Genomic DNA, 136,688 nt, shown 5'->3' with positions numbered 1-136,688 from the left:
GGGCAATTACGTACGACTCGGAAGGTGTTGTAGCTGCGTTTTTGTCCTCTGTCCCCTTGCACTCTTTATGAGCAGCGAGTACTATAGCAGTCTGTTTGCAGTAGCTGACCAATTTGTATGAATAGACATAGACTTCAGCAATTCAAAAAGATTCAAGAAACTAGCCGCAATCTTCTACTGCGGATTACGTATTCACAGTCTTTTATCTGTCAGTCAACGCGTAGCATGGGTTCCTCAGCTCACGGTATGTCAGATAAGCAAGCAGCTCCTGCTGCGAAGAAAGCGACGGGTTAGAAGGGGATACAAGCAGTGTCAGGAGTGGGGCGGACACGAACAGAAAGACAAAGAGCGAGGAAGTATTTACAACAGGGTGACACACAGGAGAAAGCTGAGAGGCTAGAGGCGTAGACGACATACAAAGATCGCCACAAGGATATACAAGGAGAATACACACCCGTGGAGCAAGTGGATCTGGGAATACAGCTCGCGCAGGCTCCGACAGCAAGAACCACATAAAGTGTGAACCACGGGAACTGGCATATAAAGAAAAGCCGACACAAACAGCAAAACACGAGGCAATACGTTCTAGGCGTCTTGAAAGAAAACCCGTTGAGACCCAGCGAGGGCATAGACGAAGCCGAAATAAGCTAAAGACATAACTGAAAATGAGGAGAGGAAATGGAGCGCGGTTCAGACGAAGCGAGGCACAAATAAAAGACACTCTGGACAAAGGCTCCAACGGATGAGTGTGCAGTTACTTAAACGAAACAACCAGTCACTGAAGACATCCTGTCTCCCGGCGTGAGGCGCATTTACACCTCAAATGCTGCAATCATATAAAACAAATACTTCCCATGGCACCGGAGGGCCGGATAAACTCTGCCGGCCTCTCGTAACCTTCATAATAGCAGCAGCAGCATCAGCTCTTGCTGCGGTTATGAAGGCCCGGGAAACATGATTTCTTGCATGCATGGAGTTTACGGACTCACATGTCATGCTGCTGCTGCCTGCCTGCCTAGGCACTGCCACAACAGCAGCTGCAGCAGAAGCTGCTGCTGCAGTGAGCCCTCATTGCCTCCAATTTCAAACGTTGCAAGAGCATAAACGCAGATGTGGCATCAACTGCAGCTGTAGCAACATGGGATTCGTGGATGGGTTGAAGCAGCTTCGCATGAGGGTGCAGATCCGAAACTGCAACAACTGCAGCTTCAAAAGCTGATGCAGCAGCAGCCAGTTTCGCGCTTCCTTAACCAAAATATTCTCCAAGAGCTCATTTCTAAATGGCCATAACCTAGAGGCACTCACTGTCAACACAGGAACGGCAGCGGCCGTTCCCACTGCTCCTGCTGCATCTACTTGCAGCTACTGGCAGTATCTGCTGCAGTCTCTGTATATGCGGCGATGATTTGGATTGGCTTGTTGCGAGTGAGGCTGCTGTTAGCTGCAGCGTCAGGAGGAAGTGATATTATGTCTCCGATGGCCACAGCCGCCGTGTGAACCCGCAGCGCTGCCAGGCAAGATGCAGCAGCTTCAGCAGGGACTGCAGCGAGCAGTCCCCCGCTAGTTTGTGGGTCGAAAAGCAGCGGGAAGACGATTGAGGAGTCTGAACAAGGACTGCAACAACAGCAACTGCGGCTGCTTTCCCTTTCGTTCACGTTACTGTAGCTCCATAAGCTGCTCTGCACCGCCGTCTCCTCTCTGGCCGGACCCTCCAGCTTGTCCGCCTCCGCAGGCAAAGAAGCACGGCAGCAGCAGGGCCCCCGCAGCTGCTGTTGAAGCGCTTGCAGCAGCTCGCGTTCGTCGCCTAGCTTCTCATTCGACGGAGAAAGGCCCCTGACATTACCGAGGTGGAGAGAGCCCAAAGGTGCTTCGGCCTCCACTTCATCTTCAGACAAGACAGACAGACGGCGTGCTCCCGTTGCGGCGTTCTCCACAAAAAGAGATGCAGCAACCCCCTTTCGGGTGAGCTCAGCGGCCCCAGGCAATAGCGGGATCCTGCCGAGCCAAACACGGGCTCCCACCAGGTTGGCGCCGCCTTCTGCTTCTGCTGATCCATCAGCGCGGTTCAATTTTGCAAGTGCCCTGTTCGACGTGTCCACCACTTCCAGCAAATGGCCTAGCAAGCCAAAACCTGCACCAAAAACAACAGCAACAAAACCTTACGGATCATTGGACCAGCCCAAATCTCATGACCAGGTCGACTTTGTGGCTGCTAAGCTTGCTGCAGCCCCCCCTTGGAGTCTGGAATGGCCAAAAGGCTCTGCTGTTCTAGTTTGCCAGGTGTACCGCAATAGAAATAACAGGAACTCACCAGTTATGTCGGTGCATGCCGTCGCCCCGTGCTGAACCAGTGCATGCATAGCCGCCCTATTCGTCTGCTGCATTTGTTGCAGCGCTGCCTCCACCCAACTGCAGCATTAACATCCACAGTAACAAGCGGCCATAAAGACACCGCACCAAACGCTAAACTAGCAGCATAAGCCTGCAGAAGAAGCCACAGATGCGAAAGAGCAGCGCCTCACCCTCCTTTTGCTCGGCTCTTTGCATGGGCCGCAAATATGACTCCAGTCCCAATGCCCTTCGTCAGCAGTAGCACACAGCCCTCGGTAACACCAGTGCTACCTTTCCGTAGAAGGAAGCCAGGAGCCAAGGGTTTGCCTGGTGCCATTACTGCCTGCTGCTGCTGCCGCCGTTTCTCGTCATTGCCTCCTTTGCTCGAGTTCGTCTTTGCTGATGATGCGCCAGGCGGAGAAGGATAGAATATCCGTCCAGTGACGCAAAAGCCTGCAGCTGAGGGGCCATCGCCCGCGGCAGAATGACCGCCGCTGAGCTCGCAGCCCTCAGCAGAGAAGACACTGCTTGCCCCGCATAAAAACTGCAGCAAATTGTTTGCTTGCTGCAACAGCAAAAAAGAGAAAAAGCAGCCCATACTACGGCCCTGAAAGCTGTCGCACCAAAACGTTGCCACCGGCCAGGCCATGCATGCACAGATAGCAAAGGCGGCAGGGCCTAAAGCAACGAGCAGCAACAATAACCGGGATCCCCTCCAAACAGAGGCAACGGCTGCACAAAGGCATCAGCACGTACAGCGGTACAACAGCGACGCACCAGCTCAGGAGGCGCTTTTTGCATGAGAGTGACGGCTAGGGCCGTTAAAGGCTCCGCGCCACAAGCGTACAGATCGGAGAGGGCGTGGGCTGCTGCTACGCGGCCCATAGTGTACAGGTCGCCTGTAAACAGTCTGAAACAGAGCAAGATCAACAAAAAGAAAAAAGTGTGGACATCAATGTCCGCAGTTCTCGGCCTTTCGAAATAAAGGAAACGGACCGACGCGGATACAGGAAAGCTGAGTTCAACGTTGTAAGGTAGAAAGAAGCGCGCCCCTAATAGGCACGTGCCAATAACTTCATACCAAGAAACAAGCAATATTCAACTCGTGCAGAGACGGAGAGGGACAAATACAGCAAAACGAACAAGAGCTATGTCGGGTGAGAGAGAAGGGGAGGCCGGACACCATATTCACGCCCAAAGCAAGTTTAATTTAAAAGTGTACGAAATGTAGTATTGTACGCTCTTATTACCTAAAGAAATCCACACTCTGGGCAAGGAGGGGCACAGGGGGTGCCGTCACGCCAGCTGTCTCCAGCAGGCCATCTAAAGGGACTGGGGAAAACAAACAGCAGTCATCAGGGGTCTTTAGACCGCATATAACCTCTGGACGGGCGAAGAGGGGCTTCTCCTGATCCCAATCTTGCTGATCGTCAGCCCCCGGCTGCTGCTGCAGCTGCTGCAGCTGAGCCTCTCGGTCGTGTAGTTGCTGAACCTGGAAATTGTGGTGGCGCAGCTGTTGCAAAGCCGCAGAGACGACGCGCTGCGGTATTTTGCTTGAGCAGCCAGCGCACCGAGAAGCCCCCGTGCAGCCTTTGGAGCGAGCCCCTGCGGCCTTGGAGAGAAGAGTCGCGAATATCGACATGCAGGGGTGTGGCAGATCCTGAATTGTAAACAAAAGCGGAAAAGGCACATGGTAAGAAGGAAAATCTACAGAATACGAGAGGGACAGAGTACACACACAACAGGCAGACACAAGAAACCAAGATGCGACAGTGCACAATGCAGTTGGCAATAACCACTTGGGAGGTACAAACGCGAACGGAGCAAGTAATGCAACAATCAAAACAGTGCACACACTGCAGAGACAAAAAAGGAACGGAGACGAGCCAAGTTGGCATAACAGCACAATTGGGAGCAAGTGTGGACTGCTGACTCACTCCGATTGCGGGACCCTGAACGGGCGGCTCGGAGGCGATCGCTGCGGACACCCAAGTACTCAGTGCCTCAGCACCGAATGCAGCAGCAGCCCCAAGTTCCTTGAGCCCCAAAAACGAAGTGGATCGCTGAGGCCCAGGAGGGGCGCTGGGGGATGCAGTAGGCCCGGGAAAGTCGCGGTGGCTGCATAGCCAGTTTGAATCGATTGCTTTCTGTAACAACAACAGCAGCAGCAACATAGGGAGTGGCGACACAAGCAGTGAGCAGAGAGGTACATACCGCCACAGCAGAACTCACACACATGCAACAACAGTAGCAACAGCGAGGTTGGCAGCAGTGGAAAACAGCATCTGCAGGGCATGGCAGCACAACACTTGCAGCAAAGCACTTGCGAAAGTAACCAAAGCAACAACAAGAGCATCAGCACCGCAGCAGGCGCCACGGCAACAGAATGTGCAGCAGCGCACCTTGAGTTTCCAGACCCAGTTGCCATGAAAGACGAAGGCCCCTTTGCATAGAGCGGCTTCACTTTTGCCAGTCACAAGAAGTGACATGAAGGAGCCCTGGGGCTTCCAAACTTCAAGCGTCTCTCCTCTCAATAATCTCCATATATTGCTTTCGATGACGGGAGCGGCACGCACTAAGGAAACCAACAAGCACTCAACACACCATCCACGAGTTGCACACATGTACGCTCGAAGAGCAGCAGACGCGCCCAAAAATAATGCCCCATCCCATCCCTCATGAAGTTTCCTTGGTTTGGTCTTGAATGTACAAAAACTAAGGTGTGTGCGGGCATGCATCAAATGCAAATGCACACAGAAGCGAATGGCACATCCACGCCCCACAAGACGCAGCGTCTAAACAAATTATATCCAACAGTGCCAGCGTTAGCCGAAAGGGCAACTGCAGCAAAATAGGCCAGAGCAGAAGCTGCAGCCGTACTCACCTGCATACACCCCAGCCTTCGGGCGAATGTGACCCACGATGCTAGCCGTGTGGCCTACAGCAGCAAAGCAGCAGCAGTGGAAACATACGTATCAAGTTGCCAAAAGTACCAAATTGCCTGTGCGGGGGGAGCGTCGCACAGATAGCAGCTGCAGAAAAACCTGCGCCGCACTGTACCTGCAGCGAATATGCTTGGGTAGTCAACACATTGGAGTGTCGGCAAAACTCGCAAGAATCCATTTTCATCTAACGGCAACCGTGTCGACCTGTATAGCAGCGCAGCAAGCAGCAGCAGAGCAGCGTCTGGTATGGACAGTTCCGTCGTCTTAGGCACTCCTTGCTCGTGGGACCCGTGCACGCACTTGCAAACTTCACTACAGTACTGCGTTTCTACGCCCAAGGATTTCTCTAAGCTCACTGAATCCAGTCCTGCGGCTTCGTGCTGGTGCAGCAGAAGGAAAAGTCAAAAAGCTCGACCAGCTGCGTCCCCGATGAGACAGCAAGGACCCGACGTCCATCCGCCATCTCTTCCAGGCGTTCTACGCGACAGTTGACGTGCACAGTGACGCCCCTGGATGTCAGCAGTTTCCTTAGCGTCGCCTGCAAAGACAGGAAAGATATGATAGGGAAAGTACGTCAGGGCGAAGAAACCGCAGGAAAGAATACAGGCAAAATGCGCACACAGGGAAACCTATACAAAAAGTACAAGAAGCACAGTCAACATGAGTTCTTGCAGACCCCAGCAGCACCTTTTAAGTCAACACATCACAGATTATTTCTGAAGAAAACAGCGGCTGCTCAGGCAACAGCAGCAGTGGCAAAGTCACGCTAGCAGCAGCAATACCGCAACAGCTGCTCTGTACGCGGCAGCAGTCTCATGCAGCAGCAGCAAAGCAGATGCTGACTTGAGCCCTCTTCGAGTATCCTGTGAGGATTTCCGGGCCACTCGTGGCTAAGACAACTTCCACCTTAAGAGGAGAGACAGAACGTTCCCTCTGCTGTTCATCCTTTTGCGAGTAAGAGGCAAATGAATGCTGCTTCTGGCGCTGCTGCTGGTGCTTATCTAGTGTCTGCAGCAGCTGCTGCACTGCATATTGCAGCGCCAGAGCCATCTCAACACCCACAGCTCCCCCGCCAATCACCAGAATGCGGAAGACAGGCCGTGTGTCGGCCATCTTGCTGCTACTAGTACTGGTGCTGCTGTCTCTCCTTGCAGTGTCCTGAGACTCCCCACCAGCAGTGGCCTTTTTGCTGTCTACAGCCTGCTGCCAGGCCTGCTGCAGCTGCTGCTGTAGCAGCAGCCAGCGGGAGACGATGCCTTGAATTGGCCGTTTAGGGCAAACACAGCAGCAGCAGTACCTGCTGCTGCTACTGCTGCTGCTGCCAGATGCAGGGCAGCCACAAGGAGACAGCTTATGCCCCCGAAGGGAATCATCTCCAGTTGGCGAAGGCATGGGACTTGTCTCTGCTTCTGCGGTGGATGCATCTCCGTCGATACACCCTGCAGTAGCAAGCCAAAAAGTAAAACATTCAGAAAACTGATCAGTGAGCCGAAGACCTATTGAGAAAAATGGCCGCTCTGGCAACAGGTAGCAGCAGCAGCCGCAAAATACGCAGGCTTGATGCCGCAGCAAGAACAGCTGCACCACCACAGCAGCAGGGGTGCCACCGGCCGCTTCTTCATTCCTGCGTTTCACGGCTCCTGCCGAAGCCCATCATTTCACGAGTAGAAATGGCTATACTGCGGGAAGGCCGCCCCACCCGCAACAGCGGACAGCAGCAACAAAAGCAGCAGCTTGCCTCTGTTTACAAAGGTGTTGCTGCGTGAAAGTAACGGCCTTATGCTGCCCGGAATAAGAGACATCTCGGGCTTGCTTCCCGTGTCGATCGACAGCACATCAAATCTGCAGCAACAAATACGGGCAACAGCACTGTCCACATGTTCTCATTTTCCGTTCATGTCTGCCTTGAAACGGCTCTCAGGAGGCTTAATGAAGCACATAGAAGAGAAAAATATGCAAAAAAAATGCAGAGAGCATGCACTTCGGTAACTTTCGGAGCAGCTAATCACAGAAGCCCCGAGAGTGCACGGGCAGCCACTGAGGCACATGACCACAAAGCCCACCTTAGGGGGGGACGACTGCCGTCAAGCAGCAGCAGCTTTTGCTGCGGCAGCAGCCCCACAGCCCTGGCGGTGATAAGGGAGGCGCCCGCGAAAGAGCACAGAGGAGCCAAGTCAACGGTCAAGTCCGGCAAGTTGAACTCCCCCGTTATGTAGCCTGCAGAAACAAAGCAGCAGCAGCTCACACAGTGGCAGAAGCAGTAGAAACACGCAGCGCGCACGCAGCCCCTAACCGCACAGACAGGCTCAGCAGCAAAGGATGCGCTCAGGAAAATAGGGAAGGCAAGTAAGAACAGCGCAGAGACACACGGAGGCGCCGGCAGCACATAAATGATGTGGACAGAGCGATAGGAAGGAGCACATCACAGAGACAATACAAGAGACAAAAGGCTACTGACACATTTAAAAAAGCTCATCCATGGTGACTCCAGACAGAAATCTGAGACAAGGAGGTGCCAACACACCTAAAGAGATGGGTTACAATGACTAGAGACGGAAATAACAGACCAAGGGCCAACCACATGGATGAAGGTATCTACGACACTTCCACCATACAAACACATCCGTAACCGCCGCTGCCTCTTTGACATTGCGTAGGAGCCCCACCTAGGTGGCATAAACAAGACCACTCTGGATATCTAGAAGGTTTGAAAACAACGACAGCACTAGCAGGAGCACCAGCAAGACTCACCAGGTACCATGGCACTATATAGGACTTCCGTGGTCTCCGTGACAAGCAGTAAAGAGACAGAAGAGACGGGCAGGTTGTTGATGCAGCCGCTGTTGTTGCTGCATTCCTCATCTGCGGCAACAGCAGCGTCCTTGCCGAGTATAGAGCGCAGAACTACAGCTGCTGTTTTGTCTGTGGAGGCGGCACCAGCAGCAGAGCTGCATGGTGTTGTCTTGTCCGCCGTTGCCTCCCGCTGCTTACGTAGGCCCCACAAGCGCAGCACATCCAAATGCGCTTGGCCCGCCCCCACGAGCACGACCTGTCGTTGCAGTGCGCCTGCGCCTCCTCGTCCCATTGTTACTGTTGCTCCTTTCGTTGCTGCGGTTTTTAATGTTCCAGCTGCTACTTTAGCGGTTGATTTCCCCAGTATTTCTACGCCTGCCGCTGCTGCTACCGGTCCTTGTCCTCCTGTTGCTGCGGGGGGGAAGCGGATGTCTTCCGGAGAGGCTGTAAAAACTTCCGCAGTCTGGACAGCCAAAGGCAACACAAATATTTGTACAGGACTGTCAGATTAGCAGTCCCCTCTCCGTACTGGCGCCCCTGCCGCGGTATCCCGCTCTCGGCTTCTGCTGCTCCTGCTGCGGTTGCTGCTCCTGTTGCGGTTTCTGCTCCTGCTGCGGTAGCTGGAACCGTCGCAGAAAATTGCAAGAATAAAATGTCAAAAGGTCTTGGTCTCAAGCTTTGGAGATACACCATTAAAAGTGATTGCATCCGGCTGCTGCGAATGTAGGCTGCTGCTGCAGCAGCCGTAGTGGGAGAGTCTGTCCTGCGTGCCGCCTCCTAAGTCGGCTGCAGAAGCCACAGTCACCTGGTCGCTGCCCAACTAAATCCACCTCTAGTTGCATTTCAGCTTTAAAGAGCATATCATTTCGGCAGTTTCTCTGGCAGTGCACATGCACTCCAGTGGCCCATCCCGCACGTGTACTGCTGTTGCGTGCTGCTTGCTGCATGCTACTGCAGCGTTCCTCTCGTTAAAGACAAGAGCCTCAGCTTAGGGCAGAAGTTTTGACTCCAATATCAGGCTTAGACGGGCGAGGAGAGCTGCTCGGGGCCACCACAACAGCGGCCGCCATTACTGGCCCTACTAAAGCACATTCCTTCGGAGCAGCGGAAGTACGCTGCATAGCGCTGCCGCTCAGTTCTAAGCATCAGCAGGGGCAGCGAAAATAGGGCATAGCTAGAGGGGGCCGTCGCTGCTGCAGCATCATCGGGCGGGGACGACAGCAGACAGGAGACAACGGCGCTGCGTCTTGGGTTTGCTCTATTGAGTTGTTGGCCTCCAGCGTCGATCCAGCGAAGCTGCAACTGCGCAGACGCTGTGTCAGAATCTTTAAAGTGGGAACAGCGAGGGCAGAATTAGTTGCAGGAGCAGAAACTGCAGCAGAAACGGCACGATGGATACTCCACTGCGGCTGACGTGTATCTGCATCCTTGACTCCAATGGGGAGCGCATCTGCGCTCAGTATCCCACAAGGGCTCCTCCTTCTTTGGGCCCTCCATGCCCTTACAGAGACTTCGACAGCCAACGGAAATTTGAAGGTCTCCTTCACCAGGGTCTCATGAATATCAGGGGCAGAACAGATGGTACGATCCCTTTTGCTGCTACTGTGGCTTCTGTGGCGAAGGCTTTCGTTGCTGTTCCGCAGATGACCGCTGCTGCGCTGCTGCTGCTGCTGCACCAAGGCTACATCTGCGGCCACTCATGCGTGCGATTTCATGGCGGTGCTTACTGATTCGGCTGTTGCCACTCTTGCTGCTGCTGCAATGCTTCTATCTTTATTCCCATGGCGCTTTTCTTCGTATTGCTGTTCTTAGCGTTTTTCCGTGGGATTCGTTGCCTGCCTTTTTTGGGATCGTTTGGCGTCTGGTTCCCTACTGGCCTTCACATGTAATCTGGGGCTTCTGAGCCCATTGTTTTTATCGCATGCTTTTCTTGCTTCCTGTGCTGCTGCTGCTGCTATGCTGCACAGCTGAGGCGCTACAGGTAGAGGGGGAGATAGCTGTGGGCCTGGATGTAGGGGACGTGTCAATTTTCGCCGTTTCTCCCGAGTCCTCTGCCAACGAGCTGCTGCTGCTTGAAGTAGTAGAGGCCCTCAGATCTGTCTTAAGCTCGATCTGCAAGTACGTGACGGACTTATCTTGTGCTGTAGCTACGTCTGCTGCCCTCGTTGGGTCTTACGGTTCTGGTGGTGGAACGGGTGGCGGCTCGCAGCAGCAGTAGCTGTTCCTGTGTGCTAGTCGTCATTGCAGCCCCCCTGCGGTAACAGGCATTTTGGCCGCTTTCTGTTGCCGCTGCTGATGCTGCAGTGGTACGGTGACCCGGCAGGCGCTGCTGGAGAACATGGACTCTGTGTTGTTGGCAATGGATGAGACCGCAGATCAGGGGTATGCAGGACCGAAGGTTTTGCATCTCCCGTCATTTTGGCCCCCCCATGTGCACTGTAGGATTTAAGGGTGTTTCTCTTGCTGTCGCTGGCTGCAAACACCTGCTTGCCTTTTGTTGTCGCCTTCCTGTGCCTTTCATGACGCTGTAGTTTGTTTGCAGTGTTCGTTTGTTTCCACTTTGCAACTGTGTGTTCGGTTCGGTCACCACTTGTTTGTTTCTCTCTCCTTGTTTTCTTCAGTTTCTTTATTTGCCTCCGCTTTTCTGTCGCCGATGTTTGTGGACCTGCCAGTGCGCTGCCGTTGCTCTCTGCTTTCACAGTTTGTGGCTTCATTTGTTTCACCAGTTCCTCCGCTGTTTCTTCGAATTTGTTTGCCGCCGCACGATCACTGGTCTTTGTGGCTGCTGCGTCGTCTTCTGCTCTGTTGCTTTGCATTTACGCTGCGGAGTCGTGCTGTTACCTGCCACCGACTGCGTTCGCTGTAATTGTGCTTTTGGTTTTCGCATGTTCGTTTGTTCTTATACTCTCATTGACCGTTGTGGTCCGCAACTGCTTGTCGCACGAGCAGCAAAAACAGCGGCAGCAGCAGCAACAGATGCTGCAGTGGTATCAGCCTGCCGTAGGCGTGGTTACAACATAGCTTTGGCTTTTGCACTTCTGCAGGCTATTGCTGGAGACAAACCCTTCAGCTATCTTGGCCCGAATAAACATGCAGGGAGATGGTCAAGGTACTCAAGAAACAACAGCCTCCCTCAACCAAGTACGCTGCCACGGCCCTGCGGTTGCTCTCTGCCATGCTTATACTGTTCCACTGTTCCGTTGTTTTGGTCTCCTTTCTTCCAGCCTTTCCGTGGGTTTATGCCCGTGTTTTTGTTGGGTCTGCAATCGAGCTCCCCGCATATCGCTAACTTGCCTCGCGCTTCGTGTGCCCCACATGCCCGTTTAGTTTCTCCAAACTAGTTTCAACATTTGTACTGCGTATTTGGATTTTGAGTCCTTTCCAGCTGCGTATTCTTCCTGAGTGGCCCTATGTCTATCAGTCGCTGTTAACGTGCGCACTGCTCTCACTCTGCCTGGATGTGTCTCGCATTTTCATTGTGGGAGTGTCTCGTAGCATCGTTGCCTGTGCAGCCTTCCCATCTACTTGCATTGCCATACCCTTCAGCTTGCTCGGTTCATTTACCTCTCTCTGTCTTTCCGTATCCGCGTAGTTTTGTCTGTGCAGCTGCCATTTCAGCTCTAAAACCCTTCAAGCTTGCACTTGCCTCGGCAAGCCGTGTCTGCGGTACACGTCAAATCGCGGGTTCTCAGCTGTGGGTGTGTGTAAACATAAAAGTCAGTGTCTTTTCCGCATCCTGCGCAGGCCATAAGCCAAGCAAAAGACAGCATCATAAAAAGTCTCCTAAGCGGGGCTTCTTGAAGCCTCAGCTCACCCCACCTAGGGTGCAAAGTAGCTAGCTAGCTAGCTCGCTAGCTATGCAGCTAGCTTTCTGGGACGCGTTAACTAGTCCTGCAACCGCCTTGTAGCTGGCTAGCTAGCCAGTTGGCGATTTCGCAAGACAAATTAGCGCAGGGCCAGCCACAGCGGCGTCGCAGCCCTGGAGTCCATCGTATAGGCGCGGGCGGGCCAGGTTAAGGCATCGGCAAGCATCTGCAGCTGCTGTTGCTGCTCGGAATTTTCTCGCTGCTGCTGCTCGGTCTGCTGCTTCTTGGGCAGCTGTTCCTGTAGGTTCTGCTGGTCAAGCTGCTGCATACGCAGCCGTGCCACGCGGTTGTGGGCTTCTGTCTCCGCCGCCTGCAGGGCAGCTTGGCTTTTCCACCTGAGGGCAGGAACGAAAAAGGCTTTCCCCATGTTTTTGAAAATAGTACACAAACTGAACCGCAAAATAAATCGGCGGGCACGTGCACTAGACAGGTATCGTCAGCAACCGAGACAATGTGAGGACCTACCCTCTGTACAGCGACTAATGCACCGGCAATAGCGATGCGAAGGGCAAGAGCTTACCTCTCGATTAGAAGGATAGTTCCCAGTTGGTCGCCGAGCTGCGCTGCAGCGGGGACTGCCGCTGCAGCAGCGGCAGCAGTCCTCTGGTCTGCTGGAGGCTGCGCGAGGATTTGCAATGATATAAAGCCGTCCCGCGATCCGACGAATTCTTGCCAGGCTGCGGCAACATCCACACCAGCACAAGAGAGCACACAAAATGTAAGTGCCAACAACGTGCAGCAGCAGCAAGAACGGCACCAGCAGGTCCAGTAGCGGCAAGCACACGGAAGGAACATACGCATTCTCGTGTTTACCTTGGACCTGAGGTGGCTTAAATATTTGCACACGGCCGTCAGGTGTTTCTCTACTGCTGCTCTTGTCGGGCGTATAAGCAGCTGCGGGGCAGAGGCGCACTACTGCTGCTGCGCCGGTGAAGCCTTCGTCTGCTGCTGCCGACATTGCATGCGCCTTCCAACCAGCGAACATCCCCACAGCAGCCCCTGCAATGGAGCTGAAGATGGCTTTCAACCTGCCCCTGCTGCTCTCACGGCCAAACCGGCCTCTGACAGTGCTACTGAACACCCGGTGCTGCTGCTGGAGCATCCTGCCAACGGGAGAACAACCAATGATGCCTCCATTATGGAAAGCAGCAAAAGAACCGATGCTGCGGCCGCATGCTGCTGCAGCAGCTGCTGATGCAGCGCGTTGCAGTGGCATAGGCAAATGCAGACGGTCCTGCTGCTTCGAGTGCTGCTGCTCCTCTTGAGCGCGGTGCTCGTCCGGACTTCCTGGTAGCCGCTGCTGGTTGCCAGTGATGATTTCCGCAGTTGTTCAACTTCGTCTTCGCTAGACTCTGCAGTGTATGTGTGCGGTGATGCCGCCCTGTCTTAGCTGCTCTGCACGATCCGTCGAGGCCACGCTCTGCGCACTTCGTCGATGCCACGCCAGCTCAGTGTGTAGCATCCACTGCTGGTTCGGAGTGTCTCAAACTAGTATTAGATAAAAACTAAACAAATGAAGCAGCAGATTAACTGTGTACATCATAAGAATTCGAGCTGCGGTCAACTGCTATCAAGCGAATTGGCGGTTAGCTGCCTGCAGCACAGCCGAGCCTACAAGGGGGCCTAAGTGAAGGGCTTCCAAGGCCCATCGTTTCTTTCTTTGTTCGTGGGCCCCCGATGTCAGAGTGCTTGTCTTTATCTATTTTATTACCAGGGAGCAATTTTTACACAATTTTGAAGCGTGTTTACCGTCCACCTGGCGGAATGATGTTCCACAAATAGGGCCTCGAAGTCGCTGGTGCCAGCCACAGCAGCAGTCACGGCAGGCGGCCGCGGCCCACGGGTTGACGTCCCTGACCAGCAAGAGGCGATGGTGCTGCAGCATTGGCTTCTCCTGCTTCTGCTGCTGCTAGTAGAAACGCTGCAAGCACCGTGGCAATGCGCAGCGAAAGGGTTGGTGTTTCGCAGCTTCAGACACAACGGCAGCAGCAGCAACACAAGCAGCTGCATCTGCGACAAAAGCTGCCGCAGACTCCAGATATCATGCAGTTGGTTAACGACACGGTGCGTGCTGAACTTGAGCTTAGTCCGCCAGCCATATACAAAGGCGGATGCAATAGCTGCAGCAGTCGTGTCTTTGAAAAAGAATTCTTCTCGCTTCCACACCCGTCTGCCAGGTTCATTGCATCAGCAGCCGCGTCTCCGACCAGGCCTTCGCTGTGTATCTGATGCGTTGCTCGACGCTACGGATCACACCACCAGCAGCACCAGCCACAGCACCCTCAGCAATGGCGCCAGCACCACCAACAGCTGTCATGACTACAGCAGCAAGTGGGGTCCTCTGCCTGAGGAAGCTCTAGAAGTACGGCGGCCGCTGAAGTTTAAGCCCAAAAAGAGGCGAGGGAGGCAGAGAATATCGCGCAGTAAGATCATGCTTCCTACAGTGACACCAGAAGCAACATGAATGGCAGTGGCGGCAGCAGTCGCGGTAGCAGCAACAACAGCAAGTGCAGAAAAAGGCATGATGAGGACTCACAAAATGCAACCTCTGCAACACGAGAAGAGGCAGCAGGGGGAGAAACATGCGCAAAGAAGATGCAAACGAATATAGCAATATAGAAGGAGCAAGAAGGAGAAATTAAGATAGAAGTGGAAAGAGAACCCGACAGCGCGTTGTTAAATGGATGGGGAAGTCAGACAGAGAAAATGATAGGGAGAGAGACAGATGCATGCAAAAGTGTGCACAAGGAGTGACGAGAGACTAAGACAAGTGGACAATGGAGACATGCAAGAACAGGATCTGGTAGCTGCATAGTGACAAAGGTGAATGGTGATACAGTGAAGGGAACAGATACAAATGAGAAGCAGCTAGGAGCTTGACTGACCCACTAAAGCCGCTTTTTGTGGCTTCGCTGTGCTTCAGGCCTTGCGGATCTGCTTGCCACGCAGCACACTACGCTGTCGGGCGCTGCTGCGGTTGCTGCCTCCGCAGCAGCTGCAGCAAGAGAATGGAGCGCGGGAGATGCCACTACAAGGGCAGCAGCAGCAGCAATGGCAGCGACGGAGGGCGCTGGGAGCTTTTACGCTTCTTTGCCCTCCTTACCACTGCCGGAAAGAGGTTTTGGCCGGCTGAGAGTTACGGGGGGCACGCTGGCTAGACGGCGCCTGCTGATGCCGCGTACAGACACCACCAGGCCCATGATGGCTCAGGTGGGTTTTGTCTTTGCTGCTGTGTCTGCCTTTTCTCTCTCGTTGCTGTAGCAGCAGCTAGGGCATCTGCCGCTTGTTGTGCACCTTCCCTGCCAGAGGCGTATTTTCGCCGGTGCGGCAGCGATTACCCCGGTGCCACGGTTTGCGCCAATGCTGTTCTAGCTCCTGCTTCCTCCTCTTCTGTTTATTCTGCTGTCCTGCTACACGTTTGCCCTTCGTGATGCCTCTTGAGCTGCTACTGTTTGTGCAGACTTGCGGGGATTGGGAATGTGTGATTTCATCCACACCTAAGCGCCGCCTTAAATTAGTGCCCGTTTGTGTTTCCATCCTTAGCTTGTTCCTTTTTTGTAGGATGCTTGCCTTGCGCCTTCTTGTCTGCCTCTCAGCGTCATGAGCTTATCTTTCGGGCTCTCTGTGTTTGCCGTGTGATTCAGTTTTCTCTGCGTCTGATCTTCATCGCCGTATGTCCTTGTTGCGTGCTTGTCTTTGCTTTCTCCATCTATCTCGGTGTTTGCTCTCTGCGTTTGCTTTTTGCTGTGCCCTTCAGGTGCGTGAAGCCGTCTTCTCTATGCTCCAGAGCTTAGGAATTTTTGCCTGCTCCAACCTTAGGTAAACTCCAGTCATTCTTGTCCCAGACTAGTTTCACTACTTTCCTCCTGCTGCAAATGCCCTATCTTCGGCGCCCACATGCCTTTTCGCTGTATCAAACTCCTTTCTTCTTCTGCCGTACGCACTGCGAGCAACGCAGCATTGGCAAGAGCTACTGCTGCCAGTACCGCCGCTGTTGCTATAGCCTTTTCCTCCGCTCCAGTTTGTGTCTCTGTGTGTCCCTGTGTCTGTTGGCTATCGTTTAGGGTGTTGGATCTCTTCTGCGGCAGCGGTGCGCTCGCCATTGAGAGCCTTTCTCGGGGGGCGCAGCAAGCTGTTCTTGTCGACAGGTCTCTTGATTGTTGCGAGGTGAGCTGAATGCGAATTCTCAAGTTCAAATTCTGAATTGAAAACTTCAAGCATGGTCATTATTGGATTTGGATCGTGGATTCATCTTTCTTCGCACTTAACGATTAACTGCTGCTGCTGCTATCGCCTTCTGCGCTGCTGCGCCTGCTGTGATTGCGTCCTAGGCAGCAGCGGTTAACCTGCGGCATCTAGGATGTACAGAGAGCCGCGTACTGCGGCTGTGTGTCTTTGAGCTGCTACTTTCCCCCCGTCGTTTCCTCGGGGGGCCTGACACCAGCAGCGATAGTGGCAGCGGGAGCTCTGACGCAGCACCGTTTGACTTAATATTTTTGTGCCCCCCCTACACGGAAGTGATCTATGCAGACCTCCTGAAGGTGAATTTCTTCTGACTTTGGTGTTCTTATGCCGCTCCAGCTTTCATGCTGCTTTTTTTCCGGTGCTGGGCCACATCATCTGTCCTATGGCCACTGCTGTCGCTTTTGCCCTTCCTATATGGCCTGCTGTTCTCCTTGCATTTCGTAATTGTAGTTATTGAATTAAGGTGCGATTGGTGTTGCCTGAAATCCTGGTCTGGCAGACTGCTCATCCTGTATCGTCTTTTGTGTCCCCAAAAGGTCCCCTCCATACGTGTGTGTTTTTGCATCTTGCTATCCCTATTCCTTCTCTTTGTGTATTTACGTTCAACGACCTGCCCTTTCACTGCGTGTTTGTTGTCTCTGAAGAAGCTGCTTTTTTCTGGTCTGCTGCGCCCTGGTGGCATCTTGGTTGTGGAGTACCCGAAGGAAATGGGAAATCTCCCTTTGAAGGTAAGGTCTAGCGGCTCACTCATTCAGCCCTTCCTTGGGGCCTCGAAGCGCTCATCAAAGCTTGGGGAGGAATATGAGATAGTGCACATAGACCGAAGCCGAGAAATAAGCGTAGACACAACTATATGGGCACACTTGGCGTGTCCCCCACTGTATGGTCTGCATAATGGCTGTGTATTTCTCCCAAACGCCATGAGATGATGGAAGCACAACTCTTGTTCGTCGAAGCAACCTCTGTGTGTGCAGATCGGGTTTCCTGGGGCTCCAATGGAGCTCGAGGGCCTCAGGAGCCGTAAATACGGCCGCACATGCATTGCCCTCTATTGGGGAAGGCTACGGGATCAAGGGCAGGAGAGAGGCTCCCCACACTTTTCGCCGTATGTGGCTGCACCCGAGGAGTTCGAAGAGCCCCTAGCTCGCAAGCGCAAGCTAAAGAAAGAGGTAGCAGCAGTACCACCAATAGCTGAAAAGAAGACAGAACTATCATAGGAACCGCGGAAGCACAATGCAGCAGGGGTTAGCTTAAATGAGCGGCGTGTCTCGTGCCGGCCGTACGGCCGGCCGTACGGCTTCCACATGCCTCCCGATATACGCATTACGCAAGTATGCTGGCTGCTACTGTGACTAGCGTCTACCCTATATGCAACATACGTTGGATGCCTCTCGTAGAGCAGTACACTGCAGTGGCCATTTGGCCTGCGAGAAAGTGGGAACTCGCTAATACTGTGCCTGTCTCCACTTCTTTTGTTCCATTGGCTCTCTTGGCGGCGCTCATCGTTAGGCAGGCTCTTGATACGCTTCTCTGCAATATGAACAGCTGACTGTTCTGCTGTCGTTGTTTAGGAGCTGTATATACCTTCATATCTGCACTTGAACAAAACACTGGGTTCCTTTCCTGAGATGCAAATGCAGTGCCAAAGACACCAGAAGAATCAAAGTCTGTAGACACTGGTGCTCCTGCCGTCGAATCTGTGCGGCATATATTGCGGGACGCCACTGCGATGCAGTCGGCCTGAAGCTGCAGCAGAGCAGTGCACTCTGCGGCTTTTCCGTTTCAACAGTTTCAAACTTTGCCTAGCTTTCCTGCGCGCACTTAAATGACCGAGATGTGAGCCCCAACTCCTGTTGCAAAGTCAGGCTTTAAGGGCGCTTAAGGCCCCAAACGCTCTAGCCGCCGCTTCTGCATTACGGGCAGCCACGAGAGCTTCCCCCCTTAACGCGAATGCCACTGGGGGCGGTGACGGCTGACTAGAAGCCAGGGATGGGGCCTTAAAGGTTGAGCTTGGGGGTGCCTCCAAATGGCGAGTCCCTGTCGCATGCACAGGGGCCTGCAGTTCTGCTGGGCTGGCAGCGGAGGGAGTGTCAGTCGACGCGGAATCAGAAGGCCGGTAGCAGTAACTCTGCACGCGTCGCCAGCGTGAATCTAAGACCACCCCGCCCAGCATCTCCACGATTGCAGCACCAGCTGCATGGTCCCAAACCATTAACAGAGGTCTCGCTGGAGCCGTTCCGTCGCCGTGTGCCATTGTTTGCTCCAGATACCCCTTATCAGATGTAGTCCCTGCTTCCGCCTTAGTTAGAGCTTGGAACGCCGCTTGCTCCAGCGACGCACGATGGGTATTGCACGGGCTGCTAGACTGTTTCCCAACATCGCTCGGGGCTCCACTGAGAGCATCACTCGCGTGGTGAGTAGGTAGCAGCAGAAATGCATCAGCGTGACCTAATGCAACTGCGAGGTACTTTACGATGTGCCCAAACCTCAGGGCGAGAAACTGCTGCCCTGAAAATGCGATTTTCCAAAGAGGACCTTCTCTAGGGGTCCCCAGTGTGGAAGCCTCCGTTTGCGGAGTCAAGTTCAAATTAGGGGAGCCCAGTTTGGGGGCTAGACCAATTGGACGTCGCGAACCTTTGCTGTGCGGCAAGGTGGAACGGACCTGCAAAGGCCCAGGAGAGTCTGCAAGCGTTTGCTGGTCCTGCCTTAAGAATGACCTAGCCGAGGGGCCGCCTGAAGGCTCAGACAGAGCAGACAGATGTTGCTGCAGCAGTGAGTGCGTCTGCTGATAGTTTGGTGCAGAAACAGTCCACCGAAAGGGGATGGTGTAGGCACTTGCCGATGCTGCTGCCCGTGCGCCTCCTACGCTTCTCGAGTCCTTTACTGAGCTAGGAGGCACCTCTCTGGCATGGCGAGGGTCGTTACACCACGGCCACTTTGTTATATTGTCATCACGTACTAGATGAAACGCACCCCCCTCAGGCTGTTGCTGCTGCTGCTTCAGCTGGCTGAGGTGCAGCAATGCTCCGTTTCGCACATCTCTTACAGTAAGCCTTGCGGGGAGTCCCTCTGCCTTTGTCAGTACACAACCCCGCAGATGTTCCGAGCAGAGAACTGCTTGGGAAACCTTCTTGCTAGGATCCCCGCAGCCGTCAGTGCCCAAGGCCAACTTCGCGGGTACCCGCTCAACGGTGCTGAGGGAGTCACCAGGGCTCTGGTATTCAGCAACAGCCCCAGCAGTAGCATCAGCAGCACCAAGACCAGCATCGCTGAGCTCTGCAGGCCCCGTATTGCCTTTTGCCGGGCGGTGAAGAGGGCCTCTGGAGGCATGTGGTGTGCAAAAGGGTAAAAGGCCATTGCTTCCGCTGCAGTGCCACAGATCGTATGACGGACAACAAATGGAAGCCAACACTATTTCAGGCTGCTGCCGCTGTTGCTGTTGCTCTTGTTCTGTGTTATGGTGCTCGGGTCGTCTGGGCGTATCCTGCGTTCCCTGTGCGGAAGGTTCGTGCTGCTGGTGCCGCTGCTGCTGCAGCTGCTCACGGCGCACCAGTAGGGCCACAGCAGTTGAGAAGCAGAAGCCGCTCTCTTCCCCAAAGAAACCTCGAGTCCCATCTATTGGGTCAACCAGCCAACACCGCAATCCCTGGGAGCTTGTAGTGCCTCCTATTGCTCCAACTGGTACTTGTGAGGACGCTCTCGCGGATGGTGAAGCATCTCCCGCTTCCCGCGCCACATACATCTCTGGGCGTCGCAGCAGTCGATGTAATCCCCTAAGAAAGAGGACTGTAAAGGGCCCTAGAAGTCCCTCGCAGCCATTTGTATCTGCAGTATCCTCATGGCGTCTATTCTCCCATGCCCCAGCAGTTCCTGCTGCAGCTGCTGTAGTCGATGCCTTTGCTGCTGCTTCGGAGCGCTCCCTCAGTCCGTTCTCCAGCAAAGATATTAAGTGCTGGGGAGCGCCTTCCGAGAGAAGCCAGACCACCTCTCGCAGGAGATGCAAAGGGCTCTCCTTCGCGTCAAGGACCTTAGTCGCAATGGGAACACCTCGGGGCCCCACATCGGTCGTATGTGCGGCAGAGGGCCCCGCCAATAAAGGCTCTTCTACCGTGTGTAATAAAGACTTCTCTGGGATTTCCAACTCCCTAAATAGCTGTTGTGCTGCTCTTACTGCTGCCTCCCTGAGGCGAGGGCCCCCTCCCTCGCTCTGGGCCTCCACAACACCTGCAATGCCGTCATGATAGGGTCCTCTGCGAGGAAGTAAGGAAGAGAAAAGGTCAGCTGTTTCTTCCGCTATAAATATGTCTCCAGGAAAACGGCTGCTGAGTACCCCCAATATCACCACCTGGGTCACTATGTCTGCTGCCGCCACACAGGAACCGTCCTTCTTCTTATAGAGATGCAAAGAAGGAGCTACAGGGGCACCGTCGACCCCCGGTCCCTGTTCCTGCAGCTGCTGTCGCTGCTGCTGCTGCTGAGATCGCAGTAAACCTTGCATGCGCAGGTGCAGGCCCAAGACCTGCGTCAGCAGTGCATGTAGAAACGGCTCCTCCTCAGCACACGGTGAAGGTGGGCCAGATTCTCGAGAGTTCTGCCCGTCTCCCTCCTCAGCCACATTGCCAGAACCACCCAGAGGAACCCCTGACGGTGAGACAGTGATGGGCAGGGAGGTGCTGTGGAGAGCCCCGACACCTCTGGTACGTAGAGGTTCTATTTGCCTCAAGGCTCTTCCAGGCCCTGTCCAGTACTCCCCAGCAGTGGCAGCCGCGTGTCGTCGTCGCTTAGCTCCCAAAAACCCTTGTGAAGACATACTACTTTCGCCCGTCCCTATTACCCTGGGGCTGGCATATCTGAAGGGGGTCACCTCGAGCGGTAGTATTAGCAGGAGGAATACACAAGTAAGCAGCGCACGCGGCCCTCCAACGAGCTGCTTCAGTCCCGCAAGTGTAGCGTAGGGCCGCTGCATCAGCTACTAATAAAAAGTTATCAGAGAATGTCCTAAAGACATGGCGAAGACGCGTGAGAGATAGTCAGGAGGGCGCCTCTTGAGGGGCCCATCCTGATCATGAAGGTCACACGTTGCTCGTCCGTTTGTAGCTGTTTCACAAACGAAAACGACCAGATGAAGACAGTAGCTATGCACTGGCTTGGAAGAAAGGGGAACAGAATCAAACCCAGCAGGAGACACGCTCACGCCACGCGATGTTCGGCGGAATCCATTTATGAGCGCATCATCTGAAACAGCAGCATTGGCTTTGTCCCCAACAAAGAAGAAAATGTTGTTTTCTACTTGTCCTAACTGCAACGTAGCCTCAATACAGCTCAATGGAGCGGTGCCGCTGCTCGTGTCTAGGACACCGAAGACTCAGCACATACGACACTGAGTTCACACAGCACTGAATTCACACAGGAATGCCGCGATCTTTGGCTGGCGCATGTCCCTCATATCCGCCAAGGCATTACAGATATAGGTCCGAAGCTCAAACTTTTTATACGCCAAGATATGACCCAAAACATTCAAAAGTAGGGAATTATCCGAAGCCCTGACCTGTTCGTGATGGTCGCACAGCGTTCTTGAGAAAGCCCTAGCGAACATCAAGCATGGGGAATGAATGAGAAGAAAATAACCACCTCACCAACGTACTAGATCCAGAAAATAGTTTCCAATTTTTTATCATAAACAATGTTAAAGGGGACGTAATCCATAACTTATAATAGTCAGCAGGGCCATGCTCCGGAGCGTTAGTAGTCCAACGGTTAGGATACCTGCCTTCCAAGCAGGCGACCCGGGTTCGACTCCCGGCTGACGCACGCTGTTGCTTTTTTCCAGAGGAACTTTTATGCTCCCACTGGCACAATGTCCTTGCATTTCCTTGTAAGAGCCCTACGGCTTGTCAGCATGTAGGCGAGTGAAGATATGGAATAACTACCTCTTTTGATCAGGTAGAGCAGACTAGAGACAACAGGAAGAAAAGGATAGAAACCCAACATGGGAGTGCGTATTTGAAATGCGTCAGCCGGGAGTCGAACCCGGGTCGCCTGCTTGGAAGGCAGGTATCCTAACCGTTGGACTACTAACGCGCCGGCTTCCAATCCACACTATAGCGCACCTTTCATTTGTTTTATTGCTGCCCACCCACCCTATGCCACACGACAAAAATGCTTCGCATAAAATGTTGATAATGGCAGGCATTATATTCTGCGGATACCACAGAAATGGAGGCGCTTCTCGTGGTGCGTTACTCACACGGAAATGTTGGCGCATTAAACCAAAACCTCCCCAGAATGCCCTGAGTTTCTCTTGAAATTATATGTGTCGGGAACCAAAGAAAGAGAAGGAGTCATCACCTCTGGCTGGGGCTGTTAAAAGTTGGCTGTTTCCTCTCTGTCATCCACCCGCACCTTTGGCCCGTTCACAACGATTACTCGCTTTGTGCACTTCCTTTCAGATTGAACTTAGTTTCCGCGCCGTGAGGATGTGGCAAAGCATGCTATCAGCTCACCAAGGAGGCTGAAGGATGCTGGAAAGTGGCTACCATGCATTTTTCCTGCAAATCAGTTTGAAGAGTCGAACTCCCACGGTGTAGCAGACTATTTTACGTGGGAAAGAAGGCAGCATGCTGATCTCTCTATGCTTCGTACAAACGAGAATTACAAAACGTGTCTGAATGCACGATTCTGAGAGGCCGAGTTAGGGGAATATCTTCAAGGGCGTGCTTCGGTGCACTGGGAAAATCTAGAGAAGAGCAGAGCGGACCTTATTGACTAGGCAAGGCTTAAGCGTCATAGGTTTAAGCACGCCTGCAGTTCAACATGGTCAGCGCGTATCCTCCGAACGCCCGCTAGTGAGTAGAAACGGGACAGCCAAGTGTACTCGGCCAACTTCGCGAAGATAGTGGCTCATGAAGTGGAGTTGTGACAGGTAGATAGTGGACTAATTAATAGCAATTCGTGCCACTACTCACGTAATTCGTCTAATTAAGAGGTTGCATGCTAAGAGTCAGTACCATTAGTCCGACTGGACAATGGTAGTAAAGCGGCAAGATATTATAGGTGAAAACATGAAGACTTTTATTCAATAATGCGGGAGTATGCTGGGACTAATGATCTAGATCTAGTATGTATGGTTAGCTGCTGCTCAGCATTTCAGGCTTTTACGTTTTCGTTTTGCACAAACATAAAGAAATTTTCGACGGCTGAACATATGAATCTACAGAGATGATGGGGAGGCCGTCAGAACTCGCGGGAGTCCACTGGCATTTTTTCTTCAAACTGGAAATTATGGACAGAAGGAGCACAAGGCGAATTCCCTCTTTTGGCATGTTCAAGTGCCTCATGCACAAAAGAAGTCAAGCACAATTTTTGAATTATTCGGTTCTGGGATGAACTAAGGTTACGACCTAGTGTTATGTGCTTTCCGCTAACGTGACAGCTGCCGCTTTTGCTTGAGGAACAAATCCGCCTATGGCCTTTACACTCTAAGGAAACGTCGAATGCGAACACCAGGATGCCGAGAGCTCGCAACAATGAAAGCACACACCCAGCAGGGACAGAATTGGATCGTGCCAATTGTAATACCCATCAAAAATTAAGCATGTTCTAAAAGAGCTGCTGCAAAGGGTTTTGTATCGTTGGTTTCATTCTTATTGCAACAGTGTACATCAGGCCGCGCCAGTATCCGTTTTCATGAAGGAAGCACTCACCTGTCTCACATGTCTCATCAAATCGAGGCGGAGAAAAGTGTTGCAGATATACAGGTTTCGGCAACTAACAGACGCGCTCTCTTTAATTTTGGGTTTGTTTTAGATCTGTGGCGTCGGAAGAGTGAAAGGGGAAATAGCAGTGGTGCATTTTCGACTCACAAGCCCATTATTTACAGTTTCTGATCGCCGTTTGCTATGTGAGGCTTTTGAAACTCCTGCCCAAAATTCTTTGACAGCTGTAGTTTCCAGTTTAGGCCGTTTTTCGCAGGAAGAGTAGCGCGAGGACGCTATAGAGTTAATATTCCACGGGCTAGCTGTGCGTGGGAATAATTAAAATACCACAACTTCTGAACTTGCAGCGGCTGGACTAAATTGAAACGGCAGTGTCTATGGGGAAGGCCTGCCGCAAACGCAAACAAGCACCTTGTGCAGGACCTCACAAGGCTTCTTTCCCGTAGAAGAGTGTTGTGGCAGCTATCTGTCCACCGGTAGCTGCCTAACCGCATACATTGCGTAAATGCTTTTTAATAGTGCGCCTTCAGTTCCTCCACACACAAGATAGGATGCCGTTAATGTTTGGGAGCAAGACAAGATTCTCGATTCTTCTCTTCTTCAGACCTCAGCAAAGGCGGCTAGCTTTTTGCTTCTCTCCAGTGGTGCGAGCTTAATTGCCATTGCTCAAGCAACGGCTAACTATCCGCGATACGGCAAGTGCAGTTTAACACCGCCGTGCCCTCTAAACGGCGGTTATAACCAGGGTTGAATATCATAGCGTATTTCAGAAGAGTTATCTCTTCGTGTGACGAATACGGCAATTATTTGACCTACGCACTTTGCACTAACGCATTTCGGTTACTCGCCTCTTGCTGCCTCGTTTCCCCAGCAGATGAAAATAACGGCTCATCAGGGATATTGTTTGTTTGCTGATTTTGTCCTAAGTACCTCATGTACCTCATGGACGGCCATGTTTTCCCAATGTACTATTAGGCACCTCACTTGCTTGCTCAAACATACAGTAGGAACTGGCACCACAAGTTGTTCAGTTTGATCCTGTTCGTTCACATCTTAAATAAAATCCATATGTGCAGGCATAGAGGCATAGCTGAACGTACGCTGCGCCATCTACTCCGCCTGCTCGGCATTACCGTCGGCGCATGCTCTGCGGAATACCAATACCAGAAATACCATCGTCTACTATCTATTGAATATAGTTCCCTATTTAAGCTCCCAGTATTTATATTGCTTCAAACTGAATTGCGACCAGCTTGGTGTGCTTGGGAGCTAGACAAACCCTGTTGTACGATGTGCTGTCGCAACGTGGGCCTTCAGGCACACTGCCCTGTTAACACGTAGGGCGGAAGTTTCGCACTATTAGGCCATCGTGTGGTGAATTCTTTTTCTCAATTGGGTTCTAGGCTGCTTGTATTGCCCGTGTGAACAGCGGATTCCCGTGGGTGCTGTAGCGGGCTAGGACCAGCTTCGTGCTCAGAGTACTGCTGACTGTCTCGGTGCACAAAAATCTATCAGCCACGAGCCGCCGAATTAGACGTTAATATGGCTTTGCTTTTGTTGTGGTTCCAGTTTTGTTTTTCCAAGTAGATATTTTGGTTCTCTCAGTGTGCGTTGGGCACATCCGAGACACTGCCAGCCCCAAACCCTGGCCGAGCTGCGGAACGTCCAAAGCTCAGGATGCCACAAGACCGCGGTTTCCCAAAGTAGAACAAATTTAATTACGGTTGATCTCCACAACACTACATATTGCAACGTTGCAGGCTGCTCTTGCGAAACATTGTAGTGTTGCACACTGCAGGTTCTACCGTCTTCACAGAGGCGATGCGTCCATCGGGCAGTAGATCTCGTTGGCGCATTCCGCTGTCTTTGGAGAGGCCGCAATATACGCAGTATGCGTTAGCGGGTGCAAATTATCGTGTAGTGCAAGTCTCTCCTATTGCTGTGGAACTAAACCGTGCAGCTTGGAGCCAAGACGCCTACGAGGCTTTGGCGGCGGGAGCATGTAAGAACTTCTCTGCCACGTCGGAGGAGAAGACTCGCCGGGAAAGAAGAGGAAGGAATAGCGACTCTTCGGAGGCTTCCTTCTATTCGGGCAGCGAAGTGGAAGACGGTGACAGCGACGGCGAAAGCCAGGAGGCTGCGGTTCTCCAGATGACTCCGGAGGACATAACGCAAGAGGAGGACGGCCTGGAGGAAGATTTTGTGGCTGCATGCGCAGCGAAACAACAGGGAGAGCAGTGGGAAGCTGAAGTTCGTATACCTGTGCCTCTCTTCCGCCGCCTAAATCGAAAGGGCACATCAAAGGGTGCACTTTGGAGGACCTTACAGCTTCTAGGTGCAGAGGCCGGACATTTTCAGATTCCTAAAGGGAGAACTGGTGATGTGGTGTTGCCCCTGCGGTGTTGCACACAGAGAAGGGTTTGCCTTGCTGTGCGGAAGGTCCAACAGCTCGTGGCGTCAAAGCGCAGCTCTCTGCCAGTCACTCATTTTATATCCCTTCCCCTTGCTACTCCTGAGCTCCAGGCTCGGTTTGAGGTGTATAAACACTTGATGCTTGCGTCAAAGTATCCAGGCATTGACGAGAGCTTCTTCGTCAGCAAACATAAGCTGCACATCACTCTTCTTGTCCTCCGGCTGCTGACCCCAGCAGAGATAAAAGCCGCAGAAGCCGCAGTCAAAGCAGCAGCAGCGGACTTATATGACGCAGTCGGCACGAGAACGCTGCTGGTGCACCTCAAGGGGAACAGTTGCTTCTCTGATGACCCTTCTGCCGTCTCTGTTATCTTCGCCCCGTTGTACTCAAGGTAAACGATTATCTCCGTTGCCGTTTCAGGTGGATATACACCCGCTGAGCTAGAACGCCGTGCATTGGCCTTTGTGGGAGCTCTTTCGGTAGCGACTCGGCCGCGTCGGGAACTTCCGGGCCTCTCACTCATGGGCATAGGCCTTTGCTTGAGTTTGGTGGCGTGCAGTTTGCTGAAAATGTGCTATTTGTGGGTTGCAGTGAAAGTGCTGAGGCATTGGAGGGCACGAAAGGGGTACTGAACAAGCTTGAATGTGGTTGGAATGCAATTTGCTGAAAATGTGCTATTTGTGGGCTGCAGTGAAAGTGCTGAGGCTCTGGAAGCCACAAAACGAATGCTGAACAACATGGCACGGTTGTTGGCGGAACGCCTGCAGGCAGAGGGACTCTTGTCTCGAGAAGAGCTAGAGGAGCAACACGCTCTCGGTCCTGAGGGGGAGTTCGATTGCACCTTCCACATGACATTGTTGAAGACGCTGTACAAAAGAACCGCGAAAGAGCTGCCTCTGCAGCAGGAGCAGGAACAGCAGTCGCACCTCGCAGCACGGAAACAACCCAAAAGGGCAGTATTTGACGCTACTCAGCTGCTTCAAGACATGAGGGGATTCGACTTTGGCGTAGTTCGCGTTCCCGCAGTGCAGCTTAATTCTGTGTCCACGCAAGACCAGAACACCTACCACTGCCTGGCCCAAGTGGATCTGCCGTGAAACAGCTAGTCATGCTTAGAGGGCAGCGACCACTCCAGATCTTCACTTTGCGATTAGTTTAGCAAGCTGAATAGTGAAGAAGCTGGGAAACTAACTCCGGTTTTCGCTAGTAGCACAGCGTCTTCGCTAGGGGCACAGAGAGCTAGATAGGCAGCTAGGCGACGGCTGCTGAACCGAGCTCGTATGCATGGTTTTATTTACTCGCAGCGGCAGCATGGGGAACAGCACGTGCTGCTGCTGTTGGCGGGAATAGGCTCTGTGGCGCCTACGGAATGTTTTTTGTTTTTGTATTTGCCTGGCAAGCATGAACACGCTGGGGCATGAAGATATCTACACTGCCAACGCAACTACTGCAGTTGCCATTACAATGTGGCGCGGTTCCCTTTAGCTACTGCAGCAGTCACTGGCCTCTGCAGTTGCAGCAATTGTTTCGACAGAAGTTTCGGGGACCTCGTGGTCGGCGAATGCCGGCACGGGCTTTCCGTGAATGCTGATAGTCCGTTGCAACGTAGCATAGCGCCGTAGGGCAAATTGTATTTCTGGGTACAGGTTCATGAGGTTCATGGCGGTGGCCTAGCAACTCGTCGCAATTTCGGCCAGACTCCCAGACGCAGATTGGCGGAGGAGGGGGGTGGTACCGCTATAGCCGCTAGCTACAGCAGGGACTCTCAAGGACTCTCGCGTTTTGAGGGTAGTGCTCTGCAATGGGATGGTAGTTCAGGCAGACTAGCCCTTCACCAGAGAGTAGCTAGGAAAGGACTGCGGAGTGCGCCTTCCGTGCTGGCAAGTTTGGTTTGTTCCTTGTCTTCAGCGCACGTGTCTTGGGGCCAAGGCGAGCCTGTAACATCAATTTAAAATTTTGGGGACTAACGGTCAACGCTTTATAATGTATGGTGTCGAAGTACAGCAGAAGGTTGGGTTCACTCCAGCGGTCGGGGCCCTAGCACCTTTCCCTCTGTACAAGAGTAAGAAAAGCCGGAGCAGAGAAGAGCCATCAAAGTAGCAACAAGAAGGCAAAGTACCACGTCAAATATGAGGCCTTGTTGGGCACGGGCCTAACGAATAGTGCGACAGCGGCAACAGCAGCTGGAGGAGGAGCTGCTGCAACAGCAGCAGCTGGAACAGCAGCAAGGGCAAGAGCTGTTGCAGCTGACCGAGTGCCGCAGCAGCAGCCCCATATACTCTAGTGGAGGCTAAACATCGGTTTCTAATTCCTTGAGGCTTCGTTTTGTTACTTCTGATCGATTTCTCCGGGTGTATCGGCGGCGGCGGCTGCTTCGCTGGGGCGGCGCTATTGCTGCTTCATCCAGTGCTTCTGGAGCCCACCGCAGCAGCAGTCGGTCTTCGTGCCCTTCTACCATGCAAAACCCTTCTTGACTAGCAGAGGCAGCAGCGACATCAGCAGCGACTACGACAGTGTCAACGCTAGCACTGGCAGCGCCAACAACAACAGCAGCGAGCCGTATAACCAGGAATGAACATCTCTGCTGCACCGTAATTAGGAATTTCCATCTTGGGCACCTTACAAAGCTGTTCCTGTTCACTGGAAGGTCTCTTGGTACCTTTGGGACTTACTGTGTGACCAAAATATCTAACGGATGGTGCCTTCCTGCCCCAGACCCCACTCAAGCCTCAGAGCTACCAAGCATTACCAGACCCCACAGAGGATTCCCTTCAGCATCTGAGCGTGGCAGCATCCCATACAGCAGGAGCAGCAGCATCACTAGCAGTTGCGTGGGTGCAGCGACAGCCGCTGAAGCACCACCAGCGCCCGCAGCGGCAGCAGCAGCTTCAATGACGCCAGAGAGGGTCGCCTTGCCCCAGGATCCTCCTTACTCTGATATGCAGTTTCCAGGGGCCGTTCCAAGTGGGACTTGGGCTCTCCAAGCCTTTTCCGCGGCGTTTGAAGAGCAAGCGGCAGCATCAGCTGCTTCCGGAACGCCTGCCAGTGCTCCGGCAGTTGCTACGGCTGTTGCTGCTGCTGCTGGCTCAGCTCAAGCGCAGGGTGTGCAAGATGGGACCTCTACAAGCTCCTGTCCCGCCCGTATCAGTAGCAACAGCAACACAAGAAACAGGAACTGGGGCATCGGGTCCGCGATAGCTTCTGCAGCACTTCGGTTGCCTCCCCCTTGCCCATTATCCTGGCTGTCATATGATGCTGATGGTTGGGGTTCTCCGGAGGGTGCTTCGAGTCCACGCAAGCGGGAAGGCTGGGGACCCGACAGTAGAGGGTTTGGGGGTTCCTTTGTAATGGAGGGCTCGAGTGTAGGCCTTATGGAGAGACCCTTGGGTCTACTGCCTCCCTGGTTTGGTGCACTTCCTCGGCTACTTCTGCAGCAGGAGGTGGCACTAATGCTCACTGTGGGTTCAGGGAGATCCGTGCTAGAAACGTTCACGGAGGTTGTTCTGAGGGAGCAGGCTGCTCGAAAAGCGCTACAACGTTGTGGGGACCCTTGGCTGCAGCGAGCCGCAGCAAGCAGTTCTGCAGCAGCAGCAACGGCAAAGGGTTCTGTCGCTGCTCTACCTTCTGCAAAGGCGGTTGCAGGCACTGCTCACACCGCGGAAATCCCTGCACGCGCAGCAGTAGCAGGGGAAGAGCGGGGTGCACCAGCAACGTCAGCTGCGGGAGCATCTGCGGCAGTAGCAGCACAGCATCAGCTGACTCTGCCCCCCAAAAGGGTTCAGGGCCGCCTCTGGGAGGCAGAGGCTTTTGGGCCTCCTGACGAGAGCCACCCCGAGCCTGTGGCTGGCCGCTGGCAGGAGGCCCTGGAGCCTCACCCCTACGGGCATACTGCGCGAGGGGCTGCCCACCTGCGGGGGCCTTTGGGGGCAGCCACGCAATCCAGCGAGCGTCCAGAAAATTCGGACCAATCGAGCCCAGCTGGAGCATCGGTACCACCTGCAGCTCCTGCTTCGGCAACCGGTACAGAAGCTGCTGCTGCGGCTTCTGCCACCACAGCAGCGGATATTGAGAGCAGGGCGAGGCGCCTGCTCCATCAGCTCAAAGCTTTCCCGCCTTTTAGTCTTGGAACCACTAGAAATTATGGGGCCTCCTGGGGCGTTTTTAAGGGCAATGGAGCACAGCGGGAGGCCCTTGAGCTGATGGAGCAACTTTGGATGCATATGCAGCAACCTGGTGTCACTGCAGCAGCGGCACCGGCAACGACGGCAGCACGAGTGGCCGTCAGCGAGGCAGCTGTTAGCGCAGCCCTGCGGTACGGCTCTGTGCGGGAACTCTTGTTACTGCTTTTGCTATGTCTCGCTGCATTGCAGCATAAACAGCAGCAGCAACTCGGCTTCACGGGATTAGATACTCGGGCCGTGCCTTCTTCGTCAGTTGATGCGTCAGGACAAACCTGGGATTTTGCAGGACCAACAGCTGGAGTTGCAGCAGGAGAAGCGGCGATACCACTGCAGGAGGAGGAGGCGTCTACTGTTGCTGCTGAAGGCGCAGCTTGGGGAGATGCTGCTCTGGAGGAGCTCCAGATTTTGTCTCTTCTAAGGGACTTTTCGTGGTCTCAGCGGAGCCGCGAAGACTGCGCGTATGCAGGGGCTGCCGCAGTTGATATTACCGCAGCAACAACAGATACAGCAGCAGCAGTCCCACTGAGAGGCCGTGCCTCACTCGTCGTTACGTGCAACCCACGCGTTGTCGCTTGGCGTCCCCACAGTCCGGCACGTGAAGAGTTTCGCGAGCAGCAGCAGCAGCAGCAGTCCGCTTCTGCTGCAGCAGGCACGCTATCTGTTGCCGCAGCAGTTGCCGCTGCAGCAGGAGATCCGTCAGGACCTGGACATGATGCTGTCGCAGCTTTAGGCCGCGGCAGCGACTCTGGGGCATCTTCTACAGAAGAGGAAGGTGATATTTTCACAGAGGTGTCAAGACAGCGAAGGAGCACAACAGCAGCAACGGCAGCCGCTGCCGAGCCTGTAAACGAAGGCGACCCAGACATGCCTATAAGCATATTTCCTACGTCCCACCAAGTGCTTTCTTCACGGCATCAGCGACAGCAGCGGCAGCAGTTGCTGCAGCAGCTGCTCGAGCAAGAACACGAGCAGGAGGAAACGTTTGTGATTCCCAACTGGACGGGCTTGCGGCCTTTCGAATTGCCTCGAGGGGCGATTTGTGGCGTACGTTTGCTACAGGAGCCAAATCATACGCGGCTCGGGTACTTGTGTTTGCCACGAGGTAGCGATTTGGAATGCATAGACAGCTCACTGCCTTCAGAGGAAAACAGGCACAGCAGCGCCAGGTTGCGTGCAGCATTATGGTTGCCGGATGGCCGCGGCTGGAGAGCTCCTTTGTCCGTTCGGGATGAAGTATTGATGTTGACAGCAGAGGAGGCGCTTTCCTCTACCCATGTGCTGCTGCAGCAGGGGCCTCAGAGGCCTCAGAGACTCAAGGAGATGCTGCCACCGCTACTGCTTGCAGGAGCAACAACAGAAACGCAGCTTCCACACACGCAGGAGCAGCAGCATAGTGAAGAAGCCCCTCACGCCGCTGCTTCTGCAACGGGATTGACCTCCTCTGTTGCAAGTGGAGCAGCAAGCGGTTCGTTTGTAAGAAGAAGCGCAGCAGTTGCTGTTGCACCTACTGCTGCTGGAGAAACAGGAGAGTGGGAGGGTGGCGATGCCCCTGCAAGCACAAGCAGCAGCTGCAGCAGCAGCAGCTTGCGGGATGAGTGGTTTGCAGCGGCAGAGACACGCGAGTGGGCCTGCGAGGGCGTCCACATTTGTCAATTCCGGCTGTCCGAGACCTTAACCGCGGCGGCTAAGGTAGAGGGAACAGACCCGCCCCCCCACCCCTTGCACGCCTTCCAGGTAGGGGTGGCTTTATGTGACGCCCAAGGCCATCTTTACGTTGTTGAGAGACCCGCATTATCAGCAGCAATAGATGCAGACTCATACAGCCAGAGGGAGGTGCTGCATCGCTGCGGCAGACTTGAGGGTCCTCTTGTAGGCACACCTGGGTGCTGCGCAATGAGCAGCAACGGGGACACATGGGCAGGTGTACTTCACCAGGAGTATAAGGCTGGTTCTACTGCTGCTGGGGGAAGTAGCAGCAGCAGCAACGGCTGCAGCCCAGAGCGAAGGCGTCTGATTTCTGAGGAGGAGAGCGCATTCCCAAAGAGCAGAGCGGCATCCGTCTCACCTGTTGCAACAGCAGCAGTAGTAGCAGATGCAGAAGGGGCTGCGGGAGGAGGAAGAGACAAATGGCACTCGTGCAGTGGAGGGGAGAGGACGCTCAGGCGACTGGAACAGGCTTTAGCCGGCGGCGATATCGGGGGCGGCCGGCGCAGTTGGAATGTAACTTTAATACTTGACGCAGACAAAGGGGACCTTTTGGTCTTCGTAGAGGGGCGGAAGGTGAGCCAGATGTGAGAAAGTGGAATGCCGACTTGAAATAGAGCCAGAGAAACTGGCAGACAGGAATGTGGGTCGAGGCCGAGACAGGCAGAGAGCAAATGTAGAATGCCTCGAACATCAGAGAAGTAAATAAATGGTGCAACGCACCACGGATGAGTATGCAGAGCTAGCTGAAACATCCGCAGGGCAGTTAAGAGGTGGTTGTGTTTCACGCAAACAGTAGCACGACGTCAAGCAGCAGATGTGAATATTTGTGCTACTATGACTGCAGGTCTACGCATGCCACTGTTTGCCGGTGCTGCCGCCGTTTCTGTGGGGTGGCAGTGGGAAAGAGACGGTGGGCTACCGATTTTGCGTTTCTCTGTCTTCGTCGTCTCAGTCGGCATCCCTTGTTTTTCTTCCTACCCTGGGAGGCCGTGAGCTGCGGCAGCTAGTGGGGCAGCAGCTGCAGCACCGCAGCACTGAGTTTCTTTACGTGCGGAATGCTGCAGCAGAACCCGCGTCGCTGCTTGCCGTCGTGGCTTCTGCATTGCTTCGGCTTGCCGAGGGAGCTCATACAACGCTACAGCAGCGGGAGACAGCAGATAGGTTTACTTTCCAGCCGCAGCAGCACTACCAGCGGCGGCGTCGAAGCGATATTGGAGACGCTTCAGGAAAGGCGCAACAACGTTTTGCCTTCGCGCTCAGGCCTGACAGTGCCGCCTTGTGGCTTATCTATTGCTGCATTATCGTCAGCATACGCACTCTGCAGCAGCAGCAGCACTTGCGCCGGATCCAGGAGCAGCGGCAAGTCATAGAGTCGATAGATCTAGGCAAGCCTGAAGCAAGCCAGGAGCGACAGCATCAACACTTGGTGCAACGCCAAGAACCAGAGGATCATCAGGAGCAAGAGAGACTTCGGGGGCAGCAGCAAGCACCTGAGCCCGAGGTGTCAGAAGCAGGGCCGTCGTGTCGGGTTTCACCTTCAGTGGCGAGCGCAGGAACAGCAGCAGCTAGCGGCAGAACGTGCAACGCAGCAGCAGCTACTGAGAGCTGTCTGCTGTCAGCAACTACCTCCCTCTTGCGTCTTTGGTCACTAGTGCTCCCCTGTTCTGCAGCAGCTGCTGCGCAACGCCCTGTGTGCACCAGCACGCGAGTTACATACACTGCAGCAGTAGCAGCAGCAGCTCTGAATAGAAGAGAAAAACTTCTCGAGGAAGTGGCGCCTCTGTCGCACATACTGGCGGAGGCGGAGACAGCAGCACCACTGCTGTCCCCTGTTCCCGCAGTTGCCGAGTGTCTGGCGCACAGTTGCCTTGGAGGAGCAGCTGTCTGCTGCAGGGACTTCAGCAGTGAGAGTGGGTGTTCCTTGGGGGTATGGCTGTCGAATCTGCCTGTGGCCTCTCACTGGAGATGCCAGCTGAAGGCTGCTGCGCTGATTGCTGCATGCGGTGCCCGCGTGGACTACTTGCGGCTGCTGCCCACGTCTGGCCTGCTGCCGTTTGCTGGAGGTTCTGCAGCAGCAGCAGCGGCTGCTTCTGCCGTCACTGCTGGTTCTGAAGATGGTGTAGTTTCTGGAAGGGCTGATTGCAAAGAAACTGAATGCGTTAATTTCTTTTCGGGGGCAACCCGTGCCGCTGCGGAAGCCTTTGTAGAGACACTGCCTCTCATCCTGCGGTGTCTTGACAGCTTGGCTCTCGTTTTGGCAGGGTCAGATGCTGCAGCTGTCGGCACGCAGCGGCCGCGTGACGGGCAGCAAGAATGCTCGCCCGTTGTAATCGCTGCGCTGGGAACTGTCGCATCAAAGGCGTTGCATGCGCTATCTGCCTCCGCTGTTGCTGCTGTTGCTGCTGCACATTGCCCAGCTCCGCTGCTCCTTCAGTTACAGCAGACGCTGCTGCGGATTGGCAGGCTTCCTGTTGCTGCTTTTCTTAAAATGCCGCGTGAAAACGGCAGCAGATTAACAGGGAACTCGAGCAGGGTTGAGTCACTAGGCTTTGGTAGGGAGACTCAGCAGTTACAACAGCAGCTAGAGGCTGAAGCTGCTGGGGTTGAAGTGTCAGCTGCTCATCTATCTTGTCTTGCCCTGAAAGCGCTAAGGCGGCTACTACTGCAGCAGTTTGCTGGCGTAAGGCGAGGCTTACTACACGCAGTAGAAGAGACAATTCTTGTGTGTCGTTGGTCAGGCGTACACACAGGGAACCATAGAGAGCAGCAGCAGCTTAGAAGAAGAAGAAGCAACAGTAAGGTTGCAGCCGCAGCGCCACTAGCGCAGGCGGGATCAAGTGCGACGGCAGCACAGACAGCTGCGGCAACAGCAGTAAATCCAGCACCAGTTAAAGCAAGGCCGTTCGAGCCATCTTTCCCTGTTTCGTCAGAGGGCAGCAGTGACGAAGGCCGTGCTTTGCAGTCGTCTGCGGCGGCTGCATCGGCAGGACAGCAAGAAGTGTTTGCCGTGGGAATTTCACAAACGGCTCACCCGTTAAATTCTTCCTTGGGTGGCTCCGAGGAGCAGCAGCAGCAGCAGCAGATGCAGCAGCAGCAGCAGGCAGGAGGTTCCCCGCCAGCAGCAGACAGTAGTAGCGTTGCAGGGAGTGTCTCCAGTCTGTCCTTCACAGAGAGCAGCCTGACAATGAAGGTGCGGGACCGTTTGCACCTTCTCGCCCACTCCATTAACTGCATGTTCGCTGCGGTTGGATACAACGGCAGTAGCAGCAGTGGCAGCAGCAACTTCGGAGCACCAGACAATCAGGTGCAAAAAGTGATGTCTCTGGTGCTGCTGCAGCTGCAGCTGCTGCTGCGGTTTCGGCGACACTCGCTTGTTGATGCGCTGCAGTTGCTGCTGAAGAGGGTTCCTCCTTTGGGATCCAGTGGAATGCCCCGGCCGGAGTCCCCGTCTGTTCGCGTGGCTTTGCTGCTGCACGAAGTTGATGCGTTTTTTCTGCGGGTGCTTCCGCAGCTTATGCTGTTACAGGGGGACTTGGCCACAGTGGCAAACAGGGCTAACGCTGCTGCCTATGCTACTAGTGCCTTAAGCTACAGTCCCACGAAGCATCCACAAATGCAAACACTTTCCAGTAACAGCTGCAGGAACAGAGACAAAAACAGCAGCAGCGAAAGGCCATCTTCGGGCACAGAAGACATTTGCTGGAGTGACGGGTACAGTCGGGAATTCAAGGAGGACGTGGCAGTGTACGTACTAGAGACGCCGCACCCCACTGTCCCCTTCGAGGCTCAGAGGTTCGTGCTTGATTTTACCGCCAAGTGGGGAACAGCCGAGCTGGTGCAGGTCCCGGGTTCTGCTGCTGCAGCTGTCGCTGCTGCTACAAGCACTAGTGGGGCATCTCAGAGCCGCAGCAGGCGCGCAGGAGGCAGCAGCAGCGAGGGTGCAGCATTCACTGCGGCAGATGGAGGTTCGGTTGGGGGAAGTGTGGGGCCGGTGGGTAGTCCAAGATCAACTCGAGCTGCAGCCGTATCTCCGTGGCTGCCGCACGAAGGGGGGCCTCCTCTCCCTTTTGCCAGACGTGTTCGGATTCAGATAGACCCGAGGAGCTTTGCTGCGGCGCAAAAAGGAGAAGTTATCATAAAGGTTGGCTTCCGCTGCCTCTCGTGCTAATTCTGCTGCTGTTCCTGCTGATGAGCCTTTTTCGTAGGTTCGGAATGTTGGTTTCCTTTGTGCCGCCATTGTTGTTTTCAGTGTCTCATGTTGGCGAAAGATGGCCGATATTTATTTTCAAACTGCTGCAACTATGCTTGGGTTTGCGGTGTCACCCGTTACAGGTTTTGAGCTCGCAGGGTCCCAAAACCCACAGGGTGCGGGAGGGGACTCAGCAGCGACTACGCTTCAAGGATGTCAGGAAACTTGAGGTACGCAATTTGTGTTTCTACTGACGTTGCTGTCAGAGCGCAGGAGATTTGCACTCACTTCTGCAGTTGTGTTCTTCAGTACTCCTTCCAAGTCTTCTTCCTGATGTTGTTGTGGCCACTAATTGTTTTTCCCGTCGGATGCTGGTGCTGATTTTGCAGATATACGTGAGCCTACCATCCAAGGGAGGTGACTGGGGGCTGCGCGTAGTGGTAGAGGCGACGCGCCGGCGTTTACTTTTTTCTGCGGGCGGTCCATACCAGCTACGCTTGGCTGCGGCTGATGCAGTTTCTTCTTTTCTGCTGCATTTGGCAGATGATTTGAGTCCTCTCAGGCCCTGGGGAGGGCGGGGAAGCTCTCAGAAAGACGTGGAGTCGCTGCAGCAGCTCGCAGGCAATGATTTTCTGCATTCCGCCAGGGCTCTCAGTGGCCTTCTGCGCACGGGCATGGCCCGACTGCTACCCCCGGAACTTTGGTGCTGCCAGCCCACCGAGGCGCCTCACTTTATTACTCCTGAATCAACAGCAAAGCCAGTAGCCGCAGCAGGAGATATCGTGCCTTCTACAAGGCCAGCTCCATGTGTGTCTATCCCTTGGTCTGCGGGGCGCGGAGCCCTTCTTGCAGCAGATACTCAACTGCGCCAGCAGCAAGTGCAGCAAGTGCAGCAGGGGAGCGCAAATATTGCTTCTGAAACTGGTGCCTTGCCCCTTGATAGCGCTGCTGCTGCTGCTGCCGCTGCTGTCAACATTAATGGCGCAGCTGGCACTAATGTTGGAGGATGCCCACCCTGCTTCGGTGGATGGGTATGGGGTGAGGAGGGCCCAGGGTCGATTTTATCTGAGTTTATTTGCTTGGGCAGCCTGCGTATGCGTCGTGTTGAAGCATTTATAGCTGACCGTATGCCAGCGCACCTGAAGCAGCAGCTGCCGGCTTTGTTGCCTGGCTCATTCCTGCGCATGCGGTGGCTGGAGCGCGCTGTCTTTGCGGCTCACCTGTGGGCCATCCCGTCGCTTTACAGGCTTTTCGGGGATCTGGTAGCCCTCTTAGAGGATCAAGGTCCTCCCAGTCGGGAGACCTCTCCGTTGCAGCAGCAGGAGCAGCGTTTGCTGCAGCTGCAACAAGGGTCGCCGCGATTCCTTCTGTTGGCGGCATTATGGCACCACGCAACGCAGCAGGCGCGACTTCACCTGCACGCGAAGGCGCAGCAGGCCGCTAATCAAGGCGGAGGGGCTTCTAAGAAAAACCCCCAACTGTATTTCAGTGCAGGCAAAGCTGTGGAGACAGCCGTGATAGCCGTCAGGGCCATTAAGCTGCAACCGCTGCAGCGCGACCCCGTGGAAGAATTTATTGTTGATGTAACTGCATCAGGAGCAGCAGCGAATAGTAGCAGCAGTAGCACGATGGGCAGCTCCGCGAGCCAGTTGCCAATGCGTCGAATCTTCGCGGGTCTGGTGGAGAGGTTAAAGAAACACGCTCCATTGCATGCGGCGCTGCGGCTCTTGCTAGGAGACGTCGACCCAGCATCCCTGCGTATCGCCCTAGAACTGCTACAGGGAGTTGGTCTGAGGGCCGGCGTTGCGGCAAGGGGGTTGGCTGTGCTTCTGCAGCAGCTCCAGCCTCAGTTGCATGCAGCACTGGACCCAAGCACGTCTAGCAATAGCCACAGCAGCCACATTAGCAATGGCACCTACCTAACATGTCTTGTCGTCGACTCCGTTTGGAGGCTGTTACGCCTTCTCCAGAGCACTTCCGTGGCCTTCTTGGGCCCCCCAGGGACTTCCTCGCTCCCTGCGGCCTTTACTGCGGCGGAGCTTCACAGGTAAACACACATTGCTCCTCTGCTTTCTTTCGCCATTACCACTACTATTGGTATACACAGATGCTCCAGGGAGCCTTTTCCTGCCGTCTTCGAAACGCACGTAACCGTGCGAGCTTCCGGAGCTTGCAGTGCTGTATGTAGCTTTTACGCTGCTGCGTTTGTTGTCGTGGTTTTGCTTCTGCAGGTGCTTGGTTACAGATTACGAAATTGTTTGCCGTTCGTTTTATGCCTATTTACTCTCGGGCACTCCTGCGGGCCCTCCTCCTCAACGTCACCAGCAGCAGCTGCAGCAACGGCAGCTGCCGTGGGTTCCCCCTGTCGTTAGACTAGTACTGCAAGAGCGTCGTAGCCGCTCGGGCGGGGTATCTGCGCTGCCTGGTTTGGCCGCGCTCTGTGTATCTTTAGCATCGCACCTTTGGGGGCCTCCAGGGGCTCCCGCTTTCCAAGCTATGCATAGTGCCGGGGTGGACGCACAGAGCCTCACAGCAGCAAGCGCCGTCTTGGGGCGAGCCTGGCTGATCCCGCATCTCTTGTATCTTCTCATGATGATTCTTAGGGCTTGCTGGGGCGCACAGGTTCAGCAAGCGCAGCTGAAGCGCCTCGACAGTGATGATTTTAGCGCCAACGGGCACGGATGTGGACGGGCAAAGACGGCGGCGGATCCAGCAACAGTTGCAGCAGCAGCTGCTGAGGATATCGCAACAGTGACAAACTGCTGCGTTTCAGTGATGCGTTCAGTGGGTGACGCATTGCACCGTGTCCTTCAGTGGCAGTCTGCGCTGGTGGCACAGGACGCAGCAGCAACAACAGCAACAACGGCCACAGTAGCGAAGCCAACAAGAACAGCAGCTGCTGGAGACCGTCGCAACAGCAGCACTAGCAGCAGACAAACAAGCATCTGCCCTAGCGATGCCCTCGTAGATGTAGCAGTTGTTTTTTTGCCGGCTTCTGCAGATGCAGCAGGAGCATCAACACGAACGAGCTTCAACGGCAGCACCGTCTCAGGTCTTGGGGGCTGGCACAAAGGGTCGCCGTGGGAGGAGGTTCCATCCGCAACACGGGAACCGGGCGGCGTTCGCTGCTGTCCTGCTGCTGCTCGTGTGCTGCAGCAGTACTTCACGAGGACGCAGAGGAGCCTCCTGCAAACTGCGAGAGGGCCGTGTTTTGTAGAGGTTTGGGTGCGTACGGTTGGAGCAGTGCTCTCTGAGTTAGCGATGCAGGAGCAAGCGTTAGCCAGCAGTAGCAACAGCAGCAACAGTAACAGCAACAGCACCAGCAGCAGTAAGAATAGGCGCAGTTTGGTTGCTTTGGGTGTAGTGGACACACGAGGAGTTACAGATGCTGCAGCCCGTCTATCTTTGCCAGTGGAAGACACATTTGTCCTTGCATCGCCCGCCTTACCTGGTTTCGACGATAGGGACGACGCTGGATTTTCAGAAGAGGTATCAGCAGCAGCTGTTCCAGCAGCACAAGCATCAGCAGCAGCATCCGCGACAGGAACAACTGGAGCAGCAACGGTAGGGGGAGATGGAAATAAGGGCAAGGATTCTCATCATGTGGAGGCAACAGCGACTATCCTGACAGCCGCAACAGCAGCAGGCACTGCGACAGAGAGAATAGTTACTTTTGCACACAGACTGCCTTCACCCATGAAGGGAGGCCCACCACAGCCCCTGCTGCGAATATACGGCCCGCCTCCAGAGGCCCTGCTGGCTGCTGCTGAGGTCGCTGCTGCTTGTCAGTGCGGTCACGCTGACGAAAAAGCTTTTGAAAAGGGGGACGAGGAGGACGAACAGCAGCAGCCGCAGAAGCAGCGGCATGACGCGCGTTACTGCGACTGTGGGCGTCTTTTCTTTCTTAATGGAACAAGGGCGTCTGCGAATGCGTGCCCACCTGGAACCCGTGTTGCTGCTGCGGTTCGTGTTATTCCACACAAAGAGACTTCATCAGCTGCGGCGGCAGAGACAAGCAGCAAGGGAGTATACTTGCTGGGGCTCTATGGAGAGCTGCAGCAGCCAACACCCCGAGTGCTCCAGGCTGCGCAGCGACGAAGCATTCGTGCTGCGGCGTCGCCTCGAAATTCGGAATGCCCCACCGGGTCATACGGAGAGGCTCACTTGGGGCTGAGAGCTCAGCTTCGTGTTGCCCAGGAGGCGGCAGATGCTTTGGAGGTCCAAAAACTGTGGCTAGCTGCTGCAGCTAGCTGCGCAGACAAGCTCTGGCTCGCCTTTAGAGCATGTCTAGCCGCCTGCGGCTCTGCCCTTGCCCTAGGTTCACCATGTGGCCCTTCAACTCCACGAGTTGGCAGTTCAGACGCACTCAAGTGTAGTGTTGATGACAGCACCAACAGCAGTAACAGCAACAACACCAGGAAGTGCTGCTGCTGCTTAGACAAGACGGAGGAAAGGATTTCGCCGCTGAGTCAGGCTGCACTGAATGAGATCTCAAGGGCTCTGTGGTGGGCGCTGCCTCACCTTGAACACTCGCCGCAGCAGCAGCGACAAACTTCTGCAGCAGATGGGGCAACCGCATCCGCCTCAGGTGCTGCAGTGGCTAAAGCTGACTCACAGACAGACCCGCAGCAGCCATCCACGACGCGACATTTTGCTTCGAATTTCTTGAGGCTGCTTAGTGTCTCTTCAGTAGCTGGACGAGGAACAACAGCAGCAGATGCATCGTTGCCGTCAGTGCAGGAAGCAGCGGACCGGTACCTGCACATGACGCCGACGATGGAGCACTACTCACCTCCAACAGCGGGCCCGCAGCTGCTGGGAATAGGGGTTTCTTTCCTCGCGGATCTGGTGTGGACCGGCGTTGTTTCCACGGACGAACATCAACAGCAGCATCGGCGGAGGCGCTGCAAGATGCTCAGCCTGAAAACGAGTAGACGCCCCCCACTGTGTTTGACTGCGGAAACTATTGCGGTGTGCCTAGTGCAGCTGCTTCTGCGGTGGCTACTCCAGCACGCGCAGCGACGTCTCATCAGTTTATGGCTACTGCATCAGCAGCAAGGCCAATTGCTGCAGAGGCTGGTGGCAACAGCTTGTTGCGGACGACCCTTGCTGGGCCGTCTGCTGCTGCGGCTTGTGCATGCAGCCATCATATCTGCTACCAGTCCCTGCAGTGCATGTGGGCTCCCCATTGCTGCGACAGAGAGCTTAGACGCTGCTGCTGCTGCAGCACCATTGCTACCCAGCGCGCCGTGCTGGCACTTGCTTTCTCTCACAGGCCTTGGGGTTCGCGAAAGTGACAGCGCTACAACTCATTCAACTTATGCTCACCTTCAGCAACAGCAAGGAGAGAAGGCCCAGAGCCATTCATCACCAAAAGGAGCAGCTGGCGGTGTTGTAATGGGAGTAGCAGCTGCAGGACCAAAGGCAGCACCAGCTACTGATCTGGCAGCAACAGCTGCAGTAATCAGTCCTTTGGGCCTGCTGCGTCCTTGGGGGAGCTCCGTCTCTCTACGTTATGTGCTGCTCCGGGCTGCTTTTCCCTTAGATACAGATGCGGCGAGTTGGTGGCGCCTGGAGATCTCGCTGCCCACTGCCGAGTTTGAAGTGGTTGCCCTCACTGGATATGATGTCAGGCTTCATGTTGGCTGCTTCTTCTGTGCCCCAAGCTGCTTTTGACTTCTAAGACTGGCGGTTCTGCCGTGGCTGTTGCTGTCTCCATAACATTTGCTGTACTTGCGGCTCCCATTATGACCTGGGGTGCTGCTGCTTTGGGGCCTTTCTGTTTGCTGCCGTAGCTTCGGATAGGAGGAGTGCGGTGTTGCTGTTGCTGATACTGGTGTTACCTTCTCGCTGCGGGTATGGTTGCAGGTGCGGCGTCTGTGCAGAGGCCAAGAGCGGCCACCGTCTCACAAGGAGCCACAGTTGCTGCGTTTCGAAGCGTTTGCGACTCCTGTGAAAGAGGGCTCAAGGTTGAACCTCAAAGTTAGTCTGGTGCAACACCCTTTGCGTCCTGCTGCTGTACCTGTGTTCGTGGTACTGGCTTTGCTGCTGCGGCTCCGGGACCGAATCGCGTGTGCTGTAGGGTGCAGCGGCTGCTGTTTTATGTGTTTGTATGCCCTGCGTTTCCAGTGCAGCAGCAGTTCTCTGCAGCAACACCTGCGTTCGCTGTACACTCCACTTCGTCTACAAGGGTCTCTCAAGAATGCAGATGCATTGTCTCTCCCGCAAGCTTTCCCAGCCTGTCTCGACGTTGTTTCTTTACCTGTTCCGAAGAAAGGAGTTGTAAAATTGCGCACCCTTCACAAACCCTTGAAACCTGCGCGCCTTTTGCTGCCGCATGCGGTCCTTCATAGAGTGGCGCCTCGTACTGCAGCAACAGCAGCAACCGCAGCAACAGCAGCACGAACGCAAACAGCACCAGCAGCAGCGACGACGCGAGCAGCGTTGTCTGAACGGTATAGCCCATTGCTGGGCCCTATGCGGACTCTGCACCTTTGCGTGCTCACGCTGGAGCCCTTTGCTAGCGGCATTTCTCTGTCCGTGCACCGTAAGTCTGAGCAGGTGAGCAAGGGTCTACGTAGGCGCCAGACCCTAAAGGAGCTTCTCACGGCTTCCATGGGAAACGCCAAGTCTGACCCTGCAGATAGCTCAGCCTTCGTTCCCGTGCCTTTGCAAAGGCTACCCATAAAGGAGCCATGCAATGCTGCTCCTGCTCAGCAGCTTCACTCCCGGCATCACCCCCAGCGGTGCACGCAGCAAAAAAAGCAACAGCAGCACCAACAACAGCAGCACCAACAAGCGCAGCAACAACAGCAACTGCAACAACAATGTCCACGAGAGCAACAGCAGGATAGAGACCTGCAGCACTTGTTGCAGTGGCAATGGGCGGCTTTATTCGGTCACTGGGGACTTCAGTCTCAAAGCGTCAAGCTGCAGCGAGCTCTCGTGCTGCAAGACCTTCGCAGAGATGCTGCAGCAGGCGAGCTTTTGGAGGAGCAAAACCATGAGCACTCTAGCCAGTTGCCGCAGAAGCATGATGTTGCTGTAGAAGAGGCCCTTGGGCAGTTACGTGCTGCTGGCGCTGAACGCCTTGTAGGCCTGTTGCAGCAGCTGTGGCAAGCTGTGCAGAGTGTTGCTTCCGCCTCCTCGAACTTCCGCGTGCAGCCGCTCCCAGTTCGTGAGCTTTTGGCAGCAAACACGAATAATGGTTTCGCAAGAGCCTCAGCAGCAGTTAGGGATACCAAAGTGTATCACTTCTTGCACTGGGAAACTGATGAGGGAACACTGCAGAGACTCAGGGCAGCTGTGTCTAGAGCCCAGGCACTGCTGCGCGTGCTGTCTCTTCGGGCTGGCAGTGCGTCTCAGCCACCGTCTACGCTGCTTCAGGAACTTACTGGTTTATCTCCGTCATCGGTCTGCTCACCTCAGCAAAAAGAACAGCAACAGCGGCAGACAAGCACGGACAACAGCAAAGGCAAGGGGCTTTCCTCGTGGGCAACGCCAACAGTGCTGCTAGACTACTGGGGAGACGCCTGGGAGCTGCATGATCCTGAGGAGAGTTCATGCCGCCTGTGGCAGTCCCTCTTGTCGCCTGCAGTGGTCTGGGAAGGGGCGGAGGGTCAGCAGCAACAGGAAGACCAGCGGAAGAGGGGGTCTGCTGCTCCCTCGGGGCACACTTCTAGCGCACCAGAAGCTTTTGGGAGCAGAAGCAGGAACGACTGGAAGCTGCAACGGCAACGTGCGCAGGTGTTAGAGGATGCAGAAGAAGATGTGTTTTGTTGTCGCTTGCTGCAATTGTTGCCGAGTGATGCTTCTGCAGCCCTTCGAGCTTTTCTTTTACATCTGCTTGAGAACGTGGTCAACGTTTGCAAGGATTCACAAGACACTTCACTTAGAGCGGCTGACATCCCGCAGCATGCAGCCAGCAGCGAAGCAAGAGTTCTTCGTCTCAGTCTTCTGGGGGACCTTATGCACGTTGTTGGAGCAGTATCTGCTGCTGATGAAGTTGTAAGGCAACACCGGCAGCAGCAAGAGCCACCTTTGCCTGCGTTGGCAGAGAAAGACGGGGGTACACGGACTTGTCTCCCGCTGACCTCAGCAGAGGGGCTAGCTTACCGCTTTGCCTCCATGCTATTGCAGCAGGTGTCTCCACTAGTTGCCTGTGCATTGCCTTTGCTGCGGGCGGCCCCAACTCCCGCTGCTGCTGCTGATGCAATAGCTGCTTCTGTTGCTGCACGGAGCCACAGTAAACGTAGGCCTTTTGAAGGGAACGAAATGGAGCTGCGGGCGTGCTGTGATGGAGACGCTCTGATATCAAAGCAGCTGGGTGACACCCCGCAGTTGCTGGGCATCAAGGCAGATGTTACATTTACGCTGTTACGCCTGCTGCCGGCAGCTGCAAGATCTGCGTTACATCCAGAGGCAGCAGCAAAGGAACTGGGGCCCCCCGATAATGCGGCATCATTTTATTCACCTTCACCGGGCACAGCAACACCAGTAGCAGCAGCATCGTCAGATGCTGTGACTGCGGCCACACCTGATGCTGCTAAGGCGTCTAGTAAGCCACAAAAACCAGTGGCGCTGGTCCGGGTCTCTCTTCTTTTGCGCCTGCTGAGCAGGTGGGGCTTTTTGTGTCTGCCTGCAAGAGACAGTGATTCGCGGCGACTGCTACGGTGTATCTACGATGCTGCTGCCCCTTCTGCCGGTGCGGAGCTGGCAGCTGTAGCAGCGGAGGCCAGCAACTGGCGGCTGTGCCCTGAAGGAACTGCTCCATGGAGTGCCGTGTGTCGTGTCGCATCGCTTCTGCCAGCTGCTCTGCTGCAGCAACAGCAGGGGAAAGCAGGCTCTGTGGCCCGTCAACAGGCACTGAAAGGCTTGCTAAAGGAAGTCTCAGCGGTGGGGTTAACTCGGCGTCTGGCGGTCGCTGTTGCAGCTGAGGTGCAGCGCAGCTTTAACCAGAAAAAAATGACGTCTGTCGAGGCAGCCTCGCCAGATACAGCACTGGCAAGAGTAGCAGGTGAAACGCGACCTGTAGATGATGCATGGTTGCTGGAGTCTGGAGGGAAGGGCAGAGACTACGACATTCCTGATGAGTTACTTGTCGCGAGTAAAGAGGTGCCAGATCGATTCAGCTGCAGCGTTTCGCGGAGCACCGCAGCGTACAGAGGACACGTGAACACGAGCCGGCTCGAGCAACAGTTTTTGCTGCCGCGCTGCTGTGGGGCATGTACAGACGTGCTCAAAAGACGAGGAGCGGCAGACAACATGGGTTCCGGTTCTGCAGCTGCTGCCTCGGGCAAATGCGCCTGTGTCCAGAGTGTTGACTCAACGGGTCGCCTTCGGCGAAGTCTTATAAGCCCTCCTCCCCTGTGGGAGGGCAGCAGCGAAGGTGAAAGCGACTTCGATGAGAAGCAGCAACAGCAACAGCAGCAGCAACAGATGCGGCGGGAGTGGAGACGCGGCGACGTCGATGCAGACTCTCTGGAAAGCTGGACGGAAAGGGGCTCTGACGAAGAGCTCTCCGATCGGCCGCAGCAGCAGCAGCGGGTTGTTATTGCGGTGGTGCGGCCACGACGGGCTGCTGCTGCTGCATCTCGAGGTGCTCCAGAGATGTCTAGCTCTGAGGAGAGAGAAAGCGACTCCGACGGACATCGGTCCCCAGGTGATACAGATTTCGAGCTTGTGCTGCCGGTTGAGGGGGAAGGTTGGGCAGATGGACCTTTAGAAGTGGCTGGCCCTGAGGCTGTAACTTTGTTAAGGCTGTTCCGTGGGGTGCTCGATGACACTAGCAGCAACAACAGTAACAGCAACAGCAACAGCAGCAGTAGCGAGGGCAACAGCAACGACGACAGCAACAATGAGGACGACAACAGCAACAGAGAAGGCAACAGCAATGAAGAGAGCAACAACGAGCACAGTAGCGCCAGCAGCAACGACGTCAGCAATACCAACAGTCATAGTAACGGCGACAGCAACAGCAGCAGCCGCAACAATAGTCGCCGCAGGGCTGGTAGGCGGTCACGGGGGCAGCAACAAAGCAACTCAACTAGGGAAGACACATCAACTGACGACGAGGCGACGCAGGCAGCGGCCCGATCAATTTTGCGGCAACTAGTGGTGGCTGCTGCAGCCGCTGGATGCAGGGAAGCAGCTGCAGCAGCCTCGACAAATGTCCTGCGTATAGGTATTCGCCGCGCTCTCCGTCGCCCCCGAATTCCGAGCAGCAGTAGCCGCAACAGCAGTAGCAGCAGCGGGGACAGCTACACGAGCCGTGGCAGAGTTCGAGGAATAGGTCGTCCTCACCGTGGGGTGCGCCGAGTTGGGAGAGACTCGCGAAGTCTCGCTGCCCGGTCATCGTCCCTAGCTGCAGCAGGAATAGCTTCCGGAAGCCTGTGGGAGGCAGCGTTGGCGCGGCGTGGACTGAGAGCGGCCGCAGAGCCGAGCCTCGTTTTCGATGATATGCAAAGTGCAGGAGAGACAGTCTCTGATTGGGACGCACCAGTTAGCCGCTTCGGAGACAGGGCCTTCCATTCACGCAGCAGCAGCAGCAGCAGTGCCGGTGGTTGCTGTGTTTTGTGTGGGACCTCACTTTGGAGACGCTCTATGCTTGCGCGAATGAGAGGAAACGCTGCTGCAGTGCCTACTTCTGCTGCTGCGTCCGGTCTTTCATTCTCCCTTTCTGTTAATCCGCAGGTGGCCACAGAGACTGCAGGGTCAGCAGCTTTCGAGCAGCAGCAACAACAGCAACGGTATAGATTCGCATGGGAGCCGAGATGTGGTAGACGAAATAGCGACAGCAGCAGCTGCATCAGCAGCCTGAGCGGCTGTTTCGGCAGCAACGGTGATATGTCGCTTCGTTTAGTGCGTAATTATGCGCGCGTGAATCCGGCGTCACTCAATAGTACAGGAGCGACTACTGATACTGCAGCTGCCGTAAGTGAAGCAGTTACTTCTGGTCAAGACTTTCTAAGGAGAGCATTGAGTGACAGCGAATGCTTACAGCATCATGCTGCTCGAAGGCAGCAACAGCACCAGCTGCAGCACCAGCAGCGTATGATTCGCAGACACACTGGAGGCTATCCTTCCTTCTGTAGGGGTTCTCTGCGGCAGGCAGCCAAGGCAAGACTTTGCCGCTTACTGTTGTCGGGTTACAGGAATGGCGATTCCATAGGCGGCTCTTTGGGAGCCCCGAGCCTTTGCAGTCTTCCACTGTGTGGTCGCTGCGCTGAACTGGGCTGGGCGTCCACGGGGTCTATGCGATCTATTGGATGGCCGCCCATGCCCTCCACATCTGCAACCGCGGCTGCCTCAGCCGCAGGGTCAGCAGCAGAAGCTCCTGTTAGTGCTCTCTCAGGCCCATGTTTACCTTATTCTCTGTCTTGCGTAGACAGTCAGTTTGGAGACGACGCCTTCAGCGCAGCCCCCACAGGGGGTCCTGCGAGTCTGATGGTAGTACGGTGTCCGCGATGTGGTGGCCGTCTTTGTGGGGTGAAGCCCCCCGAGGCGGAGGGGAAGTGGCGGTGTGATGGCCTAAACCCAGAGGGGCGATGTGCTGCGGGCCTTATGGAGTTTAGGTTGTGGGCTGGTGCACAGAGACATAGGTGCAAGTAAGTCCTACAGTGTCTCACGTCGGCTGGCTCCAGTATGCTCCGTCTATCCCTGGGAGTGCATTTCTCGACTCATCGTTCTGCCTGTTCGTTCTTGGGTTTCCATTCACCTTGGTACCGTTGCTGGCGGTTCCTTGTCTCTGTGCAGTTTTGCATTCGCGACCCCATTTCTGTCATTCCTCTTTCCACCATACGTTCTATTTCTTTGTGGTTTGTTATGTGATATAGGACGGATGATTTTGACTACTGCGAGGCCTGCCACATTTATAAGGCAGCTCTGAACCGCAGAAAATCTGTGTGGCGTGTAGACAGCAGCCGCACTTTGCTGCTGCCTGAAGACCCGCCAAGTGTCCGTAAGGGCGTCTTTTTCTGGCAGCAACCTTGTTCTGTGAGTTCCGGCGTTTCTTGTGCTGCGTCTAGTGCTGCTTCTGGTGAAACGCCGCCGGCAGAGGGCACGCATGTATCTGGCAACAGCAATAGCAGAGGAACAACGGCTCTTTGGAAGGCTTTGCGGGCGGACGGTTTGCGTCCCTTACCTCCTCCTGATGAGCGAGTAGAGGAACTGGTGGCAGATAAGGTGCGGGGAAGCGCGGACCGCGTGAATCCGGGCGTACTGTTGTGCCTGCCAAGTAGCCTCATGTCTCCTAAACCCCCTGATTCTAACCCGGCGGTAGTTCAGGCCGTGGAGGTACCGGCGTCTCTGCCTGCTGCCAGCAGGCAGCAGCTGTCGCGACTGGGTTGCAGCCATTTGTTTCCTCTTTATCACAAAGATGCCGAAACACTGAGAATTGAAGGCGTTAGGGCCCCCAACGAGAATTTCCTCACCCTCATTCTGGTTGCAGATGAGAACACATGGCCTCTCGTCTTGCAGGTCAGATTCCAGGACACATCCAGCTCAGGCCGCAGCAGCAGCAGCTGCGGCGTCGGCACTAGCAGCAACAGTACAAGCAGCAGCAGCAGCGCTTCATCTAGCCTCGCTGTCGAAAATCGGCAGCTGTTTGCTTCTTCTGACAAGCTTCTTCTCAGCAGCTACGTCAGGGGACACTGGAGGGGCAGCGCGAAGACCGAGGCTGCTAGGCGGCCCACGTCTCCATTCAGGGATATATTTGCTGGACGGGATGTTTCACTGGAACCAAGCAACAGCAACACCAACAGCAACAGCAGCAGCAGCTGCAACGTTGATGCCAATTGTGTCGATGAACAGAGATGGTACGTGGACATACACCGCGCTTTCGGGCCTGCCACAAGCCCCTTGCGCTTCAAGGGCACTTTGTACATGAACGGTGAAGTTGTTTACTGGAGTCTTGCTTCCCCCGTCTTAGCGGCAAACCCTCCAAGGTTTGTTGCAGTGAGTGGTGCCGCTTCTGCGGAGGGCAAAGAAAGCGAGGCTGTTTTCTTCGCGTCTCACATGCATAGGCACCTTCAGTTGCTATTCCCCGCGACACTACAGGAGCTCAACAAGTACACTCATGCACATCCTGCAGAGCTTTTGTCTGCCATACCGCCCCCTTACGCGTCCTGCAGATCCCCTGCGTTTGCAGGCGACGCAACAACAGTAGTGGCAACGGAGCAACAGCAGCAGCAAGAGCGAGAGGTTGTTAGACTATGCACTGAAGCCACGAGAACGGCCATGCAGCAGGAGCCGCTATTGCAAGTGCAGCTCCCGATTGACACGCAGCAGCGCCAGGGCCTCACTGCGGCAGTTCGATGCTTTCAGTGGGAAGCGGCGACACAGGCACAAAATCTACTGGTGCAACTGCTCCTGCAGGAGCCTCGAGCTGCCCTGCCTTTGTGGCCGCAGCTATTGCGGGCGTTTGCTGATATCCTGCGCTCAAGACCTTCCCTTAGGGAAATCGTAGCGGAGCTCTTCGTTAGAATTTTGCGCGCTGCTGACACAATAGACGAAGAGCAGCAACAACAGCCGCAGCTGCAGCTGCAGAAGGAGCTGCAGCAGCAGCAGGAAATCCGGTTTTGGGCAACGGTGCCTCGCACACTGCCAAGTGTCAAATTGGGGGTGGAGCTGCTGATACAGTTGAGAAGCCTATGTCTTCTTGGACTGATGTCAGTGGGACTGCTGGACTTGCATTTCAACTCCGAGTTTTCTGCCTATAAGGCCCTTGTGGAGGCCCAAGAGAAACGGGAGGAGACAAAGGATGCTGCAGCATCTGTTGAGGGCACGGAGGAGGGGACATGTCTCACAGCCCCTGCAGCTGCCCGCCAGCTGCTGCGTCAGGTTGCATCTGAACTACTGCACCCACTACAGCAACACTATCGCAAACCGCTGGTCATAGACAAGACCGTTAACGGGATTTCCAGCGGAGGTGTAATGCGCTGCAGCGCAGCAACCAGCCATCCCTTGGTGGCTGTCGACAACCTACGCCTCTCGAGACAAGGCTTCCTGAATCCCGCTCTTTTGCTGCAGGGACTGGAACAAGAGACATCTCATCCTTATTGCCCTGTAACGGCCCTAACAGGCAAAGTGGAGGCTTTTGTTCCCCCCACGCACAAAGATGGGGTTGAGCCGCAGCAACAACGAGTGGAGTACCATCTGGAAAGGTCGGGCAATCCCGCTGTGAGTTTGTCCGCCGGGACCAGTTCTAGCACAAATATGAATAGCAGGAGCGACGGTGGAGGTACCGCATTTTGTCTTGGCGACTCTCCGCTATTTGGGGGAGAACTGTCTCCAGGATTCTCATGGGCAAGAGGCAGCGTCATTCGCTTCTGTCGCCTCAGCGGCACGCGTCTAGGCGACACCTTAAGGTTTTACTCACAAGGGGAGCCAGCGTGTGTAGCTGCTTACAGGTCTGTTTTTGTCACCTACGTGTAGCTACAGCTGCTCTTGTCACCACTAATGTCTCTGCATATGCTTTTGCTTCTGCTGTAAACTCTGTAGTGGCTGGTGCACGTCCTTCGCTGCTGCCTGCACCGTTGTGGTGAAATTAGTTTTAGCAGGAGCGGCCTGTGCGTCCCGCGCCTTGTGTTTGCATGTTCTTGCCATTTGCTTGCTGAAATTCTTTCTGTGCGCTGTGTCTCGATGCAGCGGAGGCTCCCTTCGAGTGTGGGGCCGTCCGCTGGTGCTTCCGGGGTTTGGCTTCGAATGTTCATTTGCCTCTTTTGGGCTGAGCAGTAGGACGCCAGCGCTGCCGGACCCTTCGGCCCCGAGCGATGCCCCTGGTATGTGGCTATCTCCAGACTTGGCCAGCCCCCTGCTGCCCGCAATTTCCGGTCTCGTCCAGAGAGCTTCGTCACTTCCAGAAACAGAAACAGAAACAGGATTTGGTGCTGGTACTGGAGCTGGGGGCCCACGTTCAGATTTAGTTACTGGGGCGGCCGAGGCAACGCCGCCGCTGCTGAACAGGGAATGGGGGGGTTCAGCAGAAGTCGCAGCAGCTGCAGCAAAAGTGTCCACAAAAATTGCTGAAGAGTACTTACATTGGCAGCGGGTGCATGATCAAGCCAGCAACGAAGATAGCAACGGCAGCAGTAAGTGCAGCAACAACCGCAACGGCTTCAACAGTGACGTTCTTAGCGTTGGCAACAGCAGCGAAACTGGCAATAGGAGAGAGCCTGTGGCCACGGGCCTTTGGGGCTGGAAGTTTTGTGTCTCGGTATCGAACCGCCAGGAGCTGTTTAACGCGTACGCGTCCATCGGACCTTCCCATTGCTGTGGCCCGACTAATGTCTCCCCGCTCTTCCCGGATCGCATTGCAGCCTCAGCAGCACACAAGCATCAAAGCGATGTCTACGGTGTTCTAACCCACTCTTTCTCCCCAGTGTTAAGCGTTGCGCTTCTGCAATGGCTCATCTCCGACTTTGCGCAGCACCCGGACGTCATTGCTGCTGCCAGAAAGAATCCGCAAGTCGGTGCAGCCCTCGGGGTTGAGGCTGCAACTGTAGCAGCAGCAGAAACGGGAGAGAGCAACAACAGTCTTGCATTCGTGCCTGCAGCGGCATATGATCCTGCACTTTTCGTGGCACTTTTGGGGGCTGCGGACGTAATGGCAGCAGTCTCTCCGCTGCCTCTCCAGTCTTCCGCATTAGCAGTTGCCAGAAACTTTGCTGAGGTGGGTTGGCGCAACTGATGAAAACCTGCTGCTTCTTTTAGTGGCACTACATTTGCAGTTGTTCATTGCTGCTGCTGCTAGACGTTCCTCTGTCGCTGTTGCTGTCTCTGCTACCGTTGCCTTCTCAATAAAAGCCGATCCCCATTCAGAATGTGGTATCTTCTGTTCAGAATGCTCCTTGGCTGAATACCGACGAAGTCGATGACACAGTAATGTCTCGTTGCGGCACTGGAGCAGTAGTGGCAACTTGCGGTCCTCCGCGACCACTTTTGTGTGCTGCTCAAATGGGGTTGATTCGTCGGGTGGCTTGTTTGTGCCTCTGGCGGGCATCAGACCTGCTTAGCTCCATCGACGTTCCTCTTTTCGTTGAGATCTTCACGGGCAACTTGGGCAGAGAAAAAGTCGGCCCTTTCTGGCAGGAGGCTCTGTTTCGTCCTTTCGTCTTCCAGTGGCTTCCCGCGCCCCTCTTGTTTATTGCCCAGACAATAGCCGTGCTTCTCCTGGCGGCCCTTGGTGAGGACAGCACGTACAAGCAGCGCGGTGCCATAGCAGCTGCTGAGAAACCAGAAGCGGCGGCATCAGCAAATGAAAAAGCAGCAGGGGATCTTTTCGGAGTGCGGAATGAGGTTGAGAAGGCTCTGGCGCAGCTCGTGGAAATCCGGTGGAGACGCGTGCCCCCACCTCTTTTGTCTGGAGATATTGAGCCTGTCTCTGGTTTGATTTCGCAAGACCGTGTGGGTTCTTTCTTGACGGAACTGCTAGTGCGATTGTACGCTCTTGGGGGTCTGGAGGCTGAGACAACAGCGAGTACAGGGACTCCAACAGCAGGAGTCACTGCTCCTGCTGCTGCACTGAACCCTTTTGGGACTGAAAGTTGTTGGCATACAGGCAAAGCCCCACTTCACCGCATGCTACTGCTTCTGGGCAAAGACGCGCGACGGCTACAGCGGAAAGCCATGGCTTTCTCACAGTCCTGCTTCAGTCGCACGCAGCTGCAACGCCAGCAGCAGCAGCAAAAAGAGCAACAGCTACTCGAAGTGGAGCGATTTATTGAGGAGGGCCCTGTTCATAGGGCCGTCGATGTTGCTACATCAGAACGGGAGCACCAAACAAATCAACCTGTAGTTTCCAGCAGCCGCACTACCGCGACCAGCACAAAGAATTCGGGATCGGAAATACTTGTGGTTCCCCCCCGACTGCCTGCCGGTCACCCTCTGGAGCTTGTGCGGAGTCTTGGTGAGCTTTTTGTGGAGAGCGCTCATCCGTACAGCCGGATGACTGCTGCTGCAGATAAGCCAGATGTTCCTGGAGCAGTGCAAGAGCAGCAGCCGGAAGAAACGAAGAGCGACAGACAGTACGCAGCGGGGCAGGAGGAGATGATGGATAGACTGCTGCTGGTCCACCCCGAAGCAGCTGGTGTGTCAGTGACCTTTGGCTTGCCGCCAAGCGATTTGTCTCCTTGGCACTTGCTGTCAGTTGAAGCGCTGCCTCTCACAGAATCGAGAAAGCATCTGCTGCGCCGTATTCTGAATGCGCAGCAGGCGCTAGATAGTCTTGACGCAACAACAGCCGCTGCAGCTACCTCGCTGCGAGATGATCAACACGCTGACCCGCGGCAAGCAGCAGCTACAATTGCAGCAACAGTCACGAAACCGCAACCGGCTGTGGCAGAGGTGCGCAGGACGCTGGCAGCTGAAATAGAAAATAATATCAAGGATCTGTGCGGAGAAGAGGAGAGCTGGGCGCCAGCCTTAGAGCTCAGTAGTGCTTGGACTGCTCCCCAGTGGTACAGCGCAGATTACTCTCTTACTTGTGGAGACACCTCAGTGACGAAGCACTTCGCTATGGGTCACTTGCCAGCTGTAGCAGCTGTAACAGTTGCTGCTGCAGAGTCTGGTTCATCAGCCGAGAGTGCTCTTTTGTGCCCTAGAAGACAGCACCAGCCACAAGGGCAGCAGCAACAGCAGCAGCTTGTGTCGTGTTCTGCGGGCTGCTGCAAGGGCTTTCCTGTTGTTTCTGGCGCAGTGCTTCGAAGATTGGATTCTTCTGAACAACAGGAAAGAGTGCAGCAGTTGTTTCTGCTGAGCCAGCAACAGGTGGAGCCTGCCGAGGAAAATGAGGGAGCACAGCGCAGCAGCAGCAGCGTCAGTAGCGTAGGATCTTCCCCATCTAGTGGGTCCATGAGTCTCTTGGATAGAGCGACGGCACAACTATTGCGCATGTTGCGCGGCAGCAAGTCCAGCAGCAGCGGCAGTCCTGCAGCGGACGAGGATCAGCCGTCCTGCCCCGTGCAGCTCCCACAGCGAGCTTGCCATGGCAGCGTGGGTGATGCGCGTCGCCGCTCCTGCGTAGCTGCAGCTGCAGCGGACGCCGCAGCGGCATCTGCAGCTGCAGCAGCGGCAGCGGGCGCCACAGCAACTTTAGCAGCATCTGGCAGCAATGGAACCAGGAGCACAAGCAGCACGGTTTCTTCTCCAGCAACAGATGCAAAGACGGAGGACGTCATCCATCTCCTCTCAGGTGTCCTTATGCCGAGAGACGCATTCGCTCTGGAGGGCATATGGGCTGTAGATCTCCGCGTGACCTGGCAAGAAGATGCGGCAACGGGATGGCCCCTGGACGGTGCAACAGGCAAAGCTTTGTCACTCAGAGAGGCTTCCACTGCTCATCGCCGCAGTAGCAACGGCAAAAACAGAGACACCAGCAACAACGCCAAGACTGACAGAGTGAATGCCTTAGCAGTATGCGGCCCGGAAGTTGGACTGGTGCCGGTGGTTTACGGGTTCCCTTCGACAGATAGAAGCAACATCTACAGGGGCAGCAGCAGCAGCAGCAGCACGGGATCAGCACCGCAACCTTTGAAGCGCCTGGGACAGCTGGAAAGCTGCCCGCTGATACCTCCGCCAGCCGACCGCTTCTTCATGGTCTCCTGCAAGACAGAGTTGGTGCGCGATATTCAGCAGCCGATGGTGCTGCAGCAACAGACGAAGTGTGAATTGCTGCCTGTTCGAGATCGGCACACTCGGTCTGAGGACGAAACAGGTGATGAGGATGATTCCCCACTAGTGGAAGACGTTGGCGCAGTTGAGCGCTTACTGTTGCGGGCATACAGTGCAGCTGATATTGTACCTCTAGGCTGTGCACCTTGGCCTGAGGAGGACCGCATGCATCATCTGACTGTGCAGCCGATACTCCCCTCAGTCCACCTAGGGGAAACCTTTGCTCGTCACCAAGTGCTTAGACTACAGGAGCTTGGGTGTTCCTGCGGTCAGCAGCAGCAACAGCTTGAAGGGGAAATGCAGACCCAGAAAAGAGACCTTAGCCAGGCAGTGGCGTCGCTGCTGGAACGCATGGGGAACTCCAGCAGCATGAGAACGGCCGTTTCAGATGTGATCACTGCCGTACCAGCCGCGGCAACGGAGACATCGTCGCGTCACGCGCAACGTCGCGCCGGTGCCAGCCTATCCCAGTGCAGCGACAGTGCCAGCGGCAGCTTATGTTGGCACCGGTTTGTTCCTAGCGGAATGTTAGAGTTGCCTGAAGAGTCGAAGAAACTCACAGGCTCATCTGGCGAATCGAAGAGGTCGTCTGTGGATACATCAATTTTGGGGGACGTCCAAATGCTGTTTGCTCAGCCCTCTACAGAGCAGCAGCAAGGGTCTTACACATTAAGTGGACTGTTTGGAGTAGATGGAGATGCAACTGGTGAAGGAAGAGTCCCCAAGGAGACGGCTAAGTGCTGCTCTGCTCTACTCTCTCTCAACATCGAAGTTTCCCTTAGCCAGCGAAGACTAATCAACCTTAGGCAGGCCCACAGTGACTTCGCGGCAGCCAGGCAACAGGTTCGCAATCTCCTCCCAAGTGCTTTCTTTGTGTAGCTGCATCATCTACTGTTGTGGTATTTATTTCTGGCTGCTCGTCTGTATGTTCTGTTCCTGGGTACTGTCTTCTTCCAAATGAGTCTTCAAGTTTGTCAGCGTCTCCTTTTCTGCTCCGCTGTTCTATATATGCTTATGCTCACCTACTATTTGGATGTTTCCCTTGGGACCCTGATGACTAGTGGGGAGCGTGCCCTCAAGCCTTTTGATGCTGCGGTGCCTCCAGATGAAAGAGCTTATTGCTCCAGTCGTTAGGTCTGCAAATCCTCCAAACCCAGAGGATCCAGTGGCAATACGCCGCATGCATTTGCTACTCCAGCAAATGCGTCGATCTCGTCGTCGAATGCAACAGTTGCAGCAGCTGGGTCCCGAAGACCGCATCCGCTGTATTATCAAACTCCAGCAAGAGCAGCAAAAGCGGCCGAGCGAGCAACAACAAGAAAAAATTGAAGTAATGCATACACTCGGTGACGTGCGAAGGCTGCTTGGTGCAGGAGGAGGCCTTGCCTTAATACCTGGCATTCGCTTTGGTGAGTAGCACTTTCTAGTATTGTTTTGGAAAGTTTTTTCATCTGATCTTGCACCCGCTGCGCATTTGCTTTCTATCTACCGTCGCTGTATTTACTTGTCCACATTGAGCCCTCCATGTTACCTCTGTTCCTGCGGATACTACTGCAGGACCAGCTGTTTGTAAAGTGGAGATACTTCGGGCAGCGCAGCCTTACCCACAGCCACTCAACCCGGAGCTCTGGGGAGCGAGGGGGTTTTTCGCAGCTAACTGCGCAGCCCTTCGTTTTAGGTTGCAGCGAAGTCCCTATAGGGCACATGCCAACTGGGTCGCGGTGAACAGGCTACTCCCAGACGCATTCTTCCCTCTTCAGCGAGACAAGCAGCAGTCGCAGCAGCAACAAGTGCAGCGCAGTGGAAACGGTGGAGTACAAGGTGACCCACTTGGGCAGCAGATAGCGCAGGAACTGGGGAACAGCATCAGGGCCAGGTGCGATAGCAACGGAGGCAAGAAGAGAAATTGCGAGGAAAAGTCGTACATCTTTGCAGGCTACAAGCTACAGGTGGAACAAGTGCTTAGCACCTCAGCATCTTTCCTGTGCCAGCCCACCCTCATAGACATGGAACTAGGAGGTGTTTCTTCTGTCGCTGCTACAGCAGTCAAGGCAGCGGCGGTGGAGCATGTTGAAGCTGCAGCAGTTCAAGGCTTAGCATCGACAGATGCAGGTGATAGCCGAACGGTCGAGGTGGAAGTGCCTTCTTCGCGGCTGGTGGAACTCTTCTGTCGCCCGGGATCCTCGGCAGGCGCCTTACTGCTATCTCGCGCAGAAAACACAGACAGAGAAGCCGCAGTCGGACCTCCAGGGGCAAGCAGCAGCATTTGGCAAGCAGCAACAGCCTTATCCCTGGTGTTTGATGAGGTGTGGCCGGACGGTCTCCTCTTAGCGCTGTTGGCAGACTCGCAGGCCGCATCCACTGAGGGTGCTTCTTCGTCGCAACTTCTTTTTGCTAAACAGTTCTCGCCATTGCCACTCCCTGGAATACCTGCAGAAGCGCCTCCATCAGCATCAGCAGCAGTAACAGCAGCAACAACAACGCAAGCCACACCGGCCATATGGCACTTCAAATTGCGCTTGGACAACAGCAACGGTCTCATGGTCCCCCCAATGAATATATGGGAATGGGGAGTGGCGTGGTGGCCGTCAGTTCCATCGCAGCGGCTCTTGGAATCCGTAAGTCGCATGCGATTATTTTATGGACGCCGAGCACCTGCAGCACGAGGGCTGCCACTTTCAAGCACAGGGGCAGCAACAACGGGCGCAACAGACCAGGAATGGTTCTTTCTTGATTCCCTTACAAGCGTGGATTTGGCTCCCCCTGGACAAGGAGACAGAGGACACACCCAGCAGCAGCCAGTAAGCCCTCGCTATTGCGGGTCCCCGAAGATTGGCTTTGATGTTTCCTCTTTGCTTACAGACTATCGCGAGATGCGCCAGCGCTGCTGCATGTGTCTTGCGCCTTATAGCTTGGTGCCATTTCGGATATGTCCTGAGTTTGCAGGCCTCATCTTCTGGCTTGTTGCGCGAGGCGTCTGCGGATGCACTTGACAGCTCGGTAGAGGATGATGGCGATTCTGTAGGATCTGCTCCTTCTGAGGGGACTGCCCCAGGTGCCTCTGTTGCCTTCCCACAAGGTCTTGATGGCTTCAGTAGTGCTGCACGGCGAGGCGAGAGCGATCCTCTTGTCAGCGCGCTTAGCTTGTGCTGGCAGGCATATGTGATGTGCGCCCTCTCCCCAGCTGCTGCGACGGCCTCTGCTGCCGTTGAAACTACCGCAGCACGCAGAAAATCTCACGAGGCAGGCGATCCAACTTTTGCTGTTCTGTCTGCTGCATCAAGTGGAGTTACCACCCACAGCAGACGGCCAGTGTCGTTCCCTTGGTGGCCCCTGGTGCCGTTGCCTGCGTGTATTCCTCCTCTGGCCTATGCAGTTATGTTTGAAGTCCTAGGCGTCTTCTTCCGTAGTGCGCTGAAGGCAGCAAGTCGTGCAGCTGCAGCAGCAGCTGGTGCATGTGGGAATGATAGAGGGGCAGGTACTGCAGCAGGTGCAGCCACATTTCAGTTGCTGTGGCCTCCTCACCCCAGGGAAGTACACAGGGCTTTGCTCTGGCGCCTTGAGCTCCTTCACTGTCTCAATGCAAGTGTCAGTTTCTGCTTGCCTCTCATAAGCCGTCCTCGCCTCCCACGTCTTTGCTGCTCTTCTCCTCTTTGCGCAAGAGACCTGCCGCTGCCAGCGGCAGCAAACAGCTCAGATGTTTCAGCCGCAAGTGGATTGCTGCGCGTAAAGGCGGCACGCTGCGTCTTCGGTCCCACTATTGCGGATCTCTCGAGGCCCTTTGACTCTGCGTGCACATGGGGTGTGATGCGCAGGATTGGAGGAAAATACAGCAGGAATAGCAGCAAAAGTAACACTGCTGTATTGGGTCCCCCAGTTTCAGTGATGGAAGGACTGGTGAGTCGAATGAGAGACTTACTGCTGCCTTCTCGCCGTGCATTGGCTTTCAGTGCGTCTTCTTTGTGGCGCGCTCGGCTGCTGGAGCGCTTGAGAGGAGGCGATTCCTTTAGTTCCGAGGAGCGGCTTGGCTTTTCTCCTGCAGTGTCTGAGCAACTCGCCTGGGGTGCCGTTACAGCCCCAAGAGATGTCCTGCTGCAGAGGCACTGGGCAGCTGTCGCGGCCCTTCTCGCCATCAGAGGCGCCTACCCGGAAGCTCCTGGCCCGCAAGATCAAGAGGCGTACTGTCCTCGTGTGGGGGCAGGTAGCTTGTCTCTCGGCCGAACGATACCAGGAGGGACAGCAGCAGCTGCTACTATCGCAGCAGGGGGAGGCAGCAGTGCCTCTGACGAAGGGGATGTATCGCTGCTGCCAGAGAGTGAATTTGCAGCATCTCTGGTAAACCAACTGTCACAGCAGCTTCTGCGCATTCCCGCATTCGCATTACTTGCCCTTGAGCGCTGTTTTTCAGTCGAGCTGAGGGGCGAGGGCGCCCAGGACTTGGGTGGTCCCTATGCGGAGGTGCTTAGTGCCGTCTGCGACGACATTATTGCGAGTCGTCTCTTTGTTCCATCTAGCAACGCCAGAGCTGGCGTAGGCGAGGGCAGGGACTTCACTGTTCCTAACCCATTGCTGCGGGATCTCCTGGTTCCCGCTGCTGCAGCCGCTGTTGTGTCTGACGGTGCTGCGTCGACAACTTTGCCCTCCCAGAAACCGGGATTTGTTTCCTCCTGGACGGATGACGCAGCTCTAGGTGTGTTTGGTTCCATGACTCTTGGCCATGAGCCTGCGCCATTGCCGTCCCTTCTTTCTGATGCCCCGCCATTACTCGTCTCGTGTCCACGCTTTGACTGCGTGCCGGAAGCCGATGCAGCAAATCCCTTGGCACTGCTGCATTCACAGATTATGGAACAGCAGAGGGACTTTGTGCGGCTGGCGGGGTGTTGGCAAGATGAGTCAGAGGAAGACGAGGAAAGTTTGCTTCTGCGGTTTTGGGGTGTAGGAGGACTCACAGTATACGGACAGATAGTGGCCCGCGCACTTCAGGCTGTGGGTGTTCTTATGGGATGCGCTGTCATATCTATGAGCCCTCTTAATCTTTCTCTCACTCCAGCCATCTGGACATTACTGCTAGGCCAGCAGCCGTCAGCGGCGTTGCTGTTGCAGCAAGACTTGCTAGCAGCAAAGCATCTTCGCAGGCTCCAGGCGCCCATCGCTGCAGCTGCTTCTGCAGCAAGTGCAGTGGAGATGGCACCTACCTCTGCTTCAGTCTTTTGCGGTAGGGAGACAGTATCGGCTGCTGCGGCTCTTGGAGATGTTGCTGCAGTAGAAACAGCAGCATCTATTGCCGCTGCAGAAACAGCAGCAAAAGTAGCTGTTGCAGCAGGAGAAGATGAAGAGGAGGCTCGGGAAGAGGCAGCTGCTGCAGTGCAGGTGCTTTTGCAACGTGGCGCCTGCATAGACGACTCTGTCGGAAGGCCACTGCCTCTTGCTCCCTTGTGGGATCGTCTTCGTCTGCGTCCCCAAGACCTCCCCGCGATTTTGAACATTGAACAATGTGCAAAGGTGTGACAGGGAGTCCAGGAATTGGTTGCTTTTGTCTTCGCGGCAGAGCTGCTGGATGATCTATAGGAAGCTATAGGAGGTGGCATGGTTGCTATTGCTGCCAGCGGTCACTGCAGTGCTGTCCGCGCAGTTGTTGAGTTTTTCGATTGTGCATATGTGCTTGTCAAATGTTGCTTTTAGATCTCTGAGGGCTTTGAAGCAACCTGTTTCGTGGCATGGGGACTGCAGCAACTTGTTCCCCGACCTCTCCTAAGAGCACTGTTGCGCCCTGACGACTTCAGGCTGATTGTCTGCGGCGATCCCGACATTGATGTAGAGCTTCTGAAGGTGGGCCTCGCATCGTTCTCTCTCAGATGGTGCTGGTGTGCTACTGCTGTTGCCTTTGGCATTTGATACAGTTGATTCATCTTCTGTTGCTAATGCGGTGTTAGTGCACTATGGCACATAGTACAGACTCATGTCGAATAATCCAGAATAGTTCGTCCTAGGTGTGTTGAGTATTACACGTTGCAGCGCAACTGCAAGGTTGTATGGGACCGCTGCAACGACCGCGAGAAGCAGCTGGTAGGATGGGTTTGGGACGCTTTGCGAGGCTTCAGCGCAGCTGAGCGGCGCCTCTTCCTGAGATTTGTGTCTGGGAGATCTCGTGTGCCCCAGGGCTGGACCCTTGGTGGTAGCGTGGGGTCAGAGGCATTCCCTGCCCGCAAATTTGAGCTCCACATTATGAGGTGAGCTGCAAGGGCCTAAGAGCTTCTCCACTTTAGAAATTGTGGAGACGTGAGACGACGCATTGGTGCTTCGCAAGAGGATGACAAGGGAATTGTCCAGTTTCTCAAGCAGCTACCACGGTCGGCTGTTTCTAGTTGCTGTAGTTTGCAGCATGCTGCTGCTGCTGCTGATACAGTTTTAAAATGGCGCTGAAAGCGAGAAGCAGCTGTCCGTACGATTTCCTTGGTTCTGGTCGCTTTGTGGTTTTGCTGCAGAGACGAAGAGGCGCTGGAGGCTGTCGACACATCTTTCTCGGGCCCGCGGCAAGTGGCAGGCCAGCGAGTAGACGATCGGCTGCCGTCGGCTAGCACATGTTTCTTCATGATGAAGCTGCCCAAGTATTCTTCTTTTGCGGTTCTGCAGACCAAGCTGCGCACAGCTATCACTTCATGCTTCGAAATCGATTTAGATGCCATGCACCATAACGCCAATCAGCAGCACCATGGTGGATAGGCAGCTGCATCTGCAGTTGCTGCTGCAGCAGTCAATACAGCTGCTGCCGCTCAAAAGCGTTCCTCAGAAGCTACTGGCGAACACAAATGCCGCCCTGCCATGTCTGATTTGCAAGGAAAACGAGAGTGCAATATTTGAATGGGGGAGTAGACGGCTATAACGATGACGGTATAACATAATTCATCATATGCCCTGATTGGTGAAATCGGGCAGCTGGTGCCTTGGGTGGACATTCCACACAGCAGTGAATCCTTTTCTCCGCCACATAAGAATTTGTCGAATCTTTTGCTTCTCTCAAGTCTTCAAGGGCTGCCTCTCTTTAGGAGCAGAAGCATCTGCTGGTGCGGCTATGTGGCGTACATTGTACAATGTAGCAGTCCCGCAGGTGTCCTGTGGCTGCATTTTCATGAGCAGCGCGAAAAATGGGGAGAGAGAGATCTTGCAAAGAGATGAAAGGGTAGAAGCGAGGCTGGCGTATTAGATTGTGTTGTTGCGGGGTCATTCAGACCTCTTTAAGTACCTGGCCTTAAGGTAAAGGAGGTACCGTCGTGGCAAGGTGTCACGCGAGTTTCTACTTTGACTCTCTTGTCATTTGAGTGGCACCTATACGTAGCCGATGTTTCCATTATATTAGCCATCTGCCCAGCAGTGGATGGCTAATCATGACTGTACTAGTTGTACGGGGAGTAATCATTTTAAGTTGTATGGCATTTTCGCTCTCCAGCCTTAGCTGGTAGGACTAGCTTACATTATATGTTTAGGCTCTGTCACCTAGTCCCTACAAATCAGTACACAAAGCACACATGCAAAAGTTTCGAAGGGTTTGCTTAAAACTAGCTGTAGTTCAGACGAGGACTACTTTTCCTCCGTTATGGCGAGGAACGCGGTCTGATGAAGCAGGACAAGAAAAAAAAAGTTCCTCCATCAACCTGAGAATCTATGGCTTTGGAGAGTTTACTCAGAGAAACGAAAGGTGGAGTAGAGGGGTCAACAACAATGCAGCAGCTAAGTAGCTGTGACCAGCCTAACCCAGCGGAATTTTTCTCCGCCACGCGTAAATGGAAGATTGGAGAATTGCCGCTGACATCTTTCACAACAAGTGGAAGAATTCAGGAGGCCTTCAAAGATTAGTACATGGCAAGCAAATGCAACGCTTCAACAGCTTGCCACCCAGAGGTCCACAGCAGCGAGTGGCAGTGGGAGTCAGCCATATCAACGTAGCATCGGGGGTCTAGAAGACCGGAAAGGTCTGGAGAATAAAAGAAATTGAGGGGCATATATTGAGAGGCAAGACCGCGGGCTAAGTAATAATAGTGCCACGGGAATTTCCGGCAAAACTCGCTATGGGAAGTCACCGGCAAATTCTAGGGGGAACCGAGCCAGAAGTTGTTCCCATCTAGCTTGGTAGATTCGTTCTGCGCACATGAATGAAGGCGGCAAGTGAATGATGACTACAGAAGTGATGTACCAAGCTTATTCTGCGAGCAGCGTTACGACGACAGTGAGAAGCAGAAACCTGGGAATCAAACACAGGAGCCGATGTCGTAGGCCCTGATGTGTAGACCTATGGAAGAAACCCAATCCCGAGGAATTCGCACAAACTGACGAGCGGCCTAACGTGTTTGCGAGGTTCCACGACTCCAAAGTACCGTTACCTGCAGACCGTGCCGTTCGAGACTTGCAGGATTATGGACACCAGAGAAAACAACGCACGCATCAATGCATGAAGACCTTCAGGAATGGATTTTTGATGGTGAAGAATCCCATATTCAAGAGGTGAGTAGTAGGTATGCTCCCCGTCGCAAGTAGGCGTCTACCTTTGCCAGATGAATTTGTTCCTGTTTCGTTATCCTACGCGGCCACGAAGTAACGAGTAGTTCCCGAGCTAACAAAAACAAAGGGAAACCCACAAGCGATATGTTACAGCTTTTCAATGTCCCAAACTAGACTCAGCATTGAACGCAACCGCATAATCCAGAGAAGGAAAATTTCTGCTTTTCTCCCAACAAGTTGGCTCTCAGGAAGTACTAAGAGACCTTGGCACACGATGACCAGCCGATGAACTTTCCAGTGGGCAAGGGATCTTGTCGAATTCTACGGAATATTTCATGAGCACCTGACTTCCTGCGGGATTTGAAAGGCTGTGCACCGTGCCGTTCGGTACACCTCGCGCTTATACGCGCCTCGAAACAACTCTAGTGACACTGAAATTGAGTAAATACGAATGTTGCACGCATAGACGAAAATGGATAAGCACCATAGTGCGCACATGGTGGAGAGAATGCCCCAGAGCGACCCCAGCCTATTGTCGGCATACACGCAACGAGCATCTTCCACATTTGTGATCTAGGTTTGTCGTTGACAATAGCCTTCTGGAACGCGACAGAGCACTCAACGAAATTATTGAAATGATTGTTATCTGAAGCCCCTATCTTTCATATGTGCACCTTGGTGCTGATTCATTTACGTCTGTGCGTGCAGCATTGGGCGCCAGCCTATTGTAAGTATACGCGCAACGAACATCTTCCACATTTGTGATCTAGACTTCGTCGTCGACAATAGCCTTTTCGAACGCGACAGAGCACTCAAGAAAGTTATTGAAGTGATTGTTACCTGAAGCCTCTATGTTTCATTGACTAGCCGCGAGAATTGCATGGCCGAAATTCCGCTATAAACGTGACTGACTTCAGCCTACATTTTTCTTTGTCGCCAGTTCCTACCCGCCGGAATGCCTTGCTAGTTTCAGGACCTCCTAGCTTTCAACATTAAAATCTGGATTTGTCATGAGACTTCGAAGTTCAATGCTCATTTTTACCACTGTGAAGCCAATGCTTCAGCGCACACTACGGATTGTATTTGAAACGGCGTCTGCCCAGTTCCTCGAGGGAAACTGCAACAAATTTTGGAAAAAAAATTGGACAAAGCTTCAACCATTCAAGCAGTGAAGTATGTTTAAGTTTCATATGCTGCATGGAGCCTATTGGGGCTAGAGCAGGCCAAGGTCAGTAGTCCATGTTGAAATCATCGCAGCGTGCGCGAAGCCCAGGTGCATAAACGGCGCTCAGTCTGAGCCAACCTAGTCAATAAATTTGTCAAATACACAATATGTAAGAAGTTTGAGCGCCTTGAGCTGCTCGCAGCAATAGCGAGCAAGTTGCGTCAACTGCCACATGACTAAAGTGACTATACCCTTGGAATGCATATCGAGCTAAGCCACCTATACAACCGTATCCGTTCATTAGAAACATAACTCATTGGTTCTTTGCAAAAACTTGGTTTACCAGCTAAATATCGCCGCGGTTTGATTGAGTTTGCTTGCCCAAGCTGTGCACGCGGCCTCACACAGCCCCGACCGTTACTGCTAGAGCCTTGTTGGTACTACACTCGGCGCCGCTTTCTTTATTAACTGGCTAGAAGACTTTTCTTTCCATTTATATCAGCGTATTGCTAGATAATCTTGCTTTAGTCATCAAGTCCCAAACTCACTGTAGTGTAGGGCACTACACCAGGACAGCCGGGAAGAATGACAGCAGGCTGTCTTTCTCCCTCTCACTTCCAACAGGCGTGCAGACTGTCGCCATAGCTAGCTGTTTATGTAAGCAGAGCTAGTGATCTAAGGAGTGACTAGCTGCTTACTTCCTGTTATCAGTGCAGGACGACCCAAGTTCATCCATCCGGCCTCCTGCTCTGCGGCCGCTTCGTTATAGCGAGCCACAAACTGCAGCAATGTCAGCCTCAGGGACCACTGCCCCTCTTACAGATGAGGAAAGGGAAGAGCTCAGGCAACGACTGCAGCAGCGAAGGCAGGAATTACAACGACAGCAGCAACAAGTGCGGCAGCTTCAAGGGAAGGCCTCAGACGCAGTCAGGGAGAGCGTCTTGGCTTATGGGGGCCCTAACGCAGCCTCTGCAGGAGAGGAGGCGGATGTGTCCCAAGTACGCATTACCGCAAATACAAGCAGCCGCACCTAAGTGACATTAGCTTGCAGACATGTGCGTGCCCCCTACGGTTGTTCGCAAGGGCTTTACTACCGCTGTTGAAACTTGGTTGTCTGGTGCTCTGCGCCTCCAGAATTTCATGCAGATTGCTGTGCTTCGGCCTCTCTGGGTGAACTCCTGGTTTGTAGGTTTCAATGTGTCTGGCTGCGCTTGTGTGTAGTGGTGAATGCAGTTCTGTCGAGCGTCTGTTTGCTGTTTGTAGAGTGTGGCATCTCTGCTGAACGAAGTCATTGCTGCGGTTAATGTAGAGCCGACACCATCTCGCCATGCGGATGCTGCTAGGACCGGGGGAGCGTTGGAGGGCCAGGCGGCCTCCGCTAAATCAGCTCCTGCCGTCTCTCCAAAACCCTTTACCAGACCTGGCACTGCTCTGGAGTAAGCTTGCTGCACTGCTTTATCGCGCTCTATCCAATATCGCCTTATTACCATACTATCTGGGGCTTGCGACTAAACCGGCATTTCAGGCTGGGTTTCAGGCTGCATCGTGGCAGGAGGAGACAACTGGGCATGGCCCCCTGGCCGTGTCCCTCGTTGGTAATATTCCCTCGGCTTGTTGCTTTTGTGTGGTGCTGGGGATGCAGTCACCGCGGGTTCGCATTTAAAGTGGCGAAGCTGGATGGTACAGAAACCGCAATTCAGCCAAAGGTAGGACCAGCCGCTGTCGCCTCTTAGAGTGCAGCGAACTGCAATGAGGAGCACTTTGCGCTGAGTGATGCGTAGTGCTTTTCATATTTTGCCATCGGAGTGCTGTAGGGTATCGTGGAGCAGAGAAGCTCAGACTTGACGATGGGCAGTGTAGGCTAGCATTACTGTGGGGAGTTCGCCGTTGCTTACAATCGCTGGCCGGTCTTAATGTGCTGTGTGGCTCATCAGTCCGTAGAAACATTTGACCGCGCAGTTCAGGCCTCCATAGAAAGCACTCCGGAGGTCCCTGAAGGAAGCCAAGATGAAGACTCAGAAAAAGGGCTAGCTGTATGTCGTACATGCCTGTTTGGACGAGAATAGTCTGCTTTGCGTCAGCGTAGGGCTTTGTGTCACGCAGTCTTTGTTATTGCCTTTTTGGTTACGTTGGCGCTTCTTTACCTCAGGCGGCTAGGACACTTACGAAGGCCCTTACTATTAAAGGCGCCAGTCCTTTATTACCGGCTGCTGAAGTTGGAAAGACGCCGACAGCCGCAGAAAACCTCGCAGAGCCAGCTCCCAAGATCTTTCGTAGGTGCAGCCCTTTACGGTTACCCATGACGCCTTATTCGGCCTTCCATTAGGTTCAAATACCAGTGGAAGGCTACATTTGCATTTTGATCTTGAGAGGTCCCACAGGGGCACTGCATCTGCTGTTCGGGAGATGACGAAAGATCCTTGCGTTCTTAATGGTGCACCTGGCGAGTTTAATTTGGTTAGGGTTCCTTACTATATTTCTGAAGGCTGGATGCTGCAGATCAGTTATCTGAGGCTGATGGTAAACGCGTGATGGCAACGCCCGAGTTCAAAGAGTTTTTCAGTTCCTCCACTAAGCTTGTGAGTCGCCATGCTACAATTTCTTTTCCCACTCCTGTTCTCTGGATGTCTGTCGCTGAAAAGAGTCTCCACAGTGTGTGGACATTGCGCATTGTGAGCGATCACTCGCCTCACGAGGAAAGATTTTCTAGTGTCCAGCGAATTTGTGTGGCCTCTGCAGATTGAAAGGATGCTAGGAGAGGCCGAGGTCTTTAACCCATTTGCTGACTACTCCGGGACAGAAGCAGGCGTTCAAGAAGGGTAAGATAACTGCCGCAGCGCTCAGTCACTCTGCGCCGTACTAATGAGTAGGAGAGCTAGACAGAACGGGAATAGTCTTGGGAACTAAAACCGTACTGATTTGGTTCTTTAATGGATCATAAACCCCAAATGTAGCGCGTTGTGAGCACAATGTACATCAAATGGTCCAACATCGTGTGGACTGTTCCACCATCTGTAGAGGCCAGTGACGAGACAGAAAAGCTATCGGGACAAAATGACTGACTGTTGCAGAGTAGTGTGAGACACCAGAACCACTAGGAACTGTTTATTTGCTCCAGTTGAGGTCGAAATTAATGGCGCAATTGCTTTTGTTCAGCTCAGTGGAGGTAGTAACATTCCTTGATCTCTACAAAGATACACGGTACTCCCCTCACCGCGCAGTCACGGACTTGCGGGCATCACCAACATTTCCTGAGCTGTTTCTTGCGGCGTACGGATCCCCCAGTTCCAAATACGCAACCGAGCAGGACGCCGAGGGCTGCGTGTTGGTTTGGAGTTTGGCAATGAAGCAGCGCCCGGAATATGCCTTTACCTGTCAGGTAGGTGAAAAAAACTTGTCCACACTGTGCGGATGTCTCACGTCCATAAAGGCCTCGCATATGGGGGAATCCGCAGGTGGAGCGCTTTTTTCTTTTTGCTTGCTAGTAAGAATCCAGGGCTGGCTTGTGGTTAGTTGCCTACTTGCTGCTTTTCTGCTCAGTCAGCCGTCTGCAGTGCCCTCTTCAACAAATTCCAGCCTTATGTTATCGTTGGCGGCACTTACAGCGGAAGCATAGTCACGTGGGACACGCGAGTGCAAGTAAGGGGATTTGAATTTTCCTGCTCTGCCGGTCTGCTGTCCTGGTTGGTCCGCTACGGAGGCTGAGCTCTGAAGAGGCATGGGTACCCTGGCGAATCATATCGCTTTTGCTTCTCCTGGTACTCGTTTTTGCTTGTGTTGCCATGTTGCAGTCTAAACCCGTTCAGAGGACGCCGTTGTCATCTAAGGGTCACACCAGTCCGGTGAGATGCGGGTGGTGCACTCAGCGTGGCACCTCTTGTGGGTTGACTTAGACTGATAGGCAGGGATGTGGAGCTGCTGATTCGCACGTCTTTTTGCAGGTCTATGCTTTAGAGATGGTGGGCACGAAAAACGCTCATAATTTGGTGTCTGTGGACACAGACGGTCGACTGTGTCAATGGTCTTTACAGATGATGGGGCAGCCGGCAGTGCGTCTTCTAGTCTCCTTGCATCCCAAAGGTTCCTTTGCGATTGTGCATACTATAGCCTTCTCTGGCAACTGATGCATGCTTGCCTTGCATGCGCTTTCAATGCGGCGAGCGTGTTGCGCTGTCTGAAACAGGAAACGCTTGATTTGAAGCGTGGCAGCCGTGACGTCTGCGTGGAATGTGTCTCCTTTGCGGAGGCAGAAGTAAACGACTTGTGTCTAGGCTCTGAGGATGGCTGTCTCATGACGGCCAACATCCACGGAAAGTAAGCGGTGGTGGTACTGCCAATTCTACGGCTTTCCCGTTGGCCATTTTAGTCCGAATCACCTCAACAACTCCTACTGTATCAATGCTGGTACTGTTCGTCATTCTTGCTTCGATTTACCAAGCTTTGCATTATGTTGCTTTGTTCCCGGTGTTCCATCGTCTCTGTTCAGCAAGGCGGGCGTGATGGATGTGTATGAGGCTCATGGTGGTGCGCTTACATCCCTTCACTTCCACCCTGGCATGACAGAAGGCTCGAGAGACTATTCACATTTGCTCTTGTCGTCATCAGTGGATTGGTCCATCAAGCTCTGGAGCAGCAAAGTGAGGAGAGAGAATTTATCACGCCACAACCTGTCATAACCTGCGGTTCAGAATGGCCTTTTGCATAATTGTTGTACGCTGCGTTCTGCCAACTCCTGCAGAACCTGGCAGAGCCCCTAGGGTGTTTCGAGGGCAGCGATGCTTATGTATACGATGTAAAATGGTGAGTTGATTATCTTGCAGTTCACTGATCTCCTAAGCTCCAGAAGTCATCAATATTTCCTGTATCCTTTGGTAGCTTCTCGCAGGACTAAGACTTGTGCCCTTGCGTGTCTCAGAGTTCAGAACTTAGATTTTAGGGTTCAATGTTAACCATTTTTCCCTTCATGCAGCCTCATGTGATTTTCTTGAAGCCTCTGCATGTCTCCTTAAGGGTGTGCATCTCTCCGACTTGATAGCCAAGGACCTTCTATGTGTACCTTTGCTTCTATCCGCGCCTGTTCTAGGCACCCGACCAGTCCGGCTGTTTTTGCCAGCACGAACGGCAACGGCACCTTGGAGTTGTGGAACCTCGCAAACGATTGGGCGGTTCGTCAGTTTGTGTCGGTTCTTTCTCGGGTTTGGGCATCTCACACAGTGCTACACGCCAGGGCGTACAAGATCGAATCATGGGTTTGATCTCTAGGTTCCTCCACACAGCTAAACAAAGTGAAAGACTTGAGAGGAACCACGGCTATACGGTGTTGCATCAATTGCCTTTGCAGACGCCAGCCTTTACGAGCCCGAAACCTGATGTCCCCCTGGGGGCTCACTTAGCCAAGAACAAGGTGGCTTGGTCTGCAGATGGAAGGCGCCTTGCCACCGGCGATGCAATGGGAAACATAGAAATGTGGAATGTATCACCCCAGGTTAGGAATAGCAGTTGCTGCAGTTTTAACAACTTGAAGTTAAAGTACGCTGGTTATGTGCCAGCTCCAGTTTGGTAGGGACCGAGATATTTCTTTTCACAGAGTGAGGTCAGTGACGCAAAGGCCTTTGAGATTTACACAGTGATTTGGCTTCTTGATTTATATGCAGGTATACCAACCGCGTGCTGAGGACAGTGAGAAGTTTGACAGGCACATAGAAGGGGCCAAACCGTGAGCTTCCAGTTGGATTCAAATTAGCTTCTTTGATGGCAAGAAATCTTCTTTCTAAGGAACATTTCTGTCGTGAAGAAATTAAACGTGTTTTCTTGGTGCCAGCTGTTTTGTTGCTTGGGCATTTTGTAGTAGTTTTCGGGCAGCTCATGTTTGGGTTACTTCGCGTGCTGCCTTGTGGTATTGACTGAAGGGTTCTCGAAGAGGACGTCTCTGGGGAGTCTCCTGGGCAGCTTGCTTTTGCTGACTAGGCTGAGCACAATCAACTTTTCTTCAGCGGCGCTGACTACCTCATTTGTCTAGCTAATTTTCTCAAATCCAGTGTTCGTTTGCTTGTATGCATATTTTTATTTCTTGTTTCTTGAAGACCGCTCATTTCTCTTTCATAGGGGCAGGTAATGGCGTCGTCAGATTTGTTTCCTCAAGGATATACTTTGTCACTGCTGCCTTACGGGCAACCGCATATGCCGGCTAAGCGGGCATGCCTACGTATGATGGTAGCCTATGTACTGGACGAACCACCGATCTCGCAGCCACGAAATCGCAGTAAACTGTTGTCTGGCCACAATGAGCACGGGCATGCCTGCAGAGGGAGGTTGGCTGTTTTGCTTCGCTGTTACGTGTTGTGGGCAATAGTGACGGGGTGATCTAAGTTACTGAAGAGCAGTGTTCATTTCAGCGACAGGCAATTTCAGGCAGATGTCGACCTGGTTTTCGTGAATTTGAGCGTATCACGCGCGCCATTTTACAGTTCGAAATCGTTTGTGCCTGAATAGGACGTTACACAACCGAAGTAGGCTGCGACGCCGGAATAATGGACGGATACGCAATATCCCGTGAACGGCAACCTAATGCGAAAATGCCCTTGTTTATTTTGAAAAGAACAAAAGGAATATTCGACTTCTTCAGCGAGCATACCTGCCGTGTTTTTTGCCATTTCGCATAAACGCTGGAACTCCTCGCGCCTTGTACGTAGAGGTTACACTTAGGCACAATTGAACAGCCAAAATACTTCTCAGTGTAAAACAAAGGCAGTCGCGCAAGGCAAATGTGAGCTGCCGCCAACGGTAAAGGTTCTTCTTCCCCACTGCAGGGATAACATAGATGCCCGGGGCAACTTTGTCGGGATGGGTATTGTCTCGGGACTGCTCGAGTCATCGGAGCATGCACGTACTAACGCTTCCAAAGCTTCCTGCGCGTTTCTTGAACCCTTCTATTTGAGGGCCCTCTTAAACGATTGTTTCAGTGGAGGAATTGCTACTGCCAACGGCTTAAGTAAAGAAGAAGCGCAGCGTGTGACCCTCATTACTTTCCTCGCGTCGCGCGTACTTCCAGACCCTTGACACTGGGGTTGGCCTGGCCAACGCCAGTGTCAAGGGTCTGTAGATTTGTTAGGGAAAGCCCCAACAAATTTACAGTTTTCCCTGACTTGTACATGCATTGTATGCATCAATGCACAGAACGATATAACGCCTTGAGTGGGTTCTTCCATGCTGTCTCGTGTAGCAAAGCCAATATTATAGGCCCTTTCCCCGATTAGAGGCGAAGCCACCCGTCCACACAGCGTGCAATCAACACAGCTGAAAGCCCCTGAGGCCTGCGCCTGTAAGCTAACCACAACGTCGCTTGAAAACTTCTGGATTACACCATAATGGCGACATACTACTCAAGTGCCCCTTGATGACTGAAGGAACCTCGGGACTTATTCTCCTCTAACCCCGGGCCAGGGAGCCGCGAGAGAAGCAAACCGTGTACCATTAAAAAGTCTTCTGGGTGGGCTCTGAAGAGGTTTGTCTTGTTCGCCAGGCAAGAATTCTGGAGAATTGGGGCTCGGGAGGTTTGCGCCAGGGGTCAAACTACAAACCAGCCCCAGGTGAGTCACACGCAGTCATACCTCTAAGGTAGGCGTCATGACCGCCATCGCAGCCTCGCTAGACGCCGAACTCGAAACGTCAATTTCCAGTAGCTGCGCATCCATGTGAAATGTTTATACTTCTCCCAATGCTGCCTTCATCATTCGGAGAGGTATAACCGGCTGGCATTGATGCCCAGAGGAGCGGCGCAGCCCCTGCTCCCTATGTTGAAGTCATCTCGCTACGGTTTTTGCTTGTCCCTCTTTTGTACCGTTCTAGGGTACCCTTAGCTTCAGCGCTAGCTGCGTTTACCTGTACCAGTTAACTAATTCTCTGCAAGTACTACCGTGCCAACTGTTGCAGTGTATACAGACATGTAGCGTTGCCTACCTTCGGCCTTGCGTCACATCTAAAGTAACAGGGTTTTTGAAACTATTCTGTACTACTGAAGACCCTCGGGCAACAGCGCTCGTCTAGAGGGGACATATTAGGTGAGACCGGAAACAAGCGTCCAGCGTCTCTCACTGTATATGCTACACTACGTAACCCTAAAGCAATCAAGCCACAGTATGACAAAAAAAGATCGGATATCTCCCGGAAATAGTATATAGAAACACGACGATATCAACTGAAGCCTCAGAATCCCCTCAACAAGGCGCCGCTTCCAAAGTCGAATCCGACACCTATGAGAACCCCTACAGGATGCATTACCAATGCTGCTTTAGAGGATGACAACAATGCAAACGATGGCGTCCAAAAATTAGTCCGTCATAATCGCTGCTATTTAATCAACTACTTCGCACGCTAGGGCTACAAGGGGACCCCTGCCTGTCTCTTGAATACAGTCACGCAGTCATCCATGCATGCCCCCGCTTGTCTGCCGAGACTGCTGCAAGGAGTCCCCTGCCGCAGGATGTCTTGTGGGGCGTTGAAATATCATTTTAGTCAAGGTGATTAGAGGATATAAACAGAAACCGACTGGGTGGTCAAGGAGCTGCTTGCTTGGCATGCGGCTGCAGTTGCGACAGAGGAGCGGTAGCACCAGCGGCTGGTATTGCAGCTGTTGCTGCCCCCTTAGTAACATTTGCCTTCTGGGCAGTAGAGCTTGCCTTTGGTGGCACATAAACTTCCATGCCGTTTCTTCTTGGGTTGTAAATAGGTTGCTCTAGAGCTTGATGGCTGAGGGGCCCCTCGCAGAGCTTTGTGGTGTCCAGGGACTACAACATCAAGGACCCAACAGCCCCAGATTTTCTAGGCAGCTTCACTGTGCCGACGGCGCCTTGTTCTCCTTGCAGGACAGCACCGATTCTTGTTCTCTCATTGGAAAGTGTCCGGGACCCGTGCTGCTCCCGCCTCCCCTACTGCTGCGCGCTGCTGCCGCTCTTTTCACCGCAAGCAGCAGGCACCCTCCTACTGCTGCTTCTGTTGGTCGCGAGCAGAAGCACCGCACTAGAACTTTTGTACCAGCGTCTGCCGACTTGGCAGAGGCAGCGTGGTAGAGGCTACTCTTAGCCGCTAGGGCTTCAGTAGTCTGCCGCAACTTAACGTCAGCCAGGCCCCGCCCTGGCAGCATCGGGGCCACCCTGGCATCATCTGGGATACCAGTCAGATGTGTGCAGCTGCTTGGCAGGCTTTTCAGGGCCTCCGGGCATCCACCGAAACAGCGGCTCGTGACACTGCAGCAGCAGAATTGGCCGCAACAGAAAACGGCGGAGAAACAAGATGAACTCGGATAGCAACGACCCGCCAAATCCCCCTCTTGAGCAGCGCCATCCGCAGGAGCAATACCAACACCGCAGCGGCCCACGTTCCCTTGCTACTGATAATGCTCAGGAAGACCCACGGCGCCAGCCACAGCACTGGCAAGAGACAAGGCAACAGATGCAGTATCCGCCTTACCCCACTGCCAGCATCCCGTACCAGCAGCAAGATATGCACCTACAGCCTGGAGCGATACATCACCAGCCTCAGTTGCAGCCAATGCAGTGGCAGCAGCAGGAGGCGCAGCAGCCACTGCGGTGGCAGCAGCACGTGCCACAAACACGTCAGCAGCAGCAGGCGCAGCAGCGGCCTCAGCTGCCAACTCAGCAGCAGCAGATACAGCAACCTCTGCAGCAGCCAGTGCAGCAGCCACAGCGGCCTTTGCAACAGGTTGGACCACAGCAGCAGGTGCTATACCAGCCGCAAGGACACCTAACATCTCAGCCCCAGCCACTTTCGCAGCAGCAAAAGCAACCGGAGCTGCAACGACATATCCAGCCCCAGAAGCAGCAACAGTCATCGTTGGGGCAGGGTGGTAGGAGCGAGATGCAGTATTCAATGCCACAACAAAACGCGCCGAGAAGTGCGTCCAGTGCATTGGGTCACCCGGCCGAAATCTCCGCATCACGATTGAATGGCTATCCTGCTGCTTCTACTGCTGCACCCACTAATGCCAACTATCAGGCCAGCGCATGGAGACTTCCCCAAAGCACAGGGCAGCACATGAGCTCCAGCTTTGTTGCAGGGGCTACTGCAACAAGTGGAAGACCCTTTTTGCAGCAACCGGTGGCACCGCAGCAGCACCAGCCGGAACAGCAGCTGGGGCAACCGCAGCAGCCTGTTCAGCAGCGGCCTTCCTTTTATGCGTCTCAGGAACCCCCGTCAGAGACGATGCAGCAACCTTCGGCGCTTTGCGAGCCAGTGCAGTACACACAAGAACAATGTGCATTCCCAACTGAGCCGCAACAGTCGCACGTGCAGCAACGGTACCAACACCAAGAAGAGGCGTTGTCACAGCGCCAGTCAATGCCACAGCAGAAGCTGCTGCAGTCGCAGCAGTACTTACAGCCGCAGCAACAGCAGCAAATAGTGGCGGAGCCAGCTGCTCCCCAGCAGCCGGAGCCGCTTCCCGGGTCTGCTCGCCCGTTTCCCTCACAGATATCCGAAAACGCAGCGCAGCAGCAATACGACGGGTCACACGGGAGTAGGCCTCAACCCCCACAACTGGAGAGGCGTTTGCCCTCTCTTATGGGGGTGGGCTTGGGATCGTTTCCCTCAAGTGCGGAGTCCAATGGGGTAAAGAACTCTCCGGAGAAAGTTGAAAACACTCAGAATCCACAGCCACAACAGCAGCAGCTGCAGCAACAGCAGCAGCAGGATACGTTTCCAGAAGACATGCCGCCACTGCAACCACTTGCACGCCCCATCAACAACAGAATAGACCCAGCCCACATACCTCGCCCAGAATGGAATGGTGCATCACACAGTATCCGTGCACAAATTGTTGCTGCTGCTCCTCTTGCTGCTTTTCTTGCTGTCTTTTCGTTCATGTGCCACTCGAGCTCTTAGAGCAGATGAGGCAGTTCTCTCTTCAAATGGCTTACAGGTCACGCCTGCTGCTCTCATCCCTCAGTCTTGTTTGCTCGTAGTTCCGGCCTGTCGGCTTGCTGCATTAGAGTTGTTTGTTATTCTTCAAATGACATGGGAAACTCCTTTCTCGTGTTCTGATGAGTGTGCGTGCTTCCAGAACAAATAACAAATGTCTGCGGCAAGCGAATAGAGACAGACAAGTCAGGAGCGTCTCCTCCTTCTCCAGCCGGGTTCTATACAGCCGTCGACAAGGGCTGCTGCAGTTGCAGATTCATGCGCTCTACCATCAACCAGGTATGAAGAAGGCTGGTGTTTGTGTTTGTGTTGCTGGTGGCGGTGCTGCTGATGATGCTGCTGGATTTCGATTTCTTCTCTCCGTGCACTATGTGGGTGTGTTATTAGTGGCTTCCTTTCTATGCGGTCGCTGGAGCTGCTGAAAACTGTGGGGTGCCGACTGAAACACAAAGAGCAGCCCTGTGCCCTGGGTTACGTTGTTGGCTCCACAGCTGCTTCCGTCGTTGCCTCTGCAGGTTCCGGCATTTAGCCACAGCTTAGAGCTTTCCCGGTTGCCATTTGCCCTTGTCGTAACTCCTTTTGCTGCACAGCCTCCCACTGAAGAGGCAGTGCCGTTGGTAGATTTGAGGATTAGCAGATGCCAAGCGGAGCCTTCATACTATGGCCAAGGAGTAGTAGCAGCTCCAGCAGAGCAAGATAGAGCTGGCTTGCAGGCACAAACAGATTTTTTTGGGGGCTACTTTGAGGTAGAAGACTCAGAATCGGACGAGGACATCAACAAAGGAGGCAGGAGCAGCAGGAACAGCACTGCTGCGGCATCTAGTGAGAACCGAAGCAGCAGCAGCGCAAGAAGGGGAGCAAACAACGAAGGGATAGTTCGCTGCAGTAATTGCATGGCGTACATAAGCCCTTTTATGTCTTGGGCAAGCAACAGCACTCACTGCGTCTGCAATCTCTGTGGTTCCTCTTTCGAGCTACCCCCGTTTTACCTAACTTTGCTCGACCAGTACCGCAGTGGTTTGCGCGGGGGTGGTAGCTTGGGGGGCACAGCAGTTGAGGCGGACAGGTACTCAAAATATCGCAGAGTAGAGCTGTGGAAGGGCTCCGTCGATTTTGTTGCCCCCAAGGCATTTGCCGTTGCCTCCAAACTTGCTCAGCTGCAGCGCGCAAGGAAAGCACAGCTGCTGAAGCTGGTGCACATAGAAAGTGAAGCCACAAGGCAGCAGCAGCTTCGACAACAGCAGCAGAACCTAACAGAACAGCATGGACTACAACAGCAATTCAACGAACTGGGCCAGCACCAGCAAGTGCAGCGTAGCAGCTACGGCAGCGCGCAGGCTGCATCGTCACTCAAAGAGGGTTCTGAGAGCCCGTCCTTTGACGTCGCCTCCAGATGCAGCAACAACAGCAGCAGCATGCGTCCATGTATAGTTTTCGTTGTTGATGCAACAGCGCCAAGTTTTTCTTCGGGCCTTTCTCAAGCAGTTGCAGCGGGTCTGGGACAAGTGTTGCAGGATGTATACCTACAAGTGGATTTGTGTCTGATTCTTGTAACGGATAGACTATATTTCATTCCCAACTACGCGCAAGCCCTGTCGCCGACGCAGCAAGAGCAGCAGCAGGAACTGCAGCTGCTGATCGTGGACGATGTGTTGGACCCCTTCCTGCCGATCCCTGTAGAGCATTGTTTCTTCCGACCTCAAGATAGAGATAGAGTATGGGACACCCAGTTCTCCGCTTATTGCTGCACTCCCCTAGACGGGATATTAGATAGCGAGTTAAATAGAAGAAGCAGGAGAGCTTTGCTGGGGAGCTTTCTGCCTAAACTGTTTTCCAAGCTAGATGCAGATGAGCATCCGCATATTCGCATCTCGAGCACCTTTAATTTTTGTAGAGTTAATAGCTGGAATAGTACACTTTCCGTCACGATAATGCGGGGTGGTGTGTGTCGGGTTTTGCAGCTGCTGTGGGCAGTCTCGCAGCTCCCTCTGGCAATCAACAACTGCCTAAATATCTCTCAAACCTCAGCAGCAAATGCCGCGTTAAAGGTGATCTAATATAATGTGCTAGCAGCATATAGTGTGGCAACGGATTCCCTTGTTTTTGGAGGCGTGCTGCAGGTTTCGGTGTTTTAGAGTGGCAGCGGCAGCAGTTCATATCGCTGCTGGTATAGAATTAGTGCACTGTTAGGTGCAGCTATGTGTACCCGCTGATGTACAACAGCCGCACTTGTTCCCGGCATCGTGCCTCCGCGCTGGGTTGGACCGCTTCTTTTCTTGCGGTTTCTTCGATGTCGTCAGTAAGACCTAAGACATCCTCTGTATGAGTATGCAGCACTGTGTCCCTGTGTGCTCTTTTCAGGTGGCGGTCGATTTAATAGCTGAGAGGTCTGCCGGGGGAATGGTGGAGATGTTTTACTGCACGTTGCCAGACATTGGTGAGGCCCGTTGCTGGTTGCTGGTATTCGTTCAGTGGCTTCTAATATTTAGGGCATCAGATTTGCAGCTCGTGAGCTGGCAGTCCGGACTCGCTCCTTTCGTTTGCTAGTGTGTGCACACCTCACAGGGGTCGGTGGGCTGAAGCATTCTACTGGAGCATCAAACGGGCCAGCGAAAGCCACCGAAATTCACCAAGTGTGTTTTTATAGGGGCATTCAAGCGGGCGAAGAAAGAGGACAACGATAATTTGAAACGAAAAGATAACTGCAGAGCTGTGGAAAAGAGACACGTAGATAGACGTAGATAGACGCACAGAGGCTCAGAAGGAAAAACACGTAGACTACGCAAGAAGGCTTGTCAGTGTCCTTCAGCATTATTTTGCGACAGGTGCACGCTAGTATTCTTTGCTGGAAGTAAAGGAGGAGAAAGTGGAATGAGAGGGTTAACAGTCAGACGTAATAGTGTGGATGGGAGCAGCTAAGGGTTAATCCACTGAGAGTAGGCATCTGCATTTTGCTCTGTCGCAGCAAGATTTTTACAATTCCATCATCACAAGATGTTTCTCAGCATGCGCATGCATTGACGTTTTCGCATGCCCACCGCCCAATCTAGCGCTAGAGCTCCAGTCTCTCGGCTTTCCTGCACAGCAGACCGGTGGCGACATTCATTTTGTGCCTGAATTCTGCGCCTCAAGGTGACACTAACTGGCAGCCGCTCACACTGAAAGTCGGATAAAATAGTAAAGATGCTCACGGCGTGCGTTTGGCGTTTGTTGTGGGGGATTTTAGAGTATTCTGTTTGGTCTATTCCTATGTTTTTTGCAGAGACAAGGAATGGGTGGCCGCGGAGATTAAGCGTCTCTTCACCTCTTGCTTTTATTTTGACATTGAATTTAAGTTGCGTCTTTCCAAGGTCTGTTTCACTTGTGGTTGATGCCGCGTCCTACACACGCCCTATATGCAAGCAAGCGTGCTACATAATGTTAAGAGTTCTTTATGCTCTCTCCTTTTATCGAAGTCAAACTGTATGTGGCAGTGGCAGCAGGCGTTGCCCGCGCATTTGTTGCATACGAAAACGCAAACACCCGACTGGAGAACTGCTACTGTTGCACCTGCTATTATTGCGGCAAAAGATTTACTAGGGTTAGAGAGCAGGGTTATTGCTGCAGAGCCCCTTAGGCCCTGCTGCTAATTGGGTGCAAGCCCCGCCCTTGAACGCTCATGCTGGAAGTGCAGTGATAGGGAGTCGCCTGTGCTATTTTCGATGCTCCTGATTGCGTTGCAGGGCTTGGCCGTAGAGAAGATCTTGGTTTCATTTTCTGGAGCCAGGTCACTCGTGGACCAGGGCACTTTCCGGCTGCCTCGCCTGAGTGCTCAGTCGAGCCTACTTTTTCAGCTTAAGCACACCGAACAGTGTGTCTTCAACATTCAGGGGTGGTTTCCTGGTAGATATTAGAACTGTGAAGTGCTTTTTGGGTGGAAGGGTAGGAGGAATCTCGATGTAGAGCTTATCTTGTAGGGTTTGTTTTCAAACCTAGACTGCATGGCATGATTTTGTAGTGTGTGTGAGGCAGGCTGGAGACGCAGAAAAACGTGTATGCTCAAAGTGTTTGCGCGTACACTCCCATGCATCCCTCTAGAAAAGTACCTAATCGGCGTCTGCTGAGGGTTCACTCACTATCGCTGCCGACAACATTTTCTCTTGCTTCTCTATTCCGTTATGCAGAGGTGAGGGCCTTGCATTTGACACTGCTTATCAAAGCACTGCAGTAGAGCTCTGCCAATGTGTCGCATTACTTTCCGAGGGCGTCTCTGCTTCGTTTGTTTGCCACAGTATCTGTACATATCTTCATTCGTGTGTGTAAAATTCTGCCCATATCAGGTAGATGCCACAGCGTTCCTTATGGCAAGGACGTCGGCCATAATGGAACTTCATCAGGAGCCCAACTGGAGAGAGAAAGCTATAAAAAACCTTGTGGAGATACTCAGCGCCTACCGCATAAACGTAAGACACCTCTAAATAGCCTATATATGGCCTGTTGCCTCTGCTTCGCTGTCTCAAAAGCATGTTCAGTTGTTCCGTTGAGGAATTCCGCGGTATTGCAGATGCTTGGGCTACGGGGAGCTCTTGAGCGGCTTGTTTACAAAGTTGTATCTTCATTTAAAATTAGCTTGGGCACTGAAGACGTCTTCAATTCCACTTTTGTCGCCTTACCCTTTTTGTGGACGCAGTGCGCCAGCGCTTCCTCTGAGGGTCAACTTATCTTGCCTGATTCTCTCAAGCTTCTCCCAGTGTACTTGCAGGCGTTATTTAAGCACGCTGTAAGGCAGCCTCAAAACTTTCTCCCTGCGTAGTCGTTTTCCATTTTGTCGATCTTAAACTAGTAACTTAAGGGAAACTCTGCTTTGGCTGACCGATTAGTAGTTGCTCTCACAATAGGGGTGGCGCATGCTGGCATGTTTGCACAAATATTGCAAACCTGGTCATAGCCACAGCAGCTATCCCCCTATATGTTAAGTACGAGAGTAATTGACTGCAAAAGCTGCGCATTGCATTTACCCGCAGGCTTTCCGCCAGTCGACAGTGGACCCTCAGGTCCGTCTGTTCCAGTTGCTGCAGTTCCTGCGGATGTCGATTTCGGAGTTCTCCACCCACCTCTATCCACGGCTGTGTCTTCTACACAAGTCTTACGTACAGCCGCCTACAGCCAAAGAGCGCAAAGCTCTTGAACGGGTAAATTAAGTGCCGTGAACCACTTTTCTATCCCAGCAGCTGAGGTGGAGCTCTGAGTAGCGTGTTCATTCGCGTGTGTACTCCGTAAATACACTCTCTGGGCATTCCGGTAGCGTAGCGACGAAGTTGGCCCCTTGCTTGCAGTAACCTATGCGTCTTCTGTGCAGCTGGGGGACTATTCGGGTGTCGGCGACTTCGTCTGGATGCCCCTTTCGTTACCGGCTAGCGGAACGAACATTTTGAGTGACGGGGTATATTTATGTGAAGCTGGGTCATATATGTTGCTGTACATAGGCCAACATGTACGGCGAGAATATATAATTGACGTAAGTACAATTATGTGATTCTATAACATTAGTAAGCAGGGAGAAACGCCTGGCTTAATGTGTTTTTGCCGGAAATATGAAATTTCCTATTGCACAACTGTAGGAGTAACTGCACGCAATCACGGAAACGTGATGCCTTTCGTAAAGGTACATTCTACATAAAAGCACGGTTGCACAAGAGTGTGCAGCTGAAGTGTAGATAGACAGGCGCCTATAAATGCACTTTGTTAGATTTGAGCAGCTTTTTCCCCTTTTGCTCTCCATGTGTGCAGCTCTTCGGCTTTGACGCGAAGTTGGACGAGCGCTCAACGGCGGAACTACGTCTGCAGAATGTCGAAGGAACTGCTGGGGGTGCGATGCCCATCTCTCCTGCATTGTCATGAATCCGTGAATATTGGCATTTATGTGAATGGCTTCTCCTCATATGCCATTTGCTTCTATCTGCATACTTTTGCGCAGAACGTGATGGACTAGTAAATTGGGGGTACGCTAGCATGCATTCTTCTCCGTAGAGCGCTAGTTGTTCAGTGCTCTTTCTGATCTCTGCAGCAAAAGTTCTTCGCGTCATTGAACAAATTCGTTTCGAGAAGTTTGATGCGCCTTTTATCCCCCTGCGCATTGTCGCACCAAGGTGAGGGTGAGATAGTTTACCCAAACAAAAGGCCAGTTCGCTCAACGTCTTAACTGATCGGTTTGCGTGATTGTATTTAAGTGCTGTAAATGCGTCACTAAAGTTGCTTGAACCTCTGGCAGACATTACGCGGTGGGGCATATATGTAGCGTTGCAGAATAATTTCCCACCATATTACGATACATTTTATCGATATTGGGCGTTTGGTTCTGAAGCTTGGGAGGAACGCCAAGGGGGACGATTTGTAACCTCATCATTTTCTTTGAAGCAATTTGGGCACACAGGAATGGCTGCTTGTGGCTATGTGCTTTGAGCCACAGGTCTTCAGACGAAACTCGTCTGTTGACGCACCTGATTGAAGACCCGTTGAGCGGAGATGGGAGCTACGTAGATTTCTTGTGCGACCTCCACAAGCGAGTGCATGCGAGGATGGAGGACAGCTGACGTGCCAGCGCGCTGCATTTAAGCTGGTTGTGGATGATAAGAATATGCTTGTGAATATATGTTACTCCGTACAGAAGGCGTCTGTACGTGTGCACACGTGCTCGTGTACCAAAATAGTGAGGCACTTTTACAGGTCGCGGTACAGGGCGATCTACTCTTGCCAGGCCGTGCCCAATACTTGCGCTTAGGTTTCATCTTTGTAGGTAGACCTTTAATTTATCCTCGCGTCTTTTTGGGCCTAGCTGGCTCTTGCGAATAGCTGTCGGGCTTTTCTGCAGCTGGTGCACCTGCACTTTCAGTTGCCTAGCTCCTCTCTAACTCGCCGCTGGCAGGACAAAGTAGCTCTAAATTAGAGAAACAACGCTGCTTTGGGTCCGCGGCTTTTCTTGCGACCGTGTTCCGTAGGTAAGACGGATGCTTAATGCTTACGATGCCTTGTTTCTCACAAAATTTGGTGCCGGCCTTCACGGTGCATGACGATAGCGCATGGCCGTGAAGTCTGATGTGAGACTCACATAAACCAGGAGTCAACGCATTCGTTTTGGCATGCTGCGGAGCTGCAGCCCTCTGCTCTACAAGCGTCGTGGCGGTATGCTTGATAGAATGGCTTGTCTTGCAGACGCCGATTTAGGGCAGATAACTGCGCGGAACGACGAGTACACCGTTTGCTCTGCAGAAGGAGGCGCTCTGCGGAATGCATGGGTGTTGATTCCGTTTGGTGCCATGCATCCAGTGATGCATCCTTCCCTCGTTAGTTGCTATCCCAACGTCGGAAGTTGCAATAAACTGCCTGAAAATGCACAGCAGTTGAGGGCTTTCGGCTAGCTGCCCGTAACTACTTTCACTATCTCTATGGGATCACCTTACGTCTACATGTGGTGCGTATTAATCTTTCACACATGCAATGCAGAACAGTTACCCTCTGCAAAAGTGAAGTCACGACGTGCACTTCCCCGTATCATGCGTAACGTGTGACTCATGCACTCCAATGCAAGTTCACTCAATCCACTAAGCATGTGTTCTAATACTGCATCTGTCAAACAGTAGTCTCACACATACCTCGAGCAAGTCCTTCAGATACATCAAATCTGTCACTCCGCATATTTCTCTGCACGAGTGCATTGCCCACTGAGCTATCCCGACGTCAACTGTGCGAATTCCTGAAGCCCACAAGCCGCCAAAACAACGAGCTTCCCTTGTCTTTCGTTACACGCAATGAGCTGGCTACGATATTCCCTTGCGGAGTTATCGCCAATGGCTTCTTCTTCTGAGGTGCCTGGACGTGGCCACGTGTGTTGTGTTGTAGCTTTAGGCACTCTGGGCTGTCGCAACAGCTGCAGAGCCTTTGCATCACCAGCAGCTTTATTTGTACCATATTCGCTGTCTCATGTATCGAGCGTTTTTTAAGCTCCTCAGAGTCACCTCACCCAGTCGAGCACTCAGCATCGCGCCCACAGTGCCACCGCATCTGCTGTCATTCCGAACAACGAAATCTTGCAAAGGAATATTTGCCTCTCCAGCAATTACACGAATCAAGGACATCGTAGTTGCACTGGAGGCATAACTTTGGTTTGCATTCTCCTTTATAACAACGCCCTGAAGAAAGGCACCAACAGGCTGAGCAGGAAGCTTCATAGATTGGATGGAGATTTAGAAAGCCTCGGAAGTAGAAAAGGTTGTTCGTGCTTGCTAAACATCCACTTCGGAAACCAACTGGCTGCAGATAGCTGTTTAAAACTGGCGAAGCAGAGGCGCACATAAAGAGTGCAAAAAAAGTGTAAATGGCAGCAGCACGATGAGCGACAAAATATATATGAAAGCTACAGGCACTCTCGGAACTTTCCTTGTGAAGTGAAGGCTTGTGCTGAGCTTGGTGCTTTTCACTGTAGTTTGGGTGCACCGCATGGGCCATATCGGAGCTGACGATGAAGGACTTCGCAAGGATTTCATGTAGGGCGTCTTCGCAACCAATGGCTTTGAGAGACCTCCGCATCCATGTCTGCCCACAAACGCGTCAGCCTGTCAACAATATCCCCTGTGCTTTTACCCCAGAGCCACAATTTGTTATACTTGCTCTTTCACATATTTGCGATCTGCATAGAGATACGTACCAAACTCTTGTATGCAGTCAATATTGCGGGTGGGAAGATTCAACCGATACAAGCATGAAAGCCCAGATAATGCCCCACTCGCCTTATGCAACTACAACGCACAAAAGGAAGTGTACAGCTTTGGGCCTTCAAAGTGGCAGTTGTAGAAATATGAGGTCACAGCCCTATGCATGAAAGTGTTTGCCTGTCAAAACCTGCTCTGCACCCCCCACTCCTTAAAGACAAAAGCGCTGAAATACGAAGCACCACAGCGTCGCTAGGCTCAGAAAAGCATGAAGGCAGCCAGACCTTGGTTGTTTATATGTGCAGCTTTGCATGCGGGCGATAGCGCAAAACAGTAAGGGCTCTGACAGGATCTAAGCAAGTAGTGCTGCCCACATTGCCATCGCGCTATCGCACCCGCTCACCTCTAGAAGACTTGAGTTTGCGCCTGCAAGAGATTCGGACCCAACTTCTTCATGGTCAAAGGCTACAGCCATCAAAATGTCTGTTTCTCCACAGTCTTGCTCTCCCCGGCGCTGGCGCTGGCCCGCCTCCACTAGGGCCTTAAAGGCGGCAAAAGTTGAAGCTAAATTGTCCAATCGGGGGCTTTCAATAAATTCCGAATGAATGCCTGACAACCGGCCAGGCGTCGCGTCCATTAGACATAAGTCCCAATCCAAAAGTGTCGCACCCGGCATGCCAATTTCCCTGGGACAGGCAACAGGAATGAACATGGACGGACAGCCCAATTTACGCATGGAGCTCAGCGCCTAGAGACCGCCAAGATAAGTCCCACCCCACGGAAAATTGACAGTACAAAGTATGGAAGTGATTAAATGGGACGAGAACAGAACTTGAGCAACAGCAGGCTCAAAGCACAGTAAACGAAAACTAACAGGCAGACCACAATAGCCGGTCATGTTCACAAACAGCAAGCAGCCTGAAAACTACTCTTACTGCCTGACTAGACGCTCCAACGCAGGCGGAAGTCGTTGAACTTCACTTTCGCCTTCCTGAATTGAGCTGCCGTTGCCCTGGTTCAGCTGCTCAGCTATGACGGAGCACAAGACAGGCTGCAGATGCTGTTCCTGAAGAAACACAGCCTCCCCTGACTGTTTTTGTCAGTAGAAAGGGTAACTACTGTTATATTTATGAAGCTAAACCTCTGTGCAGCAACTATTCATCTTGGAGTGAGCCAAAAGTATGCACAATGACTATTTTGTGCGGCAACCGTGAGTTCATAAGGTTATCTGTGGCTTTGTGGACTTAGGTGGGCTCCACACGTCCAGCGTAATTATCAAGGAACAGAAACCACCGTCTCACGGTCAGTGGATACTGATTCTAGAGCTATGCATTTTAGAGTGCATACTGCATTCCTGAAAATCCACTGCCTTCTCCGCGCAGCGGGCAGAACCCGTCCACCCAACCAGAATAATGCTCCAATGGAAACAAACCCCCTGGCAGCACCAACGGCAGAAAAAAATCCTGCTCACTTTGTTGATCTTTACGGCCCCAATCTCTTCGGGTGTCTTCAAGTGAATTGCGAGGCTCGGCACGTAAAACAGAGGCTTTGGTATGTGCACGAGCCTCTCCTCAACTTTGTAACCTGCGTAATTAGCTCCAGGCATGAATTGCATTACTTTTTACCGTGGTTTCTAGTCTCATTTAAACTACCACTTTGTCCCTTACACAATTCTGACAAAGAATACTTACCCATGTGAAGAACCACCTTTCCAGCTACGCCGAGTCCCCGGTCAAACCAGGTGTGCCAGAGGCCTCCACCGTAGCACTCTACGCTGCCCTGCACAAAGGTTGCACAGAGCATCTGTCCTCCTCACTTATCTGAATCCGCAGCACCCGTTCATGGGGCCGGTGGTTCCACGCAGTGGAAGCAAAACTGATTTGCTGTATGCGTGGATGTAGGACCCACGCGGTGCGCGCCTAACCATTTGGTAGCCCTCCTTCTCAGCAAATGCGCGAGGACGCAGCCGAAGACAGGGTGAGTCCGAGTGTGTTGCTGTCACGCAGAACCCCCCTGGAGCTTCCTTTTGGAAATTCCTTCCTGAATGCAACAGCGCATCTGGGGCAGGCATCTAACCTTTTACCCTGTATTGTGATCAATGCAGTTACACAGGCCAGTAATCAGTACTTTGGTTTCCCTAGTAACAGGCAAAGAGCATTTCACCGCACAGTGACACAAAGAGGGGAAACAAACATACACCTACCAACGATAAATGCGGCGATGCAAGAGCCGTTTCTCGTCACAAAGTATCTTCCTCCCTGCGTCATCTTCCAGCTCGCCCTTGTTCACAATGCAAACATAATTCCTCATTATACAGTATGCGTTGTTCATCTATCGTGTCTACGTGCACTGCTGCATCACCCGTGTTTTTTGTACACTACTGCTGCTTGCTATTTAGCAGTCCTCAGCGAATCGATTCAGGAGTCGTACACATTCCCTCTACCAACAGCGAAACGAGCATTAGCTGACAGCGCCGTTGCAGGCAGAAGTTGAACGTGCGTGGGGTTTACCGCTCGTGCAACTCCTCGAATCCACAGCTGGCGATGAAGTCCCTGACTGCCTGCACGGAGTGGTATGGGGAGCCTGTCCTGTTGACAAAGTTGATAAAGTTCCTGGCCAGCGGCGTTGCCTCCTCGAGCGCCATTCTAAAAAGGCGCAAACAGCATCACTAGGGACACCGGTGTCTCCCCCAATATATTAGCTGGGTCCAGGATCGCACAAATGGCCTAGAACCCTGGGCGAATGATAGCATATCCATGGTCGCACACTTCGATGCCTTGAGACTGAATCTGAGGGACTGGCATCTGTCGGTTTGGGTGAAAGTACAACTATACCTTCCAAAGTGAATGTGAGGGACTGGTAAGAGCCTGATTTCCTTGATGAAAATGTCGTTACGGTGCGCTTCTTTCTCAACTGGAAGGACGGACTATAAATTTCAAAGTGTTTCTGTTGCGGTCGTTCACCAGCAATAACGATCGCGTTCTTTCCCCCGTTGTGCTGGATTAACGCATTTGGGGCTCTTGATCCACAAAGGTAGCAGGAAGTTTCCTCACGGGAAGTTCAAAAGAAAAGATAAAATCGCAATGCACTTCAAATGGAAAAACAAATGAGTATAAATTTGCTAACTTCACAGGGGAAGGAATTTTTGAGCTCGTCGAGCTAAAACCAATTCCGCGCCTGGCTCCAACACGAGTGGTTCGTTCGAAAGCTTATATTCTAGAGCATTCACTACACGACTTCAATGCATCAGCCTTTTCTTGCTGCCATAAACTTCTGGACAAATTTAAGATATTTTGCACATGAACAATTGACTTCAGAGACTCAGAAATGAGACCGAGCCCGCGGGCTGGTGGTGTAGGGGTATCACATCCGCTTCGCATGCGGGGGGTCTCGGGTTCGATTCCCGACCAGTCCACTCCCTCAACAATGGTTATTTACAGTATGTGTCCTCCTCATCTTTAACTGTCTCCTTTAAATCGTCGTGTCTCCGCGGGGGCTGGTGGTGTAGGGGTATCACATCCGCTTCGCATGCGGGGGGTCTCGGGTTCGATTCCCGACCAGTCCAGGCCGTTCCTTTTTCTGTTTTATTTCGTGTCTCCTCTTTAGCTGCCCCCTTAGAGAAGAATCTTTGCCTTGGGGCCTCCTCCGTGTTTGCCTGATCTCGGCGTCTGCTATAGTGCGCAATACCTAGAGGAAATCAGCGTGCAAAGAGCTCATTTTCCGGCCTACGAGGCACAACCTGCTGTTCAAGTAGACCCGGGTTTCGGGAGACTTCAAGCCTTCGTGGCAAGTCGAAAAAAATGGAACCAACCAAGGGCAAACGACCTCAGCAACACAGTACAGTAGGTAACTTAGCTGACAGATTTTAGGGCGACGCACACGCGTTCGGATCGATGCGCTGCTGGAGAAGGCTGTTGGGCCATTGACTCTGAGATATATTATTGGGCATCCAATTGTCGTTGGACCACGTAAGCTGCCTAGAAGTAGCTCTAGAAGTGTCGTGCGTTCACCTTAAATGGTGCTATCCACACATGCATTGTCAAGGTGGTCGCTCGGGCTAACGCTATGCGTCTATACACGTTGTAAAGGCTAGGCCGACGGTGAGGAACTAAAGCTGCAGCCCCATCTCGAAACGGAAGTCTGCATGTTCCTTTCTTGGTGAGGTGGCTTCTTCTTTCGAATGAAAAAGTGGTACGAAGTGCTTGTGCCCTGGAGCTCCTAGGATTTGGAGGTTTTAGAGTGTACCAAGGCTTCAAACTGAGAGTCTTTCTTTAGCAGTGAGGAAGAGCTTATCCTTTCCGTTCCTCTGGCCTCAAAATCTGTAGACTTCTTGCTCTCTTTCTCCTTCCTGTCGTCGTTTTCGTCGGGTGCTTCAAGCCCTGTGTTTCCTTCTCCCTCCTCATTTGCTTTCTTCCCTACGTTCGCATATGCTCCTTCCTTTTCCCATCTCATATGCCTACCTCGTTTCTTCTATCACTTTTTGCCATCCCGTAGTCCACTTTCTCAACCACATCCTCCTCCTCTGTGGCGCGCAGCACTGCAATACTGCCCAGGAATAGTCTTCAAGGTGGTAATATTTAGTGCTGTGCAGATAAACCGTAATTACAGTTGCTTAACCTAAAGAAAGCTGGCTAATGCTGCAGAAAAAGCTTCCGATACGGCGCAGATCGGCCACGTGTGGGGCTCACTGCCTTACGCGCGGCCAGCTGTGGCCAGCGGTGGTAAGGACGGTGAGAGACATAGGCTCTCTCCTTGGAGAAGGTGGCAGGAATCACCACAGCAAAAATTGTCTAACGCTTTACTCGGCAGCTTAGTAGTTCATAGAAATGTGCGCACCTACGTAGAGAGTTGGTAACCCCAAGTAGAGGGTCAAACTTGGCCTCGCTCACTGCAACTGGCGTCTTGCTGCGTTTACCTAGTCCTGTCCCATCTGCCCTTCCCCGTCTGAGTTCCTGCCTTTTACTGTCTTGCCCTCTGCATTTTGCCTTTTCTCTTCCCTCTTCCATAGTTTCCATACTGCGTGGCTTGCGATGACCCAGTGCAATCAACTCGCGCAAATCGTCAAAGCAAGTAGATGGTGAGCCGTGCCTCAATGTTACGCCAGCAGGATTCACACTTCTCGTATATGTTCTTAACCTTTATATCCCATCCACCTCCATTTCCCAAGGACGCACACTGGCTACAGCCTTCAATACCCAATGATCGGCGGCGTGATTTGCTAAATATTTAGATAAGTTTATTCTTGCGTCTATGAGCCACCTAGACTCCTTCCTGAGCTTCCCCACAAGCACTGAAGCAATCTTCTGCGGGCATCTAGAAATGCTTTTCAAATACCGTAGGAGGAATGCCGGCGAACAGAAGTCCCACACAGCATACCCGAACAATTCAAAACAGGCAGAATGGCGGCTGTAGATATTGGGCTCTAACGCTCGTAGATAACAGCACTAGTCACCCAACCACTCGTTAGCTAAACGCCAGCACTGTAAAGCCGCAATCCACTGCACTACGAAACACTTCGTGATCTATCGGCAGCGTCCTGTGATTCAAGGAAACCCAACTCTGTAGGGCTAAATAGAGGGTTTCCTAAGTTTTTGACTTTTGGATCCTATGCAAGCGCTGCATTTGCGCTTACAACGTAGCAACGAGCCAGCACAATGCTACAAAAACGTCGGCCAGAGGTGAAATGAGGCGAAAAAGGAAGAACTGAGACAAGCTTCCTGCGACGTTCGTCTTCTTTTTGCGACGCGGCAACGGACAACTTTTGAACCCCGGGAATGTTTACAGTCATGGGAGCCTTCATCCACGCCTCCAAAGAAGGCTTCCTGAAAAGTTCTACTGGGCTGTATAAATTGAACAGAATTGTCGTGCGTCTTCTGCATTTACATTTCATGCAGAAAGAAACGTACATTCGTGCACAGAACCGTCAATCTCGCGCAGGCGGGTCCTGTCTTACAAGAAACTGTTGTGTCCCAAACAGCTCAGGGCACTTGGCTCATCGACTACGCACAAGTACGCCTTCCTGTGTCCTTTTAAGGACCCTCTGCCGCGGCTGCACGAAGCCACAATCGCTGCGTACAGCCGTAGCATCTACTGAAGCCAGGCGGCAACAGCATGCCCAATTCACGCTTCAGCTCCCTATCATCATCAATGCATGTGCTATCGACAAATGAGAGGCTGAGAGGCTCCTGGGTTTGCGACAAAAATTTCCTCTCCTTCGCAAAAGCAGGCCCCACAGCGGAACGAAACTCTGCACGCATGTTCGGGTTCCTCTACTACCCAGCTCGTGAGCTTGTTTGTGGCGTCCTAGTCCACGCGAGATATCGTTCTTTCGGCCCCAACATAAAATAAGTTTTCTGCATACTCAGCAAGTTATTCACGCGAAGAAAGCTGTCCAAAATCCTCAGCCCCCGAAGCGTGTAACTGGCCCCTCTGAGCTTGCACTTTTCCAACAAAACAAACCTGAAATATACGCTGCTCTTATGTACCAGCTAGCCACTCCCGGGCCTTGCTCAACGCGTCGCTGCCAGCCTGAGATAGTTGTTGCCAGCCCTGTTGCGCATGCATGCGCAGCGCCTCCACTCGCGCAGCGCTCTGGTCTTCCCAACCCTGAAGCCGCATCCAGCATACACCCAATGAAAACAGTCATCTTTCCACGTGAAATGCTAAATGTGTTTATCATGGATAGGCAGGCAATTGTGTAACAGCATTGCAGAGGGCCTCGACATGCGCCAAATATCCCCATAGGCGAGCTGGGTAAAAGTGAAAAAGAAACACAGAGCCACGCCTGCAAGCAGACATCACTGGCGCTCCATGGAAGAAGTACCGATCACACTCGAAACACACAAAAAGAGTCTAATTGCTCACTCGTCTGCCGGTGTTGCTCCTCCCAAACACTTCATCCGAGCCAATAGCCCTCCGTGAAGGATCGACGGGCACAGGGGCCACGGGAGGCGAGCTGGAGAGACAACAAGGTGCAAGGCGCTACAACGTCGTCTCACGACAACAGATGCATTTAAAGGCAGCTAAAACTGGATGAATCTAAAGACAGGATAATTTCGTTTCCTCTACCCACACACCCACTCTGGTGAGCATGCAACCTCTGGCGCTGAAACTTGTAAGCAGCACTGTAGCCAACAATGAGAAGCGTAATGTGTTCAAAATGCGAGTACGGGCCATCTCCTACCTGTCTTCTTGATTGAAATACTGAGCAGAAGAGATACTCTTCGCACCGGAGAACCGCGTGCTATTGCTGCCACGGCCAGCAGAAGTAGCGCTGCCGCTGGAACCATAGCCAGCCGCCCCAGCAGCTCCTGATCCCAGAGACGTGCAGCCGCTGCTTCCGAAGGTCGGGTTCGTCGCCGCCCTATGAATATTGCTGCTACCGTTGTTGCCGCTGACGCTAACTAGCCCCGTTGCCTGCTGCTGCGCTGGTGGCTGCGAAGAACTGCCCGAGACATGGGATGAGCCTGCAACAAGCACAGCACGCAGAAGCCCAGAGCAAACGCAATGGAAAATTCTCTTACCGCTGCCGCTCCACTTATTTTCAAGAACCCCTCTAAAACACAAAACCATCATAGATCACAGACGCCCTAGCTTAGTTGCACCACGTAGGTGCTCTCCTCTGACAATACGCAAGGAAAAATGGAGAACTGGTACTCCAAGACTCGAGCTCCCACTATTCATGTATATGAATGCATCAGACTCTATGGGCTCACCCTGTGCTGCTGCCCTCTGTTTTGCCGCCAAGAGAGCCGCCTCCTTCTCGAAGTCGAAGTCCATTTCGAGCTTGCGGCTCCTGACTCCTCTGCCGGAGACAGCAGGCTTCGCAACTCCTCCCCAGGATGATTCCACAATATGCCCGCGGGCAGGTCCTGCAGGGGCCGCGGGCACTGCCACCGGAACAGGGGCGTTCACCGAATTTGCTGCTAGAGCAGTGGTTGGAGTAGAGAGAGGCTGGTCATGAAGCTGCACGCGTTCGTCGTTGCTACGCAGCCCACCATACGTCTGCTGCTGCTGCTGCTGAGGAAGCTGCTGATGTTGGTTGTGCTGTGCTGCCGTCCCAGTCGTTTGAGCTGCAGGATCACTCTGTGATCCTACAACCCACCCAATGCCCTGCATTTCCGTGCTTACTAGGCGCTGAACAGTAAACACACCAAGTTTTATACCCAGACACAGCACCCGTTCAGCGCCAGAACCACACGCCGCCGACTTCACTTTCTTAGTGGCGCTGGAGTCATTAAAAGCAAACAGAGCTATGCCATCTACAGACAAACGCGTGCACAGTGCATGTCAGAGACCTATGGCTGCAAATTGAAGTAGAAAACGAGAGGCATACGTCTAGCATCTGTCGGTGTTTCGCCGCAAGTTTGCCATGGTAGTCCAACGGTTGGCTCAGGTCCGCCCTTCAGAGGCCAATAAACACATGCAGATGTGACCGCCCAAGATGTACCTTCGAGTACAGTAGGCGGAAAAGTAGTTCATGCTTGTTTGGGTCCACAAAGAGAAGCTACATTGCAGCCAGCACAACAACCACGATTCTGTTGGACAATGGAGCTGCTTAAGCGACTTCTATTTCCTCTGCCTCCCCGTCCCAACTCTAGCCCCAAAACACGCATAGTACGACAACTATGAAACCTTAAGAGCCAACTCTACTATTGGTTGCTCCTGTTAGCAAATGAGTAAAGCTTAAGTGCCTGTCGGGGCTCACCCGTGCTCCCTGAGAAACTCGTGTGCCCGACGGTTACCCCCTACAGTACACCACACAACAGCTTTGTCGCATCCCCTGCACTATCCACTGCCAAGGTATTCTGCGCGTCCAGTCCAAACGAGTTGCCCATTCACTCTGTACTGTCTACTCCACAGGAATACGACTGCTCCGTCTCCCCATCCTACGAGGTCATGAAACTGAGAAACCTTACTCACCCAACTCCATCCGAAACAGCTGCTCCGGGTAAATCTTGTCCATTTCCGTGGATCTTCATGTAATCAAAAAAAATGAGACAGCAACGACAAATACGCAGCACAGAAAACAATATCAGTGGGCGCAGCTGGATCACCCCTGGCGCTGGAGTGCACGTCGACGCCGTTCCCCAGGTCCACATACAAGAATCAACATCCGAAGCTATAGTCTAGGCTTGCAGGCTCGATCAGGAAGTGAACCGAGTGTACTGGGGACTCACCGCACGAAAGACAGATGAGTGCCCAGCCGCCGGTGTTTGCCGGAGCATGAGAGGCATACAAATACTGCATGCGTTAGAGATATCCATGTGGGATTCCTGCTGCTGCAGTCAAAGCATCTGAACAGCCAAAGCAGTGACAAAAAACGTAAAGCGCCGGCGAACTCTATGCTACAAATTCCCTGATCCTCCCCAGCTTACAGCCCAGCGCAACGACAGCGTGTCAAGAAATATGACGGCCACTTCGGCTGTTTTCCATGGAACGCGACAAATATCACATTTCACGAAATAGAGACTGAAATACGATGCGGCAAAACAGAAAACCCACAGTTCAGCGTCATTCCCGCAGTAAATGCTGATCTGTTGTCTGAGCGGAGAAGCGTCTGCATATTTTTGACCCCCGCAGAAAAGCGTACGAAAAAGCATCTAAACAGAGATATATGTGTGTATGTATGTGTGATAAAACATGCACTCCTGTTGCCCTCGCTCCAATTTGCATGACGTCGCCTACATGCGGTTTTCCTTCCTTAGGCGTCTGAATATTTCGTCTCTGTCTGCTTCAGAGACGTAACGGCGATCATCTACAGGCAGATGCTGATAGAGGAGAGCTAGCTGTTTTCTTGCTGCTGCAGGATCCGCGCCACTCAGTGCTGGAGCAGCAACAGCAATTGCTGCCGTAGGGCTGTTGCCATCCATTTTCCCTGCTTCCCCTCCTCCTCTACAAACCTAAGGGGGTAACGGCTCAACGAGAAATAGAAAAAATGGCAGGATTTGCGGAAACTCAGTAGTAGCAGCAGCACAGGAAATAGCAAGGGCAGCAATGCAGCTCAGCAGCAACCAGCTCACAGTCCTGCGCGAGAGGCTACTGCTCTACCTGTTCAGTGGGGGCCATAAATTCAAGCAAAGAACAGCAGAGATTTTCTCAACATATGGAGCACGTTTAAGTCGCTACTAGCTGGCGTCTGCCGTTAGGCTTCGTATCTGGTGTTCCAGATACGAAGCCTAACCGCAGACTCTCCTTTCGCATGGTAGTATCATTCAAGCATGCTACAGGAACAGGTATATTGTACTGGTAGTTCGTTGCTGCCTTTATTTTCCTCAGTGGAGATTTCAGTTTAAGCATCAAAGTGGACACACTGGGCTCCTTATCTCATGAGGACTTGCCCTTCGAAGGCCGACAACAGGGACAAAATAACAGGAACAAGTGGTATCACCACCAGACGAGCTTTCTTTTTCCCTACTGTTCTTAAAATACATCTCCTGAAGGCCAGTCAAATTTATCAAGATGCGAAACTACGTCGAAACCTTTGCAATCAGCTAAGCCGGGGCCAAGCAAAAGAAATGCTACATTCTTTGTCGTGTACATTCATGTAGGCGTGCCTTCTTTTTTGCGCTTCGCTGCAACACAAACTCCACAGTAACATGCAAGTAAGCAGAGAACATACTCCATAAAGGTGGCTTTCGGATAGCAAGCTCTGCAGTGGGTCCTGAATGAGGATTTCGTGTAACCTGCGCCCTATATCGCGCCACTCGTGGCATTCTACCTTCACAGAGACAGCAGCTAGGACTCGTTCACTAGCTCCCTTTGCCTTCAAAGAAGTAACAGCAATAATATAGAGGCTGAATCATGCTGCACCTCCTCCAGATGCTGCTGCACAGCAAGATGTCCTCATGTCTGTGAATTTGGAATAAATGCGGGCAAGACATTGACGCATACAGTGAGTGCATCGCGGCGGAATAAACATGCCTTTTCACAATGCCCTTCTCTAAAAGGCAGAAAGCACCGTTTTCAAAGAAAGCACGTAGGCATTCGCTACAAAATTTTTCGTGGTACTCTGCGCAGTCCCGCTTTTTCACAGAAATCCCTCAGCGCCTTTACAAGAAGCTTCAATGAAGGAACTTGCAAAAGCTACGTGCCTAGAAATATTGCGTAATCAATCTACTACAGCAGGAAACAATGCCTCTTCAAGTGAAACCACTTTTTCCCAATGTGAGAAATTGCCTCGCACTCACTTGTTTTCAACAGGGGGGCAAATAGATCCATTGTAACAGCATCTTTAAACTCAACATGTGGGAAGTCAGAGTCAGCGAAGTCATTTTGCTGCTCTCTTTGAGTACTCTTAGCACCAGAGGCACATTTTCAAGACTTACGTGACGTCTCCGGGCACAGGTTCCCAAGTATACGTTCTACATCTCAACAAAACCAAATGCCAGTGGCTGAAATCCTTTCCTCTATAAGAGCTTATCTGCACGACAATGAACACGCTGATAAACTGCACAACTAGCCTTGAATGCATCAAAGTTCACTGCAGCGTGATAGTCAGGGTCAGGTCGGCCGTATCCTTACACCAGAAGTGCCTGTACTGCACTTCCCCATTTTCACATCGCAGTGCGCAGGGAAACTCCCGCCACCTCTAGCACCTGTCCGCATACATGCATATGTCTTTTCTCTTTTCCCTTCTGTCCTTCCCTATCACCTGCTAGAGGCTCTCTGTTAAGTTGATGCCGGCTGCGCTGCACCGGGTGGTGAACTTCAGAAGCATTGCCGTTTAGTTTCTCCATGGCGTCGCACGCGAAGTCCCCTGCGGGGGAGACAGAAACGTCTCAGTGAGTCTTTGACGCTTGCGCAGCAGTTGCTTATCTGGCAACTTTGGTCATGGTTGCGGTGGCTTCTGTAGTTGCTGCTCGAGCCCTTCTGGTTTGTGCTGTTACCATTGATGTCGCGCTTGTTGTAACTGCCATCACTGATCCGCTTGTAGCTGCTTTTGTTGTTTGTGCTGCTGAGGTTGTTGCCATTCCTTGTGCTACCGCTGTGGTTGCTCTACAGTCTCTGCCGCCAGGGTGCCGACCTTCTTCTTTATTTCAAATCTTTTGGGATAGTGTATGCTCATTTGTTGAACCAAGCAGTTGATCCGCACATAGTCAGCTTGGATGCTTTCCTGTGGTTCATTTTACTGTGCCACAAGTCGCCATTCTCCGAGTTCTCTTGCAGCTCTCCTTTGCGCGCACTTCGTAGTTTGCAAGCTGTTTACCTTGAACTTTACCAGCTTTGCCATATTATGTTTTGCAAGCTGTTTACCATGAACTTTACCGGCTTTGCCATATTATGTTGTGCCCTCTTTCTTAGGCTTCTTTAGTGAGTGCTTTACCCCTTGACTGTTCCATATATTTGTATCATTACAGCACATTCTCGCCCATACATTTTAGTTTGGCGTACAATTAAACTCCATTTTTGCCAATATAATTCGATTAAGCGTCCGTGTACCGCCCTGTGCCTGTAGGTTAGTGAGGTTTTGTGCTGAGTGATGCAAATGCGAATGCTTCTCCCTAGGAACCAAAAATATGTAAATGCGCATAGTCATCCAGTTTAGTCCCCTTCGCGTGGCATTACCAGGGATGGACGTCATGCTGTCTGTTTGTGTAGGTACTAACAGAAAAAAATGAAATGCTAAAAAAAGGGAAAAGGACAGAACCACCTCCAGAGACCATGCGTCCAGTAGAGTGGGAGGTGGACAAGCGGTTTCAAATTGGACGTGCAGGCCGGGGATCTGAACTCTGTATAGAAGCCGTATTTAGGGTTGCCATCACGCAGGGCAGCCAGTGAGGTGAGGAGCCGGTTCACAGGTGGCCCACTCTTTAGATGCATCTCGTCACTTCACAAGCTTCTGCACATCTTCTCCATTACCCCTCGTTATCCAGTGATCCAGTAGCAAGATCGTCCAGCATATGGTTGGTTTGTGCTCGCCTTGCGGACTGGCATCTGCTCTGTGCCTAAGAAGTTACCAAATTGCGGTCTCTATGACAGCCCGCGAGTGAACATGAGAAGCGGTGTGTTGGCATGCAAAACATCACGGCATGGCTAGCAGCCAGGGGACATAACGCAACAAGGAGCTTTGCTGGTGGGTTCTTTCACCGTTAATGAAAAGCGATAACTGGGCCTAAATCCAGTGCATTCATTGGAGGCCGGCAAGTACTTGTTGATGAGCTGTACTTTGTCACTGGCAGCTTGCCCAGCGTCACGCCGAGCGGAACCTGCTTGTTGCTTCTGCTGATCACTCGGCACGCACAGTGTGACTTTGAGCCCAAGCTCAGGGCTTTTGAAGAAGCTTTATCAGGGGTAACATGACTGCCAAGCTACCAGTAATTTTAAACTTGGCTGCCACGAGCGGGCTCCATCGTAAAATGAGCACGAAGGGGCCGAGCTTGGTGGAAGTGTGATTTGTTGTGCTATATGCTAGAGCGGAAGGAGGCAGTAAGCACTCCCATTCCCGTTTGTCTGTGGCAAGCATCTGCCCCAGACCCAGAGTGTGAATGAAAAGCTTGGTCTGGCTATCATGCTGATGAAATGGTGCGCTTCAGGCGGTTGCAAAGTTGCTGCAATAGGTCTAATGAAAGAGAGGATATTTGTCAACAATGAGTACCTCGGTAAAAGCGTGGTAACGAGTAAGGCAGCCAGCTAGATGCTCGACGTTGTTTGCCACTGCTGCAGTTTCTTTCGCCAGAGTAAAATGGGTCATTTTACTCCGGAGTCGTTAATGGAGACTACGCCAACATGGACCATGTGGGGATAATATGCTGCCGAATAAGGCTAAACAGTTTTAAGTTTAGTGCTTCCGTAACCCAGCATGCTACGCAACACTCAAGGGAGTGTAGGCATGCACCCGTGGACAATAGCAAAGGTTAATCTAGGCAGGAAACGTCTTCTCTTGCCACGGGCTGCCCCAAGCCACGTGATTGTGCCGAGCACAAAGCACGTGTACGTGAGATATAGGAAAATGCTGCACGTGCACGCGCCACAGGCTGTGAATGCAAAAGCGTAAAAAAAACGACTCCAAACGAAAGGCAATCCGCGATTACGCATTTCCAGTTGAGAAATCTCCGTTGTTGGCTGTGTCTAGGCCGTTAAGAGCTTGTGGGATACTAGATATACGAACAGGCTCTAGCACAAAGATGCGAAGAAGAGAGTCGTTTGTTTTGGGTGAATTGGGTTGCAGCGCTGATATGCATTGCGGATCTGGTGTTGGTACATCCGAATCAGAGAAGACATTGAATGCAGAAAGCGTTGAAATTAGAGTGCCCTCGGCACAACTCTGCTCATAAAAATAATTTTCTTTTGTCGCTGATGAAGAGTATTACGTACTGCAGAGCTGGAGACGCCTATGAGCGATTTGGAAAGCTTTGTACTAGCGAGGATGGTTTTGGTCCTGTAGAGATGATTAGACGTCGCATAATGCTTCAGTGGGTTTATCGCTTCACCCAGTGGAAAAATGGACCTTTTTGAGTGGGACCAATGATGAGCGACGTCATTAAAGTTGATCCTGTGAGCATTTGGAAATAACTTACCTAATCAGAAAATGTGTGTGCTTGAGTTTCGTTGTTCTACACCTCCAGCGGTAAGTGCACAATCTGTACCGAGTCTGCCACATTATTATGATAGGTGAGATCCTGTTGGGACGTCTGAAGGATTGATAAAAGCCCAAAAGGGAGAAGAGATTTGCTCGCAGTTCCTGACTCGGCGGTGTGCAAAGGTTTCCCGCCTGCTTCAACATCGCTGCGAGAAGGAACTTTCCTGGAGAGCACACACTGGCCTTGGATCAAAAATGCTTTCTTTCACGTATAGCCGACTCAATCTCCACATTGTATGCGCTTAATTTATTCTGTTTTGTCTCGCAAGATGCGCCGTCATCTTCGTATTCTCAAATAGGGCGCAGGGCTACCTAGCCAGTCTCATCGGATTTGGTTACTCTCAACACGAACCGAAAAAAATCATTATTTATTTTTTATATGTATGGGTGAAGACGAAGGTTTAAAGATTTGGCGGACTCAGTGGAAGCATGCTTTCAGCAATGGCGCTGGGGTTGGCAGCTGCCCCTCGTCGTCAGGAACTCGCAGCAGAGGTAACCCACACAGTAAAGTAGGCAGAAACTCCAAACAACGGGTGCGACGGATCTGCTGATACACGCCCACTGCGTACTTGCGTTTCCACCTGTTGGATAGATTGCTGACGGCACTAGGATCAGCGCAGAGCACCACAAAGCTTTATGGCACTGCCAAAAATTCTCTATACGTGCATCCTTGTGTAGACCGGAATGATTCGCTGCCGTGCTTTCATGGAGATCATGGCATTTCACAGGGTCACGGTCACCTAAATGCGTGCGCATATATTGGGGCGAAAGGCGTTGTTGGCTTCAATATTGCGAGACCGGGTGACTGTGAACCGGAGCGTCAAGAAGAGAGTAACAATTATGGCCTCGTAACGTGCGCGTTTTTCGGCGAGTAGGTGGCACATACTCAAGCGCATGCGGACGTGCGCTGCGACACTGCGGAAAAAGCCTTTGGCTACGAGAGGCGTCGGCATGGCTGCGAAGAAACCTCAGAAGTGCGACGCACAGGCCCTCCGCGTCAGACTCTCTCGTTGACGCATATCTTAGTGGCGATGCGAGTAAATCGCGGTCATGCTTGGGCGTTGCTAGTTCTTGTTGCCCCGAGACGTGCGTGTGGAGTTGGGCGCGAGCCGCTGTTGGGGACGATGTTGCGAGGCAGGGTGACGGTGGCAGGATGTCGAGAAGAGCGTGACAAAGAGCACAGAGCGCACGTGACATTGCATTGATGCATGGGTGGTGTGCAGGATGTAGGGGTGGGATATTGAAGTAAATGGGGTGTTGACAGCGGCGCCGGGAAGCAGACGTTGAGATCTGAGTTTCACTGGATTGGCAGGGAGGAAACACTGGAATGGAGGGGGAACGAACGCACAGTATATCTAAGGTGTCTGCTTACGTATTGTAAGCCCAAAGACGTCGAACTTGATGGCGGCGTCGCAAGCGTGCCAGGATTTAGGGAGGAACGTCTTCGATAGGGACTGTAAGCGAAAGCTTCTCAGTGCAAGCAAATCGGAAGAATGAGAAAGCTCACGAAATGCATGGAGAGGGAGCTACCCACATACACGTCTGCCTTCAGTAGCGTAAGATATGCTCCGTAACTAACATAACGCAGCTTTTCACATTAGAAAAATACTTGCCAGACTGCGTGCCGGTAATGAGCAGTGGGTAACCTTAACGTGTTCACGCAGCATGACTGTGTTGCAGAGTAGCCGTCGCTGCCCATCAGGCAATCCATACGACCACGCGCCCGTAAGTCCGAAGGCCCCACCCAGACTGAGGAATTATCTAGAACGTGTGGTACCCTTGTTAAGAAGATGTGAGATGTAGCATGCATCGAGGAAAGAACGGAACCGGTTTGACTGGAGCTCAAACTGGATGACTACATAGCGCATGCTGACTTTCATACTTACCAGAGCAGGACTTAATGGGTACAGAAACTTGCCCCTCCTTGGTTTCTTACTCATTTTGGCCCACGCCAGCAAGGAGCCTTCGGTGCGTTCGACTTTACATGCAGAACTAGCTTCGGCGAGGGCAGATGAGGTCAAATGAACTGTGCAGTGGCTGGAACAAATCCCATGTTTACATTTGCTTGCTGAAGGCGTCACAATGCGACTAACATTGGCTGGAAGAGGCCGTATATGTATCGTTCCTTCCTGAGGACAATACAACGTCACTACTGTTGGCGTTCAGCCCGTGACCCCTTTCGCCATGCTGCTCTGATGTGGTCCACTTTTCTTCCTGTTGTTTCCGTAGCCAGGCATCGTAGGCCATCGTGACCTTAACGCGACCCTCTATTTTGATAGACTCACTTCAATTAATTCAAATTTTGCTTCCGTTATTTCCATAGAGCCACTTCATAGACTGTAGCACTTCAAGTGCTGGCTTTATCGTGGTTGGCAGAACTACTGCATGCGGCTGTTACAGACACAGCGATTACAATTCACTCTCTACAAGATACACAACGACTTCAAAGGACTGAGGGGGCGTTTTGTTACTTTGCTTGATGCAATGTGCAGGATCTGAGTACAGGTAACTGACTGACTGCTCGTGTGGATTGTGCCAGCAATTATCTTGTGTGCTACTCTTTTTAGCAGCAAGGTGCAATAAATAAATATTGGCACTTGTGGGGTGATGAAGGATTTCCTGGGGCTAAGTAACGGAATGGTTTCTCGTTGAAGGCACTAGCCCTTCCCAGCCTCTTACTAGAAGCCTCATCCCACGCTGCCTGCTCATGCAACCTCGATAGTAACGCAGGATGGAAAAAGCTACATTCCTACCTTTCATGTGTTGCAAATCAGGCAAGAAGTCTCATGATAGCTCTTTGCTGAATCTACAGAGATTGTGCTGCAGGACAGGAGCGCAGCAGGCTGAGCAGCCCTTCTGACGTGAGTTGGGCGCTGCATCATTGAAATGGGAACGCATTGTGCCTTTAGTGCCTGAAGTTCCATCCTTTACAAAAATATTTGCCGCCTTCATGGCGCCTATGGCTCCTTGAGGCCACAGATTGATTCGTTTTGCTGGTCAGGCACCACCCTTGGTGGTATTTTTCGCACTTCAAGATTAAGTTGGGAAGAGTGTATCCCTTTAGAAGCTACCGTGATTGTGTTGTTGCAACACATAGAAAAATCTCCGGTAGATAATACTTGGGTCCACCGAAAGACGCCTGCACAACATTCCAGACGCCCACGGAGGCGGGCGACAGACATAGTTGCAATATATGTGCTCAGCTGCCAAGATTCCACGTAAAAGGCTTTCCCCTGTCTAAATAAACAACTTCACATCGAGCTCAACTGATATTGAAGAGATAGAAGCTCGGTGAGGGCCTGAGTGGTTCCTGGCGGACATGGAGAACGGAAAAGACTCGGACGTCTCACTAGTGGGAGTAGAGGAGGAGACGAATCCACAAGAAGATGCAGGGACTAAAGAAGGTGCTGAATCGTCGATTGCTCCAATGAAGAGCGAGTCGCCGCAGTGCACCGAGCAGGATGCAAATACCAACGGTGGGTCAAAGGTCAAAAGGCCAGCTCAGTGGAGCACAGTAAAACACAGCACGCGGACCTGCATTCAAGCCACAGGAGTATCTTTCGTATGTGCTTTTGTATCTGTCTTCTCAGATCCAGCCTGTCCAGCCCTCTCCGATCTTGTTGATGCCAGCGTGAGACTGATCCTCTCCTAAGCCCCTTCAGCGGCAGCAACACCGGCCGAAATGGTACCAGGAATAGTCACCCAAGGCAAAGGACGTAGCAGTTTTTCTGTTTATTCCGTGTTCCGGCTGATAATTCGGCTCTCCTCAATCGCACCACCGAAAGAAAGAGAGCTCAAAAGCATCCTACTCGTTTATCCTTCATTTTTGTCTCCAGTTTTTCCTCATTATTTGTGTTTGCGCCTTATCTGCCGAATAGCTTCTTGCACACTTGAAGGAAATGGGTTTCAGCGAGGCGCGAGCTGGGCGGGCGTTGCTTGCGACCCGGGGGGGTCCCGCCACTTTGGAGACGGCTTTGTCTTGGATTGAAGAGCACGAGGGTGACTCTGACATCGATGATCCACTGACTCCAGAAGAGCTCGCTACCCACAAACCGGCAAAAAAGACACCTCTGTCGGAGGAGGAGGCGCAGCGAATGGCGTACGAACTCCAGAAGAAACTCAGAGAAGTAAGGGCTTTTCTTTTTTTTCGTGTCCATGCCGCGTCACAGCTTACATTGCGTCCGGCACATACGCGGGGACAGAACCAGATGCCTTGCGTGGTTTTCTGCGACAGGCTACTTGCTCGTATGTGGGGGCATCTGCCAGTGACTGTGAAATCCCGGCGTGTGTCTGTAATTGGTGCTATTGCTGGGCTCAGGAGCGGCTGAAGCGGGAGAAGCAAGAGGCTATTGAAAAGGAACGGTTAAGACTACAGCAGTCCCGGGCCATACTGGAGCAGCAGTCCAAGCTGGAAGAAGAGGCCAGGAAACGAGCCCTTTGCCAGCTGCAGAGAGAGAAAGAGGTTAGAAATACTACATGCAATCCACGGGACAATGACGAAATCTTCACATGTATCTGAACGACCACAACCAACTGACCAAAGTCAATCAAGTCCTCGCCACTACGCCCTTTCTAAGTGGAGTTTGCCGTCCTGAGCTCCAGTGGTGTGTGCTTAGAAATGACCCACGATGGTGTTGGTCCTCCCTGCAGCCTTTTTGAGCCAGCAGGGACAAGCATAAATGCAGGTTCTTTTGCTGTTGAGTGCTCAGGAGGCCAAGAAAGAGCGCGAACGCCAAAGAGAACTTCTACGTCAAGACTACAGAGACAGATTTGGCTGCGAGGTCTGCTCAGGGGTTTTCGTTGCTTTTGCAAGCGCTAAGGCCGACTGCACGCACTCTGGTTGTAATGGGTTTTTTACTGCCGTAGAGAGATGCAGATGTTTCGTCGAAGAGGGGAAGTGCTACGATTAATCGATGATCGCCATAGAGAATAAGAGTCGGCAGCAGCCTATTAAGAGAGGTCGCAAAGTTGTTCAAGTGCTGCGCACAGATGCCTGATGATCCTTCCCAGGCCGACGTTGAGGAGCGGGTGTCGAAAATGAGCGGCAAGGATAAAGTAGCTTTCTTTAGCAATGCTCTGTTCAAAAGGTATAGGAAAGACGAGCCACAGAAGCTTCTGGTCTGTTTGACAACATTGCGCCTCTACGTTATGAACGCGAAAGAGCACCCTACAGATGTCAAGTACCATCGCATCAGGTAAGGAACAGCTTAGACTCCAGGGGAGTAGGTGGATTCAGAGTATAATCCATGTAGTGTCTAGATGCTAGATGTTGCAAAGTCTTTTAGTGGTGCTGGCCGGACAAGAGGTGTTGCATCGCATCACGATGGGGCAACACGTTTCTTATTCTCCTTTCAGAAAAGAGAACGCGGCGTTCAAGTCCCGCGTCATGGTGTGTGAAGGATCGCTGGAACTTCTTGAGGCGTGTGGCTTCAAAGATAGGGGTAAGAGGCTACCACCCGGGCGCACACGTACGGCGTTGACTCGTAGAGCATTGTTTCCTCACAGTGTACAAAGTTTAATCCAGGGCGGGAAAGGGCATGTATCCTGTACAGTTTGCTGCTCCTGCAGAGCAGCACACTGTACAGAATACGAACTGTTGCTTCAGGCTGTTTCTTCTTGCTCCCTCCGTGTACTTTCGCACAGAATTGCTTTAGTGCCATGCAAGATGTCACGTTCGCTTGTTTCGTTATTGTAGGCGAGACGTTGGCCATTGAAGGGCAACCAGATGGTTTCATTCTGGCCCAGGCAGTAAAGTTCCTAGATTTGCTGATTGGACAGTTGAGAGGATGAGGTATTCGCAGCTTGCGATGACCTGCGACAACTTGCTGCGGCGGTGCGAAAGGAAGATCCGACTCTTAGGTAGAGCGTATCCAGAAGCTACGCTCTTGTTCTCTGGCTCCCCATTTTCAACTGATCCAGATGTGCACGTGAACTTGATATCTGGCTTTTGGTCTTGCGTGAACAGAGGCTTGCGGACACGGGAGCAAGCTTAATGACAGCTTCAAGCTGAAGTTTACGAGATATGCGAACCCTCTCTGTTTGAAGCCTCCAATCCTTCGGACTCCGTGCGCCCGTAATCGCTGGGGCATTAGCGTTGCAAACATAATGAGTCACCGGAAGCTGCCGGACTTGCTGTTCTCTGCTTACTGAGTCTGTGGCAAATCTATGCGAGTTATTTGCTGGTGTTCTCGATTTGCTGATAAGCAGCTCGCCGTTGCACGCGACTTTGAGGAGGGGTGAAGAACGAAACGTAAGGTTGTGCTGCTCCTTTCGAAACAGCTTCATTCTGAACTGGTGCTGAGCAGCGAAAGATTTTGTCCCGAGCTGCGTCAATGTAGGTCTTCATCATCAATGTAGGCGTTCATCATGTGCTGCCCAAGGGCAATGTTTACTTGAGGTGTTCTAGGGGGCATATTGAGGCAAAGTCAGCCCAACAGCACGTAGCTAGGTGCACAAGGCCTGAAACAATCGAGACCTGTTGACGGATCGAGGCTGTGGGGTACTGTAGCTTCCAAGCAGTAGTGCCTAGGACCGTCTGTAATCCGCTAGAGTGATAAGGGGAAACTAAACCAGATATGGCCTCTCCTTCGTGTTCTAAGCACCCCTGGCATAAGGAAGGCCAGCAAAACTAATGGGAAAAGCATGCCCCTTTCAAATCAGTTGATGTCTGCTTTGTGGGTGACAGCTCGCCAGGTATCCCCTGAAGAAGGGTGTCTGAGTCAACGCCTCCCGCAGCCAGAGGCGTACCTGGTGGGGGACGCTTCAGTTGCCTCCCATTTTGGCATCGTTCATCACCCCTGGGCGTTGAACTGAGCAAGGAAAGTGCTCGAACGTCGCGCTAAAGGGTGCTGTTATGTTCCTCATTGCGTACTTGACTTACAATATGGGGAGCAGCTGGGCCCCGCATTCCCCTCGTCACTCACTCTCACCACAGGCCTTCCTTCCTCTCTCTACTGTCGCCTGGCTGGACTCTGCTTGCAGCGACCAACGCAGGACTATATTCTTCACTCGAACTTGGTTCGCTTCCGCAGAAGCGCTACTTGTGCTTTATCGAGTGGTGTCTGTAGGCCTGGAAAGCCGTCACATGAAGCCTAGCGCCATAGTGCAATGGCGTCAAAAGGAATAGACGTAGCCAAATGCGTTGCAAGGGGTAGAAACGACACCCAGTGGTCTATGAGGCGCCTGTGTATGGTGGCGCAGCGCACTGCTCACGGGTGAAACGATCCTGTTCTATTCATCATGACGACCCTCAAGACTCCCTGTTTTGCGATACGGCCTTCTATATGATATGCTGGGCAGATTATTAGTATAGCTAGGGTCTGCTTGTAAAATAGGGTACAAACTGCGCATTGCAGTGCGTCAACGCGCTGATCATTAGACATGCAGCAGCAGCAGCAGCAGCAGCATGAACCGCAGCAGCGGCAGTACCAGAGGCGGCAGCGGTCGATAAACAGCGGCGCCGCTTGCCGTCTCTGAGTACTTCTGAACGGAAAGTTACCAGGAAAAAACACAACTGGACCTTAGAACTGCCGCAGAGGGTGGCGACAGGCGCTGGAGCAGCAGCAGGAAGAGCCGCCACAGCAGGAAGTCGGCGCTCACTGTTGGTAGCATATCTGACTTAGGGCAATTTTTGCCCGTCACCATTTGTGTCTGTCTTCATCTCCTCAGCAGCATCTCCCTTTTCTTTTCCGTGCCTGTTGCTGATTCTGCTGTTCGTGTTTAGTCTGTGAGTAAGTTGCTCTCGAGGCTGAGCCTTGCTGTGCTGCTCAGCTTGTGTCTCTCCCCACCACCTCGCCCGCAGCAGCAATGAGCTTAAAGAATCTCACGCGCAGCGCCGCGGTGGCTTGGTGCCCCTCAGGCGCTTGGGGTCTCTCGGCGCAGGAAGGCACCAGCAGCAGCAGCAGCAATACTAGCAGCACAGGAGGGGATGGGGGGAGCCGGGAGCTGCTGGCGCTGGGTACCATGGGTGTTGATCCTCGGCTGGAGTTTGCCTCCTTCGATTTGTCATCTCCCAGCGCCTCTCTTCCAGTTGTTGCTTCTGTGGGAGCTCCCTCTCCCTTCCAGTGCATAGCCACCGCCATAACTGCCGACTTAGGCTCAGTGAATGCCTGCCTCGTCGCGGGTGGCATGTCTGAAGGAGATGTCACTCTCTGGAATGCCGGCGACATACTCAAGTGCGGCATTTTTTGCCCCTACCGTCGTCGCTAGTGCCGCTGCTGCTGCGTTTGCTGTGAAAATGATGTGCTGTGCCTAGGTTTTTCTTCGTTTCGGCATGTTTGTTTTTGGAATACATTTGGATCTGCCAGTTTTGGTTTTTGTTTGTCTCTCTTATTGACTCTGCCGGGGTCGTTGCCGGTTTTGTTTCTGTACACTTTTCATTGTTGTTATTTCTGCGTCTGTATGTGTGGTTCTTCCCCTATCTTTGCGTGGATTTCCTTGTCTTTCCTCCTCCGTCTTATGGTGAATCAAGTACTGACTTAATTGTGGACTTCAGCAAGCTGGACAGGATCAAACGGTCCAAATAAAGTGTATCTGCGCAGATCAGTGATGCCGCGTTGCTTTTGCGTGTCCTGTCTTCATCCCTACCTGGTTTTTGTGCCTGTACCTGTGCCTTCGCCTTTCTGTAGTCAGGGCGTGGCCTCTGGTGATAGTGGGACCTCGGGTTTGCTGCAGACGGTGGAGGTCCAGCGGGGACAGCGCGTGCAGGCGTTGCAGTTCAATTCGCTGCGGCCCTCGTTGCTAGCTGCTGGCACGAGCAGCGGCGGCCTTTCCATAGTCGATGTTGAGATTGCTACGGAAGCAGTTGCACACAAACCCGGAGCGGATGGAGCAGGTAAATGCAACTCGACTGGAGTTCACTAACTATATAGCGAACCGGCAGACTAGGTAAAGGCTGTGTTGAACAATCAGCTACCGAACTATCAACGGAATTTAACTATTCAAGCGGCCAACGCGCCATCTAGTGAAGTTGCGTGGGAGCTAGCAAATCGTGTAGCTGAGCACTGGATTTTCGAGCCTGTTGGCTTGCTAGGAAACTCTGTAGCCTGCTACATATTTGTGGAGGTAGGGAGAAATATGGGGACTTTGGATGCGAAGGGGGTTACACGTGAATCAGTACACAGGGAGAGACGACATATACGAGCAGAGACAACACAAACGCACATACAATCAGGAACACAATTACGCATACAGATGGAAAGGGACTGTGTGCGTTTGGATGTGGTAGCCACTGCATTAACTCCGCCCTATTGGACTCACGTAGTATGCCATCGGCGTTTGTTTCTTTTTGCAAGCGTAGGGTTCATTCACTTCGCAGTGAACAGTCTCATTGTGCGTGGCCTATTGTTTAATCCAGCAGGTGATGACTGCGAGTGCACCTGTCTTAGCTGGAACGCTTCGGTGGCACATATCATCGCTACCGGCACTGGCACGGGGCAGACTGTTGTCTGGGATCTGAAGCAGAGGAAGCACGCTATCAGGTGATGCCTACCATTACTACTGTAGTTGCTGCTGCTGAGTTGGCTACGTCGGCTATTGTTGGCACGACTTCTGTTGCTGTTATGGCAGTTGCTTTTCTTGTTGTTGGTTCTGTTGCTTCTATGAACTTGTCAAAGCATTGACAGGGACACAGCTGTACTGTCCGGCTCACCGATGGCGTGAAGCCCTGTACCTTCCGTGTCTTCGCAGCTTCTGCGACCCGCAACACCGCCATTCGCGTCCAAGTTCAGTTTTGTGGCTGCCAAATCAGCCAACACAGCTTTTACTAGTTTACGACGATGATAGAAAACCTTCGCCGCAGGTAGGATTGAGGGTGCATCTCGTCCAGCTCCCTCATATTGTCGTCGCATAGTTTTCGCGGTTGTCTGCGTTTAGCTGTCAGCCTGTGCTTGACTTTTCCTGCTCATTCTTCTGCCTTCCCTTTTGTAGATTGTATTTTGGGAGGATTGTCTGCACTACTAAATAAGCAAACGGGGCATTGCATCAGCTGCCCGCCTCCCCTTGTAGTTTCTTTGCTTGTGTATTTCCAGCTTTGGGACCTACGCAACGCAACATTCCCTTTGAAAGAAGCCATTCCACAACCTCCTTACGGCCATACTCGTGGAATTGTATCTGCCTCACTGTGCCCGGCGGATAGCCGCATGGTGGTTCGTCGCTTCTGTTGCTGCTGTTACTGCTGCTGCAGCTAGTTGTGGCTTTGATGCAGGCTGTTGTTGGCTGTTCTATGAGGAAAGCCAACAACAGACCGAGATTGCAGTAGTTGCAGCTTTCCTGGATACTGCTACGAGCCTGGCTGCAGATGTTGTGGTGCGTTTTGTGGCATTCGCATCATCCATGCTCCTGCCGATGCTGCCTGTGTTGCTGCAGCTAACATGCGGGCGCGACAGCCGGTTGGTTTGTTGGTGGTTGCCGGAAGAATCAGTCCAGCAACAGCAGCAGACTCACAGCAGTGGCATTGAGGTGTACGTGCAGCAACAGGCAGTCGAGCCGTATATGCAGGTTTTGTGGTCGCCAACAGCGCCAGGTGTATATGCAGCAGCGACACCCATGCAGGTTTCTGTGTGCTCGTTGCTAGCTTCCAATTGTGCTGGGGGGTCTCCATCAGCAGCAGCAGACCGTTTCTATCCACCAGAAGACTCTAGAATCATGGGGCCCTCTAGCAGCAATTTTATACCGTCTTGGTTCAAGGTCGGGACCATCCCCCTGAATGGAAACACATTGCTACACTAAGGAGAGGAATCGTGCAGAGTATTGCTTATGATATCGCTTCCACTTTATTTTAGCGAGCTCATTCTGCTAGCGCTGCTAAGGGTGCTGCTGCTTCTTTTGAGGACGAATGTGATGCGGAGCGATGGCGCTGCTGCTTGCGCCTGATGCTGCTGCTAATGGTACAAGAACTGGCGGAAGCCGTGAGGAATTCGGTTGTAGGTGGCCATATTGTCTGTTTGCCTGCTACTGAATTCGCATTTGCTGATGCTTCTGCTGTTGCTGCTGCAGAAGCCACGAGCTATCGATTTCAGCAGTAGCGGGCGGCTAGCCTACTCGACTTCTCTGTCTCATTCTGCGTTGATGCTGAGGTCCATCGAGGAATTTACAGAAACGAAGGTCGAAGAGACAGACGCACAGGGAACATGCCAGCTTCCAGCAGCATTTGCTTCACAGGTGCAACAGCTAGACGGGCTTATAAGGCAGCAGTGTTGGGCGGATATCTGCACACTCCAGCTTCAGCAAATGGAGCGGCAGCAGCACAAGAGTGAGTCGGAAGACCGAGAAGTCTGGTCGGCGCTGCTTGACACACTGAACGGAGTGAGCTTCTATTTCCTGCTTCATGCTCCCAGAGCTGTTGCTGGCGCTGGTTGTGCCATTGCTTGATTTTCAAGCTGCCCTTTTTATTGTTCCTAATTTCTGCAGCGCATACCGAACCTCGGAGGGAGCAGCAGAGAGGAGTTACAGCAAAAGCTTGAGACACTTCTGGGCCATCCACTGCCATCTGTGCAAGAACAGCAGCGGCAGAAGCAGCTGTTGCTAGAACAGCAGCAGGAGCAAGAACAACAGATGCAAATGCAACAGCAGATGCAGCAGCAGCCCATGTACGGCTATGCCATGCACCCGCAGCAGCACCAGCAGCAACAGCAAGGATACATCGACGGGCCTGGGTCATACCCAGGCTACCCGTTGAGTAATGGCAACGGAACGCAGCAGCAGCAGCAGCAGCAGCAGCAGCAGCAGCAGCAGCAGATTGCTGCCTTGACTGCAGTGGACCCCGAAAGTCAGTCGCATGTTATTCCAGTTAGCCCAAAAGGTAGCAAGGCATCTTGCTTCCGATGGTGTTCAGTTGATGGCTGGCAGTGTAGGACTGACGAACTGACTTTTTAGCCGACCTGTCGAGATGCTTCTGTTGCTGCTGTTCTCGCTGCTACTGCTCAGAGTTTTTTTCACAACTCGGGGGGGCAGAGGAACGAGAACCCTCGAAGGATCAACAGGAGCAACAAAGAGAAGAAGAATCCGCATCCGATGACATGCCCCAGCAACAACAACAACAGCAAGAGCAGGCAGTCAAGCCAAATCCAGCCAGCAACAAGGCGTCTTCACAGCATGGCGATATTGACTGGAGTGAGTTGCTGTCGCTGATAGCGTATTTCTTACGCATCCGTACAGTTAACAGTGCGCTGGCCTCTTTACTGTAGCAGAACATGAAGGAACAACAACAGTTGCGGCACCAGCAGCAGCAGAGGCAACGTCGCAGCATTCGCATCCTCGTGCGTACTGTTGTGCTGCAGCATCCGCGCCATGGCAGCTTCTGCGGGAATGCCTTCTTACTGGTTCTATAGAAGGGGCTGTGGAGCTGCTGAAGGTTTACGGGACGCTTAGCGATGCGCTGCTTCTGGCGGGAGCCGCAGCAGCAGCGCCGCTACCTCAGCAGCAGCAACAGCAGCAGCAGCGCCAGAGCAGCAACGCGTGTCTTTGGGAAGCAGCGGAAGGCCAAGGCCTCGCCATTTGGCGCACAGTTGCGGAGGCGTATGTACACAACATGCAGGACGAATTCTTCAAGGTGCGGGCGCAGCAGTAGTGGGCAGGCGCAGCACTGGAAAGGCGGTATTAGCGATCTCAGTGGCATCAGCAGTAGCATCAGCACAAGCATCAGCAAAAACGATGGATGCCCACTTTTGGTACATGGATTTTTTGTGGCGTGTGCGCTGTCGGTCTTTTCTTCCTTGTCATTCGTGTTTTCAATTTTGCTGCTACTGTTCCCTGCAGCTCTTCGGTTTCGCGGTGCTAGATTGCCTGGACAGCTTAGTTACGGAAGTTTCGTTGGTATGCTGGCGTGAGGCTCTGCGGCTCTTAGGGAGCTACGCGCGCGACAAGGACACATATTACCGACTTGCGCGTAAGTAATAAATTCCAAGCCATAAGCGTTTAGCCGGCTTCAGACCCTAATGCTGAAGGAGCGTACCATTCACATTGGCGATGAGCTTCCAGTTATGGTGCTCCAGCTAGTATGCTTTTCTTGGTCCTTTGTGCTGCCCTGTTGCGACAATTTTTGTTTATTGGGATGATGCGTCTCGTCAGGGCAATTAGGGGAGCGGCTGTCTGTGTCGGGGGACTTGAAGGGGGCCCTAGTGTGTTTCATCACGTCACGTGATTTCCCAGCTGCATGCGACATCTGGCTGCAGCAGCTACAGCAGAGAATCTACACACACCGCAGCAAGAGCAGCAGCAACAGCAGCAGCAACTACTTCGCCCAGCAGCTTTTCAATACTATCCAAAAAATGCTCGTCTTTAGAGCGGCAGCAAATTTCCAGGGCGCTTGCCCTGCATTCGAAAGGGTCGCACTGTGAGACACGAGTTGCTGGTGTTAGGTTTGTTGTTAGGTTTGTTTTTTGTGGTACTGCTGTTCTGCTAGCTGGCCTCTACGCTGCTAATCTGATGGTATTCTATTTACCAAACGTTTCAGTTGTCGCTGTGCCCAAGCTGCAGTCGTTGCTTTGTTGAGCACAGCGTACCATCTGCGGCTTCTGTGCTGCTTTTGTGGCTGCGTGCTGCTGCTACAGTGCATACGCAAACGAGGCAAGCAGCCTTTCATGTGGATCGTGCGCGATGTTGGTGCTACGGTTGTATTTGGGAGTTGGTAGCAGCAACATGAGCAGCATAACAGATGGAGCGGCAACAGCTGGTTCAGGTCAGCAGACCCTAGAGTCCTCCCTGCGTGCTGCAGCGCTTGAGCTGGCCATGCGTCTGTATTACAGCAACCCTACAGCAATGGAGCGAGCAGGATTTACTTCTCCCAATCTGCCTACGGAGAGCTCGGGGTTTGGCGGGGCCATGCAGCGCCAGCAGCAGCAGCAGCGGCAGCCAGTGCGCTCGATGCCCCCGGCTCAGCCATCGCTGCAACAACAGCAGCCTCCGTTTCTGCAGCAGCAGCAGAGGGGCCATGATGTTCCTTCTGCTCCCCCACCCCAGCAGCAGCAGCAACAGGTGCAGCAGCAGTCGCAGCAGTTCGGTGTTCCCCGCATGGTACCACCCTCAGGGCCTTCCACTCAATCAGGTGCTTTAGCGCCGGTACACAGACCCTCGCCAGCTACTAACGGACTGCAACAAGGGTTTCTTCCCAACGGTAGGAAAGAGCAAGATTCTGCTGTTTCGGCCGCGTAGTGTCCCAGATAACTCCCCAGTGGCCTCACTGAACGGCAGAGGTTTGCTCTATGGCGCATATGCTGCCTTGTGTGTGCTTCACTACTGCAGGTTCACAGCAGCAGCATCAGCATCACCAGCAACGAGACATGTTCCCGCAGAATCCGGGTTCTGTTTCACGGGGAGCCCCTATCTCCTCCGCGGGCTTCATGAGCCCTTCCCCTGCCTTGGGCGGCCCAAGGGGCGTGCCGCCACCCCCAGTGTCTGCTGCTGCTTGTGGGACAGCTGTTCCCGGAGGTAGCGTACTCAGACCAGCTGCTCCAGCATCTTCCTTCGGTTTCACTGCACCACAGTCAGCACCGGCGCCTTCAAACGCGTCTACCGGTAATATCGGTGGTGGGACGGGTGCTCTTGGGGGCGCACCTGGGGGATCGTTGGCGGCCCCCCCGGGGCCGCTAATGACCCCTGGGCCTGGTGCTTCCGGTTTTGGACATGCGGGTGGATTTCCCCGCTTGCCTCCAACTGGCGAGGGTGGCCACAGTCCTGCCCCATATTCTGCTCCCACTGTTGGAGCCCAGCCTGTAAAACCTGGCATGCCGGTACCTTGGCCAATACCTACAGCAGCACAACTCGTAAGCTTGGAGCAAGGGCAGGGGCTGAGCACGCGAAAGAAACAAGAAGGGTGTTCACAGACGCTTAGGCAGGGGTGTTTTGTTTCAGCCCTACAGATAGAAAATATGCATGTACGGGGAGAATGCAGAGGGAATGAGGAAACAGAGACAGGCAGAAGGATCCACAGGCGAAGTGCAACTCGGAGAGGAGCCGAGATACTTACAGACAGAGAAAAAAGCACAAAAGATGTGCTTTCGAAAAGCTAGGCGGCTGACAAAAAATGTAGATGACGGAGTGTTTTACAGAAGTATCTGGGACAACACTGAAAGGAATAACAGCAACGGCAGCAGATGATTTAGACGCATTGTATGAGTTTGGGCTCAACTTTATTGCGCTGCAGAACCAAAGGGCAACGAAGAGCACCTATGCAGCAAACATGGGCATAAACAAAGCTTCCGAAAAAGGGACGGAGGGAAAGGCTCTGCCACCAGACCAGCAGGTACACGCGAACACCATGCGGCCGCTGTTACGCTTGCTGTTGTTGCTTCCATAATTGCTTCTCTAACTGCAGCTGCTGGGACTTACTCTGCTCATGATGCTGCTGGAAGAGCACCAAGTGCTGGTTTCTTCTGCTGGTGTTGTTGCTGTATGTGCTCCTTTTTTGTAACTGGTGCTTGTGTTGCTGCGTGGTATGCTGGGGAATTCTGGCAGTACTGCGAAACCTAGACAGGGTGCGACGTTTGAAATCACTGTGTGTTGACCAGTACCTGCTGTTGTTGCTTCTGTCGCAGGCATTCGTGCGCAGCGTATTGAGCGGCTTGTTGCAGATGCAGCAGGGGCCCTCAGCCCAAGACCTTTCAAACAAGGTGGAGGACCTTCTTCTCAAGGTTATTCCTCCACTATTGTTCGGTCTTAGGATTAAGATTGCATATTGAAGGTTTTCGGGTGGGGGATGCGGCTTAGACATAGCGGCTTTCGGCTGGCGCTGTTACGCATTTGTATCTAGTGATGCCTCATGCACTTCAATGCGCTATCGTGGACGTGCTGGCGCTGTTGTTTTTTACACAGCTGCAGCAAGGCGAGTTGAGTGGGAGCGGCTGCGAGAAGGTTGTGGCCCTGTGCAGTGCTCTGCAAGGCGGGGATGTTGCACAGGCGCAGCGTTTGCACGCAGACCTATCAGCTACAGAATGGCACGCCTCGAACAGGCAGTGGTGAGCTCAGAGTTCATGCCGTAGGATTTACTTTGGGGTTCAGGGCCCGCGTTCAGTAGGTGTGTTCACTCTGTTGCCTCTGTCTTTTTGTTTTGCTTTGCGCCACTGTACATACGTACTTTTGTTGTTCTTTTATCTGCTTATTTGTCTGCCGTTTAGGCTGATGGGCCTCAAGCGTTTGATACCAAAACCGTAGGCAATGCTGCAGCTGCAGGCGCCCCATCTGTCGGTCCGTCGTTGCATTTGGTAATCACCTTTCTGACTACCCATGCAACTGGCGGGAGCACCACCAGCAGCAACGTGCCTCATCAAGATACATATGGTGTGCCCAGAAGAGACAGAAACTGCAGCGGCAAAGGCTCTGTAGGAGCAGCAGCGAGGACTGCTTGTTAGGTGCCAAGAGGCACTGCTAGAGGTTTCCAGTTGTTGTGGCTGCAGCTAGAGAAGTAGCTGCAGCTGGGGCAGAAGCAGCTGCAGCTAGAGCAGCAGTTGCACCAGCAGCTGCTACAGCTGCAGTTACAAAGACAGCCGCTAGAGTTGTTTGTGGTTGGAGATATGTTGCACTTCAGCATTTTTTATGATTTAGGTTTGCACATAGGGAGAAGCAGTTGGTGCTGCTTCTTGAGAATTACGTTTATTGCATTTACTTTTACAGGAGGTTTGCAATAGTGGGAATGTGGGACCGCTTGGACAGCAGCTGCGTCAGTAGCAGCTGGGGTGAGCTATTTTCTGCAGTAGGCTTCTTTTCGAGACACTTAGCAAAAAGGGTGCTCCGCTGGGGAGGTCCTAGAGCGCTTTTGCAGCAGCCGCCATAGCAACGGGTGTAGCTGCAGTAATCCCAGGAAAGCGAGCGCTCAGGTCTACCTGGTGAAGAAACTCGGGCAACTTGAGTGATGCAGCTGCTACAGCAGACCTAACGGGGAAATCATATGCCTTTCGTCGGTTGCTGAGTTGGGAAGAGGTGATGGTCTCTTCCTGCGCAACCGGGAAAACAACAATGGGCGAAGGTAGATACATAAAACATATGCATCCATTTTCAACGTGACTACCGGCATGTAGGAGCATCCCTAGTATTTACTTGCACTTCATTGTCACTCCGTGGTACTGCTTACTGCTCAAGATACTGTGACTAAGTGGTACTGTTTGCCGCTCGAGATTCTGCTGGTGCATTTGGAGCTCTCCTGAGGTAAGGGGTTCCTAGGGTACTTTGCCATACTTGGCGTTGGTTGACTGCTGCGGCGCTGAGGATAACCACAGATGGCTAAAAGCCAAGAAGTGGGCGTAGTTGGCTAGAGCTAGCGTTATTCCGAATGCCGCATGAACTATCCGAGACACGATTTCTTCGTGACTAGTTAGGCGTGTTGAACACACAAACCTTTCGTCATCATGGTACGCGTACTATTTCCCTTTTCTAATGTAGTCTCTGTACTAGTGGCATGCGTCGTTCCGGCAAGCAGCATGCTCAAGCAGTAGAAAGTCACCTATGTATACGTGGCAGAGCTTCTCAAGCATGCTAGAGAGCACGAACGTCGCTGAAGGGGACCATAGAAGGGGTCGCAGTGCTGACGACTGAAAAGTTGAGCCAGGGGAAAGTGAATGCTAAAGAAACGTGGATTGAGGGTTGCCGGCACTTGAAGCCTCCTTCGTGGACACAGCAAAGCCTCGTTGCACGCTAACGGCATGATACGGTATGCGGAGGCGTGTGCTTGCGCGAACGCTCTGTACTTCGTCGCGTGTTTAAGGCCGCTTTTCCTCTTTCAATATCGAGCGCGAACAAGGCTGGTGTACTTTCAGGAGTGTCTACGGCCTTAGAAAGACGGAAGTACCACAAGGAGCAGGCGGGGCAGGGTGCCGAGGTGTCGAGGCAGCGCCACCCTCGTTATGTATGGCTTTTAACTGTGTGATTCTGATGTCTTGATATTCCTGTAGAAAACCAAACCAATGAACAGAATGATCATGTAGAGGCTTTGACGCCATGAGTTGTTGCAGATATACGTGAGTATGATGACCGGAATGCGTCCTAATCGTACCAGAGAGTAAGATCACTGGATTAGTGGGAAGTGAAGGCGACAAACTCTCTATGGTACATTGGATATTTCTGGCGAATGGAGTTCACGTCTTGGCTGAGGAGGCTGACTTGCCTGTAGTACGAAAACTGCTCCTCTTGCATGCTGTGAGATGTCAGTATATGTGCCTGTTGCTTGGAAGTATAAAAGGAAGAGCGAGCATTGCTTTACGAATAGCTCTAAAATTCTGCATCAACAGGCCCTGATGAGTGTCAAGATTTTGTGTCTAAATGCAGCAACGAAACAACCACGTGCTACAGCTCAAGCAAGGCGGAGTAACTCATATGCCTTGTTGAGCTTCGTGGTTTCGAAATTTCATGCGGTCGTATAATAAATTAAGCCCTGCCTAGGGAGTCACACAGCGCGTCCATGAACTTATGGTTAGAAGAAAAGGGTACCTATGCTCGTGAGATCAACTAGTGTGCAGCCATCACGACTGTTGGTGGCAGCAGTGCATGTGAACTATCTGGCAACGCTGCTAGGTGCTTTTTGAACAACTAGAGAATATGTAGGGGTTCCTTCTACGCCTCAGATGACAGTGTCCATTCGTCGAGCTATGCGCCGTCGAGGCTGGAGGTGAGAAACTATGACTCTCCCCTGTCAGCGTCGCCTTGCAGGCCGGCGGGGAATGTGATGCGGGACTAGGCCGCAGGGATCCGACAGCAGTGCCCTGTTAACGCATGCATCAGCTGTTCTTGGCTCTCTCCGCACAAGTGAATGGCGTATAGCTTTCGCACTCCTGGTGAAGCCGGTATGGTGCTGGTCCCCTATAGTGAACCCCGCAGATGTATCGTGCTGGCCTGAGCCTCGCACAGTAGCCCTTTTACAAGCATGCTAGCATTGGCTTTGCGGCGTGTCTTGTAACCTCTGGGAGTGGAGCGAACGAGTGTAGCCGCATCTCATGCAGTAATCTGGTACAGTTGCTGGGTCAGCATAACGTAGGCTTGCTCAGCTAGGGTCATCCCAGCACCTGCTGTGGTTGTTTGTTCTGCTCCTTTGCCGCTGTGTTGCCTTTGTCTCTGTTTCCTTTTATTTGGTACATTGCATCATCCACCATTCACAAAAGTTGAAGCTCATCAGACTGAAAATAAAGAGACTGTCTGATGTTTCGTTAGCCAGCCTAGCAGCATCGTAAGGTATAGGCCCCACAAGGAAATCTCCCGCTAGACATCACATCACATACACAGCATTGCCAAGCGGTTGATATGTAGCTGCTCTTCTTTGGTAATGGTGAAACTGCAGACCTTGCACAGGGGACGCAGCCTCAATTCTAGCTGCTCAACAGTGATTGGGCTGATGAAACTGTGAGGTGCAGCACTGTTCACAAGCGCTCCACATGCTATGTATCTGACGGACAAAAAAAGCCGTCATTCCCATGCTGCAAGTAGCTTCCAGCTCCTACCAGCCAATTATGTATACAGTTCTTGTCGCCACCGCTGCGGCGTGGCTCGCATTTCAGTACTACCGGATGCCTCAAACTGTTCGCTCGCCTTGTTCTGTTCGTTATCCTGCATGCTGAGAGTAATATTGGTGCCAAGGTCCGCCCGTAGTAAGTTCCGCTTTTCTTTTCAGCGTACACCTTGAGAACTGCTGTAATCCCTACACCTATGGCACATGCTTGCTAGCGCTTCTGGATTCTCTTCTTCCATCTAGACAAGACGGTGAAGTTCGGCCTCATCTTGACGGCATGCAGCAGCCCTCCACCCAGTTGTTGGCGCGTGGAGGCCAGTCCCCCGTAACTCGTAGGCCTTGGGGATTGAATATGGGCTTTGCTTTCCTTTCTTCTCGGGCCTATTAGTGCAGCTGGCCCATTTTTACCACTCTTGCCTTGGCTTGGGTGGAGTGGCACAATCTCTCGCGTAGTGGCCCTCACCTCCGCGCCTCCTGGAGGTTCCGGCTGATCCGCAAGGCTTCAGCTCCAGTGATGATTAGCCTTTCGCCAAGTCTTCCTTGCCCTTGCACTCAAAACAGACCATAACTTCCTTGCTGCTAGTCGGAGGGTTGTGTAGTCTCTTACGCTGTCTTGCCTAAAGTTGGTTCACCGTCGTGGTTCTTAACAACAAGGCAGATCTACAATACGCACCGTCACTGTCACTATTCTTCCTCTGCTGATTCCCACAGGCCTTAAATTGCTGAGAATTCTACTGCTGCTTCCTACCAGCCCTGTAGCTTGTTGATACTTTCCTTCGTTACGGCCTTGCAAAGGCCGAGTGTCGGGCCAGTCACTTACTACCCCACGCGCTCTGCTTCAGGCATCTCGACCTCTCGCCGGTCATCTTTGCAGAATTAGGGGTGTTATTCTTGCTGTCAATTAGCGGAAATGTGTAGAATGAGGAAACAACGGCTACTAATGCAGAAACGTAGGAGCAACTCGTTCCACTGCTGCCCAGTCCTCCATGTCAGCGCTTGTACCCTTCAGGTAAGTCTGTGCACGGGAGTGCCGCCCTGTAACTATTCCCTTAACTCTCCCCAAGCAGCACTGGTCCAGGCCTACCTTCGTAAGCCGCTTTTCTGATGTACTGAAAAAGTTTCTCATGCTCCGGCCTTCTTTGTATGTGAGTGGCTGTGATGCCAGTGGCATCCATCGTTCCAGGATCATATGGAGGAGAAGGCCACGAAACTATTCAAGCCCGCTTTAAATTAACGATTTCCCTGGCTTGGCTCACTTGTGGAGGCCCTTCTGCTTGATTCCTCCTTATGCCACCCCTTTGCAGAATCTCGACCGTGTCTCTGTGAACCTGCGCTCGCGGAGATGGAACTCCATGGTGCACTCCTTGAGTTGGCTGGCAAGTGCTTGGCATTCTAGATGTTTTGTGTGCAGCTATGAAGAGCACAGTTTCAGCGAGCTCCTATATAGCATCCTTCTTTGCTTCATTTCGCGTCCCGGTGTTGGGACTGGACCGAAAATAAGAGTCAATTCAGCAAGGGTCTGAAAAACAGCTAACAAGTTCAGGAGCATACAAATCGGGCATAAATTGTGTGTTAGCAATTGATATGCGGGCATAACACTTGGACTGCCCCTTGATAAAGAGGCAGCAAACGAGACCAAGTCGCCAGCTGTAAAGCAGCGCCTTAAGCGGCCCACTGCGCTTCCCCCCGCCTCGCTTGGAGGCGTAGCTAGTCAATAGAAGAAACTGTGATGCATCCACAAGCAGAATCAAGGTGTTTTCGCGCTTATGGGAAGAAATCGCGCTCTCAGGATGTCCCCATGTTTGCTGCTAGTTAAAGACTTGGTGGAACCACCCCCTCGTGCAAAGAATAGCTGCCTACAATGTAGTGCAAACGCTTTGAACTAAGGCTGCCAATATTGACGCTTAGTGGCTTCTCTGGAGCCCGAAAATTCAGTGCTTTATTCCTTCCCGTTGAACTGGCGAGTTGGAACTACAGAAGAATGCACATAAGGTCATCTTGGAAACGATATTTCGCATCCAATGACTTGCTTCACGCCTTTTGCATACAGACAATTGAATTGGTAAGACCGAGCAGTTGGTAGCTTTTTGCCTCAAGAATGCGTCACATTGGCTTGCCGCTTGAGTATCTGCAGCAAGGCGGATTTTTGCTAGTATGTTACTGTTCACTGATCTTCGGGGAAATGGAAGTTCTGGTGGAACTAACCTGTTTTAGCAGTGCCTGCAGCATGCGTAATTGACACTGTCCTAACGTGGCAAAAAAAGAATACCCAGGCAACTTGGCTGTCCCTCATCGTCCTTGCCAACGTACTTGGTAGCAACTGATTTCCACACCAACAGAAGCTGGTGATCAACGCTTATTCATAAGAAAAATAATAACTTGAGGGGAAAGAAGGAAGTCTGGCCGGCAACAGATGGGGCTGGTCACCTCTAGGCAGGTCTGCTGGTCGCCAAGTGGGTCATCACGGACACTAGCCCACAGCTAGCAAATGTATCAATTTCATTCAAGCATTAGTGTTCTGAGATGTTGACTACTCAAAATCAGCCAAGGAGAGTCTGCAATTGTCTGTTGAAGCTGCTTCAGCTCCCCCGTGGACGTTGAGTATGTCTGGCCTTCAAATCGGTCGCTCACCTGACGCCGCTGTCTTGAGGGGCAAAACAACAACTATTCCCTAAGGAATAAAACACAATGTTTACAGGAGTAAACAAGATAAGGTCTCCGTGCAAACCTAGTGGTTGTGGTGGTGTTACTCCAAAATTTACTCAATTCAACCTCCAGGCGGCTAAAATTGCCAGCCGAAGGACACCGCATGCTGAAATGGCATGCTGAGCCCACATTGCGACTCGAGTGCCTTAAGCTTCTTTTTTCACTTTTCACACTTTTCTCAGTGGTGGTTTCAACGGCCTACAGATTTTCCACCGACTGGATCCCGAGCGAGACGGTTAGCACGACAAATCGCGCCGCCGAAAGCACCAGAAGGCTGAGTGGCGTTAAAACCTTGACTGTACCCGTAAAGACAATTCCCCAGTCGGTTTTAGCCCACTTCATTGCAGTTCGGTGACAATGCGCATTTTTGCCTGGTCTGACCTGCATCTTGAAAGCAAAGTCAATTTTGAGCTTGTCAAGCAATTTTGCCAGCTGAACAGGAAGCGCACCGACTCTGCAGAAGCTTCCCTCTCCACAAGCCATGGAAGTTCATACACTTCGGGAAGCGAAAATAATTGTCCAGGCACCTCCAAAGCCGATGCTGCTGCTGCGGAGCAACCAACTTGGCCTCCTCTGGCAGGATCGTTGGTGGGAAACATCGAACATCTTTGGGAAGTAGTCACTGGGGCCACGGCTCCATTAAAAGAAGATTTCACAAAGGATGTTCTTATTTTAGCTGGCGATGTGCATCATGAGTTGGAAGGCCTCAAAGACTCACTGGAGCTCTTCTGCTCAGTCTTTGGGCACGTGACATTCGTGCCAGGGAATCACGAGCTGTGGGTAACCCACAAGGATAGAGACATGGGTAAGGGAGCATCATAGTCAAAACAAAATAAGTCAAGCTTTTTTATGGGAGAGTACGAGCTGTGGCTGGAAGAATTTTGTGTGCGCATACTTTAAAGTGTGAAATTTGTGTATGGGAATTTCAGCCCTCTCCCCTGTGATTACCAAGCCAAGTGATATGTTGAGCAGCACTTTCTTAGCATATGTCTATTTTGGATGCAAAAGCCACTTTGGAAGCCTGTTTGTGCAGGGATTGGCGACAGTCTACAGAAGTTCGACAGCATCTTGCGGCTTTGCGAATCTCTGGGGATCCACACCAAGCCTTTTTCCCCTTCCAAGGGGGTACGACTGGTGCCTTTGTTTTCCTGGTACGACGAACTCGATCCTCATTTTCGTCGAGCAGCCCTGATTGCGCGCACGCCTCTCAGCTCAGCTCCAGGACAGGTCAAGCGCTATCCGCGTGCCTCGAATCAAGGAGGCACTTCACGCGAGGGCAGCAGGGCGCATAGCTCAAAGCTTCTGCTCTCACTAGCAGAAAACTGGATGGACTACAGCGCATGCAGTTGGCCGCATCCCCTCAGCAACAATGACCCAAAGTCTGGCAGCCGGCAGTGCATGGAGGGCAATACTAACGAAAGGCACGACCCCGAAGCGGTTTTGTCCAAACGGTTCACCGGAATGTGTCTTGGAAAAAGTAGACGATACCAGTGCAGGACTGAAAATCTGCATCGTGCCTCTACTGCTTCTGTTACTGTCGCACTTCCCCACCCAGACGCTGGTCTCAAGGAGACAGCGCTCCTCTGTGGGTCCAGATGGGCAAAGAATGCCTCGTCTAAATCTCCCCACCAAAAGGTGCCGGTCGAAAAGGCAAGGGAGGCGGCTTGTAAGACACTGGACAGTTGCGCTCCACGGCGGTTTACAGACGCATGGGGAATGCCTCTGAGTCTGGCAGAGTTTTTCGCAGCCGAAAATGAGCGCCGAGATTGTTTTGTGCGCAACACTCAGAAACACACCATGGATGCCACACGTTCGGGACGGACTTTTCCAAACGTTGCGAGAAAGCCGCCCTTCCCAGATCTGCATGACGCGACGGCGGCTGTTGATTTTACCGCCGAGGCACAGGTGGGTCAGAAAGTTTCTTCGGAAAGCGCCAAGAGTTTGCATGCAGTTAATTCTGAAATGGAAGCCAGCAGTTCCCCAGAAAAACTCCGCATGCATGAATATTCATGTTGCGATGACCAACCAGTTGTTATTACTTTTTCTCACTTTCTGCCTCGTGCTGAACTGGCGACTCTCTATCCATTGAAACCCAGTGCACTCGCATATGTGATGGGGTCAAGCCGCATTGACGAGCAGCTGAGACAGGCGGACGGCTCGCTTCATGTCTTTGGGCATTCGCACGTCAATATCGACCACAAAATAGAGGTGCGAGCCTTAGGACGCACGCCTTGCCCCCCTAGTTCCTGCAAATGTTTAATATCGTTTTCCCTCGTTTCGTTCCGCCCCGATGCGAAGTAGGGCCGGGTTTTCTGTACGCCTCACGCCTTAAGTGCTTCCCTTGCTTTGATCCTAGATTAACACCGCGAAGTTTTGCAGTTCCTACTTACGAATGCATTTCTTAGGGTGTCCGCTACATCCAGCACTCTCTAGGGCGCCCATCTGAGCAAAAATGGTTTCCTGGGCGTCTACGGCCTAAAGTGATATTCGAAGTCAAATCCTAGGGGATATGCTGATGCTTGGGTACCCGGGTGCTACTGGGGCTCTTGACTCGACGCGCGGAACATGGAGCGCATCTCATTCCATGTCTGCCCCACCTTTCGAAGCTTACGAAAGCGTTCGCGCAGAATTCTTGCACACCACTCCTTCAGGTGTTAACATTCAGCAGCTCTGCGCGTGACAAGCTCAGTTGCCGCTTTTGGCCTTGTTTTGCTGCACAGCAAAACCCGTTTAGCAGGGCTGTTGTGTCACAGGTGTCAAGTCCGTAAGGACAAATGTGAATGTAGGTTATCACAAACGCGTCAGTTGTGGCCAGTTTTGAATGCCATGTGGCACGGCTTCTTTTTGCAGCCAGACGTCCTTTAAGGACGTTTTATGCTTGAGGAAGCAATCCGCAGAGTCGCACAACGTTACAAGCAAACTGCTTGAGGGTTCCTCTTATGGGTTCCTTCTGCAATTCCCTCTTGTAGCTACTTGCACTTATTCTGTTTGAAATTAAATAAGAGATTTTAGCAGGACGTGCTAGCCAAAGAAAGGTGCGCACGCTGGTTATTGAGCTCTTTATCCAAATGCAAACCACTAATAGAAGAGGTAGCACTATGAGGTTTTTTGGTGGGGCTGGCTTGCCACAGTAAATCGTTGACTTGCGAACTAATAGATCTCGTTATTGTTCGCATTGTAGTCACTACGAATTAATAAAAGTAAGCCTGGACACAAGCATGGCAAGAAGCGGGCGTCTGCACCAGTGGGCAGATAACCCTATGGTAATGCCACCCACAGTATCTAAATCTCGGCAGTGCTTCAACCAGCAGGTTTCACTGCCGCCGATTGAACTAAAGCACTTTGAAAGACAGTATGAGTTATCACATTTCATTTTCTTCGCCTTCAGCGAGCTCCCCGTAGGCCTGGAAGGCAGCCAAGCATACACACGTTAGCCAGAAGTAAGACATGGGCTAAGCGCTTGCACTGAGTGTGGAACTTCCTATACATCTCCCACTGTGTTTATGGCATACGTGTTAGTTTAGACTCACTTCGCCGCTATCCTCCTCGATGGACTGAAGGTACTGCTTAGAGTTTGAGCCACGTTCTAGCTCGCCTCCCTCTGTATCTCCTGTGTGGCGTGTTGCTCCGCTTGGCCGCATTTCATTTTGCTCCGCTTCAGCAGCATTTAGGAGAACGTCACAAGCCCCAAGAGCGCGCCCTGCAATAACTAACATTATGGCTATGTAGCCTTGCCATCCGGGGCTGCCAAAAGTGATGCCAATGATGAAAACAAAGAAAATAGACAAAACCTCCAGAAAGCGCCATGGGCCTTGGCCAGTTCTGCGAATGAGACGATTCGACACAATGTTCTTCAGAAACGGGAGTGCTCCTACAGTGAAAAGGCATCCCCAAGTCTGCCAGGTGTAGAGCGATCCGAAGTTCATAGGCATAGCACTAAGTACTGAGCCTTCCCCGCAGATTATCATCAAGATGGGAAGAATGATGACAGAGATAAGATGCTGGTGGTTGTGCAAGAGGTTCCCTTTGCCTTCAACTTCGTGCATGACTTTCTGGAGGAACGCTGCGCGGAAGGCGGCAGAAAAAATAGCATAAAGCAAAGCCCAAGGCAGCACTTCCGAGCCGACTGTCTTTGAGTCCGTGATGCCTAGAAGAAACGCTGTAAACAGCAGACCAATGGCTTGCCAGCGCATAGGCATGTATTCTTCTCCGCAACCCACGAAACGGGTAACATGGTGAAGGACAACAGCGAAGGCAACTACGACGGGGAGAGTTGCAATACACTGCACTCGGTACAGGAGGACGTTCGCGAGTACGAGCATGAGTGCGTTGACAATCGTCGGTACAAACAATCTCCTGAGAAGCCTTTTGTCTATTTCAACTCGTGGGAAATAAGCAAGCTTTGGATATTCCTGTCCAACCTCGCCCAGGCACCAAGCCATCAGCAGGCCTTGGGCCAGCTGCCACCAAGTGACGAAGACTGGAAATGGGACGACATCGAGGAACAAACGGTAAACCACAAAAATGTTTGATAACGTCAAAATCAGGAACAAGATTTCCGACGTCAGAATCTCGGGGTCTCTGACGTAGCGTTGAAGTTCTTGCCAAGTCGGCAGTCGCACATCGCGGAGTGAGGCCATTGTGTCAGCCTTCGTCGCCAGCACACAAAGACTAACAAAAACGGTCCGAGAGGTTTAAGAAAAAAGGGAGATGCTCTCTCCCTGAAACTTATGGTTTGCTGACACTGTCCATGCAGCGAAATGGCCGTATCGACAGGTGTCGCTGGACAGTAGACTCGCAGCCGACAGCGCAAACGGGCCGCCGAGGGCTAACTGTAGATTTTGCAGATGGAGAAGTTTCAATCACCAACGCAAATAACTCCTGAGAGTTTACTTTTTAAGTGTTTCTCAAACAGGGACACTAGAAGAAGGTAGAGGGCGATCTGCGCTGCGAGCTATGACGACTTTCAGAGCTGCAGGCAGCGGCGCCCTTAAGCGGCGGCCCCCGACAGTCGGCAGCCATCGGTTGTAGTTCCGTTGACCCAAGAAGTGATTCGCGTCGACAAGGAACTAGCCTGTTAGATAGACTAAAAATATAAATTTTCATTTTTAGTTCCATTTGCAATGTTACTGGGCATTATGGGTCCGGTATTCTGGAGAGCAAGCCACTGAACTGATCGCTAGATCGCTCAACTACAGCATCACTTGGTGGTTGTTCAACGCTAATTTGTCCATAATATCAGAGGATTCTTGCTAATTTATGTTGATAGCTCACTGAGAATGTAGTTTTTAGGAAGTGTGCGCAGTTGGTGGCATCGCTTTAGCCCTTCTCAGTCTCTCAGCAGTCTCCAAGATGCCGGTGTGCAAAATGAGTTTCAAAGCGGTTGCTTCCAAAGTTCTCATTGCACTAGTTAAATCCGGCCTTTCCGTTTGCTCCTGTCTGTTCCGCCTACTTAATTCATCGTGGAGGTATTTTATTGTGCAGCTGTCTTACTTTCGGCAAAAGGCTCGAAAAAACGCCCAAGCCTACGATGTACCAAGCGCACCCCTTTCATGCAACACTTTCTAAATAAATTTTTGATTCTGTAGTCTGAGGTATACAGTATCAAACTCTCTGCTCGAATGGATATGGCACCAGTCTAGAACGGCAGCCTGCGGAGCCCTCTACACTGTTTAACAAATGCCCGTTGTGCATCCTTGAGGGGTGTTACAGAGCTACTGCTCTGCAGTAAGGGATGGCATACGTACCTCTTTGTATGCTGGACAGAGTTCGTGACTGCCTGTAATACGAATCGACATCTAAACCTTCATGGTGTGCCAGGGCCTATCTGAGTGCATCGGAACGCCAAAAAGTACACGGAAAGATGAAGCCATTGCATGAACAGCAGCTTGCCCTCGGCTCCAAGGGCTTATGGCTCAAATAGAAGGTGCAAGACAAGCACTAGCGTCCATGGGCCTTTAGCTGGGACATACTCAAATTCAGTGCTCAGCGCCGAAACGATGAGCAACAGTCCAATACAGAGAATCAATTTATGAAAGACACGGCCCCAATACATCTGTGATTGCATTGTACCCGTAGATGCTTAGGAAGGGCGGAGGGCCAAAGTTGACGTCGGAGGATTTAGGGGACTGACGGGTTCAATGCACCATGAGCGACAATCGTTTGTGCACCAATAGCGCAGAATACTTCTTATGCGCATGTTTGCTTGGGTTTCAAACCACGCATGCCAGCCCTAAGCATTGTGTCTATGCTCTGATATACCAGAAAAATTCCTCATTCATAGCACTTGGCAGCAATTCTGGCGCTTGTATCGAAAACTCAGAGAAACTGCGCGGGTGCTTCCCATCCCAAGTGCAACCCATTTTCCCACCCTTACGCCAGATTATTAGCTGCTGTTTGTCTAATTCTTCTCTTGCAGCTTCTTCCTGTAGCTAGATACATGCACAGCTCCCCTCGCTACTCTCTCAGATGTCCTTTTTGCCAATTCTGGCTATGAAACGGCCTGATGAGAAAATTCATGGGGGTGTGGCTTCCTTCACATTAGGAATCCTCAAGCTAAGCTCTGCGCGAAGGCTATTTTCATGCTTCTGAACTCAACAGACTTGTTCACTTGACCCTCGGAATGCTTTTGCTCTTCCGGCTAAGCCACTTCTAGCTGCAGTATCACCAGCATCAATAAAATGCATTGCCGTAAAATACATACATCAGGCTAGAGAAACTGCATCATCTCTTTCTGGAGGCGCAGGAACATTTTTAATTAAGAATAAAACATCAAAAGAACAAAAGTGGGCGTAAGCTGGAACATCGAACAAAGAACGCGGAGGCAGTACGATCAATTGGTGCGCATTGTTGGAAACGGATAGGCTTCTGAAGTACTAGCTAGCCTAAAGCTTAGCATAGAGTGAGAGATAAGTGTAGGAGAGTTAATTCCGCTGGGCCTGACCACCAGCTACACTGAGCAGTAGACGACAAAAGCACAAAGATATAAGGAACCAGCCGCCAACAGGAATGAGCTGCACCGGAACTTTCGACGCTCATAGGCGCAACACGCCGGAGAGAAGGCACATCAAGCTTTATACAAATACAAGGTTGTTCATACAAATACAAGGTTGGAGCTGGAATCCCCACCGTACAAGGGCATTAATCTTTCCGGCTAGCCCAGTTACAGGCTTACACGGAACGAGTGAGGCAACTCAACATTTAGTAAAGCCGTCTGAGGAGCTTATGCCAGAGTACATATCCCATCAAATCATCTCCTGACGAAAAGATTACGGATGTTGCCTTGGGTTAACTCCACTTTCGGTTGCCAGTGGTAGCAAGGTAAGTTTCTGCGCTCAGCGAGAAGACTGCCACAGGGGAAGCTGTGAGCAGCGAAGGAGGAACAACATTCGTCAAAACGGAAAGCAGGGTGACTTCAGGAAGACGCGGCACAGAAGTTGCCGCTGAAAAATTCGCTGACAGCCCTTGTAAAGCCTTAAAAAAGAGCTAAAGTGTATCCCCTGCAGATATTTTTCCTGTTCTCTGCAAATAGCTGCTTGAGACACGTTGAGACACGTGATTCAGAGGCGCAGATTATCTCTGTGGTTCTTCCAAATCAAACATCAATGTTTTGCTGACATATGAAGGTTCACAGTGCGATTGTGAGAGGAGCTTGGTGGTGCATAGCTGAGTGTACGTCGTCACCCGTTCCTGATTTACCTGCGTGAATTCTTTCCCCGAATTTAAACATCTCGCTCCCCCCGAAGTACATGAAGCGTAGTGTAGGCTTCTTCGTTCACTCTGCTACCTGTTTCTCTCTAACATGCGTTCTTCCGTTGATATAATGAGTGAGTATAGTACTGATTTCTGCTTCTTCTAAATCCTCATCAATAAGAAAGCTAGAAACAGCTTATTTTGTCATTGAGTTTGGCCAGCCATGTGACTCGAAGTAACGCTTGCTGTGAGCCCGAGAAAGTTGAAAGAAAATTGGAGCTCAGCTGAGGTGCGTTTCTCTCGTTGCACAGGCGTCAATGCAGAGCAGAGCAACTTTGAAGGCATAGAACCGGTTTATTCAAAGCTAAAAGCCTTAGTTCGGCGCTGACGTCAATGCTCACACGGAGCAGGGACGATTTACAGCTGCAGTCGAAGTGAAAATGTGACAGATCACACAAGCAAAAGCACGGCTGTACTTTTTCTGCTGAATTCCGACAAAGCAGGTATATTCACCAGTGCTTCAGCCTGTATATTGGTTACTTACGAAATGCGCTGAAGAAAAGTAGAGCCATCCTCCCGCTCAAGTAGGCGACTTAGTTCCACACTGCCCCTTAACGTGATCCAACATCCGGCGGTACTCCCTATTCGCACAGAAGTGGCTCAGGAGCTACTTTATTGTCTGCTCTTGAAATATCTCGGGAGCTCGCCCTCCTTTAAATGTTCGCTGTTAACTAAGCTTATACTGCCGCCACACGGAGACTTCAGGGGGTAGAGAAACTCGATATTTGGGACTAAGTAGGTAGCTCCCCTGTGGAATGCCTTACTGCCTTGAGTAATGGCTGTCGTGCTGCAGGACCTCTGACGAACAACTCCACAGCACCGAGGCGACAGAAGATCCCTCTGGAACCCCCTCTAGAAAGGTCCTTTCTCAACTGTCAAAATATACACTCTAACCACCTACGTAAGGACGAAGTCTGGTGACAACCTCGACCCCTCCGAAGGAGAGCTAGCTACTGTCTCTTATTGCACCACTTTCCCAAGCAGAAAATTATGCTCTAGACCGCATCTGCAAAGCCGTACCCGCTATGAACTTGCATGGGTCCACTGGCCTCTGCTTGATGCATTCAGACAGAGCTTTGCGCAATGCATCGTACAGCTCTTTGCTGAAGGCTTCAGTCTGACCTTCCATTATTGGCGAAAATGTTTAACAGTTTCGTCGACTAGTAGCTTGCTGCAGCATAGACATAGGCGTGACATTTCTGATGGAGCAGCTCTGAAAGGCCCTCATTCGTGCTGCCTGTGACGTGTGTGGAATTTCCAGCTGCCAGATAGGTGCAGACGCGCAGTGTTTTTCCAGTGCACCATCCCCTTCGGTCTACCCGATGTTGCGTGAAGTGCGCATTCAAGTGCTCCCAGTTAGCAGCCACCGGCTAAGCCTTCGCCTCTTGTATACGGCGTGTTTCACTTTTTTACTTTGCTGCTTGACTCCTGTATGCCATGCAGCAGACAGGACACCCCCTCCTTCCGACGGCCAGAAGGGCGACTACCGGGTTCAGCAGTGGCAAAAATATGCACTGAAAAGAAACGAGAAAATCTGATTAGTTATAAACGTTCATAGGAGAGGGTGATTAAACTGCTAAGAAAGCATGCTAGCAGAGTACGGAACTGCACAGGTGTTCATGCGGGCCCTGGGCATTAGCAGCTCTATTGCCATTTGCTGTTCTGCGATTCTGCGCCATGGTGAATTACCAGTGCTTCATAATAACATGTGGAAATTTTGTGCTTCACATGCGCAAACGGTTAATTGTAGTCCGTATAGCAAAAGGTTCGACTCAGTAGGCGGCTCTTAATGTAGCGCAGCTGTAACTGCTGCAGCATCGATGCTCAAAATGAGTTCCCTTGCCATCAGTTCCCGTTCATAAATTGTGCAGTATTTTGTTTTTCACGCTGAAGGTACTCTTTGTATTATATCAACTTAACAACTATTGCATTGATTTGCCCGACACTGTCATTGCCACTGGACTTGCAGTAGGACGCAGCGCCTATACCCGTGAGGGTCTGAGTTGCACATTGCTTGTACCCTTGTGGTTTGCTTTAGAAAAGCTCGTGATTCCCGTTCGAATACATGCATTTTGTGCGCTAGCCACGTTTGTTTTTGGACCTTTACCGCTTGAAATGCAGGGATCATGCCCTGCACGGCTCTCCGCGACTTTACAATGGTTTACTAGGGGAACCTGTACATCTTAGGGGTATGACGTATTCTCTGTATCTCCACATGCGTTCCTATGGAGGCGCAAAGTGGAGATGGGGTCCCCGGGGGGCAGCCTGACGCTGCCCTTGGGGCTGTGGATGCTACTTCCATCTTGCCCTATTTCCTCAAGGAGATGCAGCGACAAGACCGCAGTACGTCGGTCCCCCAGGAGCAGACAGTGGGGCGGGGGCGACGCACTGTGCGCATTCCATCCTTGAACGGGGGCCAGCCGGGTCCTCAGAGTCGGCCGCGTGTTGAGGGGCGGAGGGGCCCATCAACTGCGCTTCCGTTGCAAAATGCACAGACTTGGCGAAAAATTGACGGAAATTCAGTTAAAGGGGAGTGGCTGGCCGCCTCTCTTGATTCCATTGTCAAGTCATCAGACGCTGTGCCACTGTTGAACCACCTGCGGCTGCTGACTTCTCGCTTGTTCAGCGAAAATCAGTGGCTAAAAGCACAAGCCCAGCAGAAGGCTAATGGGACTCGCCAGAACGTGCAGCAGGAGAAGCAACAGCCCAGGCAAATAGCGCACGAACAGGAGGCAGCAAGTCTGATGCGAAGGATTATGGAGGAAAATTCCTACTTACAGAGTTTCGTAAGTTCGAATGCGCGAGTTTTGCAGAGTTCAGAGCTGGCAAAGGCTCAGAAAGAGCGCGCTGAGGCTCTAGAGAGCAACAGGAGATTGCAGAAGCAGGCAGAAAGAGACCGACAGGTCATTGTAGAGTTGGAGTTGAAGAGCCGCACCTTCGCTGACGCGTATGCATGGCTTACCAGCCACACCAGAATGATACACGCCAAAGATGCACCAGCCCTCGTGGCGCTCTGGCGCGCGAGAATGGCAACAGCAAGCGCTATGGAGAAGGGGAGCGTAGTGCCAGAATTCACCAAGGACTTGGCAAGGGCCTATGCAGTTGCGGACTCAGAGGGAGATGCGGAGACATGCTCTGAAGACGGGAGCGACAAGAAGATAAGGGAGGCGCGGTTAATGGCTGCAGAGCTGAGAGAAGCTGAAGCAGTGAGTGAAGCGCGGCATGCCCAGACGCAGGCCTTGCTGGCGGAGGAACGCGCGATCGCAGCGGAGCAACGCCTTTCTGCTGCTCAAAATGAGCTAAAGGAGCTCAAGAGGGTTGTCGGGGAGGCCCCGTCAACCTGCAACAGCGCGTCACACAGTGCGACAGGTGGGGAGCAGAGACTCAGCGCGGCTCTCATTGAGAGTCAGAAGAGGGCAGAAGCTGCCGAAGAAGAATGCAGTAAACTTAGAGGACACTTGGAAGAGCTCCAGAGTGCTCTTGATGCTGCCGCATCAGAGAAAAACAGTCTCGAGAAGGAGAAGGCAGAGGCGCTGCTTGCTGCTGAGACCAAGCTGAGTACCTTGTCGGCACACCACGCAGAGGCCATTGAACAGTTGCAAGCTAAGCACGCCCAAGAGATTGAGGCGATGAAATGCTCCGCTCAGGAGGCGACACAACTGAGGAAGGAAGTTGAAGATATGCACCAGCAGTGTGCAGAATTGAGCTCCAAGCTGGCTGCAAGGAATGCGAAGGCTGGCGAGGGGCTTGTAAGAGCAGTATCACCACAGAGTATCGGCTCCCCTACGGCTTCTGATATATCTACGCTTACCTCGGAGCGAGACAGCTACAAGGCCATGGCGTTAAGGCTAGAGATGGACATCAAACGCCTTCACGCTAAAGCAGCAGAGGTAGCGCAGCTGGAGAAGACGGTTGCCGCTTTAAACGCAAAACTGTTGGCGGGCGAGGAACTCAAGAAGGCGTACGAAAATCTTCAAAGCGAAACCCAGCGCCTCAGAAGTAAAGTAGGGCCGAGCAAAATTGCTGCCAATGGAATGATTGAGCCCAAAACTGAGACAGCTGTTAGTGATAATGCGGCACTGATCAACGAGCGAGATAGTCTGAATGCAAGAATCATAGATCTAGAAGAACAGGTGGTGAACTTGCAAAAAGAAAACGAGTCTTTAAGAATTCAGGTTGCTGGCTTCAAGATGGCATCGTGCAAGGCCCTTGAAACAAATGGCAGCGTTGGGCCAGCGCCAACCTCTGACAAAGTATCTGAAGAGCGGGACATTTTGAAAACAAGGGTTAGGTTACTTGAGGAACAACTCGCTGCCTTCAACAGCAACGTGGAAGGCGCCACTCAGGAGTCATCGGAATCAAAATGCATCTCACCTTCCAAGTCATCCTCAGAGACCGTGAAGTCTTCACAGTCGGACAAGCTACAAGCGCCGGTGCCGAAGCGTAGCTTGGGTCTCTCTTTCGCTGACGCAGCACTTAATTCAGACACTTACATTCCTTCAGAAGAGGTGGGTGCAAACCGGCCATCCAGAGTCTCGGAACTTAGTCCCACCAAAGCGAGAATCGGGGTCTTCCCCGCGGGGCTGTCTGAAGGCATGCCGGCGGCCGCTCCATCCAGTGCAGATACTGTCCCTCCTGAAAAGAAGTATGCGGCCGAGACTGCGCTGCCAAAGAAATTAGTGGTTCCCATGGGTGGGAAGACGCTGCCTAACGGAGAGCCGAAGATACCAACTGAGGCGCACCCCGCGGAAACTGTAGGCAGAGGTGAGTCTACTGTTCTTGTGTCTCAACCTGGTGATGAAGCTTCGCCATTAAAAAGTTCAGGGCCCCCAGCTTCAAGGAAGCAGCCGAGTGTATTGCCATCGAAACCAGTGAAGGCATCCGTTGCAAAGCCTTCACAGGACACATCGACACGGCGTCAAAGCCAGCACCGCGCAGACAGTGAAGTCGAGGGTGCCTCGTCAAAGACTGTAGGGCTCTCAGAGGGCAAGGAGCTGCTGAAGACGTTGCCAATGAAGGTCATGAATGCCACGCTATCGGCGCCTTCACTGCAGGGTTCCACTACTCTTGTTGAAGAACAAGCGGTGGTGGAGGCTGAGGCTGTGCCTGCTATGCAGCTGGGACGAGTTGTGGGTAAGAAGTTGCCTGGAACGCTGCAGTCATCGGTACCCAGCGCACTGTCTGCAGATTCAGTTGTTTCAGGGAAAGCCAATGAAACTACAGAAGGACCAGCAACTTGCGCGACTACGGCCAGTGCCGCTCTAGCTAAGGGACCTGTTGCCTCTGTAAAGGAAGCAAAGATTTCCTCGGTCGGAGTAACCAAGAGGCCTACCGAGGCGACTAAGGTCCCAGCTCCTCCGAAAAAGGCTCCTCCAGTGGAGTTTGCAGTGCTGCCTGAGGAGATATTTTCCAAAGAGGCGAAAGAGAGGCTAGAGAGAGAAATGGCTAACTTGCGCAAGCAGGTCGCGGCAGGAGAGGAGTTGAAAGCGACTAATGAAGCGTTGCAGAGGGAGAACGAGGATTTACAGGCTAGGCTTAAGGCAGCTGCAGGCACTTCAAAGCGTCCAGGACCCCCCAGTGAAGGGAACGACCGTGTTGAGTTACCTGGCTCCGCCCCTCCAGCCTCCTCTGGAAACTACGCAGAGGTAGTTAAGCAACGCGACAGCTTGTCAGAAAAAGTAAAGGCACTGGAGCAGGAGCTGTTGAGCATAGTAGGTGCTCAGAAGGCGCCCTCATCTAGTTCTGAAAGTCAGGAGGAGGCTGCTCCTGCAACCAAAATGCCTCTCTCGTGCAAAGATGGTTCTCATTCCTCGACTACCCTAAGGAAAGCACCAGCACAAGAAGTCTCAACAGCCGGTGAAGAACCTGCAGCTGCAACTGCGCAGGCGCGGGCTAAACATGACAGTCTTCAGCAGGAAGTTATCACGCTGAGGCAACAGCTTCTCGCCCTTCAGAAACTCAAGGATGAAAACGCAGCGCTCACGGAGGAGGCCGACAAACTTCGAAAGGAGAATGCACTGTTGAAAAAGCAGATTGGGGAGTTGAAGGCACTTCCGGCAATCACCGCTCGGGCGAGCAGCAGCCACGAAGCACCAATGGCTGATGGAATTGTTGAGGTAACTAAGGATCGAGAAAGTTTGAGCAGGCAGGTGATAGCCGTTGAGGAAGAACTTGCGGCCCCACGCACCGTGGCACAGAACTATGTAGATGAACGGGAGGAGCCAAAGACTACCGCAAATATGACATCTTCCACCGAGCGTTTGCCTGTGCCACATACCAAAAAACCGCCATTGCCTATGTCGAAGCCTCGGAAGACGCTATCTGTTACAACTAATGACCAAGGCACTTCCATTGACGATGAGGCAACAGAGCAGATTGTGCCAAAAACCTTAGAACGCCTCACTGCAGAGGTGAAACCTCAGGCGTTGCCTCCGAAGGTAGCCAAGACAGGACCTGAGGCATCCCAAACAAAGAATGCACTTCCAGGTGCTGTGACTGGTACTTTATTGCCGAAGCATGTGAGCCATGCAGTAACGAAAAAGCTTGCTGGCGGGTTGCAAAGCAAGAACGCGGCAATTTCGCCTCCGGCGCCTTCATCAGAGAGCACTGCATCTGCGCCCGAACCTGCTGCAGAGGCTGCGGATGCGAAGGCCGGTGGCTTAGAGGCGACTTCTGGGGCATTGCTGCCCGAGGAAATCCCTGCTAAAGACCCCCCGGTGGCATCGTCTCCACAGGGGCTTCATATATCGTCTAAAGGAAAGGCTGAATCTGCGTTGCCCAAGAAGCTAGGGCATTCGGTGGGCAAGGCATCCCCTGCAATGCCCCACTCTTCCGTAGACATACCGCTTTCTCATGATTTCGCTGTCTCAGGGGGAGCAGAAGAACATACAGAAGGCGCGGCAGCGTCCACTGGCGGGGTCCATGCCGTTAAAGCTGAAGGCCCTGTTGCTACCACAAAGGAGGTAAAGGCTTTGTCGGTGGGAGGTCCCAAGAGGTTACCTGAGGACACGAAGGTCCCCGCACCACCGAAGAAGGCGCCTTCAGTGGAGCCCGTATTGGTGCCGGAGGGAATTCAGTCAGAGTCAGTGCAGCTGAGGGTAGCACAACTCGAGGCAGAGGTGAGAACATTCAAATCAAAGGCTGAAGCTGCAAAAAAGCTCGAGATTGAGATTGAGCGGATGCGGAGGGAGGTTCTTGCTGGCGAAGAAGCGCGGAAGGCGCATGAGATTCTTCAGAAGGAGATGGAGGAACTACAGAGGAAGCTGACCGAACTGCAGACCAGGGCGCAAAAACGTGCAGAGCCTGGGAGCGGAAATGCATTAGAAGAACGTGACATGGAAACTCTGCGGGCCTCTGGAGACCTCCAGACGGTGTTGAAGGAGCGCGACGAGCTTCGGGACAGGGTGCGAATATTAGAAGAGAAATTAGTTTCTACCGGCGCCAAAACGCAGTCTCAAACGGAGCATCTGCTTGAAACTGAGCCTCCACCAGCAGACGTGCCACGGGAAAGCCTGAACAGCGAAGAGCCTACACAGCCGCTGCGGTATCCATCAAAGGAACAGAAAGCTGAAATCGCCAAGTTGCAGGCTGGTGGTCCTGTTTCCGCCGATATCGCTGCTGAGTTAAGGAAGCGGGAAGAGGACCTCAAGGCGAAAACTGCACAGTTAGAAGAGGTTAGAAAAGAGTCTCTTGAGAAGGACAAAATAATAAAGGAAAAGACCCAAGAAGTGGAGGCGCTAAGAGCTAAGCTGGAAACGCTACAAAAGGAGAAGATGGACGCAATTAAGGACAGCGTCGGCCTGAAGAAAGAGCTTGAGAAGCTGCAGAGGGAGTTAGAGGCTCTTAAGAAGGGGAGCTCGGCTTCTCAAGCCTCTCCTCGGCAG

At 52.6% G+C, this 136,688-nt stretch overlaps 16 protein-coding genes across 16 annotated transcripts; 10 read left to right on the top strand and 6 right to left on the bottom strand.

Moving 5' to 3' along the window:
- Positions 1–1,352: 1,352 nt before the first annotated feature.
- ENH_00046160 (selenophosphate synthetase, putative) lies at positions 1,353–8,361 on the bottom strand (the record flags this gene model as incomplete). The annotated part of the gene is made up of 14 exons (XM_013585480.1): positions 1,353–2,131; positions 2,312–2,409; positions 2,523–2,896; positions 3,109–3,241; positions 3,582–3,991; positions 4,269–4,478; positions 4,734–4,906; positions 5,216–5,269; positions 5,392–5,480; positions 5,633–5,814; positions 6,120–6,715; positions 6,976–7,118; positions 7,340–7,493; positions 8,028–8,361. The coding sequence occupies 14 exons, from the start codon at positions 8,359–8,361 to the stop codon at positions 1,353–1,355; spliced, it is 3,729 nt and encodes a 1,242-aa protein (XP_013440934.1).
- Positions 8,362–9,460: 1,099 nt separating this feature from the next.
- ENH_00046150 (coatomer zeta-2 subunit, putative) lies at positions 9,461–10,287 on the top strand (the record flags this gene model as incomplete). The annotated part of the gene is made up of 2 exons (XM_013585479.1): positions 9,461–9,650; positions 10,037–10,287. 2 exons carry the CDS (start codon positions 9,461–9,463, stop codon positions 10,285–10,287), a joined length of 441 nt encoding a protein of 146 aa, XP_013440933.1.
- Positions 10,288–12,014: 1,727 nt separating this feature from the next.
- ENH_00046140 (hypothetical protein, conserved) lies at positions 12,015–13,037 on the bottom strand (the record flags this gene model as incomplete). The annotated part of the gene is made up of 3 exons (XM_013585478.1): positions 12,015–12,270; positions 12,456–12,612; positions 12,749–13,037. The coding sequence occupies 3 exons, from the start codon at positions 13,035–13,037 to the stop codon at positions 12,015–12,017; spliced, it is 702 nt and encodes a 233-aa protein (XP_013440932.1).
- Positions 13,038–13,805: 768 nt separating this feature from the next.
- ENH_00046130 (hypothetical protein, conserved) lies at positions 13,806–17,397 on the top strand (the record flags this gene model as incomplete). Its single annotated transcript, XM_013585477.1, has 7 exons — positions 13,806–14,358; positions 14,859–15,145; positions 15,693–15,754; positions 16,000–16,102; positions 16,267–16,476; positions 16,825–16,908; positions 17,155–17,397. The coding sequence occupies 7 exons, from the start codon at positions 13,806–13,808 to the stop codon at positions 17,395–17,397; spliced, it is 1,542 nt and encodes a 513-aa protein (XP_013440931.1).
- Positions 17,398–18,041: 644 nt separating this feature from the next.
- On the bottom strand, positions 18,042–21,146 carry ENH_00046120 (hypothetical protein, conserved; the record flags this gene model as incomplete). Its single annotated transcript, XM_013585476.1, has 1 exon — positions 18,042–21,146. One exon carries the CDS (start codon positions 21,144–21,146, stop codon positions 18,042–18,044), a length of 3,105 nt encoding a protein of 1,034 aa, XP_013440930.1.
- A 4,570-nt stretch (positions 21,147–25,716) lies between these two features.
- Positions 25,717–27,405, top strand: ENH_00046110 (KH domain-containing protein, putative; the record flags this gene model as incomplete). The annotated part of the gene is made up of 2 exons (XM_013585475.1): positions 25,717–26,699; positions 27,000–27,405. 2 exons carry the CDS (start codon positions 25,717–25,719, stop codon positions 27,403–27,405), a joined length of 1,389 nt encoding a protein of 462 aa, XP_013440929.1.
- A 1,794-nt stretch (positions 27,406–29,199) lies between these two features.
- Positions 29,200–61,777, top strand: ENH_00046100 (hypothetical protein, conserved; the record flags this gene model as incomplete). Its single annotated transcript, XM_013585474.1, has 16 exons — positions 29,200–32,769; positions 33,041–36,337; positions 36,529–36,615; positions 36,775–38,432; positions 38,617–42,013; positions 42,254–42,367; positions 42,515–47,991; positions 48,220–50,793; positions 51,032–52,055; positions 52,226–55,897; positions 56,160–56,463; positions 56,612–57,855; positions 58,001–60,556; positions 60,737–60,883; positions 61,070–61,284; positions 61,540–61,777. The coding sequence occupies 16 exons, from the start codon at positions 29,200–29,202 to the stop codon at positions 61,775–61,777; spliced, it is 29,574 nt and encodes a 9,857-aa protein (XP_013440928.1).
- A 3,726-nt stretch (positions 61,778–65,503) lies between these two features.
- On the top strand, positions 65,504–70,682 carry ENH_00046090 (dynein intermediate chain, putative; the record flags this gene model as incomplete). Its single annotated transcript, XM_013585473.1, has 18 exons — positions 65,504–65,713; positions 65,979–66,151; positions 66,358–66,421; positions 66,650–66,748; positions 66,865–66,988; positions 67,215–67,294; positions 67,455–67,534; positions 67,872–68,094; positions 68,256–68,354; positions 68,507–68,557; positions 68,657–68,764; positions 68,899–69,029; positions 69,202–69,352; positions 69,454–69,515; positions 69,799–69,880; positions 70,057–70,200; positions 70,370–70,431; positions 70,625–70,682. The coding sequence occupies 18 exons, from the start codon at positions 65,504–65,506 to the stop codon at positions 70,680–70,682; spliced, it is 2,001 nt and encodes a 666-aa protein (XP_013440927.1).
- A 3,324-nt stretch (positions 70,683–74,006) lies between these two features.
- On the top strand, positions 74,007–82,222 carry ENH_00046080 (sec23/Sec24 helical domain-containing protein, putative; the record flags this gene model as incomplete). Its single annotated transcript, XM_013585472.1, has 17 exons — positions 74,007–75,519; positions 75,793–75,929; positions 76,166–77,365; positions 77,612–77,698; positions 78,012–78,087; positions 78,216–78,283; positions 78,616–78,782; positions 78,913–79,000; positions 79,373–79,500; positions 79,662–79,815; positions 79,970–80,092; positions 80,320–80,409; positions 80,654–80,821; positions 80,989–81,147; positions 81,420–81,498; positions 81,697–81,778; positions 82,099–82,222. The coding sequence occupies 17 exons, from the start codon at positions 74,007–74,009 to the stop codon at positions 82,220–82,222; spliced, it is 4,443 nt and encodes a 1,480-aa protein (XP_013440926.1).
- Positions 82,223–82,973: 751 nt separating this feature from the next.
- ENH_00046070 (aspartyl aminopeptidase, putative) lies at positions 82,974–86,981 on the bottom strand (the record flags this gene model as incomplete). Its single annotated transcript, XM_013585471.1, has 11 exons — positions 82,974–83,012; positions 83,282–83,382; positions 83,650–83,818; positions 84,027–84,221; positions 84,741–85,023; positions 85,273–85,403; positions 85,809–85,921; positions 86,029–86,116; positions 86,262–86,377; positions 86,541–86,617; positions 86,848–86,981. The coding sequence occupies 11 exons, from the start codon at positions 86,979–86,981 to the stop codon at positions 82,974–82,976; spliced, it is 1,446 nt and encodes a 481-aa protein (XP_013440925.1).
- Positions 86,982–90,814: 3,833 nt separating this feature from the next.
- ENH_00046060 (ARF1-directed GTPase-activating protein, putative) lies at positions 90,815–94,209 on the bottom strand (the record flags this gene model as incomplete). Its single annotated transcript, XM_013585470.1, has 9 exons — positions 90,815–90,943; positions 91,202–91,292; positions 91,521–91,803; positions 92,053–92,473; positions 92,673–92,739; positions 93,045–93,084; positions 93,260–93,312; positions 93,517–93,633; positions 94,025–94,209. 9 exons carry the CDS (start codon positions 94,207–94,209, stop codon positions 90,815–90,817), a joined length of 1,386 nt encoding a protein of 461 aa, XP_013440924.1.
- Positions 94,210–102,237: 8,028 nt separating this feature from the next.
- Positions 102,238–104,708, top strand: ENH_00046050 (UBA/TS-N domain-containing protein, putative; the record flags this gene model as incomplete). Its single annotated transcript, XM_013585469.1, has 7 exons — positions 102,238–102,549; positions 102,797–103,045; positions 103,237–103,380; positions 103,628–103,699; positions 103,908–104,113; positions 104,274–104,359; positions 104,614–104,708. The coding sequence occupies 7 exons, from the start codon at positions 102,238–102,240 to the stop codon at positions 104,706–104,708; spliced, it is 1,164 nt and encodes a 387-aa protein (XP_013440923.1).
- Positions 104,709–106,724: 2,016 nt separating this feature from the next.
- On the top strand, positions 106,725–115,067 carry ENH_00046040 (hypothetical protein, conserved; the record flags this gene model as incomplete). The annotated part of the gene is made up of 18 exons (XM_013585468.1): positions 106,725–107,092; positions 107,459–107,751; positions 108,274–108,397; positions 108,606–108,717; positions 108,947–109,063; positions 109,284–109,604; positions 109,914–110,222; positions 110,328–110,685; positions 110,844–111,029; positions 111,197–111,468; positions 111,675–111,804; positions 111,987–112,251; positions 112,469–113,031; positions 113,160–113,680; positions 114,061–114,159; positions 114,452–114,547; positions 114,729–114,871; positions 115,031–115,067. The coding sequence occupies 18 exons, from the start codon at positions 106,725–106,727 to the stop codon at positions 115,065–115,067; spliced, it is 4,314 nt and encodes a 1,437-aa protein (XP_013440922.1).
- Positions 115,068–121,410: 6,343 nt separating this feature from the next.
- ENH_00046030 (hypothetical protein, conserved) lies at positions 121,411–123,354 on the top strand (the record flags this gene model as incomplete). Its single annotated transcript, XM_013585467.1, has 2 exons — positions 121,411–121,858; positions 122,087–123,354. 2 exons carry the CDS (start codon positions 121,411–121,413, stop codon positions 123,352–123,354), a joined length of 1,716 nt encoding a protein of 571 aa, XP_013440921.1.
- A 1,061-nt stretch (positions 123,355–124,415) lies between these two features.
- ENH_00046020 (hypothetical protein, conserved) lies at positions 124,416–125,693 on the bottom strand (the record flags this gene model as incomplete). The annotated part of the gene is made up of 2 exons (XM_013585466.1): positions 124,416–124,457; positions 124,584–125,693. The coding sequence occupies 2 exons, from the start codon at positions 125,691–125,693 to the stop codon at positions 124,416–124,418; spliced, it is 1,152 nt and encodes a 383-aa protein (XP_013440920.1).
- Positions 125,694–131,030: 5,337 nt separating this feature from the next.
- ENH_00046010 (hypothetical protein) lies at positions 131,031–136,688 on the top strand (the record flags this gene model as incomplete). Its single annotated transcript, XM_013585465.1, has 1 exon — positions 131,031–136,688. A coding segment is annotated over one exon (5,658 nt), but the record flags the coding sequence as incomplete, so codon positions are not given.

Source organism: Eimeria necatrix, genomic scaffold, assembly GCF_000499385.1.
Source record: "Eimeria necatrix Houghton genomic scaffold, Enh_scaff34, whole genome shotgun sequence".
Classification (NCBI taxonomy): domain Eukaryota; phylum Apicomplexa; class Conoidasida; order Eucoccidiorida; family Eimeriidae; genus Eimeria; species Eimeria necatrix.
Note: the sequence above shows the minus strand (reverse complement) of the source record. Positions and strands in the feature narration are given on the sequence as shown.